General features: G+C 28.8%; 8 protein-coding genes across 9 annotated transcripts; 2 read left to right on the top strand and 6 right to left on the bottom strand.

The window, feature by feature from the left end:
- Positions 1–10,551: 10,551 nt before the first annotated feature.
- On the top strand, positions 10,552–26,465 carry LOC100208897 (tiggy-winkle hedgehog protein). The gene is made up of 3 exons (XM_065809928.1): positions 10,552–10,915; positions 25,164–25,470; positions 25,631–26,465. The coding sequence occupies exons 1-3, from the start codon at positions 10,622–10,624 to the stop codon at positions 26,251–26,253; spliced, it is 1,224 nt and encodes a 407-aa protein (XP_065666000.1). The 5' UTR covers positions 10,552–10,621; the 3' UTR covers positions 26,254–26,465.
- A 4,274-nt stretch (positions 26,466–30,739) lies between these two features.
- Positions 30,740–32,533, bottom strand: LOC136086812 (uncharacterized). Its single transcript, XM_065809302.1, has 2 exons — positions 32,458–32,533; positions 30,740–32,361 (listed from the first exon to the last, which is right to left on the bottom strand). The coding sequence occupies exons 1-2, from the start codon at positions 32,531–32,533 to the stop codon at positions 30,740–30,742; spliced, it is 1,698 nt and encodes a 565-aa protein (XP_065665374.1).
- A 3,929-nt stretch (positions 32,534–36,462) lies between these two features.
- LOC136086811 (uncharacterized) lies at positions 36,463–37,368 on the bottom strand. The gene is made up of 2 exons (XM_065809301.1): positions 37,059–37,368; positions 36,463–36,992 (listed from the first exon to the last, which is right to left on the bottom strand). The coding sequence occupies exons 1-2, from the start codon at positions 37,366–37,368 to the stop codon at positions 36,463–36,465; spliced, it is 840 nt and encodes a 279-aa protein (XP_065665373.1).
- A 14,180-nt stretch (positions 37,369–51,548) lies between these two features.
- On the bottom strand, positions 51,549–52,601 carry LOC136086810 (E3 SUMO-protein ligase ZBED1-like). The gene has a single exon (XM_065809300.1). It carries the CDS (start codon positions 52,599–52,601, stop codon positions 51,549–51,551), a length of 1,053 nt encoding a protein of 350 aa, XP_065665372.1.
- Positions 52,602–54,937: 2,336 nt separating this feature from the next.
- LOC136086809 (zinc finger BED domain-containing protein 4-like) lies at positions 54,938–56,011 on the bottom strand. The gene has a single exon (XM_065809299.1). The coding sequence runs from the start codon at positions 56,009–56,011 to the stop codon at positions 54,938–54,940; it is 1,074 nt and encodes a 357-aa protein (XP_065665371.1).
- An 8,834-nt stretch (positions 56,012–64,845) lies between these two features.
- On the bottom strand, positions 64,846–70,140 carry LOC136086808 (uncharacterized). Its single transcript, XM_065809298.1, has one exon. It carries the CDS (start codon positions 70,138–70,140, stop codon positions 64,846–64,848), a length of 5,295 nt encoding a protein of 1,764 aa, XP_065665370.1.
- A 4,790-nt stretch (positions 70,141–74,930) lies between these two features.
- Positions 74,931–103,777, bottom strand: LOC100201086 (gamma-aminobutyric acid receptor subunit beta-2). 2 transcript variants are annotated; one of them, XM_065809927.1, is made up of 10 exons: positions 103,639–103,777; positions 103,273–103,339; positions 102,818–102,903; positions 92,912–92,979; positions 88,492–88,718; positions 87,149–87,231; positions 83,182–83,313; positions 82,795–82,941; positions 75,368–75,582; positions 74,931–75,253 (listed from the first exon to the last, which is right to left on the bottom strand). In XM_065809927.1, exons 1-10 carry the CDS (start codon positions 103,649–103,651, stop codon positions 75,017–75,019), a joined length of 1,275 nt encoding a protein of 424 aa, XP_065665999.1. In that variant the 5' UTR covers positions 103,652–103,777; the 3' UTR covers positions 74,931–75,016. The 2 variants fall into 2 exon arrangements, with proteins under 2 accessions (XP_065665999.1, XP_065665998.1); XM_065809926.1 differs by lacking the exon at positions 102,818–102,903 and having other exon boundaries at positions 74,933–75,253; positions 103,639–103,755.
- A 2,642-nt stretch (positions 103,778–106,419) lies between these two features.
- LOC100197518 (heparanase) lies at positions 106,420–108,454 on the top strand. The gene has a single exon (XM_065809925.1). The coding sequence runs from the start codon at positions 106,686–106,688 to the stop codon at positions 108,210–108,212; it is 1,527 nt and encodes a 508-aa protein (XP_065665997.1). The 5' UTR covers positions 106,420–106,685; the 3' UTR covers positions 108,213–108,454.
- The last annotated feature ends 23,287 nt before the right edge of the window (positions 108,455–131,741 follow it).

Here is a 131,741-nt window from a genome sequence, read left to right as displayed (position 1 = left end):
TAAAAAAGTGTACTTTGTCCTCTCTGACAATGCTGCTAACATGAAATTAAATATAACACAAACTGGTTTAGAAAACAGTTATCTAAGTGGTGTAATCCACACACAGCTTTGTTTTACTGATGACCTTTTCAAAAAGCAAAAAAGTGTAATTAATCTGCTTAATGTAAATGTAAGTGTAAAGTGAAATGATAGCTAAGAAAAGCTAGAAAAATTGTCACACATTTTTCACTTTTTTAAAAACTATAATAGAAGAGTTAAAAGAGGATTTTATCTCAAGGTTTTCCAGCTTTAAATAAAAACTTTAAAATTTTTACAGTTTTAGATTCAAGGTTCATATCAGATGAGGAGAAAGATACTATTAAATTAGATATTCAAGAGCAATACTTGAATCTAAATAAAACGGATATTACAGATAGCCTTTTCACTACCGACAACTTGACTCAATCAGATAATGTAGCAAGTAATTCATCTAAATTAACCCAAGAATCTAGCTCTCCACTCAAAAAATTAAAAATGGTAGAAATCATATACAACTTTTATCAAGTTTAAAAATCTCTTGCGGACACTGAATTAACAAAACCAACAAAACCAAAGAACTGTAAAAAGCTTTCAATAGAGGCAAAAACTCATCTTGAGATAAAACTTAACTTTAAAATAATTTTGAAATAATAACTTTGCTAACCTTTTTCTTATTGTCTAGTTTATACTAAATTGATCAGGAAAAACCTTTTATTTCATATAACAACCATTATATGAAAAGTTGTTTAATATTTATAAACATTAAATTGTGATTTTAATTATAAAACTTATTATTTTGCATTATATTTTTTATTTACTTATTTTTCTTTTAGAATTGATGAAATAAACTTTTACTTATGATCTGCCTCAAGAAGGTTGCGTTTATAAACGGTGGAGAAATTACAAACAAACATGTATAAGGAAACATTCTAGTAACATTAAAATTTTAGATCTCTCATATTTAGCTCCACCTTCTTTTGTGTTTAGTAAAAGATTATTTAGTACTGGCAAAAACTTGTAAAAAACAAACTCGGTCCAGACTAAATGCGGAGCATGGAGAACACCTAGCTTTTGTCCATGCGAAGTGGAAAATTTTTGTAGAAATAGGAATAAAAAAATAGATTTATAGCTGGTTATATATATGGTTATAACACATTTTATCACTTTGCATAACATTGTATAAGTTTATATTTATTTCTAACATTAAGCAAATTTTTTTGTTGCATTTTGAATATATTACTTTATATTTATATAATTTTTAAATTTTCAAATTTACATTTCTTGATTTTAAATTTCTCTTCTTGTTTGATTCCATAGGTTATATAATTTCTGTTCTAAATTGTAAGAAGACACTTATAATGTGGGGAGCCTCTGATAAAAAACAGTTCAAAAAATATTTTAAAGGTTTAGTGAATGCAGATATGTCTATAGAATAAATTAGCCTTATACACGTATTTACGCTTTATGACATAATTTTATGTTTGCATACACTTGAATAAATATAGAAACTAAACTAAATATAGAAACACAAAAATAAATAAAACTTATGTTCTCAAGACATCGGCAACGGCTAATGTTTACAAAGACCAATGCTGATGCCGATGCATCAGCTAAATGGTCGATGCATCGGTAGGCCAATGCCAATGTCGATGCACCAGTGCACCTCTAGTTTGTAATAGCGAAATAATTTAATTTATTCTTCGTTTATCTTTTTTTTTAAATTTACACGTTTAAGCTCATAAAATATATAGAAATAAATTTAGTTATTACATATTCCAGACCTTTACACAAATAAATACATAAATACGAGTTAAAATACAAAATAAATGTTTTTATTGGTTAGATTTAATAAATGTTACTTAACAACAATGGAATGTTTAGGCAAGTTTTGCGATGTCGGTTAGGAAAGAGGCATGAACTTCCAATTAAATGCTTTTCCGCAGTGCGTTGTGTAAGAACTTTTTGGGGCACCTAAAATAAAATAAATTAAAAAATGATAATAAATAAATAAAATCTTATAAAGTTTAAACATAAACAAAATAATAAATAGATGTTTAATTGGTATAAGTTTAAAGCATTAATTTCTTTTAGTAAAAACTTGGCGTTTTTATATTTATAAAGTTTTTATATTTATATTATTATTTATTATTATTGTTATTATTTTATATTTATATATTTATAAATTTTTATAAAGTTTAATTTTTATAAAGTTTTATAATATTTAATATATTTAATAAACCACTCGTTAAAATTTTTTAGTTCATTGTTAAGAGTAGAAAAAACAAATTGTAAAATAAAAAAACAATATCTAATATAATGTATATCATTTATATATGTGAGATATTTATATAAGTGAGATATTTATATAAGTGAGATATTTATATAAGTGAGATATTTATATATGTGAGATATTTATATATGTGAGATATTTATATATGTGAGATATTTATATATGTGAGATATTTGTATATGTGAGATATTGCAGAAGACCAAGTATTGAGCCATGGGGACACAACTAGTAACTTCATGATCGACGGTGTTAAATGGCTTTGAAAAACCTAAAAAAAGTCTCAGTATATAGTTGATGTCATCAAACCAACAATTGCATATTCAGTGTAATGATTTTTTTGAAAACAAAATTGTTTATGACATAAAATGTATATTTTTTTTCAAGGTAGTTGTATATTGTCATTACGCTTAAGAAACTTTGAAAAATAGAAAAATTTTGATATGGGTTTTAGTTCGATTCTATAGAATTATCGCCATTTTTATATGTAGAAATTGTTTTTTCAGACTTTATTTGAATAGGAAAAACTCCATTTTTTATGGAAAATTTTAAGATAATAAAATGGGTGATTCAATAATATCAAAGACAGCTTAATGTATATAAATGACTTCTGTAGTATATCTGTGAAATTAAATTCAATTACGTATGCTGATGATGCTAATTTTATTTAATGTCCAATTAATAAACCATATGGAGATATGAACATTAAGGTGATGAAAGTAAATACATGGTTCTGAGCTAAAAAAAAAGTCTCAATAAATGTAGGTAAAACTTAATATACTTTATCTTTTAAAAAAAACACAAAACGAAAACCTGCCACTTAAACTACAAGCTTTATAAATTTTAAAGTTCTTTATAAATGATAAACAAATAAAAAAAACAGAAGTTATTAAAGCACCTTAGAAACAAATAAAAATCTTATCTTGGCTTCCTCACATAAAATACATACAAAATTTTTAGGGGTATTTATTGATGAAAATCTGACACGGAAAAAAACACATTAAAAACTTATCCTCTAAAACGTACAAAAGTATAAGAGTACTATTTAAAATAAGAAGCATGCTAAATAAACATACTTTAATTAATCTATACCACTCTTTTATTTATTGCCATCTTAACTATGCTAACTTTTTCTTATTGAAAAGAAAATTGAAAAAAATTATTTTCTCAATTGAAAATATTCTTAAATATTTTTAAGTTTATTTTGTTTTTTAATTAAAACTCTAAAGAAATCTTTTATCGTAATTTATATATAGGAAATTTTTTAGCTTAACTTTAATTTAAAGTATAAATTATTAAACTTTAGCCTAATTGGTAGCTGCATTAATTATGATGGTATTGCGTGGACTGGAACACAACCTGATAAACCTTCAAAAATATTTAGTGTAAAAAAACACGCAAGCAGAATTATATATATAAAAAAAATAGATTTGAGCATGCAAACCCATTGATAGGCACTTTACACGATTTTACTATTATTATTATCTCTTTACACGATTTTACTATTATCATTATCTCTATACATGATTTTACTATTATCATTATCTCTTTACACGTTTTTACTATTATCATTATCTCTTTACACGTTTTTACTATTATCATTATCTCTTTACACGTTTTTACTATTATCATTATCTCTTTACACGATTTTACTATTATCATTATCTCTTTACACAATTTTACTATTATCATTATCTCTGGCTATAACTAATACCAAAGTATGCGGATAATAAAGACGGTTTCAGAATGAATTCGTTTTTTAAATTTGGATAACTGGTTTCCAAGGTATGACAACTTTTGTTGGGCTTAATAACGCTTATTTTGCGTCAAGATTTGTTGTTTTCCTGAGGGATTAATGGCACCAAATTTTGATAATAAATTTATTTTTCAAATGCTATCAATGAGAAAGAGTTTTATTGAAGTACTTATGCTAAATTATCTCTATTGATTTCTATTTTGCTAAAAAATCAAAGCATTTAATTCTACAAATTATTATTTTCTTATTAGGGATCTCTAGGTAAGGATCCCATTCGTTTGCCTCATTTTGGGCAATTGGGTCAAAAGCTATAGAAGCTTTGTTAAAACCGTAAAAAATTAATTTTAATTAAAGAAAAAGAGCTTTTTCAAACTGTCAGAGTGAACAAATTCATTTACATTTATAAATATCAAGAAAATACGTTAAAATCTTAGAGCTTGTTTCCCCATTAAGGGCAATTGGGCCAAGAACAATCAAAGCTCTGTAAAAACAATAAAAATTAATTTTAATTAAAAAAAAAGAGCTTTTTCAAACTGCCAGAATGAACAAATTCATTTTTATTTATAAATATTAGGAAATTATGTAAAAATACACCCGTTTTTCCATTTTGGGGAAAATTGGGCCCAGAGTACAAAAAGCTCTGTTAAAACCGTAAAAATTAATTTTAGTTAAAGAAAAAGAGATTTTTGAAATTGTTAGAGTGAAAAAATTCATTTACATTTATAAATATCAAAAAATATGTAAAAATTTCAGGTCTAATTCCCCAAATCGAGGCGATTGGGCCGGAAACAATTAAAGCCCTAAAAAAATAATAAAAATTATCTTTAGTTAAAGAACAAGTGCTTTTTCATATTGTCAGAGCAAAACAACTTCATACACATTTAAAAAAATCCAAAATATATGTAAGAATCCCAGTGCTCGGACTATGACCCAATTGCCCCATTTGGGGGAATTGGGTCATAGGCAATGAAACTTCTGTAAAAACCAAAAAAATGAACTTTAGTAAAGAACAAGAGCTTTTTTATATTGTAAGAGTAAACAAATTTATTTAAATTTATAAAAATCCAAATTTTTTGGAAAGAAATGTCTTTGTAAACCATAAAAATGCAATGCCTTGCTTTGTCCAACCAATGTCTGAAACTTTCACGTACTTTCTTCTGGGGCATTTTCAATTTGAAAACTTGAGAGAGACTTAGTAGTTTTTACTTTAAATATGAAATGTGATGGAAGAGAGTTACTCATTGCATTGACACAAGCTATTACTCTGATTGTTTCTCGTTTACCTGATTGACGACATTGTAGATACTTAACTCTTTTACAATTATTTTTCTAGCATGATAATCAAGCTGCATCCCATCTCATCCATATTCCAAATGTTTTGCGGTTTCTGAAGTAGGTTGTTTTCCGTTAAAACATCTTTAAGAATTGAAAAATAGTTCGACACTTTACAAACATTCATACACTGTTGTCTAATAGATTCTGTACTTTCTGGTTGACTTCAAGTTAAATCTTTGTGTATTTTGCAGATCCCAAGCCACCATTTTTCTGTAGGAGTTCCATTCTTGAATAATTTTTTATGTTTTTAAAGCAAAATTTTCAGCATATTTTAGAAATTGCAATTGACCAAATCTAATTCCTAAAGCTGCACAATTATATGCAAAACTAATAAATTTCTTTTCTTTATTTTCTAAAATAGTAGGATGTCAAGGTTTGGCTCCCGTTTCCGTTATTCCAGAAATTCAAACTTGTAATGAACATCTTGGAATGTCAAAAGCTTTACATGCTGCTTGCTGTGAAACTCCATTGTTAACAGCTTTAATTGCTGTTATCATCGATTCATCATTCCATAAACGTTTTACGCGTTTGTTTCTCTGTTTTTCAATTTTTGTTGAATTTTCTATCTTTTTTAGCTTTTTTTTTTCCATTCTAAAGTAAAGTGCAAAAAAATATCATGAAATTTTAGTTATGAAATGGTTATGACTGTCTAAAAATAAATGTCTCTCTTTCTGTGGTTATATCATATATATGTATTCTTACATTACAATCATAAACATGTACTTATATGCACATGGTACATACACACATGGTTTAGATGGTTTGCACATAAAGGCCTATGGTTTTCTAAAATATTGTTTTTGGTAAAATAGAAACATTTGAATTAAAATAAAAACATTTTATAGAACATTTGAAGCAAATTTTCAAAACTGGACACACTTCCTACAAATTTATTAGCGTAAACATTTTTAGAGTATTTTTATCGTGACACTTCACTGGAATGACAGAAAGGTTTTACAAAGGCTTTCCCCTTTCCACATTGTTATCTTATATATGCAACTAATAACGAACATTTCTTAGCGGTACTCGATGACACGACCGTATGGTCTTCTACGAGTCCACGCGTTCTTTTATTTTTTAATAGCGATCATTATGTATATATTTTTTTATTATTATATATTTATAATTTAAATATTGTAACGAAATGCTTATTTAAAATGCAATAAAAAGAACAAACAAACAAAAATTGCACTGACATTATTAAAAGCTGCGCTTTTGTTTGAAGCGTATAAAAAGCTAAGCGAAGCTCATCAATTGAAAGTTTTGATTCGTCCATTAATAAATCAGATATTTAAAAAAAAGATATAGAAAACCATGAAAAAAAAATCTTACGTTTCTCCGCAATTTTTTTCTTAAAAAATTGCTGAGATAAACTTACCATTATCTTCCGTTTAAGATGGGGAGGTTATATAATGTTGTTTTTTCCTATCAATTCTTTTTATTATAGTTCAAGCTTTTCTATCTATTTGAAGCTGATAAATATTTGATTTTTCAATTGAGTGTATTTAATTTACGAATAATTTAAATACGAATAAACTCAACATGCACAAAGTTTCAGTTTATCATTCATCAGTTTATATCATGTCATCAGTTTTTATCATTCATTATACATAATAAAGTCACCCTAATTTTTTGCCATTATTTATTTTGTTGTTGTTTTGTCATTGTTTTTTACCTTACGGTCTGCTATTGTTTATAACTCAGCCCTTTATCTGTCAAAACAACTCGAGAACACTTTCAACGTTTCTTTAAGGAGTTTTTCAATTTTTTTGACCTCAGCAACAACAACATGCACGCTATTTTTTTCATTTCATTAGACTTAATTTGTTCCATAACAGAGTAGTTATCTAATATAACATTTGATGAACCACATAATATAACATTTGATGAACCACAATCAACTCTTGTTCCATAAATGAATTCAAAAACCGCATTGAGAAACACGTTGTCTACCGGTTCCAGAAAAGTTCTGAAATTAATCCCATTTATGAAATGGTTCTCAAATAATTCCGTTATGATTTTATAACTTTTTCTAAAATATATTTTTAAAAAACATTTTTTTATAAGAAACCGTTAATCCATATTTTCTACTAGATTATCTGATCAAACAATTCGGCAGTTGAAGAATTATACCATACCTATACTATAGGCGTGTTTAAATCCGAATTAGCATTCGATTGGTAAATTTTGTTTTTAAAATCGAAAATAAAAATTCTATAAATGAGAAATAATAAAAGAAAGCGTGTAAATTTTTTAAATTGAAAATTTTAAAAATCTATTTCATATAAAATTTATTGTTCACTTTAATCTGTTTTTTCCTTTATTTGTTTTCGTTTCATTTTTTTTTCTTTCTTTTCTTTCTTTTTTTTTTAATTACATTTTTCATCATAAGCTAAACGAACATTGAATTTCGTACCTATATTTTTTATATAAGTTAGTTCTTAGAATTCAGGAGTTTTTTTTATAAAATAATTAATATTTTGATTTCAAAAATTTATAAAGTATTTTATAAAACGTAATAAAACTATAAAAATTTTGCACGAGATTTAATAAAGTAAATGATATTATGCAAGTCAATAAAAACTATATAAAAAAAAAGAAGAATTTTCTTTATTATATTAATAATTATAAGTATGATAACCTGAAAGCACAAGCTTAAGAGGTAAGAACGAGTATAATTTATATATTTATATATTATAATCGCGTATTTTCTATTTTAGAAGTCTTGCAAATGGCGTTTAACAGTAAAACAATCCAATGCAGTTGTTTATTCACTCTGTTTTCACATAATTAATATAACAGTCATAATATATCATAATAAAAAATAAGTCATAATATATCATAATAAAAAGGTCGACGAGAACTAAAAACTTGTGTTTTTATATGACAAAGTAATTTATTAGTTTTTAAAGTTGCCTAGATTTGAAAATTTTTGTAAGTAACGTTGTTTTGTCTTTTGATAAGTAACATTGTTTTAATGCACATTCATTCTTTTAAACAAAATTATTTAAAAACAAATTTGATATAAGAATAACGCAATTGTTTTCTATCTGCAAGTAAGGGATAACTTGATGTATTGTTGGTGGGGTGTCCTTGAGTTATACATTTTAATGTGCGAAGACTAAACTAGTTTAGCTAACCCAAGATTAGTAGGTTTAATTTAGCCTTTATTAGATTTGGTTTATAATAGAAAATTTTATTATTATTATTATTTTTTTTTGTGGTGTAAATATATACAATCCGTAAGTTACTAACAAAACATATAGGTAGCAGGGGCGAGAAGAAGACAAATATGTCTTATCGACAAGCCCAATTTCAAAAATTTTTTGACAATTTTTATAAAAATAAAGCAGCCTAAAGTTTTTCTTTTTCTCTTTTTTTTTAATCATTTGTACAAAATTTATTAGTACAAATATTTTTTGAGGATCAATTTTTTTAGCTCTATTGGCATTTCTATGACAGCAGTATTTACTTTAGGTAACTTTAATTTTTTAAATTACAATCATTTGAATTGAATTTCAAATATGACCCAATATAAATATCATTTGTTAGCTAAGATTATAATCGTTATAAATATCATTTAATCTCTATGCACGCTTTGCAAAAACTTACTACATACAAAGTGAATTTATTTTCATTACCGTTTTTAAATATATAGATATTTCCTAAGTAATTAATTCAAGTCAATTTTATCATTCAATGAGCAGAATTCATCTTAATACAGCTCTTGAAAACCATTAGAAGTGTGTTACTGTTTTTTTTTTCCTAATAGTCTTTACATATTTAGGCATATTTATATATTTATATATGTATAATATGTATTTAAATTATTAAATATAAACTTGTATAAACTATTTCTTAAAGAGCATCATATTTAAACAATTGTATAAATCATTTACTCAAGAGCGTTAGTATTATGATAAATATTTATGTCAATTATTATTATTTGAAAAATGTTAGATAAACAATATTTAGAAATATATCTATTCAACAAGTTATTGATTATTAATTAACAGCAGTAAAACTTAACCAAATCTTAACATCAAGTTTTTATTCTTAATTAGTTTAGTTCTTAATTATGACATCTTAAACAACTTATCAAACTTAATGAATACATTTGTTAATTAAAACAACTTATTAAATCTAATTAAAACTTCAAAGTTTTTCTAGCTAAAAATAGAATTTTATCAATATTTAATGAAATATTAACAAAAAAACCAATTATAGAAACTTATTTTATTTAAATTTCTTGTAAGAACTTCGAAAATACCGTCGCAAAATTTTATCTACATTCAACCGTATGGTCTTATTTGTCATTTGTAATTATGTAACCATGACAATATGTAACCAATGAAAAATAGCGTTTTATTACTTTAGCTTATAACTATTACTAAATAAAAATTTACGCTGCAATTGAATAAAATAAAAAAAATGTTAACCTAAAGTGATTGTGGACACATGATTTAAATTTAGGGGGACTGTTAGTGAGAAATTTAGGGAGTTGAAATTTGTGAGAAATTTTATAACAGAAGCCATCTGTTATAAAATTTACCAACGGTTTCAAAGCGTATGATAATCAAAAGAGTCTCCCACTCTCTTAAAAATTTTGCAACATCTACCTTTCTCTATTTTGGAGGGTTAAGGATAGCAAGTTTTCAATAAATCTAGTTTTATTGTATCGTGTAGATTGGACTGTGTTTAAACCATTCAACTTTTACATTTGTTTTTCGAAAATTGATAGTCTTTATCATTTTAACATTTTTTTTATACAGTCAAAACTTTGACGGTATAAAAATATTTTTTTCCCACACTTGAGAAAAATTAGATTTTCTAGTTTTATGTCTAAACGTTTAATTTTAGGCTTTACTCAGTTGTTTTATTATGAATGAATGACTGGAAAAAATAAAAATAAAAATACAGATCTAATTAAGTTTCATTAGGAGGTTTTATGAATAAAATATGCAATATACATTAAAAATTTTTTATTAAACCTCTTGGGAATATCATGCCACTTTCACAGCCGTCAAAATTTAAATGACTAAATAGAAACAATAGAATCAATGCATCAATTCTAATCGCTGTTTCGTTACATTCTTAAAATTCTATTACTCCATTGTATTAAAATAATGCTTAAGTTAATTTTGCAGACTTATTATAAAAGTGTTCTGAATGAACGTAGTAATTGACGAGTAAACTTGAAGTTATAGTATTTCTCGTTGATAAAGATGTCGATTCAAGCAGTCATTGCATCGAAAATTATTTATATTCTCGGATTAATTTTAGTTATAAAAGTAGATTACTGTTATGAATGTGGGGTTGGCCGCAGGTTCGGACATGCCTTAAGTACTCAACCAGATATTGAAACTCACTATCCTAACGCAGCGGAAACAAGTGAGCTTGCTAGTGGTTTCTTTGGCAAGAAACTTTTAAAAAATGATACTTCCTTAAGGATAACAATTAACACACAGATAATTTACCAGCATCATCGTCTAGATTCTGAAAGTCGTCTGGCAACAGCGGTACGTAAATAATACAATTTTTGTGAATACGATGTTTTACAATTTAAATGACTAAAAAGTTTCAATTTTTGCATTTTTCCAACTTTTATTACAAACTGTTTAACAAATTTGTTTTATAACAAATTTTGTAAAAATATATTTTAAACTAAGATGAGTAATTTGGTTATCTGTGGTAAGCAGATTAGTTTGGTTATCTGTGGTAGCCATTTTTAAACTATAGTTTATTAACTTAAGTTTTCAAGATAATAAGACACTTTATTTTTCGTTAAATATTTCATAGTATTTAGAGCTTTCAAAGGTGTTAATGACACTTTGTTAGAGCAGTGCCAACGGTTTGCAGGGTAATCGTACGTTATCGGTTTGTCGTTCATTTACAGCATATTGTTAAATCCATTAGTGAAAAAATGTTGGGAATAAAAAGAAACATGTTTTCTAAAGTAAAACTCGTCAGTTTTACGTAACTTCAAATATGTTACTTATTATGTCATAGTTTGTCATCAATCTACCACCGTTATCTTTTTTTATAAATTTAAAAAACCTAATAGGGTAGATTAGGGTAATATGAGCACCTCGGTAATATGAGCATACTTAAAGATTTCTTAGATGTAAGCAGTGAAGTTAAAGTTGCAATGTATTTTTTGAATCGACTTTATGTGGTGATTACAGGAATCAGTGCAATTAGCGTAAATCGATATGCAGTAATTAGCGGGTATCATCTAATTAAAACGCTGTTAAATTTTTTGCGTTTTTAAAATAATATCATCACGCATGAATAAGTCTGTGGCGCGAAGTTTTGGTGCTAAAATAATGAAATTAATTTTTTCATAAAAAAAGATATGTTAGCTAAAAATCCAATCTTTTTTAGCTTGAAAAACAATGCGTAGAACTATTTAGTTTTGACTTTATATAAAGATGCCATTTTTGTGTGGTGTGAGCATGCTCAAATTACCTAGTGATTTTCATTGAAATTACCTAGTTTAAAGTCCTAAAAAAGCAGTGGTTTTAATTGTTATACTATATTTTAATATTTGAATAAAAATAAAATATAGTATAACTTTTTAATATTTTAACAATACTAAATATTTTTCTGTAATTTAAATTCAAAAAAATTTTTATCGTTCAAAGGTTTGAGTTGATAAAATTGGAAAAATAACGAACAAATCTTTTTTTTTTTCTTACGGAAAACATAGTAGTATTGTTTCAACAAAAAGTGTCTTAAAATTTGATCTTTTAATGATAAGTTTTGTTAATAACGAATCATTATATTCCAAAAATTAGTTCTAATTGTCAGGTTGGTATTTTTTTTTACAAAATTAATGTTTTTTTGTGAGCTAATTTAAAGTGCTCATATTGCCAAGTGGTCTGGGTAATATAAGCATTTTTGTGACTTTTTTAAAACCTCTGTGTTTTTAAGAAAAATTTCGGGTGCCCAAATATCTAAGTGGATCATGAGAAGGAATTCCTAAATATTGTTTATTCGCCAAAATTTTGGATCCAACTTAATTATTTTTGAAATTATTCCAATTTTTGCTTAAGGTGCTCATATTACCCTAATCTACCCTACCTTTAAAAAACCTAATACCTTGCATTAAATAGGTTAGACTTTAACAATATAATATATTACCATTTTTTTTCTAATTGTGTAATATACTTTGTATTATATTTAATATAGTGTGTGTTATATTTAATTGTATAATCAAATACAAAAATTTTTATAGCCATTACAAACTGATTCACATTTCTGTTTATATATTATAAATAATATATAACATTATAAATAATGTATAAACAGAAAGAGATTCAAAGTAAAATAAGATTTATACCATACATTAGCATCAAGGTGTTAATGATAAAACTATAACCAAAACCTTCCCTTTAAACAATCTCTTTAAAAATCACACTAACTATAAAAGTACATTTATAAAATACGTTTCAAGTTAGAAGTTACTTTTAAAAAAAAAGCATATTGCTAAAAAATATTGTTAAAATCAAATTTGTTTTTTAAATAATGCACTATTTACATTGTATAGCATTTTAATGGAAAAAAGTTATAAAATTAACAAAGTTATATTTTTTATAAGTAAAATGCGATTAAACGCGATTAAATGAAATAGAGTTTTTTTTTTTTACAGGAATACTTTTAACCTTTTTTTTTTTTAAATAGTAAAGAATTTTTAGCTGTATTTGAATATATATATACAAACCAAATAAACTTTTTCTATTAATAAAAGCAACCTGTTCTATTCATCCCTTGAATTTAGGGAGAATGAAATATGCAAGTTGTTAGTAAAATGAACTCTAAATTCAAAAAGAACAACCAACAAATAACAATAAAAGAACAAACCAATAATTACAATTTAAATAATATTTGAATTATAAAAATTTTTTATTTGTGTGATGATGTTGAACCGTAGAAAATTGTTGTTGTTAAAATCCCTGTTGTTGCTAGATTTATTTGGTGTTTATTATCATAGTTAACATATTTGCACCTGCAAGCAATTGAGCCGTTTACAACTGTTTCTCAACTTTAAATTTCTATTTGAATAGTTGGAGCTATTGCAATATTAAAGGTTTGTTGTTTACAAATTTACCTATGATGCTATACGGTATTTCCAGTGCTAGATATAGTTCGTGTTGATTCAACACAAACAACAAAGCAGAGGTTTTAACTGTTTCGTTTTTAGTATTGTTCTTCAAGGTGAATCTTCGCTACTAGCATATATTCTAGTATTTGAGGTGACTAGGACTCAGATTGGGATTGTGGCATTTATTATCGAATGGTATTAATAGTTTGCAAATTGTTTTGATTGATCAATTTTATTGATGGCAAACGGAATTAAACCAGTATTTTAAAATACAGTGTCTTTTGAGAATTTTTTGAGAATTCTTTTGAGAATTCTTTAAACTTTGTCGGCACAAAACTGTTGAAACAATTTCTCCAAAATACTTTTGAGATAGCAATATATACCAAAACTTTGTAGCTGCAGAATGTGTGGCGAGTAATCTGGTGGACTATTTAACAAGACATTGCTTAGTCAAGTCAAGTCAACATTTAAGATTAAAATATAATACCCGTAATGGAAAAAATACAGTCAGATTTATGAGTTTTAAGCTAAAAAGTTAAAACTAAGCGATTGTCCTTAAATTATCAAAACTGAAGGGAAAAATGAAGTACACTCGACTAAAGGAGAATTATTTGTCTAATGAAGCATATTTAGACAGTTGTCGAGACAAAAATAAAGATTAATAGAAGAGTAATTAAAATCTAGACTTATATAAGTATAAATTATATAAGTCCAAAACAAGATACAGCACCTAAATAATATTTTCAAATATAAAAAATACATTTTTATAAAAAGCAAAAATGAACAAAAATATACAGCAATTACTATTCGCAAAGCTAAAAAATATAGCATATAATATATATGAACGTATAGATTTAAAATTGAGTGCAAAATAAAAAACATAAGGGAATAATAATAATGGAAAAACATTAATGCTATTAATTTGTGTATTGTAGTAAGTAATAAGCGCTTCTCCTGCGAGTCGCGTCTATTATTACTGGCGTTTTGAAGAGGTCAGCACTTTTGTTTTCATTTTATCCATCACTGACTAAAATATAATACTTTTAATTGGATAATTACAATTAGATTTAATGGTTTTAAGTTTAGACATAGCGATCGTCTATAAGTTACGCGACACTAAAATTAATCTTTTAAGCTTTATCCAACTTATTATTATTAAAAATAACAATAGAAATAGGATTGATCCCTAAGGACCTCAACTTAGCTTTGGATCCACATATAACTCAGATTTGAAAAGGCTTGAAAGTTTATTTGAAAGTAAAATAATGCAATCCACCGTATTGAATGCCTTGAAGAAATCAATGAATACTGCGCTACATTAACAAAATATTTGATTAATTCTTGACATATATTTACTTCATTTGTTATAATTTTGATATTTAAAGTCAACTTTTGTGGCAAGCAAGAGAGCCTCGTTACTTTTTGCTCGATAACTTTATCTTAAATGTTTCCTAATATAATTCATACTACTACAAATAATACTATAATATTTTAGATGGAAAAAAAATGTATTCATATGAAGAGTTTACAATGTCAGTTGTAATACAATAAAATAAACTATTAAAAGAATTTTAAAAATATAAACACATACAAGACTGCTAACAATATAAATTAGGTTTCCGAAAGAAAAATCGAAACGCGCAGCCGTTTTTGATGTTAATAAATATAATAAATAGGATTTTTATATTAAATAACTTAAAGATTTGAATTTTATATTAAATAACATAAAAGTGCTAACAACTTTATAATTCAAAGTTTATTTATTTTTCAATTTTTTTATAATTCAAAGTTGCAAATATTATTATTATTTTTTTCGAATGCATTAGAGGTGTGCAGGTATAAGTGGGATTGTTCAGTATTTGCATAATGATAAAGCCAAAATAAAGACAGAATTTGAAATTGACATAGAAGTAGTTTCGTCTTCAATAAAATGCAGCAAATTATTAGTTTAGTTAATCAAATGGCGTTTTGAAAAAAAAAAGTTCTAGATATAGAAGACTTTATTTTAGAGTTGACAATTCCCCCCCAACCTCCCAGTTCAAAACCTGTGTCGTCGGCCCTGGGTTTTAATTATTTATGTTTAAATCCCAGAATGCTGGGACTAAGTAAATGTAATCCCGATATCCTGGGATTCAAAACAAACACAATATTGTATTATATGAAAGTGTAAATTTTCTTTGGGATATTGTATTCTTGGTAAAAAATCTCTAACAATTTTCGCGGTTCACAACACAAAATCTTGCTGTTCATAACTGTTTGAAAAAAGTTATTTGTATTTTGAAGAAAAGCAGTTTCAGCCAGAGGTTTTTGGATTTTTGGATATAGCGTTCCTGACAATATCTCTATGTCTCATTGTCTTTACATTCGTAATACGCAATATGTGATAATATGTGATAATGTGACAATATAATTGTATTGCACAAAACATCTTGTGTTGAGATGCTTCGTCAATTAGGGTTTTAACTTATTTTATTTTTTTCTTTCTGTTAACGAAGACATAATACAAAATGACACCGTTATTTAAAAGTTAATTCTCAATAAAGTATTTATATGTATAGGTTTATATATTTCTTGATTCCATTGTTTTTCGGATAATAGTTTTATACCGTGTATCGTACGACGGGATATAAAAATATTTTGTTTTGTAAACAATCATTTCCGAATTTTTAAATATACTAATTTTTAAATATTTTTTATAAGAAATTTCGATCTGACAGCTCTTTTTTTTTTAAATAATTTTTTATCGTTCTTTATATGAACGAGGTTGAACTTTTACTTATCAAAACGTGTTTTGTTTTCAACTTTTGTTACCAAGTTACCAAGTATTTTTCATAGTTACCAAGTATTCATAGTTACCAAATATTTTTCAAGTGTTATAAACATTTAAAAAGCATCAAAATTATAACGTTAGCAATTGCTTAAGATCGATTATAATTAAATTTGTGTATTGCGATGTGCAACGTTATGTTGTGCATTATATTGTATACTTTTTATCGTGTGATTTTAATTCCTTAGAATGTTGAAAAATTGAAACTTTGAATAATTTTTTAATTTAAAACATAAAAAAGTTACGTTAAGCTATGTAACTTTTTTGTAAACCAGGTAACACGTATTTGAAGAAAAAAACTTGTTTGAAACAATTTCATAGACAGTTAATATAAAAAAATAATTTTTTTAGTTCACATTTTTATAAATAAAACTAAAAAATTAATAAAAAGACTTTACAGGTTTATAAATAAAAATACTTTTTAAAGGTTTTTCTGATGCCTCTTATGTTCCTTCATACTATATCCCTCTATATTATGTTCTTTTATATTATAGTCCTCTCTATTATGTTCCTCTATATTATATTCCTTAACATTATATTTTTCTTTATTATCAGGGCCATGCAGAGGATAAAAATGTGGTGGTGCAATTATGTTTTTGGGCCCTTGTTATTCATATATATATATATATATATATATATATATATATATATATATATATATATATATATATATATATATATATATATATATATATATATATATATATATATTTATATATATATATATATATATATATATATATATATATATATATATATATATATATATATATATATATAAATTCAAATAAAAGATTTTGAAAAAATTTTGAAAAAATTTTTTCACTTCTATTACACAGAAGATCTATAATTACAGAAGATCTATAAATGATAAAAATGTTGTTTAATAGAACGATTTTGTTAAACCAACGTTGCATTGCGCGCCTTTTTCTTCGCAAAATTATCTATTACTGTATCAAAGTCTATATGTTTAAAAATGTCAGACATAATACTTAGCCTATTAAGGTTGTTAAGGCAACCATGACTCATGGCAGACCTGATATATTTTTTAATAAGTTTAAGCTTGCTGAAGATCTTTTCTGCTAATGCTACTATCGCTGGTGCTGTAAGAAATATCCTCAAACTAACACTGAGGTTTGGAAATATACATTCTAGTTTGCACTCTGCCAAAGCATTTAATGTTTCCAGCGCACCCAAATGTTTTGTTAAGAAATTGGCTTTGGGAATCATTGTTATGTGTTTCATTTATTGTACAAAGTCTTCACTGACCATACCTTTAGAATATTTTTTTTCAAAATTAGCTGCTTCATGTATTAATTCCTCCTCTGACATTTTTTGGTATTTCCAAAGAAAGCTGAAGGCTTCAGAAATCTGTTTTGCGGCGTTAAAACAAATTGTATGTCATCAAATAACATTATTCAATACTACATTAAAAAATTTGGTTTCGAAATCGGGATTTCAAAGGAGATTAGCCTGTCTCGCTCATTTTACTTATAATTTTATAATGGAATTGTTTTCTGCTATAGTTTCTAAACAATCTTATTTTTATATCAAGGCTAAATGCAACAAGCTTAGCTTCATTCTATATTGCTTTCCAACTGTCACGGATAGCTACTAATTTTAAAAGTAAGCTTTCTTTATTAAAAACTTTCTATATCTAAAATCGCGTTACTGGCTCGAATGAATTTGTTACAAAAGTCAACAGGAATTAATTTTCTGTACCACACAACTGACATTATGATGCAGGTAAAGGTATTGATATAACAAATTGCTCCACGAATCTCGCTTGTAATTTTTGGAGTAAGATTTAGCTGGAGTAAGTCTTCCAAAGCCAGCTTTACTCCTGGAAGGTAGCTACAAATGGTTTGATATTCTCTATTTTATCTGACCACCTGGTTCCAGATATGCCGTGAAGGAAACAAACAATACCCTTGGATAATATTTCCAGCCTCTTTGGACTACAACTGAATAAGGTATATATATCGTTTGCATAGTTCCGAAGTAGGTAATAGCTTCTGGAATACATTCAGCCGCATCATTACCACATAAGTTAAGTGTGTGGCAGCCACAAGGAGAAAATATAGCATTAGGACACTGTTCTTTTATTATAACTTGTGCTTCCTTGTATTTGCCTGACATATTTTGCGTATTATCATAACTTTGAGCCCTTCAATCAGCGAGTGGAATAGCATTACTTTCTAACGTTTTTGTAATCATTCGAGAAATTTCAAAACCATTTTTTTCATTACAATCTACAATTTTCAAAAATCATTCCACAATTTCATAAAAAGGTAGCAAAAAATAAGTGTTGTTTGTTCAAAATGTGATGAATTAGTTGTAGAATCTACAATTATTGCGTAGTACTTTGCAGAATATCTTTCTTCCAAAACATGCTGCTTAACAAGATCAGAGCATTCTGCAATAAACTCATTTTGGGAGTTATTTGAGAGGTAATATACTTGCAGTCTTTCTTCCTTTTTTTTGCGACTTAGCTACTTTTAGAACGTGTTCCTTTAGAAAAGGGTCCCAATTAGAATGCAACTCTATCAGACCTAAAAAGTTTCCATTATTTGAGTCACCAATGCGCTGCCAAGATCCCTGAAAAGCAAGGCTACGTTCTCCTAGAAAAAATATAACATCAATAATTCTTCTCAAAATTTGTTACAATTTTTCCGATTTCATTTTAATTGATTTTTTTTTTTTTTTTTCTTTTTCTCTCCATTTTTGCCGTATAAAAAATATAAATACAACCAATATTTCCAATAAACAGATGGCGGGGGCAAGAAGAAGACACAATTTGTCTTATCGCCAAGCCCCGAGATTGATTCCGTAAACAATAAATAATTTCGTATAGAGTATATAAATATATATAAAATAAGACTGTATATATGTATATGTATAAGACTGTATATGTATAAGACCAATATATATATAAAGTAAGACTGTATTTTTAAAAAGATAAAACCAAAACAAAAAGTTACAGGGTCATAAAGAAATTTTTTTTTTTTTAAAAAAAAAATTAAAAAAAAAATTTCTTTTAAAGTAATAAAATAATCAATAAAAAGTAAAATAACAAATTCTTAGAAATAAATATTACATAAATAAGTATATAAAGATTAATATAAATTTGCACTAAGTAAAACTTGCAATAAAATAAAAAAAATGAAAAAAAAATAAAATAAAAAAAAGGTTTTTAACAACTTTTTTTTTTTTTTTTAATTAAGATTAAATACTAAAATTATTAATAAAACACAGAATTGAGAATAAATTGAACTTTTACACCAAATATATATATATATATATATATATATATATATATATATAAATATATATATATATATATATATATATATATATATATGTATATATATATATATATATATATATATATATATATATATATATATATATATATATATATATATATATATATATATATATATATATATATATTTATATATATATATATATATATATGTATCTAAGCATGCTTCAACCAAATCCTTAAAAGGGTTGACAAAGATAAACTTTAAACTAAATCGAAAAAACTTATCTGTGTCACTGAAAAATATTTATTTGGTAGACATTGAGTATATTCAGCCTTATAAATAGTTCTTTGGAGTGAGTAAAACGGCCTTCATTAGATATTATTCTCATTGCATGTTTTTGTTTATTAAAAAGTTTTTTAATTTTGTTTTGATTTGTGTTACACCAAGCAATGTTTGCGTAGTTCATATAATAATGAACAAAGGAGAAATATAACAATTTTAAACTAGTTTGATTTAAAAATGGCCTTGCTTTATAAAGTAGGCCAATATTTCTTGAGATTTTACTTTCAAGATAATGTATATGATTTGTCCAAGTAACGTTTTCGTCAAGAAGTACTCCTAAAAATTTTAACGATTGTTCTCTTTTTATAAATTGACTGCCAATATAAAGTTTTGGAAGTTTTAAAGGGATTTTATTGCGTTCATAAAAGCGATGGAAAAAAGAATACTTTGTTTTATCTAAATTAATTGATAATTTAATTGCACTAAGCCATTCTGTGAGTTTTATGAGTTCCATGTTAACTGAATTAAACAACATCTTAATATCGTGACAAGCGTGAAACAAATTTGTATCATCCGCAAACAAAATAGTGTCTAGTAACTTACAAGATTTGCTTAAATCATTAATATAAATTAAAAATAAGAGTGTTCCTAAAATTGACCCTTGTGGAACACCACATTTTATATTCATATTATCAGTTTTTCCGCAGCTAAACGAAATGTATTGTTTCCTATTAGACAAATAGCTTTGAAACCATTTAAAATTTGAATGCTTAATCCCGTAATTTTCTAGTTTATTTAATAGAATATAATGATCAACAGTGTCAAACGCTTTGCTAAAATCAATAAATACACCTAGCGTATATTTATTTTCATCAAATGCCCGAAAAATATTTTGAACAAGATGAATAATTGCTTGATCTGTGGAGTGATTTTTTTAAAATCCAAATTGTTTGGTATAAAGAATATTGTTATTTTCTAGAAAGGTAAATTGTCTATGATTCAATAAAATTATCAATACCGTTTTGCATTGAAAGACGTTGTTCTAATTCACGCATGCTAGATAGCATTCTTTATGCCAATTACTTTTTTCATGATCTGGAATCCTGTCACATAACTTCCGCCTATTGGAACTCGCTGCACAACCTTCAGCTATAGTTAATGCAGATTTGGAAGCTATACTTAACTTGGAACTGACACTGTTCCAAAATAACTGGCAAGGAAAACAATATAAAGAAGCCTTATGTTACTCCATACAAGCTAGTCGCGGGTACGCTGTTCTGCATTAATGCTTAATAAACTTTAATTTACCTTCTGAAATTTTTTGATTATTAACATCTTTGGATCTTTAGCAGTTTTAAAGGAAAGTTAATATGATCTCTGGTAACACAATTTTTTATTTCTGATTTAGAAGGAAACTCTGCTGTAATGAATCCGATGTCAAGTTTTGTACTTGATGGGTGAAGTGAACCACAACTTAATTTAGAATTTTCTGTGGTATCAGGTTTTTGCGATGGCTAATTTTTTCATGAATACCATTTTCATTTTTTTCTTATTTTCTAAATTTACATCAGGATTTAAACTCTGATTAGTTCAGGACGTCAAAAGACGGTTTGAACTAATCAGAGTTCAAACCGTCAAAATTCTTTACGTAAATCACATACAACAAAAATAATTTTTTTAAATTAAAATATATATATATTATTCATGGGCTAAACTCAAATGGGCCCTGGTGCAGTGCACCAAATGCACATCCCTCGCATAAGGCCTGTATATTATAGTCCTATACATTATATTTCTTTATATTATAGTTCCTCCATATTATAGTTCAATACATAATCTTTCTTTATATTATATTCCTCTATATTACGATCCTCTTTATAAAATTTTCGAAAGAAATACAACAAAAATTTGAAGATGCATTTGGTAGCAAAGTTGTTTTATATTTGCATATAAATGCTATTACCTGGATTGAATCAAGTTTTAATATATCGAAGACCTTTAAGTAATTAATTACAATAAAATGATTCTACAGTATGTTTAAATAATTATTTGCTTTACGTGCGTTGTGCAAACTGGGATGCCTAATCATTAATGATATTTATTAAAAATAGTTAAGGCCCAATGATATAACTTTGTGGAACACTGCATACAAAATCTTAAGTTTTTAACTTAAATAATGTTGTAATTGTTTAGAATTGAAACCAAAACAATTTTAACATAAGTATTAATGGCTCTCTAAAGTCATTGATATAAATTTTCACATTATTTTAGTAATAATATTTTAATAATCAGTAAACACCGTTTCCAAATATTCATAATAGGCCTATGTAGCTGAATCAGAGAAACGACACAATAGGCATAAAAGCCCATGATTTCAGGATTACAAATATATAAAATTTGAAATCTAACTATTTGTCTCGGAAAATAAATGACATTTTACCCTTTATTCTCTAACAGCAACAAAGTAAATGTGACGACCACCAAGGTAAATAGCAGTTTTTCATTTTTGTTGTATTTTTACAGCATTCGAAATTATTTTTTTTTTTTTTGAATGTAATAATTATTGTAACAACGGGTTTCTCTAAAAAAATATTTTAATTTTCTTTTGCCCTGGTAAACTGAGAAACAATAAAGCACTTTTATACTGATTTGAATATTTTAAATTTAACTTCCGGAAAAAGACTGTTGTTATATTACCATTCTGTCAATCATTCAGTTGTTTTTTTTTTGCTTGTTTAAATATATACGATCCGTAAGTTACCAACAAGATATATAGGTAGCAGGAGCTAGAAGAAGACTAATATGTCTTATAACCAAGCCCCTTGATAAATTTTGTAAATATAAAGCTTAATTAAAAAAAAATTAGCAGTTCGGTAAATTATATAAAAAAGAAACAAATGTAAAAATGTTAAAATAATATAACATCTATTATTAAAAAATAGCAAGAATTGGCTTAAACTAGTAATTAATTCCAGGTTTATTGTTTCTCAGTTTTCCAGGGTAAAAAAAAAAAAATTAAACACTTGGTTGTCACTTTAAGTAAGAAATGATAATTAAATTTAAAATGTCTAATAAAGCAACATCTCATCATGAAAGTCAAAAATCTGTTCATTTTTGTGGATGAGGAGGTGCTCTTTAATAAAAAAAATTGAAAAAATCAAAAGTTTTTCATTTTTTAATTATGCAGTAAAAATGCATAAAAACGAAAAGCTGTCATTGACCTTCTTGCTGTTTTAGAATAAAAAGTAAAACGTAATTTTTTTTTTCCAAGATAAAACAGATTTCAAAATTTTTATTTTTGTTATCATGACATCATGCCCACCATATCGTTTCTCTGGGTCACCTACATAGGGTTATCATAAATTTTCGGCAATGCTGTAAATACTCTGCAAACCAATTCACCTTTTTTTTTTAAAGAAAACAGATTTTTTATTGGTTGGTTTAGTAATAACATGTTTAGTTGTTTTTTTGAAATCATATTTTTTTTGTGTAAAAGTGTTCAATGTCATATAATTATAAATTCTATTACAAGCTTTTAAATATTTTTGAAAACACATAAAGAAGAGAGATGATTGTTCAAAACAATATGACTTTAGTTATTGGTGCTTTCAGTTTTGTTTAGTTTTTTTTTTTATTACATTTTTTTCGTTGTTTAAAAAGTAATTATCAAAAATAAGAAAAAACATATGTCCGTAAAACCAAAAAGGCAGTATAAACAGTTTTCGATATTATCTTGTGAATAAAAGAATTTATGAATAAAATGATTGAGATTTTGTTTAGAAAAGCTGAACTAGATCTCAAAGAGGATTTAAATGAGGTGTTACTTAGTGTGGGCCGAAGGAGGTGTGCATTTACAGGGTCCAAAATATTTTGAAAAAAAAAGTTCTTCAAAAGTAGGTCAACGTGACTCAAAAGAAGCGATATTTTATAAAATTTTGAAAAAACTTCTTTGTTTCATAACAATATTATTTTTACTTTATTCTATAAAAAGTGTTTTTTTATTCTGATTATAAAATTATTCTGTTAATAAAATGTTTTTTCTTTTTATTCTGTTAATAAAATGTGCATTTTTACAAAGTTATTGTCATATATATTTTTACAAAGTTATTGTCATATATTTTACAAAGTTATTGTCATATATATTTACAAATTTATTGTCATATATATTTTTACAAAGTTATTGTCATATATTTTACAAAGTTATTGTCATATATATTTACAAATTTATTGTCATATATATTTTTACAAAGTTATTGTCATATATTTTACAAAGTTATTGTCATATATATTTACAAAGTTATTGTCATATATATTTACAAAGTTATTGTCATATATATTTACAAAGTTATTGTCATATATATTTTTACAAAGTTATTGTCATATATATTTACAAAGTTATTGTCATATATATTTACAAAGTTATTGTCATATATATTTACAAAGTTATTGTCATATATATTTACAAAGTTATTGTCATATATATTTACAAAGTTATTGTCATATATATTTTTACAAAGTTATTGTCATATATATTTACAAAGTTATTGTCATATATATTTACAAAGTTATTGTCATATATATTTTTACAAAGTTATTGTCATATATATTTACAAAGTTATTGTCATATATATATTTACAAAGTTATTGTCATATATATTTTTAAAAAGTTATTGTCATATATATTTACAAAGTTATTGTCATATATATTTTTACAAAGTCATTGTCATATATTTTGCAAAGTTATTGTCATATATATTTTACAAAGTTATTGTCATATATATTTACAAAGTTATTGTCATATATATATTTACAAAGTTATTGTCATATATATTTTTACAAAGTTATTGTCATATATATTTACAAAGTTATTGTCATATATATTTACAAAGTTATTGTCATATATATTTACAACGTTATTGTCATATATATTTACAAAGTTATTGTCATATATATTTACAAAGTTATTGTCATATATATTTACAAAGTTATTTTCATATATATTTTTTTGAATATGCTTCTTATACATTTTAAAAAGATAAAACTCTAATTTCTATACTTATTATTATTTTTAAATTTATTAACATTTATTAATTTTAAAATTTATTAAAGGTTTTTAATCTTATTTTTGAACAGACTGAAAAATTAGAAAAATGTGGAAATGGAAAAAAAATCTCATTTTTGACTCATACGTGTGCATATGCTTGGCTATATGTGCATATGCTAATTATATTTATTTTGTGTATATGCTATTTACATTACGTATTAAAAAAGTATTTTTGATTTAGGTTTGTACAGAAGCTTTATTGTTACTTTCCGAATCGGTTCAACATCACTGGTCTGGGGAGTACAAGCTGTATGTTATTGAAGGCTATTTATCAGATGTAACAAAAAGCCGGGAATCATTATCCCTTCATTTAGAAGGAAGAGCATTTGATTTGAGGCTAGCTAATTCAGATCCAAAAAAACCTCGGTTAGCCCCAAATGATAACAAACAGCTACAACGTTTAGCAGGTTTAGCATATTACCAAGCCAAATTCTCATACGTAAGCGTTAGACACAACCATGTTCATGTATCTTGCCGCAAAAACAACAGTAAGCGTTTTTTGTATCATTGTAATCGTTTTAAACAATACCAATTGTACTCGTACTCGTTTGAACGTTGTAAATAGTGCCAATTATCAAACTTAAAACCTCTAGATAAAGTGTTAAATCTCTAAGGATTAATATTAAATTTATTTGAATATATTTTTAGAAATAGAGGAGAGTAAAGTTTACAGTCGTTGTTTTCCAGAAACAGCATACGTTCGTCATAAATCTGGAAAGAAAATTATGATGCGAGATTTAAAAGTAGGAGATTCAGTTATTACCATGAGCCCTAAAGGAAAAATTTTGTATAGCGAAGTTACAATGTTTTTACACAAACAAAAAGCAGTTAGAGTGAATGACTATATTAAAATAACAACTATGGACGGAAAAAACCTTGTATTAAGTTCACATCATTTAATTTTTACGTTGAATCAAGGAGCAATTTATGCTAAAGATGTTCAACCAAACACTTATATTACTTCATTCAACCTTGAAAACAAATTTTTTAATAAAACACGTGTATCAAAAATAAGTCACGTGTTGGAATATGGAGTTTATTCGCCATTAACCGAAGAAGGAACCATTGTAGTAAACGATGTTTATGTTTCATGTTACGCCATGTTTCCGAATCACCGTATTGCTGATTTGACTTTTTCTCTATGGCGTTTTTTATCCCGTTACTTTAAATTTATATTGTCTTATGTTGAGAGTGATACAGAATACCACTGGTATCCAAATATTTTAAGACGTTCAGTCAACTTTTTAAATATATTTCCATATGAATTGTAAATAGTATAAATTATTTAATAAAAAGCCTTAATATTTATCTGATAGTCATTTTATAACTATTTGATATTTATTACAATATTTTAGGCATAGAGTGTTTGAATCTAAATTATATATAAAACTATATATCAATATTGTATTATAAAATATCTGTATGGAGTTATTTATTTCTTATTGTATACAAAATTGGAAAGATGAATAATCGAAATTAACAACTAGTTTATTTTTTACTCAAAATAATATAAAAATTTTATACTTAAATAAAAATATACTATAATAAAATAATAAAAAAAAATATACTAAAGGAAAAATACGTTAAGGCTAATCTAAATCTAAAAAAACGGAAACTCGTATATGTTTTGTCTAGTATTTTCATAAATATAAAACTGGCGATCTCCAATTTAATTTCATTAAATTCTAATCTATATAAATATTTTGTAAAAAAAAAAAAGATATAGATTAGTAATGTTATCAAAGAATAAATTAAATTTGAAACGGAATCATGCACGGAACAGAAGATCGCAAATTTCAGTTAAATAATTTTAAACTTCTCGGAAAATATAAGTTTCGGCAGTTTAATTTTTGTTTAAATAATATTTTAGTTATTAGTAAAGATTTCAAGAAAGTTACGGGATTGCACAGTTGATTATCGAATCCCAGCAATCGTTTAAATCCAGTTCATGAATGAACACAAGGAAGTAACGCACGGAAGTTGCAAATTTGTCAATTTCATGTAGTTATTTTTATGAAAATAAATTGCTTGAAAGTATTTCAAGAGAGATATTATATTTCTACAACTCATATTTAATGTATTAGTAATTATATAAGGATAAATTTATTATTATATATAAATATATTAGAGTATTATTTACATATAAAATATCTAAATTAATTTAAACTTTAATTTATATAAATTAATTTGAAAATTGAAAATTTGAAAACTGTCAACATTGTCAACTACTGAAGAAGTAGCCACCAACCCTTTTAAAGTAGCAATAGATATAAAGGGTTTCAACAATACTTTCATGAGAAGTTACCAAAACGATATCGCTCTAATGAAGGCAGCTGTACTTGTTGCACAGGCAACAGATCGGAAATGAAACGATCAAGGGAAGTAAGAGAAAAAGCCCTAAAAACTGATTTTTAAAAATATTAATGGAATGGAAATAAATAAAATAAAAGATACAAATGATACAAATGATGGCCTGACATCAGCCAGGCCATCATTTGTATCTTTGCGAACTGACAAGAGCAAACAGCAACGGCAGCAATTAAGTACTTTTAAAGCTGATCAAAATAAAAATATTTGAAGTTGCGAGTTGTACGTCATTGTAGTCGGACTTAACAAGTGTAGTACAGTAGACGATAAAAAGCATGTTGAGGATTTTTGTTTGCAACGAGATTGAAAGATGCTACAGCTATCGTACGTGTTAACCGCCTCAAAACGAGTAAAAACAAAGTAAAGTTGTCAAACTCGAACATTATCCAGGTTTCTCTCTTATCTTTCATCTCAAACTGAAATACTCAAAACTAATCTTTATATATTATATGCTGAATATGATATATATTTAATTGAAAATTTGTATTTAAATATCTTCTTTTATGACTTTTTGTGACTATTTGTATTTATCAAAGTTAGTAGTAGTAATAGTAATATATTTGAGATGCGACCAATAACTCGGTGAGTGTACCAAGTACACTTAGACAGCTATATCATTACTCAGCATAGTTACATATTAGAGCATCGTTTTATTGGAATCGACTACATACTAATGTCGTTAATGCGACATTATATGTCGCATTAACGACATCAGTATGTAGTCGGTTCCAATAAAATGATTCTCTGTTTGTAAAAAAATAATGCCGAGGCAAAAAACTAGTTATTTTGCAATTATATTTCATTCGATGACCTTTTGCTGATTGATAACTTCTTGGCAAAATTTCATTTAATTTACTTTTTCAATTCCGTTGAATAACTTATACATTTGAATCAAGTCATCCGAAATTCGTCTTACCACTAAAGTAGTGAGACCCATTTTATCTAATCTTTTCTCATAAGATAATTGTTTTAGTGGTGATAATATTCTTGTAGCACAATGCTGTACCTTTTCTAAGAGATTAATTTCATTTTCAAGACATGAAGACCACACAGATACAGCGAACTCAATTAACGGTCTTTTATATAATTTTTAGTAATTCACTATTTAAACTTAAAAATGTATTCTTCAACATACCCAAAACTTAATTCGCTTTACTTACACATAGAGTTATTTGATTTTTTCATTTCAAGTCAGAGGTAAATACTACACCAAAATCTTTTTCAGCGACAGTGGTACTTAAGGGTATATTTTGCATAAAATAAATTCTTTTTGGGTTATTTTTAACAAAGTGCATTATCAAACACTTCTCTCAATTAAAAGTATAAAAAAGGGCGTTCCAGCACATTTTTTTTCAACTATATACCTATCCATATTCTCATATCATATTTCAACCATATCAACAATGATATATTAATATATTATGGCTACAAATTCTCTTACAAATTGTGACCTACTTTGCATGGGTCTGAAAGACCTACTTCTTATGGGTCTGAAAGACCTATTGTAATTTTTTAAATCAATTTCACAAGTGGAATCTAAGCGTAACTCATTACTTATAGCCTAAGCATAATAGAAAACATTTCCTATTACAGTAAAACCTCCAAATTTCCCCACTTGTGCATTACCAGAGTTTAAAGTTACTACTAATCTCCTTCCACTACCAACACTAGGCATGGAATCAGTAAAATTTCTGTAAAATGAGATAGTAGTTGTAGGACCAATTATTACACTTGATTGATACAATAGTCCAGATGATTCATTGTTAAATGAGTTAACATTAGCACCGTTCTAGTAAGAAAGATAAAAGTCTTCTAAACCAGATGAGCAGTATATACATACACTATTCTGATCAAATCCTTGATATACTGTATAATTCTGTTCGTCATAGGGTGTCCAAGGGTTTATAACATAGTTAGTAGCATTTTTTGGAGGTTCGTATGCATCATACATGCGTACTCTAGATTTCCACCAATTTCCAGATACTCCAATAACACGCATTCTAATATACTTAAGATAAACATCTTGATTAGCAACGTTTGGAGCATCTAATAATATATATTCTTTACCATAAGTTGTGTTTGTAAATCTAAATGTTCCTGAGTGTAATTGAATAGATGACAATGATTTAGGTATTGATGTAGTTCTTGTAATATGAGGTTGTGTCCAATATGTAACTGGTTGACAAGTTTTGTTGTATAATTGAATTACTAGACTAGTAGTAAATGGCATATCAAGTGTAAAGTAACCTCCTTGTGCATTAGCTGTATATGCATTACAACCTTGTAAAGAGTTTGCATAAAATGGTCCACCAAGTGGTGCGAATAAAAAATCACAAGCTAAAGGAATATTATTATCTCTAACACTAGCTGTAGAAGTAGAAAAATCTCCTATGTCAAGTGTATGATCTACATATATTCTAAGAAATACATTATCTGGAACATTGTTATTAGGATCTGTTCCTTCTAATGCTAACCATAGTTTTCTGAGTATACCAGGACCATAAGATTGTACAAAAACTGTTGTTGTATCAGGACCTGTATTTGGTGGAATAGTCTTGGATTTTAATCCAAGGCTCGTTAAACTTGAATTTGGTATTATTCCTAATTCATTAAGATTAAGTGATTTATTATCAACATAATTCTTTGTAGCAGCATCTTGTGGGTTAGTAGGTTCTGCTACATTTATTAATTTATTAGAATTCATATTAATATTACTAGATGCATTATTTTGTCCATCTCTACGAATGAACAAGTTATTAGCTTTAGATATTATTATTACATCTGAATATACATCTGAAGTAGTAGCACCGAATATATCGACAGGCATTTTGTTTTATATATAAAATATAAAAAAATTACCATAAATTATTAATAATATTCTGAAAATCATGTCCTTCATCTAGTTTTTTCAAAACATATAAACACAAGTGTCCACAAAATGAGGTGTTTCCAAATTGAACTCTTTCACTGTTATAATAAACAGGACTTTTTAAATAATTAACAATTTCAACAGGCGGTGGTAGTCCATAAGAGTCAAAACTTAGTTTTTTATCACTGTCTTTGTACCAACAAATCCAGTGAAATCCCTGCGTATTTGAATCTCCTGTATTTAATATTCCAGATTCTTTTTTTGTGTATTTTTTGGTAATTCATCTCTTACAAATACACCTCTAAAATGTTTCATTTTTTATTTTTTTGCTGCTTTGATCAATTGAAAATTTGTTAGTGGTTCATTAGGTAGAATTATTCCTTCAACATTGACAAGTTTATAATTGTTATTTTCCATTTTTATTTATAAATTATTTTTTTTCTCAAAAAATAATTTTTGGGCTCCCTTACCCCCTAACCTTTGGGCTCCTTGGGCTCTTTAGGCTCCTTGACTTCTTTGACCTATAAATTATTTTCTTTTAGTTTGTTGTATCCATATGCTAATGTGTGAGTTTCGTCTTCTAAAATAACTCTTTTATCCTCTTCTGCACTTAATGCTATTTTATTGATCTCTTCTGTGTAAATTTCATGTGAATATGATCTTATTACATTCATTTTCCTAATATGTTCTCTTTTATTTAACAAACAATCTTTGTAATCTTCATGTGTTATATACTTTATAACAACATTTTTCTTTACTCCTTTACATTTTTTGTTATCTTTTCCGTGTACTTTGTAAGAATACAACTTTGGTCTGAGTCCTACAAATTCTTCAATTTGTGCTCCTCCAGTCTCATCTTTAAACATTCCTATTACTTTCTTAATAAGACCAACTTTAAAATCTACTTTATTAGTTGCTGGGTGCTTTGGATCAAACTCACTTGTATCAAATTTGCTTTCAATATATTTAGAGATATCAGCATAAAAGTCTTCTGTTTTAATTTCGTATGCTAAAGAATCTGTATCTGTGAATAATAGTTTTGCTCGATCAGCATATTCTTTCTTTATGTTATCATAATGAAATTCATACATTAGAGTTTTGCTCAAATCCAATATACACATTCCTAAATAAATTGGTTTAGCATATTTTAATTTTGTTCTTTTCATATGTATTGCTATTAAGTTTTCATCAAATATTGTTCTACTTTCAAAGTTCGTTTTTGATGCTAGTTTAATAGCTTCATTTCTGTCTGTTAGTAATTTAATATCAACTCTGTTTTCAACATTCTCCATTGTTTTTCTAAATACTGAATTGTTCATGAGTTTAAAAAAGTCTTTTTCAAAATCATTGGTTGCTTTAGTTCTAAGGTTTGTACTTAGTTCGATGTATTCATTGAGCCATGCTCTTTCTTCAAATTTTATGCCTCTATGAATTTTAGTAATCTTTAATCCTAATCTTTTATATAGTTTTAGATTTTCATAATGTACTATATACTTTTTCTTATTATTCAAGTTGGGAACTAATTTTTCAACTTTATTGATATTAAATTTTTCAGGTGCGAGAGGATAATCGTTATGTTCATCATGTAAATGTTCAGGGTAGTCTAAATCTATCTCTAGTATGCATGGAATTGATTTCCAGTTTTCTATTTCATTTTCGTCCATCCATTTAAAACCATGTGTTGGAAGTGGTTTACTCATTGCCCATCCATATAAATTATTAGCATCTAAATATTGGATAAATGTTGATTCTTTGCTTTTGTCATATGCGTCACCCATGTACTTATTATTAGAAGCTCCTAACCTATTAGATATCACACTAATTCCACCTCTTATATCTTTCTTTATCATTATTATCATTTTGTAATCGCTTAGCAATTCTAATTTTCTTTTTGTTTTCTTCAATGCTGCATCCCAAGCTAATCCTGTTGATGTGTAATACCAAGCAGGATCTAATTTATAACAATTCATACAAACATGTCTAAAATTTTCAAAGACGTCAGCTAGTAAAAGCACATCTGAAACATTGTACAAGTCATGATAATCTCTAAATGTTTTGCAATTAAACTCATTCCATACATTTTGTGCATGTGAGTAATCATCATCACTTATATCTTCATTGTTTAATTTTGAAAAGAATGATTCTTTTGGTGGTAATTGTTACTCATTAAATCTATTAATAAAATCTATCCAATCATATGGGTATACACCTTTTCTGAGTAACAAATCTAATATTTTGCCTGAATATAACTTTCCGATATTTTTACACTGGTCTTTTGCTAAATTCTTTGATAAAGCATCTAAACTAGAAGGCATAAATCTATAACTATCCAAGAAACGAAGCTCTCATTTAACTTCAAATTTCTTACCTTCTTTAATATACTCATCCAATTTAATTTCTCTAGATTAGCTAATATACTTTTCTTCATTGTTTGGTATGCAACTCAATTTCCCTCCTGATAAATTCTTTATAAATAAGTGAGAATCATAACCAGATAAATTGTGAAATAGTACTGGAAAGAATTTTGAAATTTTATAATTTAAATTACAACTTTGATGAGCAGTGCTTGTTTTCAGTGGTAAATATCATCTTTTTTGGAAATTTAATCATATCACAAACTTTTATAATATCTTCTTGTAAACTATCAATAAAAATTTGTGCAACATCATCTATTTCACTACTTGCAGTAAATGTGACGGGACTGGTTTGATAAAAACTTTCATCAAAACATTTAATATAATAACAGAATGAGCTTGAAATATGTTTCTGATACTGTTTAGTATAAGATTCATTCGGATTTGGTTCACAAGTGTCAATTTGTTTGATAAAACTTTCAAAGTCAGCATATACTACAATTGAAACTCTCATTGATTTATTGTGATTAGTAAATTGCATTGTTGAATTTGGTGGTGGAAGTTCGATACGTACTGAATCATGTGTTTCACAATACAATTTATGATTAGATAAAGATTCTTCTGAATTAAATCCTAAGAAACAATTTCTGCAATAGTGTTTTTTGCAATGTTTGTTAGATGTTTGTGATGAAAGTAATCTGCTTAAATTTTTTATTAAACAGAAATGATTGGTTTCACCATTTGAGATTAATAGTAAATCTATTAAATGTTTGCGATCATTATTCTTTGATACATGCAAAATATGAACTTCTGAGTTTTCATAACCATATACATTGACACTGATATCTGTATTGTTCTTCTCAAAATGATTTGATTTAATGGTACCGTAAAATCTATTTTTTCCCAGTTTATTTTTTCTGCTTGATCTTTAAGCTCTTTATCTACTCTTTCAGGATGATTATCTTTTTTATTTAATGCTCTTGCAATACACCACTTAAAACATTTATTATCTTCATTCTTTATATTAATTATCGCATTTTTATTTGCTAAATTTTTATCAAGTGGAATGTATGATTTAGCTTTAATAGGATTATACTCAATAAAATGGATATCCATCTTTTCAACAGAAACAAATCTCCAATCGGATCCTGCTTGTTGATATAATGATAATGATTCTAAAATTTTCTGCTTTGATATTTCATAAAACTCGTCTAAATCTGTTGTTTCTAATACAACTTGATTATTCGTTCTAAATGGAGCAAATGTGATTATAGTTTCTCCTGTTTTAATATCAATTCGCTCCATTTTACAATAGAAAACTATATAAACCTTTGAATTTCTATTTTTGTTTAGCACTTTAATAGCGGTATTTTTAGCAGCGCTTATGAAGGATAAAGCATCGTAACTTTCTATCCCTTTAGTTGTAAATTGTTTTGTCACATTTTTAACAGATGATTTCTTTAATTTAAATTCTATTGGATTTTTGTAAAACTTATTATACAACTCTACAACTTTAGATTTTAATGCTTCAATCTTTTCATTAGCTGTTTTTTTAATTTTATCAGGAACAAAAGACATTCCAATTTGCAAAAGAATTATTCGATTCTTTTTTAGATACTAATGTATTAGTTGCAATTTAAGGTGTAGGAGTTAAAATTGAAGATGATATATCTGGAATAGGATCATCTAGTAGATACTCCGTACCCATCTGTTCGACTGATTGCATCGGTGTGTGCGCTAACGCTCTTATGAGATCATCTTTTCTCATTCTATAATAATATTTAATGTTTCGCTCTTTAACAATTTGTTCTAATTCTTTTACCGTTTTATTTTACATTTTTATATAGCAAGATATATTTTTTTTAATTTTCATTTTCTTTAAATGATTTTTCAAAATATTTTTCCTTGTCAATATTTCATATGTAAAGTTTCATATGAAATTTAAATGCATCCCCATCTTCGTATTCTACAATAATAAGTAATATTTCAATATTTTGCAATCTCCTGCTCTTTTTTAATTGTCAATGTTCTATATATAAAAGGTGCAGGGATTAAATTTCTAAAGATGTTATATCTGGAATTGGTTCATCTAGTAGATACTCAATATCCATTTTTTATATGGCAAGATTTTTTTTTTTAATTTTTCAGAATTTAATATTTCAATCTTATAACCATTATCAATCTTCCCATCACGCAATTCAAGATATCTATATCCATGCCCAGTTCCACGCATAGTGCTATATAAGGATTTATATACTGTTTCTTCTCCTGTTTCCATGTTGGTTAACTTAATAGTGACTGGTTTTTTCTTAATTGTTCTTAATCTTTCATATTTTGAATCTATTTTTTTTTTCTTCTTATACTGGATGTATTCTAGGTCTTACAACTGGTCTTTTCTCATCAGTTGCTTCTGTTGTTTTTGACATGATTGATTCTTTATTTATCAACCCATTATCTACAGCAATCATTAACAATGTGACATTCTAATCCCGTCTGATTGAAATTCTATCATTCTATCAGATATTACAACAGCATATGCTTCAGTACCTGCTGGAACAGCTGTATTAAATGTTGCTTTAATTTGTGCATCTATTGTTGATGATTTTAATCTTTCTGATTGTTTACTAACGTCAAAAACAAAGATTGGGTATAAATCTTTATAGTCAGAAGGAGGTTATATTGCTGTGCGTGATCATCCATAAAATTTTTCATTAAACACAGCTGCTTCTCAATAAGCTCTTGAAAATTGCTGATTTAGAACAAATCAGCAATTTTTAAAATAAATAAAAATTATAATCAACAGATTTTTCAAGTCGCAATGATCAAATATTGAAGGATTAGCATTTTGGTCCGACTTCTTATTTGTTTGAAATCCAACAATAATGTATCTTAGATTTTCAGGAGATGTCTTTACGCTCAATCTCCAAGAAAATGTAGTAGCTTGTGGAACAGATATACTATCACACTGACGCGCTCGAAAACTTACTGAAGTTGTCCTTCAAATAAAAGAAAAGCCTCAGATGGAAGTGTGAACAAATCTTGTTGCTCAATGTTGATTCTTATTTGTCCAGAACTTAGATTTGTACCATTCGCTGGTTCATATTCATAGAATTCAAATCTTTCAATTCCATTATCTACAATTGGCATTTCTGTAAAATTTAATACTTCGGATGTTGTCATTTTATTTTTTTATATGCAATATAAAAAATTTTTTTTTATTGACAACTCTTAAAAAACTATACAAAAAATTTGGCAAGTCTACGCGTAAATGTAATCTAGCTATGCGTAGCTCATTGATTTAACAAGTTAAATCTACGCAAGTTAAATCTACACAAGTCAAAGGCCGCGTCCTTATTTAATTAGATCTTCTGTTCTTATAGCACTTTTATTTGATACTTTTTTTGCTGATCTTATTGCAGAACCCATCACTAATTTATTTATATTTGTTGTTACTTCATCTGCATTATTTTTTTTAGATCTTTCAGATCCATTATTAATGAGATCATTAGATGCAGCCAAATTTGAAATTATTTCTTTACTTTTTTCACTAATAACAGGTTGTGAAACTATTTTTGAAGATGCTTTATCAATTATTTGTTTTCCTTTTTCAACTGCAGCATTTCTAGCAGCTTCTATTGCTGATGTTGAAAGTTCTTTTCTTGCTGATTTAGCAGCAGTTATTGCAGTTTTTCCTAAATCCGTAGCAGCCATCTTCTTTAACATAGCTGATGATACTCTTGTTACATTTGACACTTTTATTCGTTTAAATAAATCACTTATACTTTCGAATATACCACTTCCTCCAATAGCATGTTTCTTTATATATCTCTTATTATAAACAATTAGCATTTTTTATGTACTAAATATTTTTTTATATACACTGATATATATTATAAATTATTTTGTATTAATTTATACTGTAAATCATCTATTATACCTTGTCTTAATAATTTATCACATATTGCAACAGCTTCATTTCTTGCTCCAGTGTTACCTGCTTTCCATGCAGCTATACGTAATTCAAGCATTTCAATTAATGCATTAGGGTCGCTAGGAAGAATTACAGTTTGTATTTTTGTTCTTTCTCCAATTCCATTTCCTTTTGATTGACGCTTCTTATTTATATCTCTCCAAATAGGAGCTATTATTTCTCTGTATTTTTCACTACGAGACGACTTTGGTTTGTATGAATTTGCATCAGAAGAAATTGCATCTGTCTGTATTAATATATTTTGATATTTTTTAAGGTCATCTTCAGTATATAAATTCTTTTCATGATTAAACTTTACTATCAACTCCCAAAGGCCAGGAGTACCATAATATGTTTCATCATCAATAGTTATATCATTATCATTAATATGTATTGGTTTTTTTCCAATATAAAATATATCATCTTTAGAATGTATTCTAAATGTAGTATCTGTAGATTTTTAAATATTAGCATACATTCTTAGATAATCTGTTGCAATTTTTCCTAGTCTCATACTTTTATATTCTTCATGAGATGGTAGAAGTTCTTTAGTTTCAGTTATCATTATCTCTCTTTTTGCTTTAGGATAAGAATTTGAAAAAGTGAGTGCAAATTTATTAGCTTGATCTTGCAATTTAGATATGTTTTTTTTTATTCCATCTTGACTATCAATTAATGGCTTGTACAATTTTTCTAAATCTGACTGTAAATTAGTTTCACCCATCTTTTCATATAAATTATTCTGCCGTATTCTTTTTTTAATCTCTAAGAATTCTTCAACAATTTTGTCTCTTTTTTCAGGATTTTCAATTTTTAGAAATGACATTTTGCTTTTTTATAAATAAAGATAAAAAAACACAACATAAAACATAAAAACGATTTATGTTTTGACATTTAGATTTTTACTAAATCTGTTTTTGAGTATATTAATTGCCTCATCTCTTCCTTGTTTAATTAGTGACTTTTTAGTTTGTTCATTAATTAATTCTTTTGAATTTATTCTAATTTGCTCAAGCATGGCTTTAAATTTTTCAAGTTCACTAAGTATTAGTTTAAATTCATTGTCATCTATACTTCCATCTACTAAAGCTTTAGAAATATAGTCACTTATTGTATTTAGTTTTGAATTAGCAAGTACTTTAATCTTTTTATGCTTTTCTGCTTTTAAATTTAATTTTTTATTAACTTGGCCTCCTATTAATGATAAAACACTTGCTCCTAATGCTGCACCTTCACATGCAATAGCTACTGGTGCTGCATTTATTGTTGCTAAAAATCCAATTCCAATAGTTCCAAGTGCCGTAGTGCTTGCTAGTAATGAATTATCAATTGCTGAAAATATTATTATTTTTAAAGCTCTATTTAATATTATTATTTTTACAGCTCTATGATACTTTTTACTTAACATACTTCTCTTTTCTCTCTCACTCTCTATTTCCTTTTGAATCTGGCTAATTTTATCAAGACGAAATATATGTCCACTAATAATCTCATTTTCTTCATTAGGTGCATTTGGAAGATTTGGATATATTTTATTTAAAGTTTTATCATTTGCACTCTGTGAATTTGGTATATCTGAATAAATATTATTACACAGCTTTTTGCAATTAAACTCCATTTTAATAAGTAAAAATAATTTAAAAAAAAATTATTTTTTAAAAAAATATTTACAATAAATTCACAAAACATAAACTATCTCCTTTTTTAATCAATAGATCAGAATCAGAATTATTAACAACATTTACTACAATATCATCAACAGTCTCTGATATTACAGAGTTTTGTAAACTTAACATTTTTAATTTAAGTTCTTCTTTTAATGAAACTAACACAACACCTTCATTAACTACTACACCAAACTTTAAAAGAATATATTGATGTGATAGAGATTTTATTGTAATGTCTTGTTGTGCAAATATTTCATATTTATTATCATTTATTAATGCTGAAGGGTGCTCCAAATCTTTGTGTACTTTAGAGTGAAGAAGTATTTTTAGAGGTTCATCTGGTATATATTTGTTTATAAATTTGTGTATTGGCGGATTATTTCTTGGCTTTTTATATATGTAAAAAAAATTTTGAGAAATCATAGAAGTATATTCAAAAATAGAATATTAGCAAATGGTGAATTTGGTCCTAAAAATAAACCTTTACCTGTTGATGTATATCCATTTCCACTACGTATGTAATAACCATCACCTACAGAACCTCCTTTATTCCATGGTCTCAAATATAAACCATTTCCTGCAGCTGCCATTTTCATTCCTAATCCATTCTTTTTCCTGTACACAATACCTCTTCCAGCAGTTTTATCAACCATAGCTGATCCAGCTGCTGAACCTACTCCTGTTAATAAGCCAGTTGCAAGTGCTGGAGCAACACTTGATAATAAAAATTTTCCAGCTGTACCAAGGAAAGGTAATAGCGCTCCAAGAAATCCACCCTCTATTTTAGAATTGTGAATGAGTTGCGCTTTACTTAAATTAATTATTACACCAGTACCATTTTCATATGCTTTCGTAATTTTATTCAATTGCCTTTTTGTTACAGCTAATACATGATAACCATTAAGATCTGAATGGGCTAATTTAATACCATAACCATCTTCATCAATTGCTTTTTTAATTTTTTTCAATTGTCCCTCTGAAATATTTATTTTAATATTAGTATATTTACTCATTTTTATATGTATATAAAATAATTATTTTAAAAATTAAAAAAAAGTAGTTTTAATAAATTAACAAAAGTTATTTCACTTCTCTTATATGAAATGTAATAGTTACTTCTTCTCTTCGTAAATTCAAAAGTTTTCCATCTTGATCGATCAATTTATTTTCCATTCTTGATATAATTTTTATTACTACTGGTAAATAAATTAAGTTATACGGCTCTTGAGCAATTTTATAACCAGGACTTACTGTTGGAAAAAATAAATTTATAATGTTATCAGTTCCTCCATTTATATACGATTATCCTATTATATCACTTGTTACTCGTATACTATTAACATTTAATATGTTTACTATATTAGTTGATATATTGTAGCCTGTTGAATATATTCCACTGTCAAAACTAAAAACAGTTCTAATTGAATTTGAAAATGTAAAATCAACTTTATAACCAGCTGCAATAGTTAAAGCTGATCTTAATGTATTATTATTTCCTTCAATTGTAATATTTGTAACTCCTGAAATTGCATCACCGTTTCCTGTCATAATCAATTGAATATAATTATTTATATCATTAATTTCATAACATCCATCTGGAATGTTTATATCCTTCCAAGTTGATCCATTATTTGCGTTATATCTAAAATTGTTGTTTGAAGAATTAATTTTAGGAAAACTGTAATATGTCTCTAAACTAACTAGAGCCATTTCATATTCTCTGTCTTCTCTAAGTTTAATATTAGGGTTATAATTAGTTCTTATTATACTGCTATTTCCGCTCACTGAAAATATGCCATTTTTTATTTTTTATGTAGAAGATAATATTTTTTTATATATTTTTAAATCCATTTTTTTTGTTTCAACAAGTTGGTATATAAAAACAATTTAATCCACTTCTATATTTTGCTATACAAAAACAATTTAATCCACTTCTATATACAATCTTTTTTAGAAGATAGATCTATAATAACAAATCCATGAGGTTCTAACAAAGCTTTCTTACAAAAATTTTTAAACTCATCTTTTGACATATCAATTGAAACATGAACATTATAAATATGACTTAAACTCTTTGAATCTTGTGGAAATAAACATATAAAATTTGCATTTTCTCTTATAGTTTGCCTAGGTAACTTAATATAACTTTGTGCAAGATAGAAACAATCTACATTGCTATGTCTTCCTCTTGTATAATATTTTTCACACTTATTTTCATTTGTTAATTGTATATCATCAAATATCATTAAATTATTTTTATGAATATCAAGATCTTCAGGATCTGGTACATCTTCAGCTGTTTCATAAAACTTACACTCAATATCTTTTTTCTCCTTTAAATTTTTTGAAATGTCTTCAATTATAAGCTCATAATTTCTTTTGGCAATTTGTTTTCAAAAGAGTTCTCTTATACTTTTAGGGAACAACTTATTATTATTTCTCTTATTTTTATTCGCATTCCATGATAAATCTCCCATTTTATACATTTTTATATATATAAGATTTTCATTTTTTATATATAAAAATTTCTATATATATAAAAATGTGCTGCGTTAAATGTAGAAACAAAACAAATACACTAAACTTGCAAAATGTTGTGAGTAAAAACAATAGAAAGATGGAACGTGGAACTTGCGCTATTTGCGGAAAAACAAAAACTCAATTTGTATCATCAAAAACAGGAGGAGATTTAGTGAGTTCGATTAATTCAGCAACACGTAAAATAAAACTACCATGGTCAAAGTTTCCAGGTGAAATGCATTTACCTGGAATGAACTTTGCTGGTCCTGCTACTAATTTAGATGAACGATTAACTTCTACTGACGCATATAAGGAATGGAGCAAACCTATAGATAGAGTTGATAATGCAGCTTACCATCATGATCTTGCTTACAAATACTTCGATGACACCGCAAAAAGAAATTTAGCTGATAAAATTATGATCGAAGAAATGGATTCTATAAAAAATCCAATAATACGTGAAAGAATTGAACGAGGTATTATAAAACCTATTATATCATCTAAGCAGAGTTTGGGATGGGTGTTGAAACTACTCAAAAAAACTAAAAGCGATTAGTAAAAAAGAAGAGGATAAAGAAGTAAATCTTATGGGTCTGAAAGACCTAAATCTTATGGACCTGAAATGGACTGACAAACTTTCAAACGAACTTCATAGACCCGTTGTAAAACATTTCAGAAAAAGAAAAGTTATTGTAAATGGAATCGATGAAGTATGGGCTGCTGATTTAGTTGATATGAAATCTTTTTCCAAATTCAATGACGGTATAAAATACTTATTAATGGTGAAAGATATTTTTTCGAAGTATGGATGGTTTGTTCCATTGAAAAGTAAAACTGGAGTTGATGTTGCTAATGCTTTAAATAAAATCTTTAAAAATTCTTTGAATTTCCATGGATCCGAAGGATCTAAAAAAAGAAAATCAATCAAAGCCTGTCAAAAAATATGGGCAGATAAATTTTTACAGTGTCACAAGTTCAGTTCACAGATCCACCAACGTATAAAATACCTGACGATAACAATGAAGAAATACAAGGTACTTTTTATGAACAAGAAATGCAAAAAACTGATCAAAACATATTTAGGATTGAAAAAGTTATTCGTAAACTCAAAAACAAATCATTAGTAAAGTGGTATGGGTATCCTAATTCGTTCAACTCATGGGTTTATTATATATAAATTATTATATATGGGTCTTTATTATATATAAAGAATTGATAAGTCTGAAAAATTCTTTAAATTTACAAAATTACAAAATATAGCTCAGAGTTTGTAAGAGAGTTTGTAGTAGAGTTTGTAACCATAATATATTAATATATTATGGTTGTTATACTACCACTATCTTTATATTATCTTTATTTTAGTTCAGAAATTATAGACAATAGTTGAAATGACTTATGAGAATATAGATATGTTTATAGTTGAAATATGATATGAGTTTATAGTTAGGGATATGGTTGAAAATTTTTTGGCTTAGAATGCCCTTTTTATGCTACTTATATATATATATATATATATATATATATATATATATATATATATATATACATATATATATATATATATATATATATATATATATATATATATATATATATATATATATATATATATATATATATATATTGTTGGTTGTATTTGTTGTATATTAATTTTTTTTTTAGTTTTCTTACTTTGTCAGTCTTGGTGGTAGGGATTTGAAGGATTGTGTTAAAACGATTATGAAAAAAGTTTGGGACAACTGTTGGTGGTCCAAATTTAGTTTGTTTGGAGCTAGTAAAAAGTGCTCATTTAACAAACAATCAGTTTACAAGATTATTATCAGTAATACTTAAATTTCTTGTTTTGTAAAGAAACCATGTTTGTACTTAAGTATAAATATTTTTGATTTGGACTAATTGAATATAATATATAGGTTTTAACTTAGAGGCAGCTTTAAAAAACTTTCATAAAGCTACAGAATCTCAGGTAGCTGAAATAGTTGGCTATGTTTTGAAACATGCACCCAACAAAACCGGAGGAGAAAACTATTTAAAGGTAATTTTTTATATTGTACATTTGAAAGTTCAAGATTTAAAGGGTAAGGCTAGAGACGACTTTGTCACAATAAAATAATTTGATTTGCAATTTTATAGAAAATTTGAAATTCAAATTAAAAGCATAAGAGAAAGAACTGAAAAAACTTTTCTCATAAAGAAAGAACACAAATTTAAGGTTCGATGCTATTCAAAAATGAATTATATATAACATAAGACAACAATTATTGTTGTCTTATGTAATGTCTATGACATAAAAATGGTTTAACCATGACTTAACCTGTTCAACTTGAATGGCAGGAAGAGTATTGACATTAGATTAATAAATTAAATTTGAGGATAAGCTCTTTTTATTTAGTTCAGCCATATCCATGAGAGAGGTAATAAGATCAGACTCATGAATTAAAGATGGGATGCTCAACTTACTGTTGAGAATGATAACTACGTAATTATATAATACAAATTACGTAAGTGCGTTCATGTGGAACGCATTATAAAAACGTGCATAAATATAGAAATTAAAAACTTTATAAGAAATTAGAATTTTGCTTTAAAAAGTTGTATAAAAATATCTTTATTGATTGATCTTGAAATAATATATTTAACCAAATATATAAAAGGGTTATATACTTAGGCGGATCACAACAATTGGCGATGAAGATAAAAAACATGGCAAAAGCAATTAGTAATTTACCAGGTATAGAACAATTTATTATAAACGAAAATGATACAACAAATATAGATAAACGGTGGGAAATATGGAGAGAAGATTTTGAGCTATATTTAATGGCGACAGGAGTTACGCAAGAGGCGCAATAAAAGGCGTTATTGTTGCACTTAGCTGGAGAAGATATAAAAGAAATATACAAAATTCTAAAAGGAAACGATACTGATCAATACAATGCAATGTGTGAAAAGCTCGATCAAAATTTTAAACCAAAAAAAAACATCACGTATTAACGATATATTTTTAAGAACATAAAACAAAATGAAGAGGAGAGTACTGTGAGCTTTGTTACTCGGTAAAGAAAACAAGCCGATTATTGTGCGTTTTCAGATGAGGCAGTAAAGGATCAATTTATATCAGAATGTCATTCTGTGAAACTGAAGCAAAAACTTCTCAAGGATAGAGAAATAAACATTGATAAATGTGTTGAAATTGGTCGCAACATGGAAATATCAAAACAACAAGCAAAAGAAATGTCAAATAAGAAAACAAATCAATGCACCAAGGAGATTGACGTGGTAGATCATTTAAAAAAATCAACTATTTTCAGAAGACAAAAACAAGCAACAGATTTAAAACCAGGAAGTAATCAAAGTGAAAGTATAGGTAAAAGAGAAAATGACTGGTTATGTTTTAGATGTGGGGAAAAATATTTTGTTGGACATCAAAAAGAGCGTAAAGCTAATTGAAAAACGCATGTAAATGTCAAAAGAAAAATCATTTAGCCATTTGTTGCAGAAGTTTTTCAAAAACGCTTCACAGGACAATACAGCAAGTTAAAGAGATAAATAATAAAAACAAAAGTGAAAGCAGCTCAGAAAATGAATTAGAGGAAGCGCTTGCCCTAACATTTGGTTCAAGACAAAGAGGGCAATCTTATAAAACAAAATCAATAAATGTACTGGTAGAAAATGTTATAATAAAAAAAATTATTGACTCAGGTTCTAGTGTTAATTTGATTGAAAAAAATACTTTTGAAAGGATTAAAAACCACAATCCAAACTTATTATTTTAAAAAAATCATCAACAGTAATATTTTCCTATGCTTAATCGCCTCTAAAATTGATAGGTTGTTTAAAGGCTGAAATTGAAACAAAAAGCAAAATAACTACCAACAAAATCTATGTTGTAAACAAAAATAATGCTGGAAACATCATGGGAATTGAAACTGCAAAGGAGCTAAATGTTTTAAAAATTGATGAAAATGGAAACTTTGTGCTCAACAAAAATAATGGTGTAAATTCAGTGGCTAAATCAAATGAAACCAAGCAGCACTTTAATGTGTGTAAAAATATTGATGATGAAACTAAATCTCCACTAAATCAAAAAGATAATAGTTTGCATTATTTTGATGTAAATTGTAAAATCACTTTGAAATTCAAAAATGATTTATTAAAATTGATTGCAGATTATGAAGATATATTCAAAGGACATGGTAAGCTAAAAAAACTTTCAATGCAAACTGCATGTAGATGAAAACATACAACCAATTGCACAAAATTTACGTCGCTATCCTTATCACCTTCAAAAAGATATTCGAGCAGAACTAAGACGTCTTGAAGAAGCTGACATTATTGAAAAGGTTGAAGGAGTACAAGAATGGATTAGTAATTTTGTAATTGTACCAAAAGCAAATAAAACGGTATGATTATGTCTTGATGCTAGAACCATCAACAAAGCAATTAAACGTAAAAGATACCCAAAACCTACATTGGATTCCGTAATAGATGAAATGTACGGTTCAAAAATATTTGCTAAGTTAGACATGAAAGAAGCTTATACTCAGTTAGAGCTAGATGTTGAGTCCAGAAAGATCACAAATTTTCAAACAGATGAGAGAGTTTATCTACACAAAAGATTAGTATGTGGTACCAACAATTCATTTGAGATTTTTCAAAAAACTATGGAACAAAGTTATGGTAAAATAGATGGAGTAAAGTTTATTAGTGATGATATTATAATATATGCATCAAATGAACAAGATTTATTAAGTTAGTTAGAATTATTGTTTATCAAAACACTTACATTAGGTTTAAAGCTAAATAAAAAAAAGTGTAGTTTTGCTCAAAAGAAGATAAAATATTTTGGTTTTGAAATATCCAAAAATGGTATTAATCCTGATCCAAACAAATTAGAGGCTATCAAGAATGCAAGAACACCAACAACTTTAAGTGAACTACGTAGTTTCCTGGGTTTATGTACATATGTGTCAAGATTTATTAAGGACTTTAGTGAAAAAACAACAGCATTACGTGAACTATTAAAAAAAAATTCAAAATTTATATGGGTCAAAAAAAATAATGATGCTTTCAATATGCTTAAATATGAATTATCAAGTGAATCGGTTTTGGCTTTTTATGATCCGCACAAAGAAGTACAGTTAATTACTGATGCAAGTAATCATGCTATGGGAGGAATACTTTTACAAAATGAAAGTATTGGAATCAAACCAATCTGCTACATAAGTAGGTCACTGACAGCAGCTGAGTTAAAATATAGCATTACAGAAAAGGAAGCTCTTGCTTTGGTATGGGCAATTTAAAAATTACATTTGTATCTGTATGAAAAAAACTTTAAGGTCGTAGTGGACCACAAACCGCTCAAGTTTATTTTTTCATCCAGTTCTAAAATAAATGCACGCATTGCAAGATGGAAAATCAAATTGCAGGCATATGATTTTGACATAATATATAAGAAGAGAGAAGAGAACATTGCAGACTTTATATCCAGAAACTGTATCTCAAATGAGGTACCCAATGAGTCAGATGAAAATGAAGTCGCAGCGTATGTAAACTTTTTAGTGACAAAAATGGCACCCAAATCAATATCTCTTGAAGATATAAAAATGGAGACAGCAAGAGATATCAGTTTAGTTGCAGTAAAGAATGCATTAGTGTCTGGTAAATGGCATGACAACCCAATACTGGAACCATATCGTAGATTTCAAAATGAGTTAACTGATCATGAGGGGATTGTATTAAGAGAAACAAGAATTGTCTTACCAAAGTCTCTTCAAAAAAGAGCTCTACAAATTGCACTTGAAGGACATTTAAGTGTTGAAAAATGCAAAGGATTATTGCGTCAAAAAGTGATATTGAATCACATATTGAAAAATTCACGCATGCCAGATCCTGAACCAATTAAAATGTCGATTTTACCAGAACATGTTTGGGATGAATTAGCGATAGATTTATTTGGACCATTACCATCAAGAGAGTATTTATTTGTTATAGAAGATATATATTCCAGATACCCATTTGTTGACCTAATGAAAATCACAACAGCACCAAGTATTATAAATAAACTAGAAAGACTGTTTGGTATATTTGGTCATCTTAACAAAATAAGAAGTGACAACAGTCCACCATTTCAAAGTGAGGCTTTAAAATCGTATTTTGAAAATGCTAACATAAAACATATTAAAAAAACACCGCGATACCCGCAAGCAAACGGTATAGTAGAAAGTTTCATGCAAGTAATAGCGAAAACAATAAAAACAACTCATTTTATGGGCAGAAACTGGAGAGAGGAACTTCAATGTATGCTTCAAAATTATAGATGTGCTCCTCATGCTATAACCGGAAAACCACCAGGCACATTGTTATTCAATAGAAACATCAAAAATAAATTTCCTTCAATAATAATTGAGAAATCACCATACGATAAAGAAGTGAGAGAAAGTCAAAGTAAAAAGTATGCAAAAGTAAAAAAATACTTTGATGAGAAACATAACGCAAAGGAGAGATATGATGTTAAAGTAGGAGACCAGGTTCTCGTAAAACGACATGAACGGGGAGGAAAACTAGATTCAAAATATCTAAACAAGAAATACATAGTTAAAGAAAGAAGGCAAAGTTTAGTTATTGTAGTAGATGAAGAAGGAAACGAGTTGACGCGTAACATACAATTTATAAAAAAGATTTTAAAACCTGATGAGTTTATACAAAAGGAAATACAACTTAATGATAACGAAAGAACAAAAGCTGATAAAAAATCGTACCCCAAGCGAAATCATAGACCTGTGAATATTTATCATTAAGTATCAAGATCTACTAATCTGATAAGAAAGGTTTTTCCCAAACAGGGGGAACTGTTGAGAATGAAAATTACGTAATTATGTAATACAAATTACGTAAGTGCGTTCATGTGGAACGCATTATAAAAACGTTCATAAATATAGGAATTAAAAACTTTATAAGAGATTAGAATTTGCGTTTAGTAAGCTCGGAAAAATGAAGCTTAGCATCAGAAAGCATCTTTTTTAACATTGATTTCTTGCAATAAATAAAAAACGTTTGCTATCAAGAGAGTAGTTTTTGTGAAAAGGATGAAAAAAATGGTTACAATTAGATATAGCAGCTGCACAAGAAGGTAAAGCCCGTGGATTTGAATGTGGCTTGACTGGAAATTGACTAGAAGGAATAAAAGCTTCCATACCTTCCTGGATCCTGGAAGATACATAGGGTTATAACTTTTTTTCAAACCCATGCTCCTGTACTGTAGTTTGATGAACTTTTACCTAAAAAGCACGAAATGAACTATCATTTGCATATCTTTTGAAAAAAGTTCACCCCGCCTTTGAAAAATTGATTTTATGTCAAAATCGATTTTTCGATGGCGGGGTGAACTTTTTTCAAAAGATATGCAAATAATAGTTCATTTTGTGCTTTTTAGGTAAAAGTTTATTAAACTACAGTACGGGAGCATGAGGTTAAAAAAAAGGTCATAACTCTAATGCGCATTTATTAGCAGAGAGACGAAAAACATCAGCCCAAGTACCGTCGCAAAGAAAATCAAAAAATTAATCCTTGTAGTAAATTGTTCAATGATAGGGTTTGTCCGAAGAAGAAGTACAAGATAAATTTATAGAAATGATTATAATGTTGGAATCACCTTTAGGAGAACAAGGAGAAACTGAACACAAGTCAGAGACAAGACACGAATCAAGGAATGAAGGTAAGTGATTAGGATTGTCTGAAAAACGAGTCACAAAGTTAACTATCTGAGTAAGAGGTTGAGAATCACATGAGCGATGTTATGAGTGGGGTCAGCGGTGTTCAAGTCAAACTATTTATGTTTTGATAAATAATGTGTGACGAGTATTAAAGTCACTAATACCAATGATAACGACAGTAGGATAATGAGTGCTTTGTCATATTGATTAAAAATTATATCTAAAAGAGTACAGTCTTGAGAAGTAGTAGTAGAAGAAGAAAAATGAAGTACAAAGAAAAATGTAATTGAATGAAGAGTGTGAAGCGGTGCTTAGCAGAAACACATAAAATATCAAAATGGTCAAAGGATTCGAAACCAATTTCTGGAAAAAGTTGTAATTCTTCTGAGTGTTGCAAACTACTAATACATTTTATAAAGTTTTTTCTTAAATCAAAGGTAACATTTTTACACAATAACTAATTAATGTTTTGATTTGAAAAGTCATGTTTCTTTTACAAAACTCTTTTATTTCTTGTTTTAAGAAATAAACTTTGCCAAAAAAAAAGCGACTTACCATAAACAAACTGGCAACTGATTTTGATGTGAAAAATCTGGCGTTCTATTAACCGTTACCAAAAAAAGTCGGATTTTTTTATTGCTTCGATAACTCTTCTCTTGGTTTTCATTTCAATAAATTCATTTTGAGAATCATAAATATCATCAAAGATAAGTAACATTACTTTTTTAAAACTTTTTGTTACCTATAAATGTTATAGGTTTACATAATAATTACTTTTTAATAAAAAGTAGTCTGTTTCACTGGTGGGTATAAGGGGTGGGGGGTGGGGGCATGGGTAGTAGCCCTCCTATTATTCAGAATTATTTTTTTGTAAATTGACTATTATACAGAATTGGACTACTTTACTGACGAATGAAATTGACTATTATATGTAATTATATTATCTGAACTTGATTATTACACTAAAGTACAAAAAATTAAAAAAGAAAGTTACTTTAATATACTAACCCCTTTAATATTTTAGCCCCCTCCTTGGCGAGTGACAAAACCTGCCCCTAGTCTGTTTGAAAACATGTGGAGTTATTTTTAAGAAGACTATTTTGGACACTATGTGGAGTTATTTTTAAGATGACATTTTAACTAATCTTTTGAAACTTTTGAACCAAAAACATTTTATTAGGAGCGGTTAAATAAAAAAAAAATGATGACAAAATTAATACTTTAAAACAATGTTTTGTAAACACACCGAGTATATCATTTTAAATGGATAATTTACGGATGTTTACAATCAAAAATGAAGACTTCTTTGTTTTCTTGTATATATGACAATTGTAAAAGTACTTTCACATGTCGATCTGATTTAAAAAGACACATGATCAAGCTCCATGAAGTCAGCGATGTTAGTCACAGTAGAAATTGTTTATGTATTCAATGTGGACATCGGTTCCATAAAATCAAAGATTTGCGAAAACACCTCAATCAAGTCATCACGGCTGTTTCAGACGAGCTTTACGGCTTCTTGTTATTTTTAGAAAATATTCACTTAAGGGGTGTTACTAAAACCTTTATAACTTTTATAACATTAGAGATAATTTTGTTCAGTAAAAAGATTAAAAACATCAATAAAATGTTTTATCTGATGATATTTCACAAATATATCAAAAAACTTCTTTAATTTTAGAATAAACGCGTCAAATGACGAACTTTGCTAAATTTTAGTAATTTGATGTTACTTTTTATCAAAAAAAAAATCAGAAAGAATATATTTTCGATATTTATTATTAAATGTACACATTGTTGGACTACTTTAAAAACAAAAAAAATCTTAATTAAACGTTTAAAGTTAACTAAAACAGATTTATTCTAAGCCAGTAAAGATAATTGAATTTTCGCAAAATTCCGAAAATGCCGTTAAAGGGGGATAAACTGTTAAATGACTAGTTTTTGAAAATTGATTCTATTAAATAAAACAAGATTTAAATTAAGGAATATTTAGCCTAAAAATTAAAAGCTTAAGCTTTTAAAAAACTTTTTATTATGTGCACACAGTTCTAATAATATGTTGTGAGAATGTTAATAAATAAAGACTCGCCAACTTTAATTTTTTTTTGCGTGTTTAAATATACAAATAAAATTTGAAATTGTTTTTATTCTCATAAAAAACTATTCTATAATCAGTTGGTCCATTAATAAGTTCTTTAAGTAGTATTTCCTTGTACACCCAGTTGATACTAGACTCATACTTCATTTGTTTGGGGTCACACTATTCAGAGGGGAAGGGGGCAACCAACGTTTAGTAATATAATTAACTTTTATTAATTCTCTTTCAAGACCATTACATTGTATATTTGCTGGAGCATCTGGCACACATTTTTGATAGTCACTATCGAAATTTGAATCTCATGGTAAAAGCATGAAAAAATGCAATAAAGATCTAATGACCTTAACTGTATATTCATTGGAAAATGAATCATATATGTTTCATGGCAGAAATTGAATGCTTGTATCTTTGTAAGTTGGTTGCCCTCTTCCCCTTTGAATAGTGTGACCCCAAACCCCCTCCCCCTTACTTTAGTGAGTGGGGGGGGGGATAGTGGTTGTCCAGACCACATGCAGACCACTGATTACCTATAATAAAATAGAATTTAACAAAATAATGGTTTCATTTTGAAATTAATTTAGATATTTAGATATTAAATATGTAAATTAGAGAGCGGACAACCGCGATTTTCTATTATCGATTAATGACCAACCAAATTAAAAAATTAATGATTAATTCAATTAAGGTTGTGTGACCGTTTTAATCAGTTTCGAGTAAACTATTAATCATTTTAATCAAATTGTCTAACAATTAGTCATTTTATTCATTTTAAATCTAGTTAGATTTTTTAAATTTCTAATACTCCTTGTTCATAAAAAACTCGATAAAATATTTTTTTTTATTTTAAGAGAAAAACACAAAATGAAAAACACAATGAAACACATTTTGTTTTAACATTTATTGTACAAAAATCCCGAACACATTAAAAGATGGCAAACAAAAAGTGTCTCAGTTAGTTTAGATATTTTTGTTGGTTTGTTTAAGAGGCAAGACTTCAGATGATTTAGGAATTTTTCCTCTTTTTTGAAGGCTGTCGTGTTAGCTGCTCTGCCAAAGCATTATCTTTAAGTTCATTTAAATCTGAGCTTCTTCTAGGATTGGTTGAGTCAGAATTTGTGGCAGAAGAAGGTTCAGACTCTGAAATATCATCCAAACTCTCAGCAGAGACATCCTCTTTGTTCAAATACCACTTTCCTTTTACCAAGTCTTTAAAATGATCATAATTTTTGTTGATGTAAATCATTTTCTCAGTTGTCTTTGGATTTAGATTATGCCTATGTTTTGTCAGCAGTTTCCCTGCAGTGGAAAAAGCTCTCTCTAATGAAAATGAAGTTGGTGGAATGGCTAATACCCCTCTTGCAATTTTGGCAAGCATTGGAATTACCTTTTCATTATTCCTCCACCACTCCAGGATGTCTGTGTTTGTTCCAACATGTGGCAACAGTGCATAGTCATTGAACTCTGATCTAAAAGGCTCAATTTCAATTGAACTTAGAGACAGTGACCCTTGGGCAGCTAACGAAGTGTTAAGCAAATCTGCCGTGTTCTCTTCACAAGGATCATCACTTGGTTCAAACAGCAATTCTGGTTCAACACGGACAAGTTTGTTTTCTCTGAATTGAAGTGTGGACTCATGCTCCTCTATCAACAAGTTAATCATGCTTTCTTTTAGATCATCTGGAAGAAGTGAACCTCGTACAACTGGATTAAACAAGTGTCCAAGAGCAAGTGCATTAATCTTTGTACCTTCCAACGGGAATTTTTCTGTCAAAAGATCAAGTGCTTTGTTTAAAAAAGCTTTGTATGAATGAGAGCTTGCATCTTTTTGAATCTTTTTTCTGAGAGTCAAAAACAAAAATTTGATTCGCACAAGAGCAAAATCATTTCTCACTTCCTTGTCACAAGACATCCACTCACTTGTTTTCTTGATTGTTTGCAAAATAAGGAGAATTTCCTCTAGTGGTGTGATATCCCCATGAGTCAAGAGAACTTTTTCAAAATGATTTGAAATGTCATACACATTTAGATTTAAAATTGCCTCCTTCATCTGCACCATTGTTTGAATCATGATGCAGTGTGAATTTCACCTCGTTTTGCATGGCTTGGGTATAGATTTGTAGGTGAGTTGTGTGTCTTGGCACACCTCAGAGAGAAGGGCTCGACATGGTGCAGAATGTGATAATCTAGTGGTGAATTTGCTTAGTTTTTGGATAGCTGCTTTAAGTGTTGGGTCTGCTTCAACAGCTATTTGAAGAATATTATTAAGCTTATGATCAATGCATTGAAGACTTCCACTGTCTAAGCTCTTGACAAATTTTGCATTGCTCAAACCTGACCTCATGTTTGCTGCACCATCCACAACACAAAAAATCTGATCTGTAGTTTTGAGAACAGGAAAGTCCAGGGAAATCAGTTTATCAATTTCTTTGCTAATGTTTACACCAGTATGCTTGCCTTTGAACTTGGCAACTTTAAGTGTGTATGAATACAACGTCTACATCGGACAAATGTAATGTATTGTGAAGCATTGAAATGAGTCTCCAGGCTTGGATGTCCAGTGATCTGTTGTTAGTGTAACTGCCTGGCCATTTAAATCATTCTCAAGTTTTTTCTTCATGGCATCACGAAGGCAATTATGAAGTAGAGGTACCTTATACTTTGCTAAAGTACTGCTGCACTTTGTGTTTGCCTCAGGATGGATGTCAAAAAGAAAATCTTTCCATGCATCAGTATCCACAATATGTAGTGGTGGGTTCAAGCGTACAAGAAATCTTGTGATAGACATATCAATTTCTTGTTGGCGAGGACTTTTGTATCCATACTTTACAGATGACTTTTTTGAGTCCAAACAACTTCCTGTTTTTTGTGACAAGTATCGTATTTTATCCTCCACACTTTTCTTCTTTAAGTCTTCCAATTCATCATTTTGTTCTGGGTGTTTGATTCTAAGATGGAATAGCATGGTAGATGTTGATCCACTTTTGTAAGAGAAATACACAGATAGACCTTTCTCATGGCATGTATCACATCGTGTTCTATCACCTAAAAACACAAAAATTACTAAAATTGTCTGTGGCAAAGCATATGCAGACCTAGTAATTACTTGAGTTGTTGATGTTAGATCCAGAGGACGGGCAAAGAGGGCTGGGGGTCAGGGGGTCTACACATGGTATGAGGCCGTTATCATTCATTCTATGCAATTACCTTCTTTTGTCCAACAATCTTTAACAATATATGAATCACTTTATGCACTATATAGGTAGTAAATAATTAGTTTTTTAACTTTTTGTCAATAATTTTGTCGTAATGTTTAAAGATATTGTATAGAGATAGGCCGATTCCGAAAAATATTGATTCCAATTCCGATTCCGATTCTCTGTTGCGATTCCGATTCTTTACCGATTCCGGTTCTATTGCGATTCTTATTATTTTAATTAAAACTTGTAGTTAAATTAATAATTTAACCGTTATATCATTTTAATTTAATACTTATGCAGATTTTAAAGTGAAAATAAAGTGAAAACACCAAAATTAGTTATATTGGTACAGGTGAAACAGGACCAAAAACACCAAGGCCCAGTGGCATGCCCCTTTTTTAAAAAATTGACCTATAAATAGACTTTTTTTTTCGAAAAAAGGGAGTGTTCCCCCTCTATTTTGAAAACCGTGTCGTCGGCCCTGTGAAATAATAGCAACTAAACAAGTAACATATTAAACAATATTTATGTTTGTATGGAACTTATTATTATTAAGAAACAAATAATATAGTCATAAGTAATGGTAAAAGTGATCAGATACACAGAATGTTGTTTTTTCAATCAGCTTTTACATATGATATTAGTACCGTTAATACTAATAGTTAAGAAACGGTAGGTTCTTGTTCAAAAACACAAGCATTTGCACTCGGTCCGGAGCTAACCGGCTTCTTTTCCGGTCGCAGATAAGACTCGCAGTACTAAACAACCGCTCCGAAAACACTGTACATAGAGGCGTCCCTAAATATTTCTGTGCTAGTTTTTTCATGTTAAGAAATTTGGATTTCCTACAGTATTCAGAGACGTCCTCGTGACTTGCAAGTAGAGGTTCTTTCAAGTACACTGCTACTTCGTCTGAGATTGTGCAATGCGCAGTATAAATCTAAAACATTAAAATAATTTATAGGCTTGCAATATTTAAAGTACAATACTAATATAGAAGCACAATACTTACTACAGAATTTTTTTGATTAATTGGTTATATAATGACCAGACAGCACCTGGAGCAGGTGTGGTAGGTTCTTTATTTTGAGCAGGTTTAATTTCATAACCCTCGTCTATGTCCAATGCATTTAACTCGCCAATCAATAAAGTAATAGCTTTCTCAGCCATCGTCTTGCTCCTAAAAATCTTGTTTTTAAATCTGGGATCTAGTATTGTTGCAAAAGCATATATAGGCTCGTTCTCGCAGTCTCCGTAACGTCGATGCAAAGATTGAGACATATTCTTTAAAATTTCCGTAGTCCTTGATGCGATCAATTGACATGTTAACTGCATTTATTATTGGGATAACTTCTGATGTGGTCACTTTCGATGAACTTGCAGTAAGCGTGACCTCTTCAAACACTTTTGAAGCAGCAACGAGAGGAACCAAATTATCCCATTCTCCGGTTGACAACTCCTTGTTTTGTCGAGTAGCTTTTGGGAAATGTGGCGTTACCAACAGAATCGCATCTTTTTGTTCAATTAAACGGTTCAGCATGTGGAAGGTGCTATTCCATCTAGTTGGCTCATCTTGAATAATGCTGTGTTTAGGCAGTCCCAGAATCTCCTGAGATTGTCTCAAAAGTTTGTATGACTTAACCGAATGTTTAAAGTGTCCTACTATTCTTCTACAGGTAGCAGTTAGTAAAGATATGCGTTCATTGTTGAGGCAGCCGTCTTTCACAACCAACTGAAGTGTATGGGCAAGACAAGGAATATTTGTAAACTTCCCGACTTCCATAGCAGAAACAATATTTCTGGCATTATCTCTTACTACTACATTGAGTTTTTCAAGTAGTCCCCAACGCTCAAATGATTCATTCATAAAGTTAACAATATTGGTTGCGGTGTGGGACTCATAAGGAAAAGGTACCACACCGCAACCAATCTTGTTCTGTTGGCTCCACATGTCGGTATTTATACTATCATGTTTAGCTTTTTTTGCCAAGAACTGAATTTTACTTGATACCTTCTGATAAATGCTAGGAATTTCAAAAGTCGAGAAGTATTTTCTGCTTGGTATCGTATACCTTGGCTCCAAAAACTGTAGTAACCTCTTGAAACCGGGATTTTCTACTATACTAACAGGTTGGTTATCTGTGCATATCATTTCAGCAATAAGCCTTGTAATTTTTATTGCCTTCGGATCTGTAGATGTGAGAGGCCTGGTCTTTGGAAACAGTTGGTGTATAGTTGGTTGTTTAGTAGATGAAGATCTAGGCTTCATTTTTATAAAACTAATTGTGGAAGAAGAGCTTCTAGTATTGATCTCCGCATCCTCAGACTTAGGGTTGAGACTTGTGAATGCGGATGCGAGTGTAGTAGATCGAGGTTACCTTGGCATATGAGTTTCAAAAGCAGGGTTAGGACTGGATTTACAAGATGGTCCTGCGGTAGAGCTATCCTCGCATATATTAAAATTGATAACGCTAGCTTTATCATGTTTCTGATTTTTGATTTCAGATTTATGAAAGGTCTTTAAATGCTTTAGCAAGATGTGTATGACTGACAAACTCTGCCACCAGCCCTGGATATAACAGTCTTGCAAAAGTTGCATATTGCAGAGTTAGTGTCATTTGAATTGATCACAAAATAGTCCCATACCTCGCTTTTTTTACGTTTCGGCATGATAATGACACTATATATATATATATATATATATATATATATATATACATATATATATATATATATATATATATATATATATATATATATATATATATATATATATATATATATATATATATATATATATATATATATATATATATATATATATGCATATGTTTATATTCTGAAATTAAAACAGCATTTATAATAATACAAAATAATAATACTAACAGTAATAATTATTATAATAAAACAAGCAAATAAGATTTTTATGATAATACTTACCGTCGGTAAATTGATTAATATCGAAAAAAATAAATCAATTAAAATTTAGAGTATAAACTTTTACTTTTATTTTCAACGTTTACTGTTGTTAAGGTTTTCCTTCACAGTTACTTAACTTCAACTCGTTAAAAAAAATCGTTAAAAAAAGTTGAGAATCGCGATTCTTACGATTTCTTGAGAATCGGTGGAATCGGGAGAATCGGAATCGGAATCGACCCATCTCTAATATTGTACTTACAAAGAAGGGTCAATACGCATTATTGTGTTACATTAAAAAGTGCCTTTAAAGCTTTTTCATTAATAACTAAGGATATAAAATAGTATGGAATTATTTATTTTATTTAAGAAAAATCTTAATTTGCATTTTGTGGAAAAAGGCTAAAACCATTAAATATTATTTAATTTTCTTTAAAGAAAAGTATTACATTTACATTTTGTGGAATGAGGATAAAAATTATTAAATATACTTTATTTTTTTTATTGTACTTTACCAAAAATCTTACCTTCACATTTTGTGAAATATTGCCAAATCAAAGACGGCATTTTCTTCTCACTTTTTACAGCACAACCACTTCAACAGCCAAAAGTAAACTGAACAATAATTTAATCGAGTTATTGCAGCTACCTTAATTAAAAAAACCAAATCGATTAAAAATCAAATTTCATGAATATTAATCGTTTTAATCGCTTAAATATGAATATTAATTGTTTTAAATTTAGACGCTCTCTTGTCGCGCGATCCCCTTTATTTGTGCCCCTATCTACTATAAAGACCAGATCGAGAAGAGAACTACCAACCTCATCTTTCTTTTTATTAAGAAATGAATTATAATTAGTTGCACCTTTCACATAGGCTAGTTGGCAGGTTAGTGGCAGATTAGATTGTAACCATGAGCGAAATCTCGTCTCGTTCTCGTTTCTCGTAAGAAATAGGACTTCTCGTGAGAAACGAGAAATAGAAAATTCTCGCGAGAAGTAGAACGAGACTTAAATATTATATATTTTCCAAATTTAAAATTATTATAATTTACAAAATGCTTAATAATTTGTTTTTTTAATTAATATTTTGACTCCGTGATTTTAATTAGATTTTTTAATTAGATTTTTTTTAAAAATCTAATTAAAAAATTTTAATTAGATTTTAAATATTTTTAATTAGATTTTAAATACAAAAACTTTTCGTATAAAATGGTGCACTTTCGACTTAATTTCATTAGTTTACCAGTGGAATTCAACTTGACACATTGTTCATATTGAAAAGAAATATTCTTGCCTCATTTCAACGATCAAAAATGTCACCAAGAAAAAACAAAATTTTTAGATATTTTCAAAAAACAAGTGACGGTGCTAAATGCAAGGCGAGAAAAAAGTCTTTGAAAACAAAAGATGGAAACACAAGTGGACTTCATCGTCACCTCGAAAAAAAACACAGCCAAGATTACGTTGAGTATTCTGAAAAAACTGACGACTCTCTTCTTCCTTCTCCTAAGAAGAAACAACGAACCATGGTCGAAATGCTTGAAACAAACTCCAAATATGACAAAGACAATTCCATTCAAAAGCAGTTTGACTCTGCAATGCTGGATTACTTTTGCACTGATCTGGCATCCTTTTCAGCAGTCGAAGGAAGAGGTTTCAAGAAATTGTTTGACATTGCAAACCCTAAACTAAGCCTTCATCACAGAACAACATTCAAGAAAGCTTTCAGTTCGGTCAAGAGAAGTTCAAGCTGGAATGAAGAGCATAATAACGGAGATTACGCCAAATCTAAAAAGTGATGCATTTACTTCTGACTTTTGGACTTCTAGAGCTCAGGACAGATACATCTCTTGGACTTTTCATGCTATTGACGAAAATTAGAGACTACATCACTGGACACCCCATGTCCAACAGTTCCCAGGCAGACACACAGGTATCTTAATTGAAGGAAAGCTGGATTTTTTCTTAGAAGAACTACATTTGCTGGCTGATTTGCCAATGTACTGCATGAACGACCAGGCAAGAAACATAAAACTTGCAGTCAAATTGACAAAGCGCCTTGACCAATACTTGTGCAACAATCATATTTTGCAATGTGCAGTTCGAGACTCATTTGAAATGACTGCTGGAATGGATGATGCGTTGCAAACATGCAAAGATTTGGCTTCTTTAACTCACCAGTCAACAGTTGCAGCTGAGTTGCTTGAATCAGAATCAGACGCTCAAGGAATCAATTTTAGACAATTACGCCAATCTATTGACACAAGATGAAATAGTTAACTGGATTGCATGGCTTCTGTCCTACATCTAAAGAGTGCAATTATTAGCTTATGTGCAAATTAAAATAATTTTTTTTCAAAGACCATGAGTGCATCACAGTGGAAATCAATCAAGGGAGCAGTAGAAATTTTGGCACCACTTAAAGAAGCTACAGAAACGTGGTCGGCTGAGTCTATTCCAACAATTAACACTGTCGCCGATTCTCTACTGGAATAGCTAACTTGCGCTTCAGTTTTGAATTAGGGGACAAATCTGCTGGAAGGACTCTGGCAACAGGTTGGCACCCAACATTATCCTTAACCAGTGAGACTAACCATTCTTTTGTTGTTTGAAATTTTTTGAAGAGCTTCAAGTCCCTTTAAAAGCAGGATTTAAGTAGTTTGCTGCAGCACTCAATAAGTTTCCAGTGTGACAAAGAGGAAATCTTTTCTCAATGCAGCTTTTCAAGTTTTTTGCATACAAGACACCGTAGCCATTTTTTCCATCCGTCTCAATAAATTGATCAATTTTGTTATGGATTAAATCAAAGTTTTGAAAAATGTCTAGGAAGAAAAAATTCTAAACACGCGCTTATTTCTTTTGTATAATCAATATCATAATGCAGTATTTTAATTTAATTAAATATTTTTAAAAAGTATATACCTGTATAAAAATAATTTTCTTTACAGCAATCAAAAATGTTATTTATTTCAAAAGTTATGCATTATTAAACTAACAGCTCGCTTTACGCTAACTCACTGCAAACTAAGCTGAGATTAAAAATATCCACAACTTGAGTGCGTATTAAAAACAAACTAGGTAATTAATTTAAAAATAGACCACGTTTGTTATCACTTTGGTGGGTTTACTTTAAGATACCACAAAAAAAAATCTTTTTTAGAACTTAAAAAAATTGGGTTTCTGCCAAAAAATCGGGTCTCAGAAACCATAGTGGATTTGAGTAAACGACACTGATCTCAATAATAACTGGATAGCGCAACTCCGAACAAAACCTCTAATTTTTTGACGCCAAAATCGCCATATTGGAAAGCCCCAAGAATTTAAATCCCGTAAGCTTTTAGTTCTGTTTTTCGACTAATCGCTTTAAATACGCAGTATCAAATTACAGCTAAGAAAATACAAATATGAGCGGATTAAAAAAAGATCTTCGAGGTTCAGAGTGTTCTGCTTATGGGTGCAAAAAAAGGAAAAGAACTGGGGGCTTAGGAAGTGATAGTTCAGGAAGTTCCGATGAAGAATCTGTTGTTAAAAGAAAATTAAGAAGAACTTTTCATTTGTATGTAATGACCACTGCTTTCTTTAATAATATTATAAAAAACAATAGTATTATAATTAGATTAATATTATAATATATCTCTATCATAGAATCTATGACAATAATATATATATATATATATATATATATATATATATATATATATATATATATATATATATATATATATATATATATATATATGTATATATATATATGTATATATATATATGTATATATATATATATACATGCATATATATATATACATGCATATATATATATACATGCATATATATATATATATATATATATATATATATATATATATATATATATATATATATATATGTATATATATATATACATGCATACCTGCTTTGTGCTTTCTATTGCTACAAGAAATCCAATAAAAGCAGTCTTTCTTTTTGTTGTGTGCATTTCTGTACCCATTTCATTTTGAAGACCAGTTATGTACCTGGCAATTTTATTTTATATTAATATTTAATTTAATATACAGATAAAAGGTAACATACAGGCAACTGAATATAAAGAGACAGAGAAATAAATATAAAAGCATTTAAACAATTTAATTTAAATATTTATAAAATATACCTTATATTTATAAAATATACTGTAGCTTCACAACCTTTAAATTGTGGTAACTTAAGTTCAGTCCAACAGTATTCGATAGCATCAGCAACACTAGAACTAAACACTTGAGCTGCAAGGTTAACTTTCATTTTCTGTTGCCTCCAATCTATATGTTAAGATTTAAGTTTATTACCAAGTCTCAGACCCTCCGCATCTTGAAGGTTGTGTAAATCTTTAATATATTTCCAGCATATTTGTTTTTTTTCTGAATAAAACAAAATGCCTTTTTCTGCTAATGTATTTCTCATCAGTTTTAGCATATGACATACATCAAGAAGAAGAAAAATTTTTTCATTTACTATTAGTGGATGTGAAAATGAAGGTACCATTTTAGTAACTTTCAATGAAACCCCAAGTTCTGCTAGCATACTAAAATGGCAAGATGGACCATCACAAGTAATTGATACAACTTTGACACCTGCATCAGACAAACGCTGAATACAGATTCTAATGAGATTAGCTCTTTCACTTCCATTGAGACCATTAATAAAAAAATATCCACATGGAACTTCCCATGAGCTATTAACACATACAACCATAAAAACTAATACATCCTTTGCTACAGGTGTTGAGTCATCGTCTATATCATAGCCAAGATCAACGTAACCACTGTATTTTTCACCGTCCCATGATATATGTTTTTTAATGCTCATTTCATCCAACATGAGAGAGCAAACTACTGTTTTATCTTTACATTTTGCTTCTTCAACTTTTATCTTTATAGCTTCAAATGCAGGTTTTGTAAAACCAGGATTCACATCAATTTTTGCATACCATTTTCGAATGTGTGATTGACAAGGCATGGCAAAATCAAATGCTTTGCGCACAAACTCATATGCTTTTGTAGAATAAAATTGCAACGTCAATACAAATGCCTTTAATTCAGGGGGATATTTTTTCCCCTTTTTGGAATGCTTACCAGTAACAATTTTTTGCATAAGTGCTCTTAGTACTCCAGAAAATGTCTTTAAAAGCATTTCTTGATAGTTTTGGGAAATCATTTTGTTTTTATTCTAACTTTGAACCACAGACTTGATAGAAATTACTGTTTTTTTCATTCTGCTACACTTTCGTTGAACAATTTTTAGCTTTTTTTTTAAAATGCAAATTTTTTGATGGCTCGTTTCAAGTTTTTTATTTAATTCCATATAGCTAGAGCAGCACTCATCCACTATAGTCGATTCTTTGTTTTCATTATGTACTTCAGTTTGCAATTTTATTGCCTTTAATATATATAAATATATATATATATATATATATATATATATATATATATATATATATATATATTTATATATATACATACATATATATATATATATTTTATATTTGTATTTATAAGTATATATAATATATATATATATATATATATATATATATATATATATATATATATATATATATATATATATATATATATATATATATATATCTATATATATATATATATATATATATATATATATATATATATATATATATATATATATGTATATATATATATATATATATATATATATATATATATATATATGTATATATATATGTATATATATATATATATATATATATATATATATATATATATATATATATATATATATATATATATATATATATATATATATATAAATATATATATATATATATATATATATATATATATATATATAAATATATATATATATATATATATATATATATATATATATATATATATATATATATATATATATATATATATATATATACATCAGGCCTTGTTACGAGATTTCGCTGCGTAGCGAAAACGCGTAGCGCATTTCTAAGTAACTCAACTCAGCAAATATATTTTGCATCGTTAGAAGTTATATTGCGTCACTAGCGTCTTTTCAAGTACCGCATTGTAATTAAAGTTATTTTATTAACGCGTTAAAAATCATACAAACAGTTTGTTTTTTTCTCACTATAACAAAAGTTACAAATAAAATCTAAGTTCTTATTAAAAAAATCATTTTTATTATTTTTTTCAAATATGAACTAAATTTTATTTTGAAAAAAATATTTTTTTCATGAAACGTAAAATGTTTGTTTATTTTCTTATGATTTTATATTTGGTTTTTGGTTATTTTATTAACTGTTAATACATTTTTTCTTATTTAATTTGTGAACTCTTTTTAATAATGTTTTTAAACAATAAAGTTTTTTTTTGTTATTTATCAGTTGCCGATAACATATTCGTGATCATAATTTATTTTCATAAATTAATTGAACGTCATTAAAACTTTACGTTATTGAATTAACAATAAACAAAATATCTTATTAATAAAATATTTACATCAAAATAAATCGTGCATTTTTTAAACTTATTATGACTAAAAATAATTTTTATATTTAAAAGGAATTTATATATTTAATTCCTTAAGATAAAACTTAAAACACTTTTTTTTTTTAACTAATTTTTAATAACAAAAAAAATAAAATGAAACAAACTGTTTCTTTAACAAAAAAATCTATTATTTTACAATTGCGGTTAAATGCTTTTACTTACGACTTTATTTCTTCTGAATAAACGTCACGTTAACGGTAATCAAAAGATAATTTAAATATTCTAAAAGATATAAGTTTTTGCGTAGCGCAAAACTGCTGAACGCGTAGGCAAATCGCCTTTTCGCAAGCAAAATGCGAGCTGCGTAGCGCTTCTTAACAAGGCCTGATATATATATATATATATATATATATATATATATATATATATATATATATATATATATATATATATATATATCATAAATATATATAATATATACATATAAATACAAATATAAAATATATATACATATATATATATATATATATATATATATATATATATATATATATATATATATATATATATATATATATATATATATATATATCATAAATATATTTATTAATTTACTATTTACTATAAACAGCCTCAGGAACCTTTGGGTTGTAATACACTAACATTGCCCAACTAATGATTCATACAACAATGTGTAAGCTGTTTACCTTGCAAATATGTTACAAGCCTTAGGCATTTTGCAGCGGGTAATTAAGAATTAAAAGGTGCATACTGATATATACTTAAATCTAATTATATATTTGTGTATATATATATATATATATATATATATATATATATATATATATATATATATATATATATATATATATATATAGAACTTTGTGCTTTACAAACCCTTTTTAAATGGTCAGGAAACTGTTTAAATTGAGTAGGTGTAGCATTATTTCTAAGTCGAACTGTCTGACCAGTTCTATCAATGTCTCCTTCCATAAAATGGTCTGAGCAAATAACACCAGATTTACTTGGTTGCCAATTATCACGATGCATCTTTAAAATCCATTCTCTCTTACGGTCTTCATTTAAAGGAAATCTAAAACATATTAATGTTATAAGCAATGCTTATACATACATATATATATATATATATATATATATATATATATATATATATATATATATATATATATATATATTATATATATATATATATATATATATATATATATATATATTATTGTCATAGATTCTATGATAGAGATATATTATAATATTAATCTAATTATAATACTATTGTTTTTTATAATATTATTAAAGAAAGCAGTGGTCATTACATACAAATGAAAAGTTCTTCTTAATTTTCTTTTAACAACAGATTGTGGGGAAATTTTTAATACTTTCCCTGAGACACTAATGATTTCACTCGTTTATCAATTTTATTTTATTTTCATCTGACTGCGAATAAATTATTTACAAATATCACCCTTTTTATATAAAGTTTAGAACCACAAAATAAATAAACTTAATTACAAGTAATTACGTTGGCGTAATTTTCCCATACCTCTACGAAGACCACATCATTTCAAATACATTAATGTTTATATTAAGAAACAACCGCTAATTGTTGTTAGTATCTTGGAAGACGTAATTCACCACACACTCCCCCGATTAAAGCTGAGACTTCGGCTTTAATCAGCCATCTCGTCTTCCATGATGGAACTGATTATTTGTCGTGCATTTAATTTCGCCTGTCTTGGTTCTCTTTTCAAGGTATCCTCTTCGGCCTTGGTTTCTAAATTCTCTTCCGATTCGATTCCGCTTTCTGCCCCACACCCCATTTCCAAGTCGCACACCAACTGAATTGGTCGTTCAATTACATAACCATTTCCAAGACGTATTTTAAAGCCACGAATAACTCCATCCTTCCCCTTAATGTTGTTTTCAATTCGACCAATGTTGAGAAGAGCCTTGTCCTTCACATCGTCTTTTATGAGTACCATACTTCCGACCTCTGGGAGTTTCACGTTACCTCTCTTTTCCCTTGCTTGTTGTCGTTCTTCCATTGCGTGCACGTACTCGTTCATCCATCTTTTCCTTAAGTGATTCTTACAACTTTTCACAAACTTGATTCTCCGTAATGCGCAATCATCCCTTGTTATTAAATCGATATCTTCTTCAAGCAAAACTGCCGGTCTACCCCTCATTAATACATTTGGTGTTAATACTTGCTTATCGAATTGGTCACCTTGATAACAAAGTGGTCTATTGTTCATAACGCATTCCACATCCAGCAATACTTCTTCCAATTCAAAGAAGTTTAGGATGCCTTTCCCAATTGTTTTTGACAAACTTTTCTTCATTATCCCTATTAATCTTTCAAACAAACCTCCCCACCATGGCGCTCTTGATAAATTAAACCTCCATTTTATGGCTGTGGTAGCAAGATAGTTTGCGAGATTTTCATCCTTCTTAAGTGTTAGTAACCACTTCCCTGTTGCCACAAACGTTTTTGCGTTATCACTAATCATCATTTGTGGTGGTCCTTTTCTTACAACAAACTCCTTTAAAATTCTCTGAAATTCTCCTGCCGTTAGGTCATGACAAAGTCTAAGGTAGACAGCTCTTGTACATGCGCATGTAAACAGTGCAACATAACATTTTTCAACCAACTTCCCTTGCGCTTTATACTTTAGCGGACCGGCAAAATCAACACCTGTAACCGTAAACGGTTCGATATTTTCAGTTCTAAAACGTGGTAACATTGCTCTTGTTGGCGGTAACAGCGGTTTCACTCTATATCTCTTACATAGATTGCATTCACGAATGACCTTCTTTACAGCAACTCTCAAATTTGGTATCCAAAATCTTTCTCTAATGCTACTCATTGTATCTCCTACTCCCCCGTGTAACGTTTTCGCGTGATGATACTCAATAATTTTTAGAGTTAGTTGAAAACCTTTTGGTACAAATATTGGATTATACCCAGAGACTTTTCCATGACACCTCCAAAGCTGTTTTTCATCCTGTTTAAGTTCCACATTGGACTTTATCGCAACAGCTTCTTGTAGTAACTTAAGATTCACCAACTCCGCTTCTATCATCTCTTCAGCATTCAGTGGTCCTGTTATTTTTTCTTCATTCCGACAATTGTAAATAAACCTTTTTATGAAAGATGATATTCTTATGATTTTCCAATACTTGTGTTTACTCAATATTTCCTTAAATATATGAAGTCCCTTTATTTCTTCTGTTGCCATACTGACGTTCTCTCTTAAATGAATAGTTTCACATAATGCGTTCGGCGTTTCAAATATTTCTGGTTGAATTGGCCAATTTTCTTTGTGTTTTAACCATATAGGTCCATTGAACCACAAACTTGTTAGTTTCTCAGGACTTACTCCTCTTGTTCCAAGATCACTTGGGTTTTCTTTTGTTGGGACATAAAGCCATTTTACTTCTCCATTTAATAATATCTGTTGAACTCGGTTCCTGACAAATTGTGACCAACTGCCCCTTTCTTTTAACCAATAAAGTACTGCAGTACTGTCAACCCAATGATATACTTCAATAATATTATACTTGTTCAATGTCTTCCTAACGTGATTCATTAACTTGCTCAAGGTGTGTGCTGCTACCAGCTCCAGTCTAGGAATACTAAGATCCCTTGGTGCGATCCGTGCTTTCGCTACAAGTAAGTTACTGGTTTTCGAATATCGGTGGCTCACTGCAATGTAGATGCATGCACATACTGCTGATTTACTTGCATCTGAAAATCCATGGAGCTCCATTTCAATACTTCTTTCAGACAGAACGCTCCGCGGAATTGAAATAGTTCTTTTAATTCGTATTGCCTTGATCCAGGTCTTCCATTCTTCTGAAAGTTCATATGGAATTTGTTGATCCCATCCGAGTTTTAACAAGCATAGCCGACTGTATAATATTTTTCCAGTGATTAAAATAGGTGCACTAAATCCCAATACGTCAAAAACACTGTTAATGGCGGATAGCATTTTCCTTTTTGTTATCACTTCTTTATCTCCACTATTGATGCAAGCAGTAAAGTCAATCGATAGTTGATCCGTTTCTTTGTTCCAAGGAATCCCAAGTATTTTTGTTGATTTGCCCTCAGCGTTGCTTCCCAATTTGCTCACGTTGCTATGCCATTTGTGCAGCTGGAACCCAGCTTTCATTAAGATTTGCGTTGATTCATTTTTAAACCTGATAAGTTCATCTTCCGTTTCTCCACCTGCTTGTATATCATCGACATAAGTATCTTCTTCCAAAGCAAGCACCGTTTTAGGATAAATGTCCTTGTATTTTGATATATGCTTTTTAATGGTAGCACCAAGAATGTAAGGGCTTGAACTTGAACCAAAAATCACCCTTGTAAATCGTAAATCCGTTAATTCCATATTCTTCAAGTCCTTATACCAAATTAAGCGTTGTGCGTCTCTATCCATTTCGTGTATTCGAATTTGTAGAAACGCCTTCTTCACGTCAGCTAAAACGCAGAGTTTATTCATTCGATTTCGTACGAGTATGTCAAAAATTAATGGTTGCAGCGATGGTCCCACTTCTAGACAGTCGTTTAATGAAGGTGACTGAGCGTCTTTTCTAGCTGAACAATCATAAACAATTCTCATTTTTGTTGACTCGGCATTTTCCTTGACTACTGCTTGATGAGGAACGTAGTGAATAATTTCTCCCGTAGGTTTTTCTGGTGCCATTTCCAATATTCCCTCATTGATCTGTTCCATCATTATTTCATTATACTGTTCTAGTTTTTTAAGTTTTTTCAATCGAGTCGTCACACTTCCCAATCTTTTAAGAGCCAGGTTTCTGTTATTTGGTAGTTTAACAACACCCTTTTTCCACGGCATTCTGGTTTCATAGAAACCTTCTTCGGTTTGATGCAGTTTTTCGCTGAAGTCTTGGTGGAACATTGACTCACTATTTGTGTCCGATAATCCAAGTACTTCTAAACTACACATTTGCTCAAACTCATCACGACCAGTGTTCAATAAGAAACTTCTCTCAATACCTGAACTAAATTGTGTTCGTCTCCCAGAAAGAGTCCATCCCAACATCGTTAATTCGGCTCCGGGATCTTTATCCGGATTTTTTCCGAGAACTACCGGTTCCGTGGTTTTTATTCGCTGATAATCAGCCGCACCGAGTATAATGTGAACAGGTTGAAGTTCGTCACTCCCTTCATCATCGCTAAATTTCAGCCTCCTCAATTTTGCAAAATGCTTCTTAACATCCTTGATCATCGGATTCGGTAAAAAGGTGAGTGTTTCCTTTTCTGCGTTGGCGCATTCGACTTTGATGCTAAATTCCGGTATTGTCGTTGATTCTAGCGTAACCTTATATATTTCCACACGCTTGTCCACAGTTCCATAGAGCTGTTCAATACTTTTATATTCCTTTCGTGTAGGTTTCAACTTTAGTTTTGTTATCAAATTCGTACATATATAGGAACTTCCAGCACCCGTATCCAACATTATCCTTACTTTTTCACCATTTACTTTTGCGATCACTGTTGGGTGAATAGTTGTGCTTGCATTAAGCACCGTTCCCATGTTTTCTTTTTTATTTTCAATGTTACCATCCATTGTTGCGTTCCTATCTTGACAAATGGACGTGTGATGTTTTTTGTTGCACTTTCTGCATCCTCTTGATTTACAATTTACCGCCGAGTGTCCGTAACCAATGCAGTTGTAACATAATCTTTTGTTTGTTAAAATCTCCCTGCGTCTTGCAACAGTTAGTACTTTTGTACAATCTTCGCTTTTGTGATTTTGTAACCCACAGTAGACACATCCATGCTTTCCACTAGTTGCCCTGGTTTCTTTGTCATAAAGACTGCCATTGTATTGTTTAAACGTAGTGCCTCGATGTTCATAGGGCCTTGACTGAACGTTCGTGTTCTTTTTATCGCCCTTTGTTTGTTCGTCGCTTGAGTTAAAAGTTGAGTTCAACGGATTCCTTTCAATGTACCTTTGCAACTTTTCGACAAGTTGCTCCAGTCCCCATTCTCCCCATCCATCATCGTTTTGTGTAAGTATTTCACGAACTGGTCCAAGTTTATCCATCAATGAATACACGAATGATTGAGCCGTTTGTAGTTTCTGCATAGTTTTCAATGTTCGTACAGTTCTTGCAAGCTTGTTGTAAAAGTCGTGAACTTCTTTGATTTTGTACGAGCTATGTATAGCCGTCAATCCTTCCAAATCTTTAATCAATGCTTTGTGAACCCAAATATCTTTTCCGTAAGTTTCTTGTAGTATGCGTTTAGCTTCATCGTATCCTTCCAACGAATGAGGTAAACCAAGTATATCCTCCCTGGGCTTTCCTTCGACAAGTTCCAGCAAGTAGTTGAATTTGCTGATGTTCGATATGTTTGAGTTGTCAACTTCTACCGTGAATTGATTCCAAAATCGCAACCAGTCTTTATAATCGCCATTAAATTTTGTAATTGTGTACTTTTGAAGTTTGACAGATTGTTTAGTAGCTTCGTTTTCGTTTCCAAGAGATTTACGCAATGTTTCTTTCATTTTTAGTTTCTTTAAATACCATTCTTCTTCGCTTTGAAGTTTTCTCAATGAGGCTTGTTCTGCTTCTTTTTGAATCGTTAACTGCTGTTCCACTATTTGTTTTTCATACTCAAATTTTCTGACACATTCGTTTTTATTTATCGAATCCAACTTGTCCACCATTTTGTTTTTGATTTCAATTGCTGCTTCTACTTCCATTACTGGTTTCGAAAGCCATTCTTCAACTGAATCGATGCTTTCGCCGTCGTCAAGCATTTTCCTGGTCAGCTCATCCTTTGCCATTTCAAATCTTCCCAATAAATTTGTTATTTTGTCCAGCGCCAAGATTATGCTTGATTTGTCGCCATTAATCGTGTTGCGTTCTATGTTTTTAATGTTTATTCTTATCATGCTGACTTCTCTTTGGTAAATTCGCTCTTGGTCCATTCTTTACTAACTCGTAGGTTTCGTAGGTCCTGGCAGGGTCGCCACCTTTTAGTGTGGGGAAATTTTTAATACTTTCCCTGAGACACTAATGATTTCACTCGTTTATCAATTTTATTTTATTTTCATCTGACTGCGAATAAATTATTTACAAATATCACCCTTTTTATATAAAGTTTAGAACCACAAAATAAATAAACTTAATTACAATTAATTACGTTGGCGTAATTTTCCCATACCTCTACGAAGACCACATCATTTCAAATACATTAATGTTTATATTAAGAAACAACCGCTAATTGTTGTTAGTATCTTGGAAGACGTAATTCACCACAAGATTCTTCATCGGAACTTCCTGAACTATCACTTCCTAAGCCCCCAGTTCTTTTCCTTTTTTAGCACCCATAAGCAGAACACTCTGAACCTCGAAGATCTTTTTTTAATCCGCTCATATTTGTATTTTCTTAGCTGTAATTTGATACTGCGTGTTTAAAGCGATTAGTCGAAAAACAGAACTAAAAGCTTACGGGATTTAAATTCTTGGGGCTTTCCAATATGGCGATTTTGGCGTCAAAAAATTAGAGGTTTTGTTCGGAGTTGCGCTATCCAGTTATTATTGAGATCAGTGGTTATTATTGAGATCAGTGGTTTAACCGCTCATCCTTTTATTCAGTCTATAAAAACGTATATTTTTTGAAGTGCTACAAACAGTTGTATTTAAGTGATTGGAATACGTATTTAAGAATAAAATTAAAAAAAAACGTTTTTGATCAGATGTTTTAGTAGTGTTTTTTCAAATGTTCTTGTAAATCTAAAATAATGGTGTACAAAAACGCCTAAGATCAATTTATGTTTTATAATTAATCTTATATTATTAATTTTATAGCTTTTAAAATTGTTTGTTTATAAATAGATTGTTAATTCCAACTTTATTAAACGAGGTTAAAATTAACAATGAATAAGCAAAAGGAAAAGTTTTTAAATATTATATAAAAAATAATAATGAGGATTAATATATTAAAGTTATGTAATTTTAACCATAAAAAAAAATATAATATACAAAAACATAAAAATTAAATTTTCTTACCATGAAAATTGGCAACATCTTATAATTATAATCGAAATATTATTTTGATATATCTGATATATCAAAATGTTATTTTGATATATTTGATTTATCAAAATGTTATATTGATATATCTGCTATATAGAAATGTTATTTTGTCTTATACCAATCTATAGTACTTAATAAATAATTAATGTAATAAATGTACTTAATAATAAATGTACTAATAAATTTAAAAAAGCTAATAATAAATGTACTTAATAAATAATTAATGTAACAAAAAAAAAATAATTAATTAATATTTTGATTTTTTAATTTAACGAACTTTTAATAATTACTTTTAATTTTAAAAATTTTAGAGAATATAACAATTTTTTTAAACTCTCTCAACATTACAAAAGGTAAATAGAATTATTACTATTATTCAGTGATTAAATACAAATACAATAATCTATTTATGATTTGATGAAGAGGTGCTACACCAGGCCCCCCTATGCTGACGAACATGGAGAAACTACAGACAAAGCAGCAATTATATCTATAAAGTTACTTTCTTATGTTGTTTTTGAAAGCGTTGATGGATTGAGCGTTCACTGCTTCTTGCGAAAGCGCATTCCATGGAGCGACAACTCTATTTGAAAAAAAGTTATACCGCTCCTCGCAGTTTTTTACCATCTGACGTTCTAGTTTATGGTTATGGCCTCTTAGAATATACTTATCTTTACTTTTTGAAATTTTTTGTGGGACGACAAAACTAACAAGCTCGAGTTTACGAGTAATTTTGAATTGCTCGATAAGATTTGCTCTTTTACGGCGTTCTTCAAGAGTTGTTAAACCGAGCCGTTGGAGTCGATAATCATAGGTCATGTGTTTAATAGTCGATATTGTTTTTGTTGCTCGACGTTGGACTTGCTCGAGAATGGCTGATTTTAAATGCGGTGACCAGGCTTGTACAGCAAACTCAAGATGGGGGCGAATGTAAGTGAGATACAGAGAGCGCCATAAATAAAAACTGCGACTGCGAAATGTTTTTTTGAGTCGCCCTAGCACTCTATTTGCTACTGATGCGGCTGACTCTATTTGCGGTCTAACGTTAAGGTCATTCGAGACCATCACACCAAGGTCTCTTTCGACTGCGGTTTCTTCGAGAGGACGACGGGTGCCGTCGACGTTTGACATTGAGTATTTGTACGTTGACTTATTACATCCGCGCCCAACATGCATTACTTTGCATTTCTCAACGTTGAAATGCAAGAGCCAAATATGTGACCATTTCACTGCTCTGTCAACTTCATCTTGGAGAGTGATGTTGTCCGACTCCTTTTTTAATTATCCCTATTATTTTGCTGTCGTCGGCAAACAGTTTCATATGATGAGTAATACTGTCCGGCAGGTCGTTTACAAAGATTACGAATAGCAATGGGCCATAGACCGAGCCTTGAGGCACTCCACTAGTGACTGCTTTCCATTCAGAAGTAATGCTGTTTATATCCACTCGTTGACATCGATTGCTTAGCCAAGCTGCGATCCAGTCAAGAAGAGCGCCTTGAATACCGTACGCTCTCAGCTTATGAAGAAGGCTTTTATGTGGTACTTTGTCAAACGCCTTTGCAAAGTCTGTGTAAATGACGTCTACTGCGTGTCTGCAGTGAGTTGCTTCCGTCATGATATCCCGAGTTTCTAAAAGGTTTGATACACATCCCTTACGATGAACAAAGCCATGCTGATTTGGAGAAATTAGACCATTAGCAACGCAGTGTTCCATTATTCTTTTTTGTAAAATACTTTCCATAATTTTGCAAGGTATGGAAGTGAGCGAGACTGGCCGGTAGTCGGATGCTTTAAGCCTACTCCCCTTCTTGAAAATAGGTGTTACATTCGATTTTTTCCATAATTCAGGAACTACACCGTTTGCAAACGAGCACTTATAGATAAGCGAAAGAGGCTTGGCAAAGGTAGCTGAACATTTACTAAGGACCCTTGGATGTAATCCATCGTAGCCGGTTAATTTCTTTCATCAAGGTTGTTTAGGCATTTTTGTACTATATCGATGGAGAAACTTGCTGGATCGACGACTCAAACTGCTTCAGTACGACTTTCAAAGCCTGGTATTGAACCTTCGGGCTCTAAAACAAAGACTGATTGAAAATAGTTATTTAACGATGCGCTGATATCGCCGGTATCGGTTGTGATGTTGCTAATTACTGTTTCAAGCGATGTAATGTTGTTACTGACGCTCTGTTATATTATTTATTATAATTATATTATTCTAACTAATTATATTATTCTAACGCCTCGAGTTGTTGCTTTTTTTTTTTTTTATGATTTTTTTTGTTCTTTAATCTTTACAAATTCGTAATATATAATAGAATCTTTACAGAGTAAGTAAAATTAAAAAAAAATCACAAAGTTACGTTATACAAAAAACATATTAAATAAAACTGTAAAGTATTAAAAATTACTTCAAAGAGCGGGGGAAACTTGCAGAAGACCGACGGTCTTGTCATCAAGAAACCGCTCTGCGTCACTAATATTTTTGAATACTTCAAAATAAAAAAATGTTATCAATTTCGGCAAAATGAAAATAAAAATGCAAAATGCAAAAAACAAAGAATGCAGACAAAAAAGAGTTTTTAATTTTTTAAATTTTATTTCGATACACATAAATATAAGTAGGTACACGATTTGCTAAATCATATATAGTCGTTCACGTGTTGATATATAAGCCTATTATTTTTTGTTGTTGTTGCTATTGTTGTTGTTGTTGTTGTTGTTGTTGTTGTTGTTTTTGTTGTTGCTGTTGTTGTTGTTGTTGTTGTTTTTGAGTTGTTTAGAGTTTTTAGAGTTTTTAGAGTTTACATTGGTTTCGGAGCAAAGTTAGTTTAATACATAGTTTTAAATGTTTTGGGGTTAATAAAAATTTATAAAGTTGTTAGTGTTTAAAATGAGATCTTTTAATAACGTTTTCAGAGTATTTAAGTTATTCGATTTTTCCAGTTTACTATTTTTTTATATTAATTTGTTATATAGACAAGGACCACGGTACGAAATGGAAAAGCGCGAGAGGTTAGTTTTTTTAAAGGTACGTTGAAGTTTCCCGTTCCTTTGGTATGGTATCTATTTTTGAAAAGTGAGAAGGAACAAGTCCAAATTTACATTTGGGCATAATTAACAAATTTTGGAATATTTGATTTGATATACATTTAATGCTTTCAAATTTTTTAAAAGTGGCTCAGCATGCAAGAGTCTAGTTGGTTGTAGCTTTGATTTTTTAACAATACAGAGTAAGTATATGCCCTCAAACTCAGATAGTATCTGGCATCCGCAACAAATCTGCTTTGAATCTAGAAGACAATTCACTCCTATTGAAATTGTTTTTTTAACCAATATAATCATAACTTAGAAATAAGTTAGCTAAATCAGGAGAGAGACACTCAATGATCCACCACTCCTTAATATAGTTTAAAAAAGTAAAATGCAAATTCGTAAAAGTTAAAAAAAAATTATTTATTTTTATATAATGTCTTTATATATTTACAATTTATTAAAATTGTCTCTATCTAATTAATGTGACAGTAAAAACATTTTTAAAATTTTTGTTATCTTGTAAAATATAAAAGGTCTAATTATAACTGTTATACATTATATTAAAACAGTGGTTGCATGGTGTTTCAACATTAATTGTTTATTTGTATCGTTTCAATATGAATAGATTTTTTTTACGATTTCAATAAAAATAGATTTTAGTACTGTTTTAACATGAATGGGTTTTTGAAATGCTTTTCAACGTGAAATCGTTCGTATTAAAGAAGTTTACTTTAACAGAAAAATTGTCCAGTAAAATATGTTAAACACAAAAAATGTTAGTGGAAATATTATGCGTGACAAATGTTCAATTTTATCGGCAATCCGATCGTTTTCAGCACTAATTTTTTTAGCTAAATCTTGCTTTTGTTTCTCAGAATCTTGAATTACGCTATCGATCTTTTTTTCACCCCTAAAGGTTAACGAACCGCTTTGTTTCGGCTCCAACAATGTTTTATTCTTTATCTAAAAGCAAGCAAAACAATTTACTGGGCACCATATGCCTCAAGAATTTGTTAGTTTTAAATTATTAAACATAATTTTGCAATTAATAAACAGTTATCAAATAATGACACCAACCTTGATTAGAGTTGAAAGTTTCTTTCGCTGTCTCCAAATATCTCCTAATAAATCACTGTTCAAGACTAATGTGTATTCGATTAAAGTAAAAATTACATTGCAAAATGATACCATCAAATAGATATCGACTGCCTTAAAATAATTCACACGTGGGAGCTGGGAATTAACAGACGACCAGACCGTGCAGATAGTAAGAAGTGCAGTGATACACAAAGCTTATTAAAAAAAAGCATTTTTAAGTTCATTGGATTAAAGCATTTAATCCATTCAATTGACAAGAAAATTGACAATAAAGTTAAAATCTTACTATAAAAAAGTTACTAAAAAAATTTTTTTTATATATTATTTTGTTTCGAGTTTAATTCTTATAAGTTAAGTGCGTGAAAAACACCCAACTTGATACAACAGAGCCGACGACACGGGGGGGGGGGGTCGTATTTTTAGGTTCTTTAGAAAAAAGTACCCTCCCCATTTTTTTTCTAAAAAACCCTTTGTTTTTAAGAAAATTCTAGATATAGAAGACTTTTTTTAAAAAATAATGGTTGTACTCCACCCCCCCCCCCCTACTTCGAAACCCGTGTCGTCGGTCCTGTACAAAGATAAAAATATATATATATATATATATATATTAAACGAAACGAAACCCAAAAGTACTCATAATACAAACAAATTCTTCGAAGTTAAAAAGTTATCAAATAGCAAAAGATATAAAAAAGTGTGGGCGAAAGAGGAAAATATTTTTTTCAGAAAGTAATAAAAAAAATAAATTAAATGAAAACGCTTAAAAATGCATAATACAAGTAGGGAAGACCGGGGCTAGTTGGCTTGGTTTTTACTCTATGAGCTCTGTAGCCCTAACAAGACATTTTTTTAAAAATATTAAAGTGTAGTCTTAAAAAGTATGGATTAGGGTATCTTATAAAATTTGCATTCATTTACAAAAAAAAATTCTTGGGGCCTTTCCGGACCCTCAAAAAAAAAAATTTGCGCCAACTTACCCCACCACGGGGTAAGTTGGCGCAAGCTATAAAAATGATTATTAATGCACTATTAAGTGCAAAATTAATAGAAATTTTTTTTAAATTAATTTTTGCAACAATTTTATCCCAAAATTTAATATTACTTTTAGCTGGTACCAAAAATTAGTCCGTATAAAAGCCAAACAGTAACCTACCTTTTATCTGTGGAAAAAAAAACTAAACAAAATTTTTTTTTAATTTTTTTGTAAGAATAAATATTTTCAATATTGTTAAAAATAAAAAAAATAAAAAATTTTTTTTTTTATAAAAATAGATATTTTTTGCCATAGTAAATGCTATGAGCCAACTTACCCCGTAAAAAATTTGTCAACTTACCCCAAAAGCTTTTTTTTTTAATAAACAGTCTATAGATCCTGAAAAACGGCAGCTTTGAAAAAAAAGTCTGACTGGATATAGTAAACCAATTGTGACTGGAACTTTTACAATAACTTTGTTTTCATACGACTAAACATTTTCTTTGTAAAGTAAAAAGGAAGCGATGTTCTAAAAGTTACGTTTTTGTCCAAAAAACGCATAAATCTCCCATGCGCATGCGCGAATCCTGACAATACTGAGTAATACAATAATGAGGAAGTTTCTGAGTAATTTTTGTCACTTTCTGATGAAAGGCTCTAAAGATAAACGCAGTTCGTCAACTTACCCCTGCGGCCAACTAGCCCCGGTCTCCCCTACAATACAATAATACATAATGCATAAAACAGTACAAACTTTTGGGTAAAAATAAAAGTTTGAATTAGAGAGATTTTCGAATTAAAGGAAGTTGACATTTTTCAAATATTCTTGTCAAAGTAACGAATAGAAATGAAAAAAACATACAAATAGTGAGTTTTGGACCTAAATGCAATATATTTTATGTGTTTTAAACTTTTACATTTTAAAAAAAGATTCAGTAGTTGTAGATTGTCTATACTGAGCTGGTAAATCCATGTCAATGACACGATTCATGTCTTTAAGAGCCTTTTTTAAATTATCTAAACTAGGTTAGAACAAAGACTGTAATTTTCGAGTACAGTTATATCATGCGTTATTTCGTTCAAACTTGATTTGTAGCATCGTCAGAAACATCAACGCGCTCATCATTGGAATACGCTTCAGTTTATATAGAATTTTGTTCAAAAACATCTGCAATGATGTCCTCATCTGATGAACTGTTGACAATGCAAACATCGAAATCTATTTCTACTAACTCGTCGGCTGTGAGGTTACATGGCCTACTTTATTTATAAATATAAATTATAAAGACATTTCAATTTTTCAATTACAAACATTGAAAGTCTTTCTCATCTAACATTATCCTTGTCTATCCAAGTCAGGAGAAATTTACTACGCTTACCTTCTGTGCACATTTTTATTTTTTAATAGTAAACTTTTGTTAGGCAAACATTGGTAGAAAAGGTCGAATTCATTGGCATTAGAAATATTTTCAAGTTGGTTTCGAAAGAGAATTGTAGGCAGTGTGGTTTCGCACCTTGGAGCGCTCATTTGCTCATTAATCAACTTTGCCTCTCCAGAAATGGTTTTGAAAGATATAACTTACTTTCAAAAAAAATTTATGATTGCTAAAACGTTACTCGTACGTATGCTTGAATATAACTTACATGTCTTTGCAAATTTTCAGAATCTCCAATTCTGGAAAAAAAAAAATTATTATTTTTAAACAATTAAAGAAAAAAGATGCAAAATAATCATTTAGTGTAAAGTCTTTAATCATAAAAATTGAATAAAATAAAGTAAGAAATTAATTTACTTTTTTTTAAATTTGTCTAGCCATTCATGCGAAGTTTTTTAACTTGATAATACGTATCAACTTTCACCCGTTGAACCAAAATTCCTTGTTAAAAAAGCGTCAAAGATTTTATCTTTATTCTTTTTCCGGGTTGAAAGAGTGCTTGGTGGTTTATTTTCGAAACCTCTTTGTTTGTTTTTCCTTTTTCCAATTCCAGTAGAGCTTCGTATTTCCGCCTTTAATTGTTTTTTTTATGCAGTCTCTTTGATGCCATGATTTTTTTTAAACAGAAGAAAATAATTTTCGTTAATCCTTTTTCAAAAACTCTAAACATTCGAAAATTGAGAGTTTGACGGTTTAACGAGCAAAAATTTAAAAAGTTTGATTTACAGAAAGAATCTTATTGACGCGTCTAAAAAAATCCTTTTGAGTTGTGGAGGTTTTCAAATTATAGTAATTCGAATAATAGAAAGTTAAACGAAGGACTTTTGACGTATTTCGTGACGAATAATGGAGGTTTTCAAATAAAGGAGATTCGAATTAGAAAGGTTGTATTGTACATGTAAAAACCACAGTGATTGCTGCAAAGGTAAGAGCTTTCTGTTAAATGTCGACTATATTCCTTATTTAAAAGCCGACTGCAAGTTGAAAATAGCCTTTTTTGGAAGAGGATGGGGGGAGAGAAGGTGTGGGAGGTGTGTGGGGTCACATTCCCACACACACACACCACCTTTCAATAGTAAATAAACTTTTTAAAATAGCATCATTTTAAAAAGTAAAAAATGTGAATGTTTGACTTGCAAAAATAGAAAACAAAAGTTAAACAAAAGCATCCGGCCAAAATAAAAAAAACAAACAAACAAATGATACATTCTTATCATCAAAGCCTCATTCACAAAAAAAAAAAAAAAAAAAAAAGATGCAGAGTGTCTAAAAATCATTGGTCAATGTTGAATTCACTTTTACAAAACTGGAAAAGAGCATAAAAACTTGCAAACATTGATTTGAAACTATCTAATTGGAGCTAGATAAAATGTATCATCCGTCAGTACAGCAAAGAACAATGAAAAAATCACGCTATGGTACCATAATGTTTAGCCAAGCATGACAATTTCCAGTAACTCAAAATTTAAAAGGTTATAAAATTACAATTTAAAAATAATTCAGTTGGTAATTAAAGTTGGTATATTTGCTTGAGACAAACCGCAAATATTTTCTCAAAATATAATCAACTTTTAGCTCTGGCTTTTAGCTTTTAGTTTTGGCTTTTTTAACATCTAAAATAGAAAATTTTGCTTTAAACAATTCAACAGGGTTCAGAAAGGATGCACAGATTTTAGACAGGATGAGCTCTCATATAAAAGTTATAAAAGGTAAGAATTTTTCTGAATTCTTTATGCTATCATGGATCAACTTTAAAAATAAGTTTTGATGTTGTTAACATTAAAAAAATAAAATTAATGAAAAATCTTCGATAGAAATCTCCGTAAAATTACGGTAAAAAATTAAAATGATGGAGACACTGAAGTCATTGGTCACACTGCAGTCAAGCACCAATAAATCATATCAATGGCAGTAAAGTTTCCAGAATCCTACAAAAAATTTTCTAAAGCATTGCTTATGATCACGACTAAAGGTTCCAAACTTACTCTGAATTTCATGCCATCAATAGATCTTCATCTTATTTTGGGGTTATTAACCATCTTTTTAAAAGCTACTAAAACTTAAAATTCAAATTGGAACTTCGGAAAAATGTTAGGTTTCATTGATCATGACCAGACTATTAAAATAAAACTGGAGCAAATTTGAATAAATAAAAGCTAATATCATTAATGGAACTATTTCTATGAATAAAAACTTAAAAAGTCATGTACTCTTTTTCTTTGCAAACATAATATTTCAGAAACCAACGCGGTTTTGCAACTTATTAGGTCTAAAGCTTAAAATACCAAAATCATTTCTGTTAAAATTGATCACTCATGTTCTCTGTAAAAATTTAGTGATCTTAATTAAGTTAGTTACATATGTTGATTAATTAATTTAATTTTAGGCAAGAATTTTTTTCCTCTATGACTGAACTTGATTGTTTTAAACCAAACATGATATGAAAAAAATGTCACAACAGCCAGAAGGCTGGCGGTGGTGATGAATACCAAGGTGGGTGGTGTTAATGAATTCTAAGGGTGGTGGTTATGAGGAATACTGGATGAAACCAAATAAAGTAAATTTTTAAAAGTTAAGTGTAAAAAAATTCATTTAAACATGTTAAGCAAGAATTTGCAAATATGCGGCTCTGCAAATAACAATATATAAAAATGAAAGAATGAATAAAAATAAATATGCCAAAAAGATTTGTAACCAGTAGCATAGTGAGACTGGGGGAAAATGGCTTTTGCACCCGGCGCAAATGATTGAAAGAACGTTAATTGAAAAGAAAGAGAGAAAAAAAAAGAGCTCGTATTTTTTTTTTTTTTTTTAAAAGTTTTGATTTTTTACTATAAAAAGGCATATTTTTACTGTTTTGGCTCCAGGAGCTTATGACCCTTGCTACGTCACAGTTTGCTATAGTTCTTTTTTTTTTGTAAAAAATATACAAATTTAATTGTATATCTACTTATGCATTCTATGTAAAATATATCTTTTAAATAGTATGTAAAGTTTTAAATATATTGAAGTATTTTAATACCTTTATAATTTTTGTAATAATGGATTATCTTTAATTTATCTATTGATAAATTTAGTTTTTCCTTTTGCAACAAAAAGTTGCAATCAATAGACAAGTTAAAGATAATCCATTATAATTGTTGCTCTCCGTATCTTAAATTGTTCTCCGTAGTTTAAAGAACCCAATACACCTAGAGGAGATAATGCCATTCCTTTTTGAGTTTTGTTTATTTTACAATGATACCTTAAATCAAGAAAAAACTCAGCACAAAATACAGATTTATGTAATTTTTAATGACCTCTTCAATCCATTTCGATATTTTAGCTAACATGCCCTTTATTTTATAAATACCCTCCCTACGGTAGCAGTAGCTGCCAAATCAAAAGTATGGGATAAACATCCTAACACCTTCACCAAAATTTCGGTAGAATTAACCTTAGATGAAACATGCATAATATCTACTGCTTGGATAGTTAAGTTTTTAATTTTTTCAATACTCGGTTTCTTATTTTTCCATTGTTTTCCTCGTAAACTCTTTTTTTTTCTATGTATTTGGCAATAATATCTCTTCTTTACCATCTGATTTCAATTCATTTTCATCTAATATATTTAAATTTTTCTCGTTTTGTGATAATTCTGTATCAGATTCTTTCTCGCTATCACTTTCTTCATCGCTGCAACTATGGTTGTCACTCTCAAAATTCTAAATTTTTCGCTCTTCTGCAAGTTCCAACCATTATCAATAATTTCAGAATATATACGTTCTAATTTTAATTTGAAGACATCTAATAACATTTTTACTTCTGATGCTAAATATGATCCAGTTTTATTTTCGTTAACTTATGGTACTTATAAAAATATAAAATATAAGATTTTGAATTTACATCATTATTAAAGCTCAAAAAATATAGCCATCTAAACTTTATATTTTAATCATTTTCCACATTCTGCAAATTCAGACCAAAATATTTTAGTTTATTTTTAGCTGCAACATCAAATTTTAATCTCAATAGGCTATTTTTATGTTTCTCATAAATTTCAGATAAAATTTCTTGTCTCTTTTTTTCTGGAAGGGCTCTTAACCTGCTATTGATACTGTTAATTTTGAACCTTCTTCAACCGGATCTAAAAGTTTTCTTAATTCACTATCGTTTATGAAGGTAAAATGGTATACCATTAATTGCTACTTCCTCTACTAAAGCATTTTTGTAAGTTTCACCATTCATTTTTATTTTAATGCCATCTTAAGTTACAGAAGTTTCAATGAAGGTTTGCTTAATTTTCTTTTTTGAAAGAGGAGAGAAATTAACAGCACTATCTTTATCTTAGGTAAATGGATCGGAAAATATTTGATATTTTTATTTATTTACATTAAATTTATTGTCATAATTTATCTTATTACATTATGAATGTTTTCATAATGAAACAAAAAATAATAATTGAGTTTAAAAGGCAATGTACAAATATGGATACTATTTTATTAATCTGAATCAGATGGAGGAAAATTAAATTTACTTTCTTGTTCAACTATATTTTCAGCTGGTTTATCTAAAACTAATTGCGTGCGTATATTTTTTTGTTTTGTGTTGCTGCTAATTTTTTATTTTCTGGGTTCTAGAACTCCTTAGTTTTGGGATTCTGAGAGGTTTAAGGTTCGAAACCCTTTTAAGGTTCTAATCCCTGTTTTTAACAACTTATGAAAATAAAATAAGGTTTAATACCAGCAGTTGATAATGAAAACAACATACCTTTTCAGTTTATAATTAAAATGTTAAGTTTTAAATATAACTTCAAGTCAATAAAAATAATTTAAAGTATAATTTAAAGCATTATGCAACTGAAAGTAGCAACATCTTCCATTACTTTTTGCTTTAGTGCTTTAAAACTTAGTCTGTAGTGCTTTAAAATTAAAATAAGTGTAAAAAGTGTCGAAACTTTACACAAAACATAAAAAACAAAAGTAGCCACTATGATTATGTAAGTTGGATATACTTACAAACGCGAGCAGGTGGAACATCTCTACGAACCCAAAGTGACATCCAAGATATAACAACAATAGCTATAGTTGGAACATATATTTGAATAATTGCAAATCCAATTAATCTTTGAAAAGTAAAACTTGCTGTTAAGTATGTAAAGTTTCCTAGAAAAAAAATTTACAAAATTTATTTGCAAACACACAAATTTTACAATATAAATGTTTTTAATAAGAATGTCCAACTGTATATATAATTATTACAATATATATATATATATATATATATATATATATATATATATATATATATATATATATATATATATATATATATATACATTTATATTATATGTAAATTATAAAAAAAGTTTTTGCTTTAATTTATGTTAAATAAAAATTGAATACCCGAATTATATACTTTATTTTGAGCGATGGTTTCAAAACCGGTCATTACAAATTGGTTCATTTGCTTATCTCGTACAATTATTGGATTATGTGAGTTCCAATTGTACTGTATATGACGAGTAGAGTAGCCATCTGAAAATCATTTTCTTTTTAGTTAAAGTTGTTTAGTTTTTAGAAAAATTCAAAAATAAATAAAAATAACACCATTCAGCATAAATAAAATTTAGTTATGAAGTATTTTTTATATAAAAGCCTATTAGTGTCTGCAAAATCTTTCAGAATCTCTATTTTCAATTAATAAATTAATTTTTTTTACAAGATATAAATCTTATTCTTGATCTTATTAATAAGAAATCTTCTTCAATTTCGTTTCAATCGAACATTATTACTTAGAAAAGATCACAACCAGGGGTGTATCTGGACCATTAAGAAAGGGGGGCAATTTTCAGATTTTTTCAGCATCCCCATAAATAATATAACTTTTTTAGTTAATTCTTGTTTAAATATCAGTTTTCTACTGACTTAACCAGTGTAACTATAATATGATATCATATACTAGTATCTCAATAGTCCGATTTAAATTCGCACCACACAATTTTATTAAATCACAACGAAAAGACATTTAAGTAAATTTTTCTTTTTCAATTATGCACCATGGTTTTTATCTCTGCAATTAAAACATTGCAATCATATTTTATTTTTATAATTTAAAAATATTTACTTTTTATTTAGTTTTTTATTAATAGCGTGAGTTAATATTTTATTATATTTATCTATATAGTTATTTTTAAAGTCTGCTTCAAATGTATACAGAGCGGTAGAGGAAATTCAAATTTTGGGCCCCCTACCCCCTTCTCTCTTCTCACCTTCCGCCAAATATTATTATTATTGTACTAAATTTAGATTTTATTAGATTTAAATATTATTTACACCACAAAGAAAAAAAAATGATTTTTATCTAAATATATTTATTGAAAAAACTGTTGCACAACTGAAATCAAATAAATAAATTACAGTATATCTAAAATTGTAAATCTGTTGTCTATTTGACTAATAACTACATCTAAAACTTTACTGAATACATTGATGCAAAAGATGTGACCTTCTTTACCAAAACGATGATCGCTCGAGAGTTCATCAAAATGTTTTTTAACAACTTTTAGTCTATTCCAAGAAAAAGTTGGATTAATATCCCATTTTGGCCGCCATTTGAATAGCTTCATCTTTGAATAGCTTCATCTTTTGCTGAGTAATACACATTTCTGAATTGTTTTAAATGTTTGCTTGCAGTTTGCAATGATTCACTTGCAGTTATGAGATCTAAACTTTTTGTTTGTAACAATTTTGATGGTAAATGTACTTCAGCCAAAATCTTTGAACATTTTGCGCATAGACATGAACAGCCATAGTGCTGTGTTAGCGCGCTTGCTTCAGACACTAGAGATTTATGGTTCAACGTTACCTCTAGGCAAGTTTTAAAACATCGGTAAGGAATGTGAACCCAAAAAGACTTTCCTAATTTTAATTAATGCTGGTTCCGCTTTTTTCCGCTAATTTCAACATATCTAAATACTTATCTTATCTTGCTATGTCTTGTGTGTGTTATCTATGATAATTTTTTTTAAAAGAGTATTTTTAATATTGGTGATAAAAGTTGTCTTTAAATATGTAGCAATTTTATTCTGGATTTGATGGCTTAAATAATTAAGAGTTCAATTGAGTATGTTCAAAACTTGTTTCATAACATATTTTGATAAAAGAAACACTTGAGTTATAAAATTACCATTTTATATATCCTCAAATGATTCGCGATGACCACGGAAAGCTAAACAATTTTTAGGAAGTTTTTATATAATCAAATTGCATTAACGCTTGTACAAAGCAAAATCAAAATTTGATTCATTTCAAATTTTCTCTTTTAAGCTTTTATTAACTGTTTTGTTTTGCTTCCACTTATCATATATACACATTAAAAATTAAAGGTAGAAACTTTTTGTTAAGGTAGGATATGTGATACACCCTTAGTAAGGTATAATTTTCTACCTTATAAGGTAGAAAATTATACCTTTAAGTTAGAAAATTGTATGACAAATAATTGTTTTTAATATAATTTTCTACCTTAAAAGGTAGAAAATTATACCTTACTAAGGGTATATCACATATCCTACCCTAAGGTAGAAATGTCTACCTTTTTTTTTTAGTGTGTACAACATGATTGCATATGATGTGTATATACGTATACTTTTAAGGTTTTTTGAAAGACCTTGCCAGTCTCCAATTGACCGCGTTTTCCAGTTATCATCAAATTTAGAAATAACTATCAAGGTTTGCAATATACCGCATCTAGTTTAGAAAAATGACATAACCACGACCTCTCAACCGTTCTATGCTATGTTGAAGTTTTATAAAACTCATCTGTTTTTATAAAACTCTTCAGAAAATTTTGGGTCCCCTTACAGCTTAAGGTTATTATTATATTCAATTCTGATATGGTAACAAATGATGTAACTTTCGAGAGTTGCTAAAATTTAGAGAAAACAGTGGCAATTTAAATTTAGAAAATAATTTGAAAACAGTTAGAGCGTCTACAAAATACATTCGCAAAACTACACAAAATGTTTTAATTGAATGCTGCGGTGAAGAAATATGTAAACAAATTTTGAGTCGTATTAAAGAATCCAATTATTATGCTTTGATGTTTGAACAAACAACTGATACATCACAGCAGTCATAAATGAAAATAATATTACCCTATTTGATGCCTGATGGATCAGTTTGAGAAAATTTTGTTGGATTTGTTGATTTGCATGATCGAAATTATCAAACTGAAAAAAGTGCATTTATTTACAATAAGCCCATTTTTGACAGCTAAATTATTAGTCAATTAGCTTTAAACATGTTGGAAAACAAGTTACACCTTTCTCTAGAAAAATTTGTCAGTGAGGGAACAGATGGTTGTAGTATTATGTTGCCATTGCGATAAGAGCGGTAGTTGGAATTTAACAACTTGCATCAAACGCTGTTCGGTGTCCGTGCTATAATCATACTTTAAATTTAACTTTATTCAAGAGCTCGAACGTACAAGCAATAAGAAGTTGTTTTGGTGTTATTAGCAGAGTTGTTGCTTTTTTCAATTCTTCTAAGAATTCTTATAAGAATTTGTTTAAGTGTTATAAGCAAAGTTTGTTGCTTTTTTTAATGCTTCTGCAAAAGAAAACTTCATTATAAAGAACATGCTAAATTTGCAACTGCTTTTCTTCTGCAAAATAAAATGGGTTAAGAGGTATGATGATTTGCCGACGTTTATTGTTTGCTGACGTGTAGTGTTTGCTGACGTTTAGTGTTTGCTGACGTTAAGTGTTTGCTGACGTTTAGTGTTTGCTGACGTTAAGTGTTTGCTGACGTTTAGTGTTTGAAAGAAAGAAAGAAAGAAAGCCTATTGTGGATTGAACTCTCTGTTTAGCTTTCTTGTGAATCTCCGCAGCATGGATATCTTGGAGATTACTTGCAGTGCACAAAAACTTATTTTTCAGGAACGTCTTACAGATCTTTTTATTGTTTAACCGGGAATTGGATTCTATCGACCTAAAAAATATCATATCTGCATTTGCAAGCTTAAAATGCAGGCGAAAGGTGTTTTAAACTATACTATTCGCATATACTAATCGCAGTGTGTTTTTAATAATAAATAATGCGAGAAGCATGTTTAAATACAAAAGAAATTATTATAAAGCCATTATAAAGCCATAGCGCAGCAATTACAAAGATTTTTTTATTTTAAATTGCTGTTAAATTTGAATACTATAAGGCCAACAGGGGCCAGAAGGTCTAAAGTATCGGGAGGCCAAGAACTACTTAACCCGGCCCCGCAAACAGTTGTTTGTATCTAAATATAATCATTTAGTTGTCTAGAAAAAAATACAACTTGTTGGTTGTCTATAAAAAAAGCAATAATTAAATAACTTACAACTGACAGTTTCTATGACACATGTTTGAATATCCATAGGATACAATACCAAATTCACAACGCATTTGGGAGAGACACTTACTCTAAATAAAAAGTAATAAAGATAAATTTAAAAATCACGAAAGTAAATAAAGCATAAATTTCAAATTCATTTTTTTTTTTCAGGTACTCTTTGCTCTTAACTGTCTTTTTTCTAGGTATTCTTTGCTTTTAACTGCTTTTTTTTTCAGGTAGTCATTTCTACTCAATGCTTTTTTTGCAGGTATTAACTGTCATTAAACTAAAAAAAATTAGTTTACTAAAAAAAATGCTTTTATATAATATAGTAAAATCATTCAAATCAAAAAATTATGACAAGTTGTCATAATTTTTATTTTATGATGTATATTATAAATTACATTAATCAAGCAAGAAAAAACAAAGGTTCTCATCAATGACAAAACTAAGAAATCGTTAAAGCATCAAAGATGAAAAAAAGATACTAGTATTATTGGTTCTTTATATATGTTTCAATTTATTTCTCTGTACCTTGTTTTGTTAAGATTACTATTTCAGAGTTCTAGTGTTAAATAAGACAGTAACATTAAATTTTTCCCATTGCCCTTTAATCAACTAAAACATTGCTCAAGTCTTTCTTAATTTGTCCGCTAAAATTATTGCAGTTCAGTTAATAAAGATACAAAATAATTGCCGCAATTCAATTAGTAAAGATACGGAAAGGTAAAGTAGTTGCGAAATCTTTCACTAAAAAGGTTTTTTTAAATTCATCAAAAATCATATAAGTTGCCTTTGCGGTAGAATCAATGTAGACCTAATATCCAAGTCATTTTCTATAGTTATGATCTTGAATGGCTTTTACAATATAGGTCGAGGGTTGTGCATTGATTGTTGAATGTATTGAAAATCATCATCGTCATTATCATCATCATCATCATCACCATCATCATCATCATCATTAAATTTCTATATAGAATTATCGTTTTATAAAATTTTTTTGCAGTAATTAAGACACTAAACCTTGTTTGAAGCAAAATCTGCTTTTTTACTAATATATCAAAATACCTACCAGATACTTTACAGATATAAATAGATCATAATACTACATACATTTTGGTAAGAATACATTTTACATAGGTTATAGCAAATTATGATTGAATAATTTTTTTTTAAATTATATCAAATGCCGGTAGTGTATGAACTACTTTTAAAAACGCTAGAAAACTCTGCCAAATCAAGTAGAAAGAACTGCATATTGACTTATAATTATGAGTTTTTTTATTTTTAAAGTTATATATAAAGTTATATACAGGTCTGTGTAAGAATAAATTTATAATTGTCATTACCTTGTACCCCAGAACACTTCTCCTAATGGTGAAATATCAACATGGTGATTATTTACAGTTAAGTGGAAAAGATTGCTGACTGCAGAGTTAATGAACACTGTATCTGGAGTCCAAATTATATCTGCTGGATGTTTTTCTCCAACGGTTATTTGAAGATTTTGATCCAGATTATGTTTAAGTCTATAGTCTCGCCAACGTTGTCGGAAAAATAACTCCATGGTATATGTCTAAAAAAAAACTATTAACTTCAGAGTTAACAGAAAGCAAAGAAAATAATTAAAGTGATGAAAACTGTTCACAGAAGGGTTAAAAAACCATAAATTGTTTTAGTCAGGAAAATACAAAGAAGGGAGAAAATCCCAACGCTTATTTCAAATTCAAAAAATATAAGATTTTCTTCTTCCTTCTCGAGCATTCTTGAGAAAAGAATTCTCGAGAAGGAAGAAGAAAAGAAGGAAGAAGCTTTTAAATTACATATTTATTCAAAAAGTAATAATTAACAACGTTACATAATTGAAAAACAATAAAAATTGAAAAATGATAACCATTAACTAACAAACACATTAAATAAAAACTTACAAATTAGATTTTATTTAAAAGAACGAAAAACTAGATATATAATTTAAAAATTAAAATTGAATAATAAAAATTTATTTTTTAAAATTAATATGTTAATATGGAATAATTTCCCTGTTTTTAAAAGGAATTTTAGAAAACATAGCGCATTAAATGTTTCGCACAATAACCTAGTTCTTAGGTTTAGAAACTAGTTCCTAGTCTTTTGTAACAAAATCTCTGGCAGTAGAAAAATTTCGTTCGTTCTGCGTTGATATAGGTTTTATTGTTGGCAGAGCATTCCTAAGAAGTTCTAAATTTTTTGTTATTGAACCAATTGTTTGAAAGATATTTTGAAAGATACTTATGTTTTATTGTTTTACTTGTACTTTTGTTAATACCATTGACAGCATATATTTCTTTAATAATGTCTTCAATTGATAAATTTAACTATTTCTGCAGAGATATTTGTATTTAGCAAAATTATTGCTCTTCTCCTCACTATCTATTTCTATGCAATTGGATTACAATCTATTGAGAATTGTCTTCGCAGTTTTATAAATTTCATTTTTTAGAGCAAATTTAAAAAAAGAACAAGCAAGAGCATTTTTGTCGTCAGAGCTTGGATTTTTTAAAAAGTTATACATACAATATTATTATCTCTTCTGACATTGAATTCTTCTTTTATTTTCTGTAGAAATTCATGGCTTATTTTAGAATTAACTTTCTTTAACTTCCCAAATAATAAATTTAAAAGTCTCTTACCCGGCAAAGGTGTAGAATCTTCTCGAATGAACGCTCAACAGTTAATCTAACGAGGTCTGAGATAATTAATAATATTTCGGCGATATTGATATAGGAATCCTTCCATAGATGATTTAAGTTTAGTTCCAATAAAGTTTTTTTTAACGGTGTCCTTTATTTTTAAATATCGTTTTACCTTAATTTCCACTGCATTCCATCATGTTTTTTTAATTCAAAAGTAAAGCTAATTCAGTAGGTTCTTTTTCAGTTATATATCTCAGTAGTACATCATTTTTTTTATAGGAAATTTTCATAAATTTCTTTACAATTTTTGTATAACTTCAATTGCATATTTAATTTAAGTATTTAATTGCAACACTTTCTGTTGCTGAACTTCATTTTCCAAATCAGGTTCATACTCTGAAAAATTTTCCAAATCAGGTTCATACTCTGAAAAATTTTCCAAATCAGGTTCATACTCTGAAAAATTTTCCAAATCAGGTTCATACTCTGAAAAATTTTCCAAATCAGGTTCATACTCTGAAAAATTTTCCAAATCAGGTTCATACTCTGAAAAATTTTCCAAATCAGGTTCATACTCTGAAAAATTTTCCAAATCAGGTTCATACTCTGAAAAATTTTCCAAATCAGGTTCATACTCTGAAAAATTTTCCAAATCAGGTTCATACTCTAAAAAATTTTCCAAATCAGGTTCATACTCTGAAAAATTTTCAACTACTTCATCTCCTACATCATCAGTATTATCATCGCATTCCTTTTTTTTCAGTATAAAGTTATTTTATAACTGCTAGATGTAAACAACGGTTGTAACATAATTGCGGATAAGCAGGAGACAACCTCCCGAATTTTGGAATAACACACGCTCCATTACTTATAACTATCTACAATTTCTAGGCACAGATTAAAGATTTTTAATTTTTCTACTAATATTTCTTTAGTCTTTTCTGCTGTACATATTATATTAATGTATATTAAAGCCAGATTTTACGAATCTTTAGAATTTACAATGAACCACCATAAATCTTTTATTTTTAAGATTGGTCTATTCATCAATAGACGCTCTAAACATTTTTTTTTCAAAAACTTTCTTCTTTTAAATTCTTTTTAGTTTTTACTAGCTTCTCTTTCTTAATATAATAAAAATCAATTATTAGTTTTCGCACTTTACTGCGGTTCTGTAGTAGCTTAAATTCTTTTGCTGCCATACTATGTTGTACAGATTCAATTTTAGCTATCTGGGTTTTATTTTGTGTGGTTATTAATGTGCTCCTAGAAATTTTGAGATTACCTCTTCATAAAAGTTACAGTTTTTAAAAAGCAACTTTGTTCATCGAGTATTGAGTAGCTAGTTTAGGAGAAAAGCAAAGTTCAGTAGACAAAGTAAAATTATGACCTAAAATTATTTTCTAGAAAAATGAGTGTTACGACGTTACTTATTTTGTTGTGTGTGCGTGTTGTTAATAAGGTGCTCCAAAAAGTCCTAAATATTTTATAACAAAACGCAGCGGAATAGAATTTAATGAGAAAGTTCACGCATCCGACCTTACCAATGTCGCTTCGAACATCAAACTTCTTAGTTCTGAGCTAGAACTCTAACCACTGCACCTTATATTAGGTATCTATGTATATTAGATATATTGCATTATATAAGCAAATTATAGACAGTGGGCAATCCTGACAAAAGCACTAGCCAAAGACAGGAAACCAGTGTCTAAAAACTAACGTTTTCAGACACACGTTGGTGAGCACATGCTGAGACAACAAGAGTTGTCTCAGCAAGTGCTGAGACAACAAGCTTTGCGGAAGAGCTACAAGAATAATCAATCTGCTCTAGATACCACTGCAACTGATGAACGTACAAAAGGTGAAACTCGACAAGAGGCGCTTGGACTAGGAAAACGTCTTGTTGAATTAGAAACTGTTACTTTTGAGACACGATAATGCACAAACTTAATAATAAATGACTAGCTTTACAAGGTGCCACATTAGATTTGAATAAAGCTGTTGGTTTGTTGGATTCATTGACTGAGTATGTTCAATCGTTGAGATGTTCAGCAAAACTAGATAAATTTGAGAAATATGGAAAAGAGTTGTCCAAATATGAAGGTATATAAAAAAGAAGTTAAACGAGTAAGAAAAAGAAAGCAATAATTTGAGGAAGGTACTTCTGAAGAGGTTCTTCTGCTTGCAAAACATGAATTTTAAGTTAATGTGCTGATTGCTATTATCGATCAATTAAAAGCAGCATTAGCTCACAGATCTGCTGCATATTCAGATGTGGCCAGCAGATTTTGCATTTTGCTCAATGATGGTTTGGTAGAAACTTTTCCGAATGTTGCTGTAGTTTTTAAAATTTACCTCAGCCTAGTAGTGGCAAATTGTACAGGAGAAAAAGATTTCTCGCAATTAAAGCGTATAAAAAATGAATGCCGTTCTAGATTTAATCAAGAGTGGCTCGGCATGCTTTCTTTGATGAGTATTGAAAGAGAGGTGACCAGACAATTCTCATTTGATGACATTGCTGATCAATTTGCCAGAAAAAAAATCCAGAAAATATCACTTTAATTTTTAAATACATGACTATAACTTTTTTTTTAAGTTAAAATGATCCCTAAATTACTTGTTCCTCTGGCTCTAGATACCCTTAATCCCCTCTTAATAATAGATCATAGTTTTATAGTTAAGAGCTTGGTGATAAGATAATCAGATATCTTTTTCTAGCTTTTTTATATTTTATAAATAAAAACTAAAAGCAGGCCCGTGGCAATCAGGGGGGACAGCAGGGGCATTCCCCTTTACCCCCTCCTCCCCCTAATAATTTTTAAAACAAACAATTTTGAAAAAATTGACTGAATAATGACTTAAAAAAAAAAAGAAAAGGTTCTTAAAATTATTTAGGGACCCCTTAATCCAGAACTATACCCCACCCCCACCCCACCTCCCAATATAACTTTTGTTCCTACAGTTCCAGTTTAAATTGTATATTTTGATCACTTCCTTCTCTAAAGACTCGGTCCTTTTATTTTTTATCATACTAAAAAGAACTAGAAGAGAATATTTATTGATCATTTAACTTTTTTGGTTAGCTAAAATGTTTTACCATTTTTATGATGTCCACACTTTTAACCGACAAAATCGTGGCTTCAACAATGACTTCTACTGGTTTACCTAAAACAAAAGTTTGTTATTTACTAATATATTAATTTTAATTATTCTCATTTAAATTATATTGTGGGAATATACGTTTGTACATGCGCATTCAAAACAGATACATTCATAACATATTTAAAAGCGGTGCTTGATTTTATTTTATAAAAAGTAAAACTAGATTAGTTTCCAAATCTTATTTTCAGAAGTGCCCGATATGGTCCTTGAATCTCAAAGTTAACAGAATGATCCTTTTTTATCATAAATATTAAGTTAACCTAAATTGTTTTTTTTTTTTTTTTTGATTTTCCATGCTGATTCTCATCAGCTCATATACAGGGGAGAGTGAGACGTGGTCCATAAGGCATCATGAAACATTGTAATTCTGGAGGCATCTTAAGAGTTATGACAACCACTTTCACATCGTAAAACAGTTTCTAGTAGAGCTATGTTTTAAAAAAAATATTATATCATTTGATGCCATTAGACCTGCGAAGGGTAAAATTTTGTGTTTTTTTAATGACAAAGTAATTTATTAGTTTTTAAAGTTGCCATAATTTAAGGTATGTTATTCAATGTGACTATCAGTAAGTATCATTATTTTGTAGACTACAATCCATAAGCTCTTTACTTCTTTAAACAAAACTATTGAAAAAACAAGTTGATAATAAAAATAAAGCGATTGCTTTCTGTTAGTAAGTATGGGGTAACTTAATACAACATTTTTGGGAGCCCTAAAACTGTAGAATAGTACTCCATTGTGTCATAAGCAATTTTAAAAATTATTTCTTTTAATATTTACAGTCAATTTTTGAAATCAATTTTGGTACAAAGTCACTATATATTGACGCTTAAGAAAGACATTTAAAACGATATTTTATCTGGTCTTCTGAAATGTTATTTGGGTTATATTTATTAGATTGTTTGTCTTTCAAGTAAAAATCCGTCTTTTCTCTATGTTTCTTATTTTTTTATTTACTTTTGTAATAATGCTCATAGTTTGTATCAAGTTACCCCATGGGTGAGGTACCTTGATACAAATTTCTAACTTTACTTTAATAGTCTCACAAGTATTGAATTATTTTATTGTAAGTTTTGAATTTACTATATTGATTTCACTTTATTGTTATACTTTGTTGAATATTAAATTTAATTTTGTAGGTTTTGTAAATTTTGCAAATTTATTCTACAAATTAAAACAAATCGCCAAAAAAATACTATGAAGTAAAAGCCAAAAATTTATTATGGTGCCCACCATTAGGGTACCCCACCAATAGGGTGCCCCACCATTAGGGTGTTTCAATTCAGATAATTTTTCAAAAATGGTTACGTTACTTGCATAACAGACGCTCCATTACTTATAACTATCTACAATGTCTGAGCACAGATCTTATAACTATCTACAATGTCTAAAAATTTATACATACTATATCGTATAAATTCCATTTTAGCTATCTGGGTTTTGTTTTGTTACGTTACTTGCATAACGGGTGAATAAAAGGCAAACAATAACACGTCTGTAAATTTTTTCAAAATTTTAAAATTTCATCTAGAGGTCGCCATCTTGAAAAAATGAAAATGTTGAATAAGTCAATGTCGGAAATTTTGGATTTCCAATAAAAAATTTGTTTTTTTGTCTCAGGATAAAAAAAAGTTCAAGTCCCATCATTGTTTTAGTGTTGACAACTTTTCATTAAATTAAAAAAATAATATTTCTTTGGTTAAATATCAAACGTGACGATTAACCGACAAAATCACAGCAGTTGCAATATCTTAATCCTCATATTGATACGAGACTATTGCAACAAAAGAATTAAAGTCATCAACTTGATCAAATGCGGAAATCCTCGAGCGGAGAAATTGCATTGAATAAAAAGATTTAAAAACTTCGCGATAATTCACTTTATAATTCACTCATCATCGGACATAAAAAATTTATCAGATAAGAGTTCCATTTTTAGAATATGTATATAGAATGTTTCATAAATCTCGCATCTCATAAATCGTGAATTACACCTGGTTTGTGAATTTTGAATATTATTTATTACAATTATTTATTGTCGAGGCATTTGTAAGCCCATTTCAGAACTAAATTTGTTTTGTTAAATATTTCTGATTTGATGTCAGTTTACTACTTAAAAAAAGTAAAACTTGATTGATCAATATCAATTCTTGAAAATTGGAAACGTTTAAAAATAGGTTCATATGGACTCAAACTATCTTATTACCGCGTAATGCGGTAAATGTTTAATGTGTGGCTCCTTAAGATGATGGCGACATGCTGGCCAAAGACGAAGTCTTTTTAACTCAATTCAATTAAAATTGCTGCTTCTTTCTTATTACCTATGTTTCTGGCTGTTAAATCAAACATATACCAACAATGTTTTTTTTATAATTTTCCAACCTTGCGCAAGTTTCACGGCGGTATCAAATTGAATTTTACCTGTTGAACATTTAATTAAAGATACACCAATAAGTTTCGGCCTGCAAATAAAAGTTTAGTTCATTTCTTTGAAAACAACAATAATAAATATAAATAAAGTATATAAATGATAAATAATAATTTACAATAAATAAGTGCATGTTATGAGATACGCTAATAAGAACTGCTACGCTTCTTCATGATTTATGTCTAAATGATAATACTTCAAATCCTAGTGAAAAATGGCCTTTTTTATTTTGTTTATCTCCCAGTAAGCTTTAATTGACAGGACTGTTATCTCCCGCGCATATTGTCTTTGACTATGCACAATTGATACTGACACGGACAAATCATTACAGATACAGATGCTGTATCTTCTGAAGAATTTTTTGCTGATATTTTGAGTAAATTTGTAAAAGACATCTTTTTTTTTTTTAAAAAAAAAAAGCAAACTTCGTATCTTTTTAATCTACTTTATCAGCGCTTGTTCACAGACTTCAAAGGCAAACCGTTTTTGATTTACAATTGTTCTTTTTTATAGATTCATGAAATTTTGTATACATACATGCAGATGTTTAATTTGCAATGCAAACTATTTATTCACGCAACAACTTTTAGTGGTCATTTAGGCTCAAAAGTACATTTTTGAGCATAATTGACCAACTTTCTTAAAGGCGCGGCATAAATTTAAATCATTAAGATTTTTCTCTCGCCTAACCGCTTTTGCTTAAACTTTTTGGCTTTTCATATTATATAGTGTTGTTACGACTATTAAATAATTCGACTGTAGACCAAATCGACTAATATATTTTCTAAAGTCGACTAAAATTGATTAACACATTTTTAAAGTCGACTAAAAGTTGATTTAGTCAAAATGGGAGTAATTTATTTTTTTGAAATAAGTTATAATAAAAATATTAAAGAAATTTATTTTTGCTTTATTTTTTTAACACCATATCATTTAAATCTTAATGGAGCTAAACAATATGAGAGAACGGCCGCTCTGACAACTGGACAATTTATTACCTGACCCCAATGATTTAGGGACTGCCTTAAATACTTGATATATATCAAAATTTTTACAATCATATTTACAATGTGAGTGTATAGATTTAGACATTTAGATTTTGGAGCTTTACATTTTAGTTTTTCCCCAGGGCCCGAGTCAGCTTGAAGCAGCCCTGTATGAAAGCATTTATGAAAATAAAAAGCACCGAGTGAACAAAAGAATAAAAATAATGAAATACATAACCGATAGTTTAATTAGGTATATATATATATATATATTTTTTTTTTTTTTTGTAGTCAATATGGTGTTCTCAGAAGTTCTTTTACAAAGCACCGGAAAGAGCATTAATAATGCTGACATGTTATAAATTAGATAAAATTTTAAGAGAGCAAGTAAAAAATAGGTAATAGTTATAACTAGAGATGTCATAATTCCTAGAATAGCCATTCACTATGTACACTACCACCAGCAAAAAATAAGACTATTTTAGCAAGTTCTGTTAGGATAATGTTTTGGGCTGACCAACACTTGCAAAAGCGTTAGCCTAAATAAAACAACTGTTTTATGAGTTAACGTTAAATGTATTTTTATAACCGGAGAAAATATACAAGAGATAGTGTTTCAATCGACTGTTTGTAGTGTATGTATGACTGTATTTTGCCAGTTTGTAGAGCGTTATAAACTTATTTTGAGGGTTCTGAACCAATTTGGAACCCTCAAAATAAGAAAGTGTCACCGAATATTTTGCAGCCGAATATTTGGTGCTTTGGCCAAGCGTCGAGCAGAGTATTCGTTATTCAGCAAAACTATTTGTGGCATCTCTAGTTATAATAGTACATACTTTTGTTTTTAAACGAATCGCACAAAAATAAAAGATAAAAAGTTAAATCAAATAAAAAGGTTAAAGGATTTTAAGATTTTTGCTATGCTAAATCAACTTTTAGTCGATTAGTACGTCCATAGTCGATTAAGTTGACTATTTGTTTTTTCTATTTTTAAATTGATTTTTTTTTTCTCAAGACTTTTGACTGGTCGAAAGTCGATTAATTTTGACTTTCGACTAATCGACTTATAGTCAATTTAGTTGAAGTCAATAACAACACTAATATTATACAACACTAAACCATTTCCAACATGGTGTGCGTATATCGCGTGATTGAAGCGGTCTCACAGTGTTCTAATTGTGGTCTTGTCGACGAGACCTTTCAACATGAATTTTTGAAAACTTCACTTATACAAATTTTACAACTTCTCAAACTCACATTTTAATGGCAGTTTTTATTCCCATTGTTATGTTCAGAAATAATAGAAAAAACTTATTACAATATTGAGAAAAATATGAGCAAACGAATGTGTATTTCCGCAGAAGATGGTATAGCAAATATTCTCAACTTTGTTGAGAATTCTGATAATAAAAGCAATGAATTGGTTGAATATATATATATATATATATATATATATATATATATATATATATATATATATATATATATATATATATATATATATATATATATATATATATAATAGATATATATATAGATATATATATATATATATATATATATATATATATATATATATATATATATATATATATATATATATATATACATATTGATAAATGTTGTATATTGCTGGAAATACAACTCTTGTCTGTTTAAGAGTGATCAATATCTTTTTGAAAAAAATAGATCAAATAATATTAAAATATTTAAATGAGAAAATACAACTTGAAGTTTCATGCCATTCGGCAATTATCAGCCATTTTATACAAATATAAAATAAAAACTGTAATAAAAAATACAAATTTAGCGTTGCAACGGCATCTGACGTCAAGTGTACGTGATCCGATATTTGCTAATCGTTAGAATCAAAGTTAGAAAGTAAAAATTTTTTCCCATGCCTACAAGCAGAAACCAATTAACTTTTTTTATTTAGTAGTAAACCACTATCAAAATTCATAATAAAATATTTTTCACTAATGCAAAGGTTACACTTTTTTGTAGATGGATTATAAGATTGGCATCTTTTTAATTATGTTCCACTTAACTATAGGCATGTTACCTGCGTCTTTGTGTTTCCAGATTTCTTTGGAAAGTTCTGTATCATTTCTATACCTGATTGCATTAAATGATTCAAGGTGGTTTGCAAATCTGAGCTTGAATGCGTTTTCACTGATACCGATGTAAGATTTTTCCGTAAGACTGGGATTAGGTGATGATAAAGTGGCTTTATATACAACGTTTTTTGATAGACATTCGTTATTTAACGGGCATGCTGTTTTCTTAATGCAGTTGCAATTTATATTATTAGTAGTGAGTTTGTTGCGCAAAATTTGTTGGTTGTGTGAATTAATAATAGATCGAATATTTGGCATGCAGCTGTAACTAACTTTTATTGTGTTTCTGTTGAAAATTTTGTGGAGCTTATGATGTAATGGAAAATGAAAAAGTCAATTAAGTTTAAGAAAAGGTGTCCAATTTTTGTTACCACATTTTTACTGAAAGGAGGATTAAACCATATTATATTTCTTTTTCGTTTATTAGTATTAGAAGGATTTAGATTTGAATGATATTGGAGATTGGTGGGAAATCCAGACTTTTCTAATGCGTCTTTATAAATAGGAGCAGACTTTTGGAAAATTTTTTCGTTTGAAGAATTGGAAGATAATATATGTTCAATTGAGGTTGGTAGTTGCTTTAAAATGCTTGGTGGATGGTTGGAACTAACATGGATATAATTTAGCGTACTATCAGGTTTATGGTAAGGTTGAAAAGTGCAGTTATTAAGATCATGTTATTAAGATGATGTTTTAATGCGTAATAATATTATAAGCATTAAAACATCATACGGTATGATTCGGTACATCATGTATGATTGCCGAATGGCATGAAACTTCAAGTTCCATTATAAAGTTGTATTTTCTCATTTAAATATATATATATATATATATATATATATATATATATATATATATATATATATATATATATATATATATATATATATATATATATATATATATGTATAAAATTTAAGTGACATCTTTAATAGCATATGTAATAATATTATAAGCATTAAAACATCATACGGTATCATACTATTTATTTCTTTTTTAACTTAAAAAAGAAATAAATAGTATGATACCGTATATGATGTTTTAATGCGTAATAATATTATAAGCATTAAAACATCATACGGTATGATGTTTTAATGCTTATAATATTATTACGATACCGTATATGATGTTTTAATGCGTAATAATAATATAAGCATTAAAACATCATACGGTATGATACGGTACATCATGTATGATACGGTATGATACGGTATCATGTATGATACGGTGTGATACGGTACATCATGTGTAATAATATTATAAGCATTAAAACATCATACGGTATCATACTATTTACTTCTTTTTTAACTTAAAAAAGAAATAAATATTATGATACCGTATATGATGTTTTAATGCTTATATATATATATATATATATATATATATATATATATATATATATATATATATATATATATATATATATATATATATATATATATATATATATATATATATATATATATATATGTACATATTAATAAGAAAACATCAAACAATACGAATTCTCTTAATACAAATAATAATTTATTTTGAGAAATTTTCACTGGGTTATGGACACCAGCATCATCAGCTCGTAAAATAATACAAAATTTTTTGAACGTTAAAAAACAGTTTAATAAAAAAAAAAGTTTTATAACTGACGTCAGCAGTTGAATGGCTTCTTTTTCGTTACACAAGAATATAAAAAATGGAGTCCAAAATTTAGTTTTGACAAATTGCCCATTATCGAGATTTATTCCGCTATTCGATGGGAAACATTGGTGCCTCTGTATTTTGAGTGCTTCTCGTACTTTACGGTCGAATTTTTTTATTTCAACTTTAAGAGTTTTAGTTTTCTCCCAGTTTATTTTTTCAGAGCAAAACTTGCTATGTGTTGCAATTGCTGACTGATAATGTTTGCCATCATTTAAAATTTTTTGGTGTTGTTGAATTCTTGTTCTAATTTGTAATTTTGTTTCTCCGACATATTTTTATGAGCAATTGCATTCTAATACTAAATATGTATCAGGCTGGCTATTTTGGGGTAATCTAGATTTGTTTTTGCATGTTAATATTGTTTTTAAATTAGGATTTGATTTAAAAACTACTCTATAGCCAACTTTTCTAAATATTTTCCTTAACTTCGGTGATAGTGAAGGTATCCACGGTAATGATACTGTTGGGAAAGCATTGTTCTCGGATCGAATTCTATTGTTCTTTACGGACCGTTTTTTCCTAATTTGATTTGCAATACTTTTTAGTTGGCTTTCGGTGTACCCATTTTTATTAAAAACTTGAATAAGAAAGTTTATCTCATTTTTTAAATGTGTAACACTGCAAATAGAGTATGCCCTGTGAACTGTGATTCGAGTGCGGTTTTATTTGAATATTTGTAATGGCTTTTTTTCTGTAGACTTTAAACTCATACTTACCTTTGCTGTTATTTATTATTGTTATATCTAGGAAATTCAGAGTTTTGTTATGGTTTTCTGTCTCAATTATGTATTGTATTGCAGGGTGTTGTTTATTTAAGATTATTTTGAATTTCTCTGCTTCTTGGATGTTTGAAAATCTAGCATGGCTATCATCGACGTATCAATTTTTTATTTGCAATTTTGAAGGCATTTTTTTCGTGATGTTGCAGAAAATATATTGCCAATTCAACCATGAATGAAAGACCAATAGGACCAGAGTTCTCGCATTCATAGATCTTGTTGTTCCACAAAAAATAGCAACGGTGTAAACAAAGCTCTTTAAGTGTTTTTATTTCTGATATAGTAAGCTTGGTAGAACATCTGTAGGAATCATCTTTATTTAATTGATCTATAAGAATTAAAGTAGCTTCTTCAAGTGGAATTGATGGATACAGGTTTATTACATTGAATGAAACTTGCACTTCGTTTTTGTCTATATTCCATGAGTTTGCTTTGTTAATAAAATCAAAATAATTTTTCAAACGTGTTTTATTTTTATTTAAGATAGGTTGTATTGCTTTAACGTAAAGAGCAATAGAATTCAATCCGAGAACAATGCTTTCCCAACAGTATCATTACCGTGGATACCTTCACTATCACCGAAATTAAGAAAAATGTTTAGAAAAGTTAGCTATAGAGTAGTTTTTAAATCAAATCCTAATTTAAGAACAATATTAAAATGTAAAAACAAATCTAGATGCCCCAAAATAGCCAGCTTGGTACATATTTAGTTGAATGCAATTGCTCATAAAAATATGTCGGAGAAACAAAATTACAAATTAGAACAAGAATTCAACAACACCAAAAAATTTTAAATGATGGCAAACATTATCAGTCAGCAATTGCAACACATAGCAAGTTTTGCTCTGAAAAAATAAATTGGGAGAAAACTAAAACTCTTAAAGTTGAAATAAAAAAATTCGACCGTAAAGTACAAGAAGCACTCGAAATACAGAGGCACCAATGTTTCCCATTGAATGGCGGAATAAATCTTGATAATGGGCAATTTGTCAAAACTAAATTTTGGATTCCATTTTTTATATTCTTGCGTAACGAAAAAAGAAACCATTTGCTGACGTCAGTTAAAACTTTTTTTTTTATTAAACTGTTTCTTAACGTTCAAAAAATTTTGTAATATTTTACGAGCTGATGATGCTGGTGAGCTGATAGCCCAGTGAAAATTTCTCAAAATAAACTATTATTTTTATTTAGAGAACTCGTATTGTTTGACGTTTTCTTATTAATATGTACATATATATATGTATATATACTGTGTACTCTTCACATATATATGTGTACATATGTGTATATATATATTCATATAAATATATATATATATATATATATATATATATATATATATATATATATATATATATATATATATATATATATATATATATATATATATATATATATATATATATATATACTGTGTACTCTTCATATATATATATGTGTGTATATATAATTGATTTTTTGACGAGATTTAAAAAATAACTACATGATTTTTACTACTAAAAGTTTCATGCCCATATACATGTGTGTATATATATATAAATATATATATATATATATATATATATATATATATATATATATATATATATATATATATATATATATATATATATATATATATCATATAAATATTGAGAAGTTTTTTCCAAAATAACAACGAATTTAACGAATTTTTTGAGCTTCTACTTTTAATTTTACTTTTAAGACACCCCTTAAAATATATAGTAAAAGCTAACTTGTTTTATTATATAAAATTTTAATATTCTAATATGTTTAAAGTGTACGGTGCCTCAAAAATATGTTTTATAAGATGACAAAAAAAAGTCTACCTAAATAATCTGGTCTTAATCGACAATCATAGCCATCAAGTAAATTGCTAATAGTACGGTTAACTTCAGCATCGGAAATGGTTTGGCTAAAAAGTAATTTTTAGGATGTGATTAAAGCAAACAAGTAAATTAATCTGAAAAGCGTATTTTAATTTAATCTGAAATGCGTATTTAAGTTTAATCACACTAATTATGAATATCTTTTTTATGTAATTCGCCTCCTCAAGGACGAGAGGGCTATTGCAGCCGAAAAGGCTAACTTAATGGGGTTACAACCCTCTTTCAACTATATAACTCCGAAACACGAACGTTGACAAACAAGGCTGCTGCACGGAGAAACGAATTGTCTATATACCAATGTGTTTTCAATGTCGTAACAAACAATTATTTCAAAGTTTGACGACAATATTCTAATCAATATTTCGAATCAGCTCTCTCCAAAATAAAATACTTACTTGGTTATCAATAACTTTCCAAAAGAAAACATTGTAAATAAGTAATAAAGCAGAACTATAGAATGTCCTAAAAGAAATTAAAACTTTTACAATTGTTATATTTAATATTACTATAACAAATTTATATGTATGCATGTATGTATGTATGTATGTATGTATGTATGTATGTATGTATGTATGTATGTATGTATGTATGTATGTATGTATGTATGTATGTATGTATGTATGTATGTTTGTATATATATATATATATATATATATATATATATATATATATATATATATATATATATATATATATATATATATATATATATATATATATATATTATATATATATATATTTATATATACATTTACATATACCTTTTGGGTACATTTTTTTAAAGAGTGACGTCTTCTTAGGTGTGTCGAAGTATTTTTCAATAACTATCAACCCTTTAAACTGTAAGTTTTTCCACCATAAATAAACGTTAAAGGTTTGGATCGGAACATTAAAATTTTTTTTAAATAGTTGTTGCTTTAATAATGGATTAGCATTATTTTAAAAATGTTTAAACATGGGAAGCATCAATTAAATTTTAAAAACACCTTGTTCATCATTGATATCAATCATTCAACAGTTATTCATCAAGAACAACTTTTTGAATAATTAATTTTAGATAGATTTGAAATTTTTTTTAAATTAACCCGATCCGAATATTTCAAAAATTTATAACGCTATTTTTATAAATTTTATTCTGATTAAGGTTTTAATTTAATTGATCGATCATCACCTATTGAAATTTAAAACCCTGATTATATCTAAAAAAACGAATGCTACTTCTTTTTAATAAAGTTGAACGCAATATCAAACCCTTTAAAATATCTTATTTTGAAATTTTGATTAGTATAATTTTTATAATTTTGTCAAAAACTTGAAAAAAAGTTGAACAAAAAGGAATTGTTTTTATATATAATATCTAATATTTATATATAATATATATAATATTTATATATAATATATAATAATTTAAAATAACCCGATCCGAATATTTCAAAAATTTATAACGCTATTTTTATAAATTTTATTCTGATTAAGGTTTTAATTTAATTGATCGATCAACACCTATTGAAATTTAAAACCCTGATTATATCTAAAAAAACGAATGCTACTTCTTTTTAATTAAGTTGAACGCAATACCAAACCCTTAAAAATATCTTATTTTGAAATTTTGATTAGTATAATTTTTATAATTTTGTCAAAAACTTGAAAAAAAGTTGAACAATAAGCAATTGTTTTTTGTTTTTTTCTCAATAAATTTGTAAATAAAAAATTTTTGTAAAAATCATCTATGGAATATTTTTAAATATTGTCTTTTGAATTAACCTTATTGTACAGTAAGTCGCGCAAGAAAGGAAAAAAACACAATAGAAACCTTCTCTTTTTTTTTTCTGAAGATACCTACCCCTCTGGACTCAAAGACTTTTGTCAAGAAGATTAGGTATCAACAGAAATCTTTATTTGTTCTAGCTTGATGTAATGAAGCGGAAGATTTTTCAATGCGTCGATAAGTGGTTAATATTGTACATTATGCTTGCCTAAGAATTAATTAGATAAAGTAGGCCATTCCTTCAATTCATAGTTGCTTTTTGATTATAACTGTTTCGAAGGGATATTAAACGCTTATACTCGATCATTTACATTTCTCGAACAAGTGCAACTACATTGAGACTTTTTAAAAAATGTTCATGTTTGTTGTAATTCATTATTTTGAGCGATATTGTCATAGATTCATACATCTCCATTATTCCAACAAAATACGTCACCAAAATATCTTGACAGGTTATAGCTAGTTTGTTTTTTATGATAAATTCTGCTATGTTCTTTGTGCAGAACAACAATTTGACACTTATCCGTTTTTTTTTTCTTTTTTTTTTCCGTTTCCGTAGAAAAATGGATGCGTGGAAAGTAACCTTTAATAGTTTGTTCACGTCACATCATGGGTTTTTAAAAGTAGTAGTAGTAATAGTAGTAATTGCTATTGTAAACATTTTAATAAAAAGTATGGTTTAAATCAGTTCCAGAACAAATAAAAATATTTTTTAAGTAAAGAAAATTTCTCAAAGAGCAAAAAATAAATTCCAATAGAGTTTTCTCAAACAAAATTATTTAACCTCATGTTTAGTAGTTTTGAATATGAGACATGTTAAAAATCGATACAAGTTTTTAGAAAATCGGTAGCCTCCGAGATTTAATAACGCCTAATTAAAACCGCCGGCATTATATTTTTATACCATACGTTGCTACACCGCGTTGCAGATGCTTTGCTACAATCTATAATATTTTGCAAATAGTCAGTCATATTGCGCAAACTCAAATTATAAAAATTAAATAAAAAATATATTTAAAATTATTTAAAGAAACGTGATAATAGTACTTTAAAGTGTTAATATAACACTCATAACTTCTTTGAGATTTTTAATTTTAAGTGCAAATAAAAGCGACCGCAAACATTGTAATATTTTTATAAATAAATAAAAAAAAGCAATAACAGACCAATCTGGACATAATCGATTAAATATAAGCTTTTAAAATATTAAATTTAGCTTAAACAAAGTTTAAGTGCGATTTTTAAGAACTTTTATAAACAATATACATGTCGGTATTTTATCGTTAGTAATATTTATTAGTGCTACCGGGGGTACAATTATTAATCGAAATACGGATCTTTTAAATTTCTATTAAATTTACTTCACTCTTGGACTAAAAATATAAACCACCAACTGCGAAACAAGTATAACTTAAAACAGTTTCAGTTTTTACTAATAAAAGGTTTTGCCATTTATTCGTTTAAAAAAAACTTTATTTAAGCAGAACAACTCCTTTGAAAATAACAATTTATTTCAAAGAAGTTTAAAAGAAGTTTTGACCAAACTTTCTCATAAATTTCTTGAATAAATTTTTTCAAATAAATTATTTAATCAGATAATTTAATTGAATTATTCCAATTCACTATTACACTTTATGTAAGAAAATTTGTTATGAGATAATTAAAATCCATTAATCGTGATATAAACATATCTTCTCTCTGTCTGTAATTGTTATAAACATATACTATATAGCTTAATTTACCAACTTTGTTTTTCTAGCTTTATAAAGTTACATTCGCTGTCACAAATAATCCCCCGTGAAATAAAAGTTGTGATTTCATGTTCAAAATTTGATTTGAAATTATGTTTTGAGCTTCGAATTCGTCATTCAAACCGAAATTTAATGACGTTCAAACAGAACCGAAAAGTGTTAAGTTTTTAAATAAAATACGATTGAGCGATAAATAGAAAATTGTCTATGTTAGCTTGTTTAAAGTTTGAGTGCATTCTTATATTGAAAACAACGGGAAAAATAGCAAATTGAAAAGTAGGCTTCAACTATGGTTATAGCTTTCTTTTATACATTTTTTAGCTTAATTATTTGCTATTCAAGATTTAATGAGGCTGCAGAAAATAATAAAACAAGCAAGTTTTGCGAACTTCAAAAGCTAATAGCAAAACGACCGCCAAAGCAAAAGAATCAAAAACAATTAATAGAAGTATATTCTGGAAACAGATGCAAGTTGGATCGAAATTTTTTATCGTTCTCAATAGATGCAATTGAAGTAATGAGACGTTTTAGATGCTTTCCATTAAGGTCAGCAAAAATTAACGTTCTTGCCAGTGGGTTATCCCCAGCTTTTCTCCGTATAGGTGGAACGCCACAAGATTTCTTGACTTTTTTAGTTAAAGCAAACGAAAGTACTGATATAAAAACGTCGTGTACACCAAAGTTTGAGAATTGGCGCAAATTAAAACCTTTTAAGCTAAGTTCTCAATACTTCGAAGAAATCGGAGTGTTTGCGAAAGAAAACCATTTAGAACTGATTTTTGGTTTAAATGCTTTGAAAAGGTATTCCAATATGTCTTGGGACAATAATAATGCTGTTGAAATAATGAAATTCATGAAGGGTAAAAATCTCACAACTATATGGACTCTAGGAAACGAACCTAACCGCTTTAAAAAGTATGGAACAAAAGTTAGCATAAGTCCACGTCAGTTAGCAGCTGACTTTCTTAAACTACGTTTAATTTCAACTCATAAAATTTACGGACCAGATATATCTCATCCTACTTGCAATTCATTAAAGTATTTAAAAAATTTTCTCAGAAATAAGCCTCTTCTTGATGCTCTGACGTATCACCATTACAGTATGCATCAAAATCTTTCCACTATAGAGATGTTTCTTAACCCGTTTTATCTTGATAAATTTCATGAAGAAAATGGTTGGATACGCTCATTAATAACTTCAGAAAAAATGAATGTTGATCTTTGGTTAGGTGAAACGGGAAGTGCTAGTGGCGGAGGTGCTCAGAATCTTTCAGATACTTTTGCATCAGGATTCTTATATTTAGGAAAACTAGGAACTGCCGCTGCTGATTGTCATAAAGTTGTTATTAGACAGACTTTATACGGAGGATATTACGGAATGTTAGACCCCATCACACATGACCCGCTGCCTGACTACTGGAGTTCTCTTTTGTATAAAAAACTTGTTGGGCAAGTTTTATTATCACATCAATCGCTTAAAAACGGTTATTTACGTATATTTACATACTGTGCTCGAAATTCATCTACACAAGTAGTTATAATGGCTATTAATTTTAACGTTGACAATGACGCTATTTTGCAGGTAAAAATGTTTGGTTATAGTTTAGTTGAAAAGTTTATACTTACGGCGCCAAATAAAAATCTTCAGTCTAAAGTAGTTTTATTAAATGGAGAACAGTTAAAGTTAAAATCGGACGGAAGTCTTCCGAGTCTTAATGGAACATTTGATAGGCAGCCATTTTCTTTACCTCCTCAGAGCTACGGATTCTTCGTTTTGCAAAACGCCGAGTTGGATGATTGCAAAGACACTATTTAGAACTATTTAGAAGATGTGCCCCAACGCCCCGATATACGGGACATATCAAGGCGTTAAAGCATAACGGGACACCTATCTCTGAAGCAACTGAAAAAGATTTTTTTTCAATTTTTATAAAAAATAACTTAAATTGTTTTACTTTTATAAAACAACTTAGATTGTTTTATAAAAGATAGAATAAAATTTAGAGTGTTTTATTATTGTAAACAAAAAAAAATTAATTTCAATAATACTAAAATGCATTAAAAGTATCCTAATGCATCAGTAAGTTTGCGAAAAACAAAATTTTCGCATTTTCTTACGCGGTACAAAAGCATTAATTTGAACATTTTACAGGAGAAAATTCTAAAGTTTTTCAAATGAGCTTCTGAAGTCGAATAATGACATAGAGACGTGAAATTTACATTTTAATATTAAAATTTTTACTAATGTCATGCTCGACACATTCTTATTCTCTATGAATAATTTATTATATCTTGGAACAAAATTATAATTAAGCATCTGCGTACCGTTATCGAATTATCGAAACTAATAGATATGATCCGATATGTTTCAATATGATTCCGATAAATTATCGTTTGGGTTTCGATATGCACGATATTAGTATTGCTTTTAGCGATAAATATCGCATAATTTATCGCTAAAAAATGTATAACGATATTTTTTGAGTTTCGAAATGATTCGATACGTTCCGATAAAATATCGTTTGGTTTCGATATTTTAAAATATTTTGTATTAGATATAACCAAATGTTAAGTTAAGTTATTATGCAATATATTTTCTCAATTTATTGATTAAAATATTGATAAAAATTATAATCGCCTAATTTTGAATGCCGTTTTTTAGATTAATTGTTAAACACGACTCTGGCGGTTAGGAGAACAATCCAACTGTTTAGTTTTTAAATAAAAATATAGCGTGGAGTGACCTAACAAAAAGTCCTATGCTTTAAGAAAGTCCTAATTTAAGAAATGACAAATTTTGTATATATAAAAGAAACATTTGCGGAAAATAATTTTGTTGTTTTAACTTGATATATATGGAGTCATGATGATTTTTTAATTATATCGATCGTTTTCTAATTATAATCGTTTGTGGGTAAATCAATTTTTAATTACAACAATTGTAGTAATTTTTAAATAAAATCACGTGACAATATATATATATATATATATATATATATATATATATATATATATATACTTGTTAATAATTTTGATAGTTGTTTGCAACAACTATCAAAATTTGTTTACTTTGGCAATTTTACCGTTACTTTGGCAATTTTAAGTTGATCAGGGAAAACTCCTTGGCTAACGCAAGACGAAAAGTTGTTAAATAGAATATTGTATGAATTTATATAAACATTTCCGTTGATACCGTCGAATTCTATTGCTTTATTTGGTTTAATCGTTTTGAAGGCAGCTTCAAATTCCTAATAGGATATTTCAATGCAATTAAGATTTGTTGTTTTTTGAGGTAAAAATTTAAAAGAATTACCAGTAAATGGAATAGTTTTTGATAAGTTAGGCCCTGCTAAAATAAAATGCTTATTTAATTCAACTGCAATATCGCTCGAAGCATATAAAATTTTATCATTAACTTTAATACCGTTAGGCAAAGCGCCTGATTTAGTTTTAGCTTTACCAGTTTAGTTTTAGCTTTACCATTTTTCTTAAAACTTACCAAGCGTGTTTTGAGTTTTTTTTTTTTTTTTTTCAAGTAAGTCAAGATAGTATTTTTTTTTTGAAATTTTTTCTTTGTCTTTCGAACTCTATCATAATTTTTGTAAATAGTTTTATTTTCAACTGATTTGGGTTTCATGTACTTAATGTATAGTTTTTGTTTAATTGTGGAAGATTTTCTCAGTACATCGGTTATCTATGGGGATGTTATTATTTTAAGCTTTTGGTTTATTTCAATTTTAGAAAAATTTGCGTCATAAATATCATAGAATGTTTTAAGAAAATTGCTATAAGCTAAGTTGGCGTCCTGAAAATGATCAATAAGGTGCCAATGATAATTGGTTATTAAATGATGCTTAATTTGCTTTGCTATAAATGCGTTTACAAAAGCTATTTTTTTTATCTAGTGTTAATTTAGTATCTGTATTTATGGAGAAAAAAATCGGAAAATGATCTATGATATTTCATTTAATGATTCCTTTTTTAAGAGAAACGCTCCGTTTTTAAATAAGTCATTGTAAAACTTTTTAACGTTGTATTTGAAGTGATACTGTAAACAATCAAAATTAAAATCACCAATTAAATAGTTTAATTTCTTTTCGTGGTTACTTTTTTTAAAAATAACTTTTTTTTGCTTTTAGTTACGTTTTCAATTACAGTTCTACTGAACCGAAACTAACTAACTAATTGTAATAAAAACGTTTTTAAAAACTCTCTGGGAAAAAGTTTTTGAATACTCTTTAAATTACTTAGATATACATTATAAGGCTCTTAAAATAATTTTTTTTTTAAAGGAAAGATGTTAAAATTTTAGTTTGAATTAGTATTAAAATTGTAATTGATCAACATTTGTAATTGAAGAATGCCAAGGCCAAGGACCGAAATTTGGAATCACTTTAATGAAGAGGTCAGTACTACACCTGATGAAGAGCGGCTTGTTACTGCAAAATGCAAGTATTGTTTTGTAATTTGCAAGTTGACGGACAGAAAAACATCTGGCATAAAGTTTAGATACGTTTTTACTTTTTTAATTTAAATAATCACTTTTATTTTCATATGTGTTAGTTATATGTGTTACTATTACAATACCAAGATTTAACAAGATTTAGCAATAAATATCAATAACTTTAAATAAATGATGAATGTTTCGATATTAGGTATTTTAGCAGGTTTCATATTAATTTTTACACCTACAAAGAAGACGAGGCTTATGAGCAGGTCCGAGATGATAAGACGTCATTAGTGTTGGGCAGTAAAGTTAAACCAGGAAGACTTTCCGGACCATCAGCAGAAAAGGTCCAAAATCTAAAGCATTGGGTCAAATAAAAGCCGCAAGACCGTGAACAGCTTAGAGGAGACATTGAAATTGTCAAGTTTTTGGCCCGTTTAAATTTGCCATTCTCTTTGGTTGAACATGAAGCTTTTAAAGATTTTGTTCACTACTGGAGCCCAAAAATGAATGTGAAGGCTGCAACAACATACTCCCGCTTCAAGTATGCAAATTTTTTATTGTTTAAAAAAAATTTTTTTTTGGGGTGGGGAGTCAATTCAATGGGAGTTCCAAGAGAACTAAATTTTTTAAAAAGCTATTTTTTTAAGACCAATCCACACCAATTTTTTTTTTAGTTTTCTTAGTAGGTAACCAAATTAATATGTAACGAGAAATACCAATAAAAACTAATTTTTTATTTTAATTTTAGGTTGCCGTAGTTGTACAAAAATGTGGAAATCTGTGTGGATGATATTCTAAAGGAGGAATTGCCAAAGACCGCTGGATTTGCAATCTCAACTGACCTCTGACAAAGCAGAAACAATGATGCATACCAAGCCAGTACATTACACTATGTGAGTGAAGAGTTCCGGTTACAGATGTTTGTGATTGTAGTTTTTCCGTTTTCCGGACAACATACAGCTGAAGCCATTGCTCTTCGTCTGGATAAGTATGTTTTAGTATTTTATTTTTATTAGGTTAAAGCTTCTGTTAATTAAGTTAACCGTTTGAATTATTTAGATAACTTTTTGTTACAAAAAAGCAAAACCCGCCATTTAGTTTAAAATTAATGGCACAAATTAATACTTTTATTTATATCTAATAACAACAAAAGTATTAGTTTGTATTTTAAAATATCAAAAAGCAAACAAATAATTTTACTTTGCTTTTCAGGAATGTCTCAGAGTTAGCCAGAAATAATGGAGCTTCGTCCGTTGTGTGTGTCCATGATTCAGCCGTTAATATGAAGGCGGCAATTAACAAGTGCAATTTTGTAGATGCATCTCTGTTGTGTGCTGATAATCTTTTGAATTTGGCAGTTGATGCAACTGTCAAAGAAACAAAAGGTTTTGACAGTTTGGATCTTCACAAAGCAATCCAAAGAGCAACTGAATTAAGTTCAAGATGCCACAAGTCATCTTTGTCTGAGCAAAGAATTAAAAAAGAGGTAACTAGTTTTTAGTTTAACATCCTTTTTAGCTTTTATCACAATTTAGTTTACAGTTTGGTACAATACAAGCGCAATCTTCTCAGCACACTTTGTGTGACAAAATTTTTCTAATGATAGCTATCATTAATAACTTATAAAATGTTAACACTTAAAAAGTAAAAACATATAACATAGTTAGTATCAGTTTTTAATGATAGTAAATAGTACTAATCACCTTTTATGTTATGTTTCTTATAATTCTATTTTAATTTTTAGCTAAAGCTGTTGCTTGATGGAAGCGATGTTGTTGGCAAGGATAAGTTGAAATTTGTGAAAATCATCACTCCCGTGAAAACACTCTGGAATTCAACTTTTATGATGTTGGAAAGCATTATAAAAATGCGTCGTATCCTCAGCTCCATTAGAGACATTCCTGGAAAAGATAACACCAAACTAGCTCCAGTCATTCCTTCAGATGAGTTCAATCTTTATGATGAAATTTTGCCTATTCTGAGAAGAGTTGATGAGATTTCAGAATGTTTCTCTGCTGACATAGAAGTTAGCATTCACCTCATTATCTCAAACATTTAAACACTGAGGCACAAATGCCTGGATTTCATCAAGGCTGATGGGCATCACCAACAGCACAAATGTTTCACCAAAAATTGGTTGAAAACTTGGATGTTTGTTTTCCGGAAACTGGTTGTCAAAACCTTTTTTACTCTGGTGCCAACTTGCTTAACTCCTTGTACAAGGGAAGAGCTCTGAAAAAACTGGGTGGATTTAATGAAGCCTATTAGATACTGATTACTCAATCCAATGCTTATCAGGAATGGATTGCTACAACAAGATTATTTAATGAACATGCTGAAATCCAAGGTTATGTTTCAGAAGATGAACCTTTCTATAATGTTGGAATGGAAGAGGCTCCTGCACTTATGACTTCCTATTCTGGTCCGGCTCCACCCGCAAAGTCAGACATTGTCACTGAATGGGAAATATTTCAAAAACTCCCAGAGGTTGTTGGTGTGGACGTGCAGAAATTTTGGAGAGCAAATATGTACAAATTTCCTCTCCTTGCTCAAGCTGGTAAAAAATGGCTATGTGTACCTGCTTCCTCAGCATCTTCAAAAAGAGCCTTTAATGCCGGTGGTGGAATTGTCTCTTATAAAAGAACAAAATTGCTGCCTGAACAAGTTGAAAAATTGTTGTACATTTAGCAAAACTACCCAAAGATCCAGATCAAAAGATGGTTTCTAACCAGTCAAGATGAAAAAGAAGAATTGTTTGAAGAGGCTTCTACCAATAACTTTGAGAATTCAGCTACTTCAAGTCAGGGACCTTCTACTTCAACTCTTACATCAGCAGTTGAAATGGATGACTAACTTAAATTGGTTCATTGCCTAAATGGCGTCATTGGTCTATTTCACTGCTTAGAGTTAATAAAATTTGCCATATAGTGATTTAGTGATTTCAGTAAACCTTGTCTTTGAGATTAAATTTTAATATTTTTCTTATATTAAGTCACAAGTACAAACCTTAACATGTTAAACATGTCAAGCCAACAATTTATCAAGTAAAACATTGTTGTGTTTTGTTTTTAGTTGTTTTTTGCTTCAACTTAAGTCTTAAATAAATTAAAAAATCAAAATTACAAATAAAGTTTTGTTTATTTCTTTTTTTACATTAAATAGTGCACTTGTCAGTAATTTTATTAAAGTTATTTAGGTTTTTAAAAAATTATTTTTATAGTCGGAAAAAGTAATATTGTAATGAACCGATAAGTATCGTTATCGTTTGAGTTACGATATGAGTTACGATATTTATGTTAATTGAACGATAAATATCGTAATGATTCGATAAATATCGAAACTTTATCGTGCAAATTTTTTGGTTACGATATTATTGTAATTTAAAAAAACTTACGATACGCACATTCCGATATCTTATCGTATCGTATCGTAATAAGAAAAGTTTCGAGACGCAGACCCTTAATTATAATGATATGTAATAAAGTTATAAAAATCTTAAGGAAAATATAAAGCATTAAAAAACATTGAATATTTTTCCCTCCTGTTAACATTATTAACATTATTACTAGCTGCAAAAGATTTATCATTTACCTATTAAAAGTTTAGATTTTTTTGACATCATTTTTATCTCTTGAATAATCTTGTTGTTTAGTATTAATTTGAGTATAAATATTTTTGAAAAAAAAGTAGTTTAAATATAAATTCAATATTAAACGGCCACCCTTCATGATGAGAATGTTTTACTAGAAAAGAGTAAATGTTTCGTATGCGGTTTGTGATGGAATGATGCCAGAAATTTTTTTTTTTCTTAAACATTCTTAAGCAACCACTATTAGAGTTTGAAGTTATTCAAACAAAAAGATGTATATGATAAAGCAAGATAACTATTAACAGACGACTTAAAAGATTGCAAACTATATGAATCAGGAAAACAAGATAAAAAGAGCGAATTCCAAAAAACCAATGTTCTACTAAAAAAACTAGACAAATAAGAATTTTTGGAACATTCAGGAAAAGTCGTAGTAAAAGGATGAGACTTAATTGAATGACGAGTCACACGAGAACGAACTTTAGTAGATGGCACAAGAGACGCTAGCTTTTTAATGCAGCGTCGATTATAGTTTTTATAGAAAAGAGAAAGAGAAGCAACATCATGAAGATGTGATAATGGTTAAAGGTTGGCTGCCAGAACAGTTCCAACGATGTTTACAATGCATTTTTTCACCTTGTATAAAAGAGAAAGGACGCCATTCGAAGATCCGCTCTCGATAGCCATATCGAGTAGAACAGTATTCCATACAAGGACGTATTAGAGATTTATAAAGGTAAAGAATAGAATCCAGATTAGAAATTTATGGAGATAAAGAATAGAATCCGGAGAAAGGAAGTGGCGAGCACAATAAAGAGATGCAAACTTAGCAGATGCTAGTTTTGAAATCAATATGATAAATGGTTTCCAAGAAAGTAAGAGTTAATTCAAGAAGATGAAAGATAACTCATCGAGTACATTACCGTTCATAAATTTAGGAAGATTGAGATTATTGCGATAACAATTAGCTAAAAAAAGTTGAGTTCTATCTGAGATAAAGTTTACTAGCCACTTGGAGCTCCATGCTGTAGCAGTAGTGAGATCCTATTTAAGATCAAATGCCTCCTCCAAGCAATCAAGAGTGCTGGCTTCTTATCAAGACAAATATAAATGGTAGTATCATCAGCAAACAATGGCACTTTAGATGTGAGAATTTCTGGGAAATCGTAAATGTAAATTAAAAAAAGTATAAGACCAAGGAAAGAATAATCCCGTGAACCTTGAAGAACCCGTAAAGTTACAAAAAATGAAGAAGATTGCTGTTCATCGAGGACAACTTTTATACTAAGATTGGTAAAAAAAGATTCAATAATCTTTGAGATGTTACCTGATACACCGTAGGAAGCGAGCTTATGGAGAAGACCACCATGCCAAACTTTATCAAAAACTTTAGAAATGTAAATAGCGATGACCCACGATAAAACCTATCAGCTATTATCGTTAACAAATTAGCAGTAGAACGAAAAGATTGAAATCTATATTGATTATCAGAAAATGTGTTATTAGATTCAAGATTCGAGATTAAAAATTTGTTAATTGAAGACAAAAAAATATTGCTTATGATAGTAAGAAGACTAATGGGGCGATAGTTAGACGAGTCAGATTGCTTCCCAAATTTTTTGAAAATAGCGATAACGGATGCCGCTTTCCAGTTGGCTAGAAAATAAGACTCTAATATGTTAAACAGTTTTGAAAGTATAGACGATAACTCCAAAAAACATTTTTGCAAGACTATAACAGGTATGTTGTCCGGACCAAAAGCTGTAGAAGACCCAGAAAATATTTTTTTAATGGATTTTCAGTGGACTTGTATAGGCATTATTTAGCAGTTCATTAGAGGTTTACTCATCGGTTAATTAGTAGATCATTTATTATTAATGGCAAACTGATAACTTTCTAGGATCAGAAACAAGACATAAGTCAAGTAGTAAAGGTAAACGATTTGGATTAAATGGAGAGCGAGTTAAAAAGATGACTTTTTATGTTAGAGATTGAGAAAGGCAAAAGTTGTGAGTCTTAACACCTGCAGAGTCACCGACACTAGAGCCAAGTCATTCAGTGTAATGAGCATTAAAGTCACTAACAACAACGATATTGGCTGATGAATAAAGAGAAAAGACTTGGTCAATTTAATCGCAATTAACATTGAAGAGAGTGCAGTCTTGAGATGAAGGAGAGCCATATAGAACAAAGAGAAAGGTTATAGAGTGAATTAGAGCAAAACGTAAGCACATAAAAGAGTAGTGTGTGGATTCAAACCTGGTTACCCAAAAAATGGGGGAATTCTTACAAATGTAAATACCCAGGATAAGCATGTGACTATTGGAGTCTTTAAGAATTAAAGGAAGGTAGCCATCAACACTAAGATCACAAGATGAGACAGCTGAACTCAAATTAGTCTCACAAAGAGCAAGTAGATCTGGTGAACTTTACAAGAGATAAGACTCAACAGAAGAAAAGTTACTCCGAAGAATACGAATATTTCTGATTTAAAGAACTTAGCTATGACGGTGATTTTTTGTATCATGCAGTTTTTGATACTTTAGTCATTTTTTACTGGTTAAAGAACTTGATTAAAAGCACAGATAGTACTCAGTACACTATCTAATAGTCTAAGCTATTGCCACTATTTATATATATTTTCAGATCACAACTTTCGACAATTTTTTTTCATATCTTGCTTTTTTAAATCTTTTTCTATTTGTTCTATATGAAGCAGCTATCTAAATTATTAGTGGAACAAAACTTACCTAAATAATTAGTGGAACAAAACTTAGTGTCAGTTGCAAAATAACCCAGCAAACATTGTTTTAGCGGATTTGCAGTGTACCTATAAAAACATTTTTAACGGTTCATCTGAGTTTTGGTCTATAAATGGCAAGCCAATAACTTTTCAATATGTTAATTGTGGCAAGCCATTGGCCAGCCATTTTTGGTGGCTAATGGTCCACTAAGTAATAAATGAGCAAAACTACAGCGGCCCGCCCAAAATATCTATATAGGTCCTCTGAAATTCTGTAATAGAATGTTGGGATGGGAGCATTCTTAACTAGAAATAATGTGTAATAAATATATCTACGCAAGCCTATTAGATGAAAAAGTGGTGTGGAGCTGGTCAACAGATAGAATCTGTTTACCCCTTAAGTCTTTGCCTAGAAGGCCTTCTACAAGACAGTAGCCGGATACATTTAACATCTGCCCAAGATTGTTTTTGTCAATACACTATCTCAACCCTTACCCAGCCTTCACTCAACCAAGTGCCCCAAGGCAGGGGACGTGTTAAGTCATAGCTTGCATCTCTAAGCCTTTGCCTAATAAAGCGTATCCTACAAAGCAGCAGGACATAAAATAGGTTACATGTTACCAGTAGCAGGATAACCTGACCTGACATAAAATTGGCTCGGTTTAGATGTACTATTTGTGATTTTGGGCTCATCAAAATTGTAGCCTAATATTTTAAGAAGGTTTTGTGTGATTTATGTAATCCATAATATTTTTTGTTTAATTTTAACTTTAGTAATATTGACCAGTTTAATAATATGTACTAGTTTTTTTGGACATAACTTTTATAATATTTTCTTAAGTTTGTTTGTTTTAGAGTATTTTATAATAAAACACAAAAAGTCTTATTATTTTAATTATTTCTTTTTTGTAGTGTATGGGCGTGTAGTTTATTTGGGTATGTTATTTTTTTTTAGAGTTTTATGTTTGAACTTGTTTAAATTATGCAAAGCCAGCACTTTCTTGTTTTTAAAACTTCACAATTAACAAATAACTGCTGCTTTTTAACTATTCCAATTTGCTTTACCCAACTTGATGGATTTGCGGTGGATTTGCAGTGGACCTATATAGGTATTTTTCAGTAGTTCATCGGAGTTTTTCTCATTGGTTGTTTAGTGGACCTCTAGTGGCAGCCGCTATATATGGTAAGATGACAATTTTCTGACATGTTAATAGTGGCTAATTAGCGGCTAGCCATTTTTGATGGCTGCCACTAATGGTCCACTAAGTAACCGATGAACAAAACTACAGCGATACGCTCAAAATGCTTATATAAGTCTCATAAATTGTGTTAAGAAAAAGACCAGCATTAGTTGCAATAAAATAAAGAAAAAGATGCTAATACGAAATAATGACCAGTAAAGAAAAAATTACCAGCAATTTTGTTGCTTACCACGCTACTATTGACATTTCCAAAAACAAATCAGATTTTGTATTAACCAAACTAAAATGACTTACCATGCCACTATTGACGCTCTCATTTGACATTTCTAGAATAATTAGATGCCAGTTTTATTACGCCAATATGGACATTTCTATAAAAATTTACTGAAATAATCTGATGATACTTACCGCGCTCTAATTGACATTTTTATTTGACATTTCCATAAATAATCATATGTCAGTTTTTTACAATTGTTCTTAAAGTTTGATGGTTTGGTGAAATAATTCATAGGCTTTTATACTTAAGAAAACAGCAATGCTGATGTATTTACATAGTTAATTTTATCAGATCTTAAGAAACAAAACATTATTATTTAATTATGTAGAAGAGAGACTCACGATGGTGCAAGTAAACTAAAATCTTCTGTGTTGGTGGTTATATAATTGTCAAGCTGCTTTTTATGTCTGTTTCTGTTTATTTGGAGGACCTTTTTCCAAAGGTTTTACAATATCATCCTTCATTTTTCTTTTGATCACAAAAGTTGAATCATGTCTTTTGAAAGGTGCCACAAATGTCTCTAGAATTTATGAATTAAAAAGTTTGCTAAATCTTCATATAGCAAAATCTGGAATTTTAAACTGACGTTTAAAATTCCAGATTTGTATAGTATAAAGGTCTTTCGCCATCCATCAGTCTCTATGGTAAGCCTGAGACTTTTTGAATTTAATTCCAGTTTTTGAACTATTTTCAATAAGATTAATGCCAGTTCCAGAAATTCATTTTAGTTATTGCGAGGTTGATCTGGTGGGAGTTTTCTTGATGTTAACTGCATGATTTCCATTTTTTTCTTTTCGTAAATATTTTTCTAACTTATTGAATGAAATTCTTATCAATACGATTCTAGTTTTATTTAAATTTTTTAAATAAGTGAATGCAGGGGCCTGATGAAGCTAGCAAGGTGGAAGATACTACTGCATCCAGCGTAATTTCAAAAGTATGATGTTAACAAGGACACCACAATAACTCTTACTCCATTTTTCGTTTAAGTAAGATCCATTTTTGCAACTGTTGCTTAATGCAAATGGGTAGAAGCACATACCTTTTAACTTATCTGTTAAATTCCATTCAATGAACAACTGATGTATTGCATTTGCAGTCTCCTTGCTAGTATCATGATATAGTTTTGGCACTCCAAGCACTTAATCATCTCTACTGCCAGAGATTAGGACTAGCAACCAGTCTACAGCCTCATTCCTAAGAACGTCTTCTAGGAATTTTCTTTTTGAATGAAAAAACAATGATTTTTCGTTTCAATGTTTCTTTTGAATTTTTAATGATTAATTTTTAATGAATTTCTGTATTATTAAATGAGAATGATTTGCGTAATCTTTTCATATACACTTTTTTCTATTTCTTTTCCGTTTTGACTTGACTCTTTTGTTTATACTTATCAACCCCCATTACTTTACCGTTTTGACTTCCCATTGTAACTTTAGAAAGTTTCTATCTTCCTCAATAGTTTGTAAATTATTTGTATTTGCATGCGCCTTTATCAAAAATTGTTTCCAGATTTTTTTTTTCCGTATAATCTCATTTCATTGAGAACTTCAAGTTCTTTTCTTTTTTTTTTTCAATTTTTAATATAAAGTTTATTTACACTTATTAAAACATCAAATTTGCTCTCCGCCACACCTCTAATCCGTCACTAATGGTAGAAGTTAATGCTTCTCTGTCAGTGTTTTTGCAGTCATTTTTATAGCCCATCAAAAATCAGATTATTACTCTCTTCAATGGTAGACTAGTGTTATTCAGTTGATCGATTGTTGACCTATCAGCAAAATATCGGTTTCACTTTCATTTTAATCTCACGAGTCTCTCTGAGAAAGAGTTTCGAATTTACTTATAGAATTTCTATTTATTTCGCCATTTTACACATTTTACAATGTTATCTATAAATTTAAACAAATATATATAATTACAAGCTGACTGAGGCAAGTAGAAGTCAAAATGACTTATCATCAAGACCCTTTGTGAAATACAAAAAAAAATACAATTAAATTTTACATCTTCCAATATTACATAAAAGAGTGAAATTAATAAGTTTAAAAAAAAAAAAAAAAATTGGTTAGAAATTTTAGAAGGTTAAAAAAGAACTTAAAGTTAAAAAAATGAAATTTAAGATAAAGTTAAAATATAAAATAACAAATAAAAAATTACAAATCTGTACATATGCGTATACATATTAAAGACAATAAACAAAAAAATTCGCTTTATATTTAATTCGCTTAAATTTAATTCGCTTCATATGCATATACATATTCAATACAATATTAAAATTAAATAAAGTACATAAAAAATTAAAAATACAAAATTATTTCGATTTTTTTTTAAAAAAATGAGAGAATGTACGTAATGTTTAAATTTAGTAAGTGTTTTTTTATAGTTCTTTTAAATGTAGCAATAGATTTTATTTTTTTTCATATTTTCGTCAAGAACCGAATTCCACAAGCGTGGTCCCCGGCATATAGTCGAGAAGTCAGATTTTTTGAGTGATGTTAGTGGGATGTAGTAATTACTCATTGAATGTCTTGTTTCATATTTATAATTAATTCGAGTGAAACTTTTAAAAATATATTTTGGAATCATTTCATTTTGAAGTTTAAACATAAATAACAAGTTATGGTATATATTTAGTTTGTATACATTTAGAGCATTTATTTCCTTGAGTAACAGCTCGGCACTTTCGTATCTACTTGCGCCCAAAACTAACCTACTTGCTTGCTTTTGTTTTGTATAAATAATTTTTAGGAAAGATAAATGATAGTTTGCTCAGGCAATATTACAATAGTTAATATGACTATGTATAAATGAAAAGTATAAATTTTTTAAACATAAATTATTTAAAAGATGTTTTGTCTTGTACATAATCCCCAGGGTCTTTGAAACTTTGTTCTCGACTAGCTTTATTTGGTTTTTCCAATTTAAGTTCTAATCGAAAATTATTCCTAGTATTTTCATTGAAAAAACTCTTTTTATTTTAATATTGTTAATTGTTAGTTCAGGTAATTTGAGTGGAAGGTTCTCGGATTTAGATGACTTAGCAAACAAAATATATTTCGTTTTTTCAATACTTAAAAAAAGTTTATTTGCTTCAAACCACTCATTAAGATATATTAATTCTGTGTTTACAATATAAAAAATATTTTTTAAATTTGAGTCAGAAAAGAAAACATTTGTGTCATCAACAAAAATAATATAATTAAGTATTTTTGAAGACAAATAAATATCATTTATATAAATTAAAAACAGCAGGGGTCCAAGTATTGATCCTTGGGGAACTCCGCAATTTATTGATTCAAATGGGGAACATGTTAAGTCATATGGTACTCCTTGTTTACGATTTTGTAAACAACATTGCAGCCACTTTAAATTGGAGTGAACTACTCCATAATTGTGTAGTTTATAAATTAAAATCTTGTGGTTGACAGTTTCAAATGCTTTTGATAGATCTAGAAAAACTCTGAGTGTGTAACTGTCGTTATCAAAACCATTTAAAATTTGGTTGGCAAGATCAATTACTGCATGTTCCATGGAATGGTTGTTGCGAAATCCAAACTGTTTATGATAAAGAATGTTGTTTTTTTCAAGATAATTGTACAGTCTGTTGTGCATAATACGCTCTAGTATTTTGGAAAAACAAGAAAGTATGGAAATTGGTCTGTAGTTAGATTTTATTGAGTCATCACCGCCTTTGTATATCGGAATTATTTTTGCTAATTTTAGTTGGTCAGGAAAAATGACGTTTTTTAGGGAAAGATTAAAAATTTTAAAAAGAGGTTTCTCTATAATATCTGAGACCGCTTTTACAACATCAGGGTTAACTTCATCCAGACCCGCACTTTTATTTGTTTTCAGCATACTAATTGCTAGTCGAAGTTCATCAATTAAAAGCTCCGACTCCTCCATGAAGAAATCAGATTTTTTCAAAAAAAATTTAAATGATTTTTTTCCCTCTGGAATTGCACCGGCAAGCTTTTTTCTTATATTTATAAAAAAGCTATTAAATGTTTCAGCAATTTCTTCATTAACAAAAGCATATCCTCTATTATCATCTCTTTGCAATCTTTTTGGAAGATTATCACTTTTCACAATTCCCACTCCTGTTATTTCTTTAATTACATTCCATGTTTTCCTTGCATTTCCAAATGTTTTATTAAGTAAGGAAGAGTAGTAATTTTTTTTGGATTGCTTTTTTAATTTTTCAAAAGAATTTAGTTTAAGTGGTTTTCAAATTGATTGTAATTACCGTTTGGCGGTCTATATATTGCAGTTATAAATGTATTTTTATTTGTTTTATTAATTATTTCAATAGTTAATGACTCACAATCAGCGTCATTTACTTTGAGGTTTTCAACATGTTTAAAAACCAATGAGTTTTGGACGAAAATAGATACGCCCCCGCCATTGCCGTTTTCTCTCGGTTGATGAATAGGTTTATACCCTGATAATTGAAAGTTAGAATTTATTGCGTCTCGATGACACCAAGTTTCTGTCAGACAGATAATACTAAACTTGTTACTTATATTATTTAACATCAATTTTAAATTTTCAAAGTTTTTATTTATGCTTCTGATGTTTATATGTAATAATGAAAAATAAGATGATGAAGAATTAAGAACATGTTTAACATCGTCAACATTGTAATAAGTCGTATCTACTGAAATTTCGTTAAAAAAGTTCATGTTTTTATCATCGTCATAAATTCGGTTTAGTGCGTTTTTCCTTTCTGATATGTCAAAAACATTAAAACTGTTGGCTTCCGTCATTTTAAAAATAAAAAATAAAAATATTATTTAAGACATAAAAATATAATAAATAAATATACTTAAGGCATTCTTATGTGATTTTTTAAAATCTTTAACTACTAATTTACCATAAATAACAACAGAATATTTACCGTTGTTCCTGTGAGCATTTCTTCAAAGAGATTTTTCCGTATGGTTAGGGTATCCAAGGAGTAGTCCTCATTTATAAATATTCCTGTTCCTTTTAACTTTTTTGAATTCTTTAATATGCTAGTTTTATCTTTATAGTTCAGTAGTTTTATCACGATTGATCTAGGTTTGCTTAGCCCAGTTTTTCCGGTTCTATGTGCCTTTTCAATAACTACGCCACTTACATTTAGATTGTTTTCAAAGATATTAAGAACTTTTTCTTCAGATACATTCCAACTTTCATTTTCACTTTCTGCTATTCCTTCGAGACGCAAATTATTTCTTCTCAGTCGATCTTCCAGTTGTCGCAGCTTATTTTTTTCTTCCGCATTAAATGCTACTTTTGTAACAATTTTTTCTTCAATTTTATTAATTTTTTCTTCCTGTGTATCTTGTGTAAAAGTGATACTGTTTTCAATATCTTTTTGAGTCTGTTCTAATTTTGAGAGTCTGTCATTTATTTTTCCCATTTCAAATTTCCTCAAATTACTTTCAGCTTGCAAAGCTTTGCACGTTTCTTTAATTTCTTTAATTTCTTTCAAAAGTCCATCGATTCTGTCATTTGCAATTTTTAAATTTCCACTTATAAGTTTAAGAATGTCTTTTTGTTGTTTCTTAAACATCTCAGAGAATATTTCACGAACTAATTTCAGAGATATTTCTGTAGCTTCTGTATTTGATTGCATTTCGTTTTTATCAGTATTTTTATTTTTATCCATTTTATTATTTTTATCCATTAACAAGTTAAATACCAATACGTTTTTATTTAAGAATATTTATACAAGTATATTTATGTATACATTTTTAAATAATGTTTAACGGAATTTGTTAAAAGTCACTTAAAAGTCAATTGTAAAGAGAATGCAATTTTATTAGTATGTATTCTTTATAATACTCAGTTTTAATGTTAGATGTTGATCATAATTGGATCTTGTTGTACCTACGGCTCAAACTAAACAATTTAAAACAAACAACAAGGGTTAGTTAAAAAACCACTGCAAGTAACCGGCGTGATGAATTGTGCTACAACAAATTTATAAAATAAGATTTTTCTCTAGTTACTTGAAACAGTTCAATTTTCAATTGGCCACTGCACCCTCTAAATTTTTTTTTTGACCTAACATCTTGCACAAACTGTTTTTACAACAAATTAAATGAAATTAGGCGGTTTCTATAAAGTTAGCTTAAAAACATATAAGAGAGTTTTTTTTTGTATTATCGATTGTCCATCTCTTTTAACTAATAAATAATCACCAAGTCGATTTTCGAACATGTTAACCAAAGTTGCATCAATTGCTGTTTGCGGTACTGTATACCAATGGGATGGTTTATAAAGAATTTCTTTCTCAGCATGCAACCCTGTACTTTTTGATGCGCTAGTTGTTGACGTAATCTTGCATACTGTACTTTGATACTGGTGGACGACTCAATTATACGTGGAGGTTTATTTCATAAACTTTGTGCAAGAACTTTAAAATCTGAATTGAACTTCCTCTTGTTCTTGAAAACCTGAATTGAACCACCTCATCACTGTTTGGCAAACCACCACTTATTCTTCTCTGTTGAAGAATAAGAGGTGGTTAGCCGAGCAGTGAAGAGGTCGAGTGTCGAGCTCTTCACTGCTCGGCGGTCCGATGTGTTATTGCAGAAACTGTTTTTGTACCTGTTTTTGTAACAAGTTGTTTTAGTAGTCCCTGGTCACTTTGAATTCGTTGTTGTAACATGTTTGGTCGAAAAGTTTTGTCTAATATAGGATTACATTTATTTTTTTATTTTATACATTTTATATAATTGCTATTGTATTTTTAGACCGGTAAAATTACGGTAAATTTAATTTCACATTTTCATTTAGAAACAGATTGCTGAATAAGGTAAATTAGGCAATTTGAAGTCTGAAAAAGCAGCAATAAATGGTTGCAGTTAGAAAAGAAACCATGTCTAGGAAATTCATGCTGCCAATAGAGGACACATTACTTATTGACGTTTCTGTTTGTAATTTTCTATAACATAGTTTATATATATATATATATATATATATATATATATATATATATATATATATATATATATATATATATATATATATATATATATATATATACCCAGCAAACATTATATAGTGGAGTTTCAGTGGACCTATATAGGCATTTTGAGCGAACCGCTGTAGTTTTGCTCATTGGTTACTAAGTGGACCATTAGTTGCAGCCGTTAAAAGTGACTAGTCGATGACTAACTACTATTAACATGTCGGAAAGTTATCGGCTTGTCATTTACAGCGGCTGCCACTAATGATCCAATAAGTAACCGCTGTAAATGGTAAGCCAGAAACTTTCCATTATATCATTAGTCGCTAATTATCGGGTAGCAGTTTTTAGCGGCTGCCACTAATGGTCCACTAAGTAACCGATGAGCAAAACTTCAGCGGTTGGCTCAAAATGCCTACATAAGTTCACTGAAAATTCGCTATAGAATGTTTGCTGGGTAGTGCATTTTTCAAAAAACCTCTTTTTTAAAAAATGTTTTCATTTTGTTGCCAGAGTTAATTGCCGTTTATATTCATCCGTAAATGAAAAATGAAAAAGTTTTAAAATCTGATTATTTATTACTATAAAGAAGAAAAAATAGAAACTGCCCGGCAAACAATGTTTTTGTGGGCGTTTTAACCACACTATCTATTTTCTCACTTTGATGGTAATAAATAATCAGATTTTGAAACTTTTTCATTTTTTTAGTCTTTTATAAGTAGGGCTGCCGAGAGCCAGTTTGGGCTTCAAATCTACACCTTCTCAAGGTGTAATTGAGAACTTGAAAATTGTAATTAGGTAACGTTAGATGTAATTAATAAGATAAAAGTTGTATTTGAAAAAAGTAAGATGTAATTTAGAACATGAAAGTTGTAAATAAGAAACCGTAAGATGAAATCGAGAACATAATAGTTGAAATCAAGAAAAGTTTATAATATAGATTCTTAGAACAATGTTCTTTGTTTTATTAACTTATTGCCTTATTTTTCTTGTAATTTAAAGTTAGATCCTAATTTAGCCAAGGTGGCCATATAGGTTGATTATCTATAAATAATAATGTAATATCAATAAAAAAAACTCATAAAATAAGTATTTGCGGTTTTGGTTGTAACTGGAAAAATCCTATGGATGCCAGTAAGAACTTTTTTTTAAATTTGTTTCTAAAAAAATCAATTGAGAGTTCAGATGAATGATAAATAAAATCAAAAGAGTTTCTTTTTCAAAAAAACATCGAGATTTAAATTGAGTTTAAATAATGACATTAAAAATTATTGTTTTTATTTTATTTATTTTTTAAGAAAACATTTAAGTTTTTTTAATTTCTATCTTTTTCTTAAAATGAATATTAATGTATATCAACTTATTGTATATAATATTCTTTGCTTTATGTATAAATGTAAAATTGACACTTCCACTTATCCTTTTTATAATTTATACTCACTTAAAAAATCAAACATATACTATCTTCGAAATGAAAATTTTATTCAACAACCTTTTTCGCAAACAAATTTTGGTAGATCTTGTATCTCTTATTGAGGAGCTTTTTTATGGAACAAAATAGTTTTGAAATTTTTTGACTTTTTATGGAACAAAATAGTTTTGAAATATTTTGATTTTTTATGGAACAAAATAGTTTTGAAATTTTTTGATTTTTTATGAAACAAAATAGTTTTGAAATTTTTTGATTTTTTATGGAACAAAATAGTTTTGAAATATTTTGATTTTACTCAAGAGTGGAATTACAACATATTCTAAAGAAAACTTAAACAGATATTTTTAATTTCTGTAAAGGAAAATTTTTAAAATTCAATTCTTAATATTTACGTATATGAATGTTATATATCTTTTAAGTTTATTTATTTTTACTTTCAATGAAAATATATAAATTTAACACAATAAATGTAACGATGTAGTTGAAAAACAAAGCGGTTTTTGAAGATAAGACCTTAAGGCTTTCTACGAGATCTCGCGTTCTTTCTCTTACAAACTTAATTAATCTTGTAATCAATCTATAATTTTGTTGAAATTATTATAATTGCAAAACGACTAATATTGTAAAACATTTAAAGAAAGAACAAAAAAAAAGTTATAAAAAAAAAATTTGGCAATGTTTACTGGTAATACTACCATTAATTTTTGTCTTGATAAGAAACCAACAATCTCTAACTACTTGAAGGGGGCATGTGAGCCTTAGGAAAAGGATCTCACTTCTGCTACAGAATAGGGCTCTCAGTAGCTAGTGAACTTTAATTCAGATAATTCTCAATTTTTTCAGCTAATCATTATCGGAATAATTTAGATTTTCCTATATTGGAAACCATATATCAAATTCGTTTTCAAAACTAGCATTTGCTAAGGTTGCATCACCTTTTTTGCGCTCACAACTTAATTACTCGGAATTCTATTCTTTATCTCTATAAATCTCTAATCCGTTCTTAAATACTGTTGCCATAACTGGAGAATCTTTGAATGATGCGCTTTCTCTTTTAGACAAGGTGTAAAAACGCATAGTAAACGTAGTTGGATCTGCTCTTGCAACCAACCTCCAACCATTGTCTCATCGTCATAATGTTGCTTCTCTTTTTTTTTTCCTATAAATACTATGATAGAGCTACCCAGCAAATATTGTTTTAGTGGATTTGAAGTGGATCGATGTAGGCATATTTTTAGCGTTTCATTGGAGTTTCGCTCATCGGTTACTTAGTGGAACATTAGTGGCAGCCGCTATAAACGGCTAGCCGATAACTTTGTGATATGTCAACAGTGGCTAGTTGTCGGCTAGCCATTTTTGGTGGCTTCCACTAATGGTCCAACAAAGTAACAAATGAGCAAAATTACAGCGGTCCGCTCAAAATACCAATATAGGTCCACTAAAATTACGTTATAGAATGTTTGGTGGGTAGCGTCTCTTGTGCCATCTACAAAAATTTATTCTTGTGTTACTCGACATCTAAATAAGTTTAATTCTTTTACTGTGATGTTTCCTAAATACTTCAAAAATTCTTATTCCTCTAGTTTTTTCTTGAGTATCAGTATTTTTGAATATGCTGCCTTCATCTTGTTTTTCTGATTTATATAATTTGCAATATTCTAAATTGTCTGTTAATCGTTATCTTGCTTCTTAAACTCATTTTTACTCTTCGAGTAACTTCCATCTCTAATACTGATTGCTTGCAGCCGTTTTGGAAGAGAATATTTAAAAAAAAAATCTAATGACCATTTGTAATATATTCGTTGATGTCCCGAACATATTCCGCTCTTTTTTTGTTTGTTTTCATTTCTGTTCCCAGCAAACATTTATTTAATGGATTTGCAGTGGACATATATAGGCATTATTTAGCGGTTTTTTGGAGTTTTGCTCATCGGTTACTTAGTGGACCACTAGTGGGGGCTGCTATATATGGCAAGCCGATATTTTTCCGACATTTTAATGGTGGTTAATTATCGTCGAGCCACTTTTGGCGGCTGCCACTAATGGACCACTAAGTAATCGATGGGCAAAACTACAGCGGTCCGCTCAAAATAACTATATAGGTCCACTGAAATTCCGCTATAGCATGTTTGCTGGTTTCATTGTTGAAGACTCCTTGCGCAATTTTTTTAAATGAAATCTATCTACCGAAGTATTTGGCGATTGTGCTGGCGATTGTTGTTGTGGCGATTGTTGTTGTGGCGATTGTTGTTGTACTGATGCTAATATTAAATTATCTTAATATCTTTTTTTTGATGGCCACCAATTTAATTGAAAGTCATTTTCAACCCATGTTAGCGTTTTTTCGATTTGATTCTCAGTAAATTATTTTGGTTCAAATCCACATCTTTGGATAAACTTTTCTGCTGCAAACTCAATTGTAAACAATCTTATATTTGACACTAAAGTTTGCGCCAGAGTCACCCAGTTGTCATATTGCTCAGCACATTCAATAACTCTTCTTCCGTTATTGGGTGAAATTAAAGCGTTATGTTTTCTTTCAACTTGTTTGGTTATATGTATTTTATGCCCACAAATTGAACAAGTTGGTTCTGGTTGTTCCAGAAGTGGAAATAAATGTTGACACAGATTCAATTTAATCACAGACTTTTGGGTCATAGTGTATTGACAAATAATTAAACAATCTTACAATTCCATTATTATTGCTGGTGCGTACAAATGCCTAATTTGATATTATTATTCTTATTTAAATATTATGATTTCTTAATTACTATTTTTGAGTTCTTAATTACTAATTGCAATCTTATTTACATGTTGTGTTTCTTTTGTAATACGTAGTGGAAAAATTTTATAGATTATGGGGCGCCAAATATAGGTTGTTTTTTTTTTGGAGGAGGGCCTCCGACCCACTAGCTCAGGGTCTTTGAGAGGGAGGGATAAGAGGGCAAATTGACCCAGGTGCCAAGCCAGAAGGGGCGCCAGATCCGTTGGATTTTTTTTTGATTTTTTTTTTTACAATAAAAAGAAAACATTTTAATGACTGATAATTTGAAATCTGTTTAGTTTTTGTATTTGAGATTTAAATTTTAGTATTCGGAATAAAAATGCACACGAAAAAAATTAAAATTTAAATTCTATTATTATAATATTTATATACTATTTTTTAAGAAAAAAATATTATTTTGTTGTAATTGAATGGGTGTATTCCCAAGCCCATCAACAGTTACCTTACCAGTTCATGCTCGATTGCGCGGAAGATGATGTGCTGTCGTAATTACAATGGTAGTTGATTAGTTGACACTGACTCATTGAAGCAGTCAACACTGATAGCACTAACAACTTCGTTAGGTAGTGTGTTAAATACACTACCAAGTTTCTCACCCTTGAATCACGTTGACGAGACATAGACATTTGTTGAAACGAGATGAGACATATCTTGTCAATTTCACGATAAAAGCGCTACTTTTTCAAGTAATATTTGATTTTTGAAGCAAAGAAGAAAATCATAGCTTCGCTTTTATTATACAAATAAGTCGCCTTGCCTCTACCTAGACCCGACCAGTTATCAAATATTTGAGTTTTCGCATCTTTGCTGCACTCCATACGCATAATTTACTGCACAAAGTATGTGTGATTCAAAGGACTGTGGATCAGTGGAAGCCTTAAACAACTCCCCTGAAGCTGAGTCAGAAGAAGGAACTTAATCTAACAGCGAAAAATGTGATGTTCAACCTGACCTAGTAATAATTAATGCTAACTCCTCTTTGAGGTCAGTTGTTTTGAGTCAAAAAGATCAAGATGTAATTATTTTAAAGGGACCCCCAGCACGAAAGCAGTATTCAAAAGTTGGTAATTGTCACTTCTTTGTTGGAACTGAGGAGCTAAGAATCAATTGAGGAAACTAATAAAACATGTAAAGCAGCATCAATCCAACACATAGCTAGAAAAATTCAACATGAATCGGAAGGAGGCATACATTCGTCAATTTCTAAGAGAGCTAAATGGAGGATAATTATTCGTGGAATTTTTGGTGTGACTCTTTTCTTGGCATCTAGGAATTTAGCTTTTCCAGTTAACTAATTGCAAAGTCCTCTCAATATCAATTTTAATTGTTTATATAATTATTGTAATAATTTAATTAAAATTACGAAATACAATTATGTTTGCAGGTGAAACAACACACGTGAATGGGAAGGAAAATGGAAATTTCCTTGCTGATCGCCACAACGCCGTTATTGAATCCCAATTAAAAAATGCAAGACGCCATCAACATGAGGGCTCCGGAATGAGTGCTCTTACTTTTCTCCGTCGTCTCAAAATGATTTCATTAGAGAATATGGTGGTATCATCCAAAGTACAACTGTCGAAGAAATCTAGGATGGTATCTATTTCACAATAGTTAATGGTAGCCTCATTTTATCTCAAACTTAGCAGATAACCAGTGTTTTTCTTTTTCTCCTCTATGAAATAGAAAATAATTGCTTGCAAATCAATCAATGATTCTTTTGTGTTGTAGCTTTCGAGATGAAAAAAGGAGTTGATTTAGCTAAGCTTATCACTGATGTGATTTCAAGGCAAGGATTATTTGAAACTGTTGCGATCAGTGACACAATAATGGATCCAATATGTCAGGTGCTTATAAGGAAAGCTCAAGCCTTAAAAAAGCAAAATTATTCGGAAGCTTTGTACTT

The sequence above is a fragment of the Hydra vulgaris genome, chromosome 11, assembly GCF_038396675.1.
Source record: "Hydra vulgaris chromosome 11, alternate assembly HydraT2T_AEP".
Taxonomy (NCBI): Eukaryota; Metazoa; Cnidaria; class Hydrozoa; order Anthoathecata; family Hydridae; genus Hydra; species Hydra vulgaris.
This window is presented reverse-complemented; position numbering and strand designations above follow the sequence as displayed.

What these genes read in the sequence shown, in the direction of transcription:
- LOC100208897 (XM_065809928.1), top strand. Translation starts at nt 10,622, where the DNA reads ATGTCGATTCAAGCAGTCATTGCATCGAAAATTATTTATATTCTCGGA. An exon ending in AAAGTCGTCTGGCAACAGCG is followed by an intron (nt 10,916 to 25,163) that starts GTACGTAAATAA and finishes TTTTTGATTTAG; the next exon opens with GTTTGTACAGAAGCTTTATT. An exon ending in ATCTTGCCGCAAAAACAACA is followed by an intron (nt 25,471 to 25,630) that starts GTAAGCGTTTTT and finishes ATATATTTTTAG; the next exon opens with AAATAGAGGAGAGTAAAGTT.
- LOC136086812 (XM_065809302.1), bottom strand. Translation starts at nt 32,533, where the DNA reads ATGCCTTCTAGTTTAGATGCTTTATCAAAGAATTTAGCAAAAGACCAG. An exon ending in TATCGGAAAGTTATATTCAG is followed by an intron (nt 32,362 to 32,457) that starts GCAAAATATTAG and finishes TACCACCAAAAG; the next exon opens with AATCATTCTTTTCAAAATTA.
- LOC136086811 (XM_065809301.1), bottom strand. Translation starts at nt 37,368, where the DNA reads ATGTCATTTCTAAAAATTGAAAATCCTGAAAAAAGAGACAAAATTGTT. An exon ending in ATCTCATGAAGAATATAAAA is followed by an intron (nt 36,993 to 37,058) that starts GTATGAGACTAG and finishes AAAAATCTACAG; the next exon opens with ATACTACATTTAGAATACAT.
- LOC136086810 (XM_065809300.1), bottom strand. Translation starts at nt 52,601, where the DNA reads ATGGTGCAGATGAAGGAGGCAATTTTAAATCTAAATGTGTATGACATT.
- LOC136086809 (XM_065809299.1), bottom strand. Translation starts at nt 56,011, where the DNA reads ATGAAGCCTAGATCTTCATCTACTAAACAACCAACTATACACCAACTG.
- LOC136086808 (XM_065809298.1), bottom strand. Translation starts at nt 70,140, where the DNA reads ATGGACCAAGAGCGAATTTACCAAAGAGAAGTCAGCATGATAAGAATA.
- LOC100201086 (XM_065809927.1), bottom strand. An exon ending in GTGTGGACATCATAAAAATG is followed by an intron (nt 88,719 to 92,911) that starts GTAAAACATTTT and finishes GTTTTTTTTTAG; the next exon opens with ACATATACCATGGAGTTATT. An exon ending in TGTCATAGAAACTGTCAGTT is followed by an intron (nt 83,314 to 87,148) that starts GTAAGTTATTTA and finishes AATGATTTTCAG; the next exon opens with ATGGCTACTCTACTCGTCAT.
- LOC100197518 (XM_065809925.1), top strand. Translation starts at nt 106,686, where the DNA reads ATGGTTATAGCTTTCTTTTATACATTTTTTAGCTTAATTATTTGCTAT.